This window comes from Pelobates fuscus, chromosome 7 (assembly GCF_036172605.1).
Source record: "Pelobates fuscus isolate aPelFus1 chromosome 7, aPelFus1.pri, whole genome shotgun sequence".
NCBI classification, from domain to species: domain Eukaryota; kingdom Metazoa; phylum Chordata; class Amphibia; order Anura; family Pelobatidae; genus Pelobates; species Pelobates fuscus.
Window position 1 is genome coordinate 139,514,498 of NC_086323.1, and position 144,179 is coordinate 139,658,676.

Below are 144,179 nucleotides of genomic sequence, written 5' to 3' on the forward strand. Positions count from 1 at the left end.
GGAAGTAACAGAACCTTCTGTCTGCTTGACAGCCACAGAGTGTATCAAATTGTTTAGAAAAGTACTGATTTCTACTGAATGAAAAAAATATTTTTGTTTCTAAATAAATATAAAAATAAAATAAAGAGGACACACTCACGATAAAGCACCTCAGCAAACTAAAGTGATATAGGGGTTTGGAGTGTCCCTTGAAATGTATATTAAATATATAGCAATTTTACTTCACAATCCTGTTCAGTCCAGACACAGCCAGTGCAAACATCGCATTGAAGAGAAAGGGAAACAGGGACTGTGTTCCCGTTTCTTCTCCTCAACATACTGTGTTCAATGACAAAAAAGGCCAGAGTTTACAACAAATATTGATGGGGAGGGGCAAGATAGAGGCACTCAATTTCAGGATGGAGCTAAATACTGGTGGGTGAATTTCTACATTTGATTTTACATCTAACCCTTTATAAATAAAAATTTTTAAGCAATAGTAGATACTACTACTGAAAATACTGTTTTGGTTATAGTTCCACTTTAAACATTTATTAATGTGCTACTTCCAAGGTTTTCATTGTACAATAATGCTGAAAAATAATTGCCTGCATGTTTATCTGCCAATCGTGTGGGACCAAGGCAGGCAGATAATCAATTTCTGGATAATGGACCTCCCACCATCTCATGGGATCATTAACTGTTTTAGATTGAATATTGGGCAAGCCATCAGATAAATAACCTCAAAGAATGATAATCTGCCATTTCGCTTTGCAATCAATCTTAAACATCTTTAGATTTTGATTTGCTGACAAAACAAAGTATTAATTATTGAACCTATGGTGTGTAAATCATCAGATAATTGACGATCTACTGTACACAGTAAAAAAAAAAAAAAGATAAAAACTGTAATTGAAGCAAAAATGTACTCAGCACACTTGGAGGATGTTTACAAAGGTAAAAAGATAGTAAAATAAAACATGTTTGGGGAAAAAAACATCCGCTTTAAAGTGTTTTTTTTTTTGTAATGCTCAAATATGTCTCTGTTTTGACTGCTGTATTCCTAGCATATTTTAACACATTTGTATGTTTAGAATAAAATGTGTGTAGAAATAACAAGATTTCAAGAGCCCAGACAAAAAATAATGACATTTCAACTGTGTGGTATAAAACAGAACACTCTATGCACTAGAGCTACATCTTAATGCAGTGATTTTTGTGTAAATAACCTGTCTCTGCACCCTCTTGCTTGTAAACATGGTCTTCTCTGTGAAAATACAGTTTTTACATTGAGCTCTAAGAATGCTTCTAATGGCCGTTACTCAGATAGTTACTAGAGACACTTCCTACTTAGCGTCCTGCAATCTGTGCAGCATATAGTACACATTGATTACATACACAGTAGCCCCCTGCTCTCCACTGCTTCTCCACTGAGAAGCATTAGATTGGCCAAGATAATTGTTACTGGTGATCTCTGTTAGGGGCTTCTCTGTACAGAAGCATTGGATTGGCTGAGATCATTGTAACTGATGATCTAAGTGAGCAGCGGTGGAACTACAGCCAGTGTGGCTGCACAGGGCCCGCACACTGGGGTGACCAATCGAATGGCAGTTAGGGCTACATGATTGGTTTTGCTGTAATATTGGATGCTGGGAGGATGTGAGAGCCGTTAACTTACTCACAGCTTATATAGAGAGCACAGGAGTGAGTTGCTGCAGACACCACACTCGCTCCCATCAACCTGAGTCAGCAGCTGCAGCAGAGCCCCAGCTAGCCACCCTCCTGCACACAAATGTATGCTAAGAGAAGGGCGACTGCAAATATAAAAATTCTGACATGTATGTGTCTATGTGTGTGTCAGATTGTGTGTGTATATGCCAGTTTGTGTAACTGTGTCAAGTTGTGTGCATGTGTATCTGAGTGTGTATATGTCAGTGTGTGCCAGTGTGTGTATCTGTGTGTCATTGTTTGCATAGACCAGTGTGTATCTGTGTGTCATGGTGGATATGTGTCAGGGTGTATATCTGTGTAAGCATGTATATATGTGGCAGTGTACGTGTGTATGTTGATCAGAGCAATCAAACACCAACCGCCTCCTCCCCCCGCATTGAAACACAAACATTATATACAAACACCCCTTCATTCAAACACCAATACTACACACAAAAGCATAACTGCATTTAAACTCCAACACTACATCCAAACAGGCCCCTGCAACCAGACGCAACCACTGCATAGAAACACACCCCTGCAACCAGACGCAAACACTGCATAGAAACACACCCCTGCAACCAAAAGCAACCACTGCATACAAACACACCCCTGTATTAAAAAGCTAAATTATATACAAACATCCCTTTATTAAAAAATCAATGTATTGCATTTAAAAGCCAATACTACATACACAAACACACACACACACACATACACACCCTGCATTCAAACACAAACACTACACATGTACGCATTCCAATGTTAACAGTACATACAAATATACCTATACGCACACATATACTCTATACAAAAACATGATTACATTCAAACCCACAAACACTGCTCACAAATACAAAAATGTGTGGCACAGCATCGTGGGATTTGTATGACAGACGAGGATCTACCTTTTGGTCACTCTTGCGCAAGAAAGGGGCCCAAAAAATATCTTGCACCGTAGCTCACTCTACATTAGATCCATCGCTGAACAGCAGGCACAGTAAGTCCTGCATGGCAAGGACTAAAAGATGAGCAAAACTTATTTGGTTTTACTTTTACTTTTAATAAGAGGGTGGATTTATAACTCTAAAAAGCTAATTCTAAAAATATAAACACGTTTATATTTCTAATGTTAGAGTTTTACTTTAACTATGGCTACGATGTCATCAATGACCAAAAATAGGATTAGCTGTATGGAATATTCAGTAAATATAGTGCAATTCACCGAATTATGTCAAATAATCCACCAGCAGGAGCTACCTCCAACAAAGGCATTCTGGGCACACTTTGCCCTAAGCAACCAGTTTGTCAGATATCGCTAGTTATATTTTAAAAGTAAATATCGTCAGGGTTATTCACTAACGTGACAATTGTTTGGTACTGAAGGTGAATTAAGAATGAATTTCAAAACTGAAAATATAGCTGACTTTGAGAATTTTTCCAGCTCATCTATTATGGCCTTACATTTGAAATTCACACTGTTGCTCAATTAACTTCATACAATAACCAAAATTGACGTTGTCACTTTCACACAGTTATGTTGTTAAATTGATTGAGAAAAGGGTCATTCTAGTGTAAAAGAATGTCTATGATTCATCAACATAGCTACATAAAAGCATATTTTGGTAATAATTGATTTATTAACACGTCAATGTTGTCTATATAATGCTCACAACATATGCTATTTATGTGTGACAGGTAAATGTTTCTCTAATTACATTCCACAAGCTTAACACAATGTAATACAATTCCTCATAATAAATCACATTTGTTTCTGTTTTTGCTGCCCTAGCCACACACACCCTGGCTGTGGCTAACACAGCCTGCATGAAAAAAAAGGGTTCATTTTTAATCAGATGTAACTAACTTTGAAAGTTTGCATCTCCTGCTCTGTTAATTGAACTTTAATTACATACAGAAGGCTCCTGCAAGGTATAGCAACCTATTAACAGTGAAGGAGAGAAGTAATTTGAAATTAAACAGAATATGCAATAAAGGAAGTGTAAACATTAGATGACTATTACAGGAAGTGTTTATGAAGGCGGTGTAAGTCACATGCAGGTAGGTGTACCTAGAGCTGCATAAACAAAGTAATGTAATGCCTAAATGGCAGAGAATTGAGCAGTCAGACTGCAAAAGCACGATCTATACACTAAAACTGCTTCTTATAGCTAAAGTTGTTTTGGTGACTATAGTGTCCCTTGAATTTTCATGCTGATTGTTCTGCTAGAACTTTGGATCACTTTTCAGTTGTTAACCTCCATAGATTTTAAATTCTGGTATAAGTAAATTGGTTTTATGTAGTCCAACCATTCCCTATTAGATAGTCTAAATTGGTTTTGTGATCAGTACTGTTGTGTGTTCATCCCTATCCTTCCTGATGTAATACTTAAAGGATAAATACTTATTTAACAGAGAGTGCACGTGCATCGTTCAGTGTAAATGACTTCTCCCTTTCAAGTTTCAATACTTCATTTCCTCGTGTGACGCAGAATAAGCGGATAAGGTTGCATGGCTGAGCGCTTCGCTTGATTTCTTTAGGGATCTGCACCTTCCAGGATGTTTAAAAGGGCAGAAATGTCACACACTTCAAAATCACAGATACAATATACAGATAAAAACAGTGAGCGTTTCACAAACTCTAATCCTCCTCTACCCTTTCTCATCTCTCCAGCGATACCTAACTCCCCTGAGAAAGGTCATCGACATGTCAACTATAACATTTGCTTCTTGGAAAAACAACTGAGAAGGGGGATCCCTAATCTAGTTGCTGTCAGCGGCTATACAAATAATTATCACGTCACGTTCAGTGAGGTGGGAAAATGAAGATGTATAGATAAAAAAATGACCATCAAAATAGCTGTTTTACAGAGTGAAACTTTTTAATGTATGGTAATGCAATAATCAATATAAGAGAGAAGTCATGTTACTGTGCTTGCAGATCGAGGAAAGGGCAGCGTTTGTAAACACAGCTAATACTGGAAAGATCATTTAGGCCCATGTTTATATAGTAATAAAATAAGTGCAATTATAGATGGTTTACAACAAAAATATTATGGCTTAGATCAATAGAATTCCAAAGTGATGGTAGTACCATATACTTACCTTAAAGGGACACTATTGGCATCCAGAGTCTTTTCTACTTCAGGTCAGACCCCAGTGCCGCCCCCCTCTCCCCTCCACTTGCCCCCCATGCCCACCCATGCTCTGATCACAAGATTTTTGTTCTGTTTGCTGATTGGTTTTTGTGATGGTTCTGTCAGCCCCTTAAGGTGTCAGGGAGTCCTTCTATCACCATTGGCAAGAGGTACTTCCAGTGCTTATAGTCGGGTGCTTGGTGTGCAGGCAGCTGAGGGCCACTCTCTCTGCGGGTGGTGAAGTTCAGTCATGGGGTCCAACGAAGAGTACATCATTCAGAGTTTCCTCAGATATCAGCTGTGAAGCTTTCCATACTGTCATTCCTTGACCATTGGTAAGTCCCACTTTCCTCATTTTGCAGGGATCTGCACCTTAGCCGCATTTAAGAGGTGCCTCATAAGAGTTTTCTTATAGGTGGAGATGGGTAGCTCTGTGTGGTCGAGCAGCATCGGTAGTGGTTCTAACTCTATATCAGAGTCAACTATTTCCTTGACCAAGCTATGTATCCTCTGCCAGTAGGGTGCTATCTCTGTGCAGGACCACCATATGTGAAGAGTGTAGCCCGTTGAGCGGCCACATCAGGTGAATGAACGTACTTCTAACTTCCAGGCATGCACACACTTCCCATTTTTGGAAAGTATATCTAATTATGGTATTGGTGTGCTCCAATAATAATAATAATAAAATAAACTTATATTTTGCTCTATAAGGTTTTTCCTGCAGCATGTATAATGCATATTCTGTATGATTCTTCATTGCTTCATTATTTACTCTTATACACCTTCTTCTGAATTCTACATACTACAAAGCAGCCCTTTTCATATTCTGCCCATCAATATGTATAAGTGATGAAAACATGGTGAATCTGGTCACCCTAGCTATACTGTGTTAACAATTTTTTAATCAGGCTTATCTGCATTGTAACATACACTGTAGGCCAGATAACATGGGGAAGGCATCCTGGAACTATACTTACTAGCACGCAAAGGAAATCAAGTGAACGGAAGCAATCGTGGTGGTACTGCATGGGTGATATGACTGCATGGTGGGACTGGCTGACATTTCATTCTATGGGGAAGAACTGCACACAGATCCAGCATTTACATGTGATATCACGCACACTTGGATTAATGTGAGATATTTCAGATGAATTTAAGTTGACCTGGAGTGTAGAGGATGATAATCAATTCCCCAAGAAAAGCTTTTTAAAAATGTTTTACTGTTCTAAAAATCATATTTTTAAGAATTACCTCTATATTGCCTAAACAAAAAAATGTTAATCATACTTGCTAACAGTCTCAAATCTGGTGGGACATTCCTGATTATGGTCCACTGTATCCTGCCTTCCTGTTTTTATTCTCAGTTGGATTCCCTGTGGAAAAACCAGAGAAAAAGTCGTCATAAATCTCAGCGCCTGCCTTTATTAAACTTGCTTCTTGTGTTGAGCAAAGCATTTGTAGAGCATTTTAAACCATACAAGAGTGCGTCAGCTGTGATTTTCATTTTGCATAAGAGCTCGTCGGGGCCCCCGAGAGACACCTTTCAGGACTGGAAAGATCACCAGCTACGGCCCACCTAAACTCTGTCTAGCTCTTACACCAGCCCCCTCCAATTACTGGTTCATAATGCACATGTCAAGTGGCGAGCAAAAAAGGGGGATATTGGCACATGTATGCTGCACGTGAATGCACTTTGCTAACTGGCCAACCACAATGGCACATACTCAGCAATAATAGAGAATCATAGGGCCTTTTTAAAGATTTGTCTTACAAGATAAGCCATTTGGTTATTATTTATCATCGTTTCATATCTAGATTTTGACATTTCATTTCTTGTTGCATGTTGCACACACAACTTGTAATGATATATAACCCAACAAAGAAACCATGAAAATCAATCAGTTAATGTTCATTCCCTGTATTGGTTAGTTTGCAGTGCCTAACCTGAGTATGCAATGCAGAAATAGATGAATGCTGCTCCCAGGACTGTCCAATGAAAATCAGTTCTTTTAGCAGCTATGAGACAAGTGTAGAGATGTCGGTATGGAAAGATGGCATTAAAACCAATATCATTATAATACTACTTAAAGGGACAGTATAGTCACTAAAAAATGTTTGCTTACTAAAACAGTTTTGGTGCATAGATCATACTTCTGCAGTTTTACTGTTCAATTCCCTGCCATTTAGGAGTTAAATCACTTTGTTTATACAGCCATAGTCACATCTCCCTACATGTGACTTACACAGCCTTCCTAAACACTTCCTTAAAGAGTCATCTAACGTTTACACTTTTATTATTGCACAATCGGTTTAATTTAGGATTTCTTATCTCCTGCTTTGTTAATAGCTTGTTAGACCCTTTAGGAGCCTCCTTTATGTAATTAATTTCAATTTACAGAGCAGGAAAAAAAAACTGTTAAAGTAAGTTACATCTGAATAAAAATTAAACCATTTAGTTTTCATGCAGGCTGTGTCAGTCACAGCAAGGGGAGGTGTGGCTAGGGCCACATGGACAGAAACAAAAGCGATCTAAATTCTAAATGACAGAGAATTGAGCAGCAAGCCTGCAGGGGCATGATCACCAAAACTGCTTCATTAAAGTAAAGTTGTTTTGGTGATTATAGTGGTCCTTTAAACACTTTAAAAAAAAAAAAAAAAATATATATATATATATATATATATATATAAACCTATACGCATAATTCTTGATTAACTTTGCCATAATGTAAAGCAGGTCAATGCTCTACACCCATTTCATTATCATACCTTATTATCAAAAATGACAACCTGCAGTTTTTTTTAGCACTTCATTAAGACTACTGGAGAACTTGTGATATAACAACTGCAGACCTGTAAATATTCCTCTACGCACAACACTTCAAACACATTGTATAAAGATCAAAAGAACTGACACATTTATTGCGTTTTACAAGGTTATAACTTGACGTCTATATTTAGATGCTATTCTAAGTTTCTTAAATTCCAACGCAACTGTTAAAAATAGTCTGACTGTCGTCACGTGGTAATATATGTCCTTTTATTAATATTTTTCCTCTTCTTACGGATGTTGCTCGGTAACATTCATTAGCCATTCATTTGCTTTGAACGATTGACGTATGTTTTTCACCATAATAAAAGAATTCTTGTAGTGGAAAGATTCATGTGCTGGTGCTGTGTGTACAAACAATGTATACTGTATACTTGTATATATTTTTAAAGAAGGCCATTCACCGTACTTATTTAAATTACTGGTGATGTTTTCCCAAGTTACCCCAAAACCAGAATTGACAAGTGAATTACCACCCGTGTGGAGCTGAATAAAGTATTGAGTTTGCAGAGAGTGCTAAATCTCTTTACATACATTTATAGGAAACCAAAGTTTTGAAAAAAGTTGTTTACAATACAGCTACTACAAAACATGTTACCACTCCCCAACTATAAAAAAGTGAGTTATATAGAAAATATATAAAAATGCTCTAATTCATTTGTGTACATTCCTCCTACACTGTTCATAACATACCATAAAAAAACAATTAAAGATATAACATAGTGCAATAAGGTTTTGTCATGTGGATACAAATATAGACTACAGATGCCTCACTCCCAGATTTCAGAGCCTATACCCTCCATTTCTCCACCCTCCCCTCCCTGTATCCCATACCCTCTCTCTCTCCCCTCTCCCCTCCTGTACCTTACTGGCTGCGGTTCCTGGTCTGACAGGAAGTGCTCTAACAGTGTGAATTTCCTGTCAGATTGCTCACCCACGCTACACACAGGCAGGAGGGGAGCACGGTGCAGCTCTCCCTTCCTGCTAGACCTACGGGAACCGCAGACCCGGGCCAGTGCTGCGGTGCGCCGCCCCATTAGGAAGCGAATGCTTTATCATATATATTCATAACATGAGCCAGGGAAGAGGATCCTGCAAGGTCTAGCAGACTATTGACAGTCCAGGAGACAAATGCTAAATTAAACAATTCAGCATTTTCAATATTGGAAGTGTAAATATTAGATGACTCTTTACAGGAAGTTGTTAGGAAGGCTGTGCAAGTCACATGAAGGGGAGGTGTGCCTAGGGCTGTATAAACAACGTGAGTTAACTCCTGCAGGGACTGCAGGGTCATGATCCATGTACCAAAACTACTTCATTAAGTTAAAGTTGTTTTGGTGAGTATAGTGTCCATTTAAGACTGTTATATTCACAGCTGCACAATGTCACTCATTCAATTAGACTGGAGAAGTATTTTTCAATGAGTCCTGAGGTGTGGAACTTTGAATCTGCTACAAGTCTGCCACATCTGAAAGCTTCAAAGGCTTGTGCAAGTGTATGCAGGTGAAAAAACAAAACAAAACAAAACACTATACAAAATTGTATATGAAGAAAATATAACATAATTATTACATTAAGGCATGTTCATCAGAGATGTTGTTGTGCAACTTTGCGAAAAGAGTCGATAAGAGGTTTTGAGGTCAGCTGCAGAAAGAAAAAATGGCAAATGCAGTTGCACGTAGAAACTAATTCCTAGAAGCCAAGGCTGCACACCACAGTGTTATATGAATCAGCGAAAAAAAAAAAAAACAATAGCACTACACCACCTAGAAATGTATTTGAGCACAAACATAACTATGCAAAATTGCTATATGCAAATGGGGACAATAAAAATATAATAATAAAAAAAAAAAAAAAGATACTCACCTTTAGCATTCTTGCTGCTGTGTGTCGGTTTTGGTTTTATTTGGGAAATGTCGTTCATACAGTAGTTCCATTCATTACAGGATATTAGTTTGTTGCCATTTGCAAAGCTTGCCATTTCTGAAATGCTATTGTCTGTTTTGAAGAAATAACAATGTTTGCACATGTGCAATGGTGCATGCAAATTAATAATTCAATGATTTTTGATAACTGCATCTGAATTTTCTTTTATAATGAATTTAGTTTTTACTGTTTTCTCTTCTTCCACGTAGATACTTTTTCTTATATGTGGTAGCCTTTAAATAGTTTCTTGCAATATGAGACCTATCTCCAGAAGCAAAACATTTGTTACTTATGCCTTTTTTTGTGTGCAAATATATTGCATTGGTCTCTGTGATAAACTGATTTTATTCCAAGATTTTCTTCTCAACGTTTTTTTTTGCAAATGCTTGTATTACTCCACTTCCTGTATTTTCAGCAGTTCTTACCGACTCTTCTTTAACACGTGCTGTAACATATTTTACATAGAGATTCTGTCTAGTTTCTAGTCAGTGCATGAATAAACAAATTGTAGCTTTATGGAAGACTTGATAAAATCAGAATCACTTAATCTTTCTCATTTATGCAGCCCTAGCCACTCCTCCACTGGCTGTAACTGACACAATCTGCATGAAAACAAAAATGGCGCACTTTCAATCCGATGTAACTTACTTCAAAAGTTTTTATCTCCTGCTCTGTAAATTGAACTTTAATTACATGCAAGAGAGCCCTGCAGGATCTAGCAAGTTATTAACAGAACAGGAGATACGAAATTCTAAATTAAACAGAATTAGCAATAAACAAAGTGTAAACATTAGATGACTCTTTACAGGAAGTGATTAGGAAGGCTGTATAAGTCCCAGGCAGGGAGGTGTGCCTATGGCTTCATAAACAAAGTGATTGAACTGCTAAATGACAGAGAATTGAGCAGTGAGACTGCAGGGGCATGGTCTATACACCAAAACTGCTTAATTAAGCTAAATTTGTTTGGGAAACTATAGTTTCCAATGAATTTCCAATAGAATCAAAATGATCAATTAATTCTGACATTTGTTCCCGATGATTCTCTAAGTCTCCTCTTTCAGACAACTTCATAAATAAAATCTTTTATTTGGACTACTATTTCCATAAAATTCTAAGCCTTCCCATAACTCCATGCGGATGGGGACTCTTCCACTGTGTCCCAGAGAATATTTTTTACAAGCTAATTGTGATATTATACCTTTGTTTTTATTTTTTTTATTCTTTATTTTCATAGTGCAAGGAGTAACATTCAAGGTTGTAAAGCCACAACGACATTGACAAGCAAATTGTAAACATACAGGTGGATTCAGGGTCATATGTCATATGAGAGAATTGCACTTTTTTAAAAATTTTATATACAGGCTGAACAATAGGTCTAAACAGAAGACTTGAGCGGATACATGCTTAGGAGAAATAATAGAAAATAGATATACGTGTGAGTCAGGGCAGAAACAAGCAAAAGTAGTAAATATAAAAATGTAGGCATGCTGACATGACATGAAATTACTCAGGAGTAAAGGGCCACCAAGCAGTATATATTCTGGGCACAGTGTATGCACCCTGTTTGTTATGTTCCATGGAGGGGGTAGACATGTGGCAGGTTGTGGTGGAGTGTAAGCAGGGTCAGAGACTTTTGGCCAAGGCAACAGCTTGTGTAAGCTCACTGAGCAACTGACTCCGTGAGTGTTGTCTTATCACCCTATGCCTGTAGCGGACAGGCTGGTTTCCACTCTGTACTTGAGAGGATTTGTGCCATCCATGGTGCCATGTCGTGCGGCATCATTGCAGCCGCTGGTGGTAGCGGGAACCATTTCTCCAAGTCCATGGGCCCTCCTCACCCATATATCGGGATCCCAGGTGATGGTGTGTGGACTGCGGGCGGGTATATGGCCCTTCTTGGCTCCCCGCCTTGGAGGAGGGTGCCAAACCAGTGTTTTGTGTATATGCTGTGTCTTGGGAGTGTGTCTGCCTGGCCTCCAGGCTCCTCCAGAAATGCTGACATATTGCTTCATAAGCTGCATGGAAATTAGCTTCCCAGCTTTGCATGGTTTCTGTGGCGTCTGCCATTTTGGAGAGACCACGTTGCAGCTCCCTTAAGAGTAGTTGCCAAGGAGCAATCATGAGGTAAGTGCTTGCTTGGTGGAGACCGGGGTGACCCCCGCCGGCCCAGAGGGGGAGGGAGGGGTAACGGGACCTTGGAGTTTCCCCTTGAGGGCGCAGTGTCACCGAGGATGAGGGTTTGGCTGCCTTTTCCGTCCGGCAGTAACAGGCCCCGCTGGAGCTTCCAGCAAATCCAAGGAAGGCAATTAAACTGGGGCACGCCAACTATTTTCAGGAGTTGTGTGTGCACAAATTAAGTCGATGTGCCATGCAGGTGTTCGAGTAGTCGTCTGTTTTGTAAGAGTTAGGCTGGGAGCTCGTAGGAAGCATGTCCAGCTGTCATGCTGCTCAGGCCCCACCACTATACCAGGTAGTTTGTAGATGTGAGAACAGACACAACTCCAGTGCATCTTTGTAGCTTCTACTCTGTAGTGGATGCAGTGTTTGTTTGGGTAGTGAATGCATTGTGTGTAGTGGATGCAGTGTTTATGTAGTGGATGTAGTGTGTGTGTGTGCAAGTATGTGGGGTACGATAGGGGCTGCATACTGTGGGCAAAAAGCTTTTTTAAATGTACCTAAATATAACTAAAAAATACAATTTTAATATTACCCCCAGTCTCTTACCTGTGGACAGAAATGTGGGCCACCTTACACTCCCTGGTGATCCGGTGGCATTGTGCAAGATGCCATTCTATAGTGAAGAGGGAGCACAGCAAATGCCATCTACAGCTTCCAGCAGCTCCTCTCTTCAACTGGATCTTGGTGTTTGCTATATAAGAGGCTAATGGTTCAGGGGTGTCATCACAATACAGGTGCCCTCTAATTCCCTTTCTGGTATATGGTTATATATGTGTGAAATATGTATGCACTCACAGTTTTGCTATTCATTGACTTTTGTCTTAAAGGGACACACTAAGCACCAAATCAACTTTAGCTGAATGAAACAGTCTTGATGTATAGATAATGTAATCTCACTGCTCATTTCTCACTAGATCACTGAGGGATACTAAATCACTCCTATTTCTATTTATGAACCTCTCGACATTCACATGGGTCTTGATGTCCCGGGAGTGTGAGGAGACTTTCTCTCCAGCCACCGGCACCTGCAGCCGATCAAACGTGGGTTGTTGCATGCAAGAGATAGGAGGCACGTCATGTTTGTTCCCTGGCCCGCCTCCCCTCTGGTGGACATTCTGTATGGATCTATGTGTACTATTCCCAAAGTTGCTCCAGTAATTGCTCTGCAATAAGGGGAGTCTAGGGCCAGTATCATCAATTACCATTCAAATATTTACAACTATTAACTAATATCATGGACAAGCTCATGCAAACACCATGGTTAAAGCATGCAACAAATCATTGATCCACAACTTATCTAGGGGGCACTAGGTGGGGACTTCTTAGAATAGGAGGGTGTAAGGGTAGAAGGGGGGGAACAAGAATGGTCAAGTGCAAAACTACATATATTACCAGGGCTGGCGCTACCATAAGGCGGCCCAGGTGGCCTCCTTAGGGTGCACCAGCCCTGGGGGTGCAATGTCAGGCTGTTTGGCTGAAGAGAAGTGCTCCCCTCCAGCTGGTTACCTTAAGAAGCGTCTCCGAGCGGAAGCGCCTCCCCTCAGCGCAGCCTCTTACCAACCGTCCAGCTTACTGCCGCCCGAGGAGCCTCCTTCAGTGGTGCCTGCCGCAAGCTGTGTGGAGTGGGCGGGGATATGTATGACATCATAACCCTGCTCCCTGTGTACCACACAGCGCGACTGGCGCCCTGTGATGAGGCTGGGCTGCAAGACAGGACTCCACAAAGCCGGTCACCTGTCAGCATGCACCTCAAGGACCTGTATGTACAGTAGGTATATAATTGTGACTGTCTGTGTATGTATGTATGTATGTATGTCTCTGTGTGCATGTATGTATGTATTGTATGTATATCTCTTTGTGTATGTATGTCTCTGTGTGTATGTCTCTGTGTGTGTGTGTGTGTGTGTGTGTATGTATGTATGTATGTATGTCTCTCTGTGCCTGTATGTATATATGTCTCTGTGTGCATGTATGTATGCATGGATGTCTCTGTGTGCATCTATGTCTCTGTTCGCCTGTATGTATGTCTCTGTATGTCTGTATCTGTACGCATGTATGTATGCCCCTGTATGCATGTATGTCTCTGTATGTCTGTCTCTCTGTATGTATGTATGTCTCTGTATGCCTGTATTTATGTGTATGTATGCCTGTATGTCTCTGTATGTATGTGTCTGTATGTATGTATGCATGTGTCTACATGCCTTTACGTCTTTGTATGTATGTTTCTGTATGCCTGTATGTAGTTGTCTGTATATCTCCGTGTGACTGTGTCTGTATGTCTGTATGTGACTGTCTGTGTATGTCTCTGCCTGTGTGTCTGTATGTCTCTGCCTCCATATCTATGTCTATATGGCTTGGAAGAAAATACACACAAAAGGATCTGGAGGGGATGGACACACAAAACAGACTAAGGGGAGAAATTGCCACATAGAGGGACTGTGGTGGAGGAAAAACCCAAAGAAAGGGTTTGGGGGTAAAAGACACAAAAAGGGTCTGGGTGTAAGTAAGAGACATACAAAGGAGGTTGTAAGACACACTAAAGAGGGAATAAAATACATTAAAGCACAAAAGGGGTAATACATTCAAAAGAGGGGATATGAAACACAAAAGAGGGTAAGAAAGTAAGAAGTTCAAAGACAAGACACACAGGTGAAGATGCACTTTTTTTGCGGGTGGAGGGGGGAAGGGGGGGGCGGCAAAATGCATCTTTGCCCTGTATATTACGTGGATAACAAGGCTGTTAGTATTATGATTTAGCTAAACAGAAACTAAAATTTTCACTGACTTAACCCTTGCCTGATGATCCTGTCTTGGATTCCTGGCTTAACCCTTGCCCGAGTGATCCTGCATTGGATTCTTAACCCTTGCCTGTCTTGGTCCTGTTGAATTATCCTGTTAAAGTCTTTCTGTTTGCTTCCTGGTCTTACTTGGATTATCCTGCTAAATACTTTCCATTTGCTTCCTGGTCCTGGAGCTGTGCTGCATGGCCTTTCCCCTGAACTCTCCTGACTACTGTGACTTTTAGAGACTTTCCGTTATGTGACTTTGCTTTGTCCTTTCTCTGCATACTGAGCACATTCACCCCAATCTATTACAGTTTTCTTCTTAATGCATCTCAGACAAGGGTGACATTAGCCATAATGCTGTTTGGGAAATTCAGACATGTGGATGAAAAGTCTATCGAACACTGTATATTTAGGATGTGGCTCTGCAGAAAATGTAGACGGTGGTGGGTTCATTATAGAACAAACAGGCCCAAATTTTGGTAGCAATCCTCACTCCATGGGTGATGTTTAGATGAGTGATGCTTAAATAAAGTAGGGTTGTGTCAGCTAAATTGGAGACATATTTTAAATTTCCCCTCATTAAATTGGGAAGATCAGTACAGCCCAGTAAGTTTAGCGATGGAACATTTATGTTTATTTGTGGACAAACACAGAGATGGAGTGTTGACGTGACATGGACGTGACATGACTTCATGGTTTAATAATCTATGTATGGGAAGGCATATCTTCAAGCTTGAGGGACATAAGTTAGCTCAACAATAAAACCACATCTGCACAACTGCTACGTGTAATAAGAAGGGCTCTAAGCTACACAAGCGCCTAAGGCTCTTGAGATTTTTACCTCTGATACTTTACTGGCTGATACTTCATTGAGCATAGCATCTGCAGCCTAATTGTTCATGGTGTGAGGGAGTCATGCTAACACAGATATTTCTGGTTGCATTTGTTTTTATTTATTTACTGAATAGTTCTTATATAGTGCTCTTATCCAGAGCCCTTTACAATATTTATAAAAAACTATTTATACAGCAATTATACACTGGATACATAATTAGACACACTGACACAAAAGAAGGGATGATGAAATGCTAGCTACTAAATTTGATGTTTGGTTTTCCTGTAGAATGTTAACACCTGCTTGAATGTTGTCAGTCTAAGAAACCTTCAAAGAAAACATGGTGGTCTCATTGGTCCGAGGAGAAATGTTCAGAAAGCTGGACCATGAACAAGCCAATACAAACCAAGAAAATCTGTGATATCAGTGACGTTTGAGTGACATAGGAAAGTTCTGACATGCAGTCTTGGTTTGGGTGGACTGGCATGGTACTGTTTGTCTTGTATAGAAGCCTTATAAAAAACAGGGTTTCATAGTCACATAGCTGAAAAGAGAAATGTGTCTATCAGGTTCAGCCTTTCTCACATGTGCCTTTGCTGTTTATCCACAAGAAGGCAGAAAACCCAGTTTGAAGCATTTTCCAATTTTGCAACAAAATAGGCCAAAAATTCATTCTTGACCCCAGAATGGCAGTCAGATGTTTCATTGGGTCTCTCCTTGGTTTGGTTGGCACCTTCTTAAAATTAGAGCTTGCTTCTTGATCATACCTGCTGTAAAATGCCACTTCCAGACATCTTACTCCCTCACACATGCTCCATATATACCATAGATTAAATTGTGCAGCTCTTTTACATGTTACTTGATCAAGACACAGTCTTAGTATGTGGTTCAATTGTGGTTTCTGAGTGTGGTTATCATGAGATTGTTTGTTATATATGTATTGGTACCATTACAACACTACAACCAATTGGTACTTTTTTAGATGATTTAAGCTAGGTGAGTTCCTTTTCTCCACCCGTTTTATATCTGTTTGAGCACACATTTTCTATGTAGATGAGGTATTGGGAAACAGAAGGGACTAATCAATGAAATGATGAAATGAAACACCAGCAGTCTGTAAAGCAGTTAGTTACGCATCAGTGGAAGTAGGACAAGGGAAGCAGGAAAAATAAAATGGAAATCTGATGTTCAGATTCCAGTAACAGAAAAGGGAGAGAGCCTTCACTGGCTGGTAATTGGAGATCTGCTTACTACCTGCTTTATCACATTAAGAGATGAAAGGGATTACAGCCACTAAACTACTTTCAATTACTTCCTCCCTCGGGCTATCGCAGTGGGCAAATTCTCCCACCCATGTAGCTGGCAATACCCTTGACCTAATCTTCACTTATGCATGTACAGTATCTAATATCTGCAACACTCCATATCCACTCTCTGATCACCACCTCTTATCATTTGCTCTCACGTACCCCCTCACCCAAAAACCTCAGCCTAACCCCCCTCAACTCAGGAGGGACCTTAATTCTCTTGATCTCCAACAGTTGTCAGCTGACATTGATTCACAACTGCTGTCCATCCCTTCCCTCTCCTGTCCTTCACAGGCCATCTCCATATATAACTCTACTCTTACATCTGCCTTGAACACTGCAGCGCCACTCCAAACAAGCACCTCGAGGAGGACCCGCCCCCAACCATGGCATACTAAATCAACGCGCTACCTGCAAAGATGCTCCCGTTGTGCTGAACGCTCCTGGAGGAAGTCTCGCACCCAATCAGACTTTCTCCATTATAGATTCATATTGTGTTCATACAGTGCAGCCCTTGCCCTTGCCAAACAGTCCTATTTTTCCGCTCTCATTAGTTCATGTTCCCGCAACCCCAGGCGTCTCTTTCACACCTTTAATTCTCTTCTTCGCCCTGCTGTGGCCACCCCCAAAACTAACCTTACTGCTGATAACTTTGCATGTTACTTCACTGACAAGATTGAACAGCTAAGGAAAGAATTCTCCTCTCCTTGCCTTTCGGTTTCTCAATCACACATAGATCATGCCTTTCCTACCCTTCAGACATTCTCCCCAGCTACTGACCAAGAGGTGGCTGCTCTTCTTTGCTCGTCTCGCCCCACCACTTGCCCGCTCGATCCTGTCCCATCTCACCTTATTAGATCTCTCTCCACTTGTCTTGTGCCTTCTCTAACACACATCTTCAACTGCTCGCTCTCTTCTGGCATCGTCCCTGCTGACCTTAAACATGCCACTGTAGTACCTATACTAAAAAAACCATCCCTCGACCCATCCACCCCCTCTAACTACCGTCCCATATCCCTGCTCCCTTTTTCCTCAAAGCTTCTGGAAAGACTTGTCTTTACCCGTGTGTCTCATTTCCTCAATTCCAACTCTCTCCTTGACCCCCTTCAATCTGGCTTCCGCCCTCTCCACTCTACAGAGACTGCCCTTATCAAAGTTACTAACGACCTAATCGCAGCTAAATCCAAAGGCCACTACTCCATACTAATTCTTCTTGACCTCTCAGCGGCCTTTGACACCGTTGATCATGCTCTCCTTCTTCAAACTCTTCAATCGCTTGGTCTCTGTGACTCTGTCCTCTCATGGTTTTCCTCTTATCTCTCCCAACGCTCATTTAGTGTCTCCTTTTCTAATGATACCTCCTCCCCTTGCCCTGTCTCAGTTGGAGTTCCCCAAGGCTCCGTCCTTGGTCCCCTTCTATTTTCTCTTTATACTGCCTCTCTTGGCAAACTTATTACCTCTTTTGGATTTCACTACCACCTGTATGCTGATGACACCCAGCTATATCTCTCCTCCCCGGACCTCTCCCTGTAACGCTCAATTGTTGATAAGATGGAAACAACTGCAGATTTCTGAGTTTGATAATGTTTATTACTTTAAATAAAAAAGATGATCAAATTGAACTGTCTCTTTAATTCCTGGCAGGTTATAACCAGCAGCGGTGTTTGAAGTTGTTTTTAGGATAAGGTAAATTTAACACAACCAGCGAGAAGTTCCAAATTAGGATGCAGATAATTAATACGTAGGTGTTGGTAACAAGATTATGAGTTGATGTGGAGCAGATAGCGAACCACTTAGATTTAGGATGGTTATATATTAAGTTGAGCCAATCTGGTTTACTTAACTTATGAAGGAGTGATAATCCAAATTGGTGATAGAGATTCCACAGTGAATCGAGGTTGCAGCAGGCAAGAGAATATCCAAAAAACAGTCCGAGGTCGTAGGAGAGGAGAAGGAGGGTAAATGATTAAACAGTCCGGGTCCGATACACAGTAGAAGTAAATATTCAGTTTGAAGTTCGCGGGAGCTTTCAAGTTGATCCAGCACTGTGGTGTTGACGCGGACTCTCTATGAACCCTGGGAACGACCACGTCATAGGAGGGGGAGTGGCCGCGCTCCGAGAACCCGGAAGTCCACGGTTAGCGAATGCCGGAAGGTCTGACAGAACCCCCCTCATAAGAAGCAGCCACCGGATGCTGTCAACGAGGTCTGGATGGGTAGCGAGCATGGTACGCGTTGATAAGTCGACGAGCATGCACCGCGGAGGACGACACCCATGAGTCTTCGTCAACTCCGTAGCCCTTCCACCGGACAAGATATTGTAAGGAACCTCGATGGATTCGTGAGTCGAGAATCCTCTGAACCTCGTATTCCTCTTCACCTTGTACCAGAATGGGATCGGGAGTGGTATGAACATCCCTCATAAAAGGGTCGGAGTGGTGAGGTTTAAGCAACGACACATGGAAGACTGGATGCAGTTTCATGGTAGGTGGAAGTTTCAATCTAACCACGTTTTCGTTGATGAGTGACAATATACGAAAAGGGCCAAGGAAGAGTGAACTTAGTTTCTTTGAGGGACGGTTGGTAACAATGTTTTTTGAAGAGAGCCATACTAGATCACCAACCTTGTAAGTAGGGGAAGGTCGTCTACCAGTATCGAAAAACTTTTTCTGAGCAGATGATGCATTTTTAAGGTTATCACGTAACCTGAGGAAGAGGGCAGACATGAACGAGTTATGGTTGGAGACGTATGGATTAGAAGAAGGAAGTCCTTGATCGGGGAATGAAGAAGGATGGAATCCAAAATTTGAGAAGAATGGAGTCATTTTGCTACTAGCGTGTACCGAGTTGTTGTATGAGAACTCTGCCATTGGTAACCACGTGATCCAATCATCTTGTAAATGAGAGCAATAACACCGCAAGTATTGTTCAAGACATTGGTTAACTCTCTCTGTTTGTCCGTTGGTTTGAGGATGATAGGCTGAAGATAATTTACGTTGAATGTTGAGGGAGGAACACATCTCATTCCAGAATTTGGAGGTGAACTGTGTTCCTCTGTCTGATATGATTTCTTCAGGAAGACCATGGAGTTTCACGATGTTGTTGATGAATACTTTTGTAAGTTCAGATGAAGAGGGTAATTTCTTTAAAGGAATAAAATGGGACATCTTGGTGAAACGGTCTACCACCACCAGAATGGTGGTATGATGTTGCGAAGGAGGGAGTTCTACCAAGAAATCCATTGAGATGGACTGCCAAGGTCTTTCTGGAACAGGTAGGCTCAGTAATTGACCGAATGGTGGATGATGGTCAGATTTTGATCTTAGACAGGTTGGGCAGTTTTTGACATAAGATTCTATGGTTCTGTCCTGGCGAGGCCACCAGTAATATCTTTTAGACAGCTCCAGTGTTTTTCTTGTACCAGGATGACCAGCCAGAGGGGAATCATGAATCAAGGAGAGTATTTTATTCCTAAGCAAGGGAGGAATGTATAACCTGTCTTTGAAGTAGTATAACCCGTCCTTTTTTGATAGATTGTCTTGTTTGGGAAGATCAAGATCTTCTTCTTTAAGATGTTTAATCTCATCAGTTAATGACGAAATAATACCTATGATTTTATGAGGTTGAGTTTCGTTTACAGGAGGATCTTGGTGAATTCTGGACAGGGCATCTGCCTTTTTATTTCTGGATCCAGGTCTGTAGATGATTTGAAAATTAAAACGGGAAAAGAAAAGATTCCAGCGTACTTGTCTGGCAGAGAGTGTTTTGTTGGAATGAAGATATTCAAGGTTCCTGTGGTCGGTATAAACAATTACAGGAGTGCGTGTGTCTTCAAGTATGTGACGCCAGTTTTCGAATGCAGCTTTAATACTTAATAATTCTTTTTCTCCTACAGGATAATTTCGTTCAGCAGGAGACAAAGATCGAGAAAAAAAAGCTACTGGATGGAGAGGATCTTGAGGCGTTTGGTGTTGAGAGAGGACAGCCCCGATAGCTGTATCAGAAGCATCCGTTTCCATGACGTAGAGAAAAGCAGGATTAGGTAGTTGAAGAATGGGAGCACTTGTGAATCTCCGTTTTAATTCATCAAAGGCTGCTTGAGCCTCTTCGTTCCAAGCAAAGGACCGTTTACTGCTATTGAGCAGGTTGAGGGGATGAGCAACCTTAGAGTAATTTTTAATGAACTTCCTATAGAAGTTGGCAAATCCCAAAAAACGTTGTAAGTCTTTAGTATTAGTAGGAGTAGACCAGTTGACAATGCAATCTATTTTGGAGGTATCCATACTTATTGAATGAGGGGAGATAACATATCCCAAAAAAGTGATTTCATTGACTTCAAATATACATTTTTCTGGTTTTGCGTATAATTTGTGTGTTCTTAATCTGGATAATACCCATCTCACGTGTTTTCTGTGTTCTTCAAGGTTGTTGGAGTAGATGAGAATATCATCTAAGTAAATGATGACACAAACGTCTAGGAGATCTCGGAAGATATCGTTAATGAAATGCTGAAAGGTTGCAGGGGCGTTACATAGCCCGAAGGGCATGACAAGATATTCGTAAAGACCATATCGGGTTCTGAACGCCGTTTTCCATTCATCATTGGCCTTGATTCTAACAAGGTTATATGCCCCACGAAGGTCAAGTTTAGTGTAGATGGTAGCTGTTCTTAATCTTTCAATCAACTCATTGATCAGGGGAAGAGGGTAACGATTCTTAATAGTTATTTTATTTAAAGACCTGTAATCGATGATGGGGCGTATAGTCTGGTCCTTGTTTCTCACAAAAAACATGCTGGAAGCGGCTGGTGAACAGGAAGGTCTAATGAACCCCTTCCGGAGGTTTTCATCTAGGTATTCCTTGAGGGTTTTTAGCTCTGATTCAGAGAGGGGATAAATATGTCCAAAAGGGATAGGAGCACCAGGAACAAGGTCAATCGGACAATCATAGGGTCGATGAGGAGGAAGTGTCTCTGCTTCCTTTTTACTGAACACATCAGCGAACTCCGAGTAGCTGGAAGGTATAGTGGATTCCTTAGTAACATGCAAAATGGGGATGTGTTGTAGACATGTTTTCTGGCAATATGCAGAGTTAAACGTGAGAGAGAAAGGAGCCCAGGTAATAAGTGGGTTGTGAGTCCGTAACCAGTCTATCCCTAATATTATAGGATAAAGAGGAGAATTTATGACATCAAAAACAAGAAATTCAGAATGGACATAATTAGTAGTAGTCCTTAAAGGGACAGTTTCAAGGCGAATGGGCCCCGAGGAGATTAAGGAGCCATCAATAACTCTGACAGAGACGGAATTACGTTTTTGAACACAAGGAATTTTATTTTTTGTAACAAAGGATGAGTCCAGGAACACCCCATTAGCACCGGAATCAATAATGGCCTTAGTCGTAATTCTTTCTTTGTCCCACTGTAATATGAGAGAGACAGAGGAGAAATGAGAGGTTGGTTTAGAAGGAAGTACACTCATTATAGTCGTGGTAGAACCATGCTTACCGCCTCTTGGACGTTTCAATAGGGGACAGTCTGGGACCACATGTTCTTGCGAAGCACAGTACATGCAGAGGTTCAGTTGTCTTCTTCTGGTTCTCTCTTCTGGAGTAAGAGGACTTCTCACAACCCCTATTTCCATGGGTTCAGCGGGAGTTATAGGTTTCTCCGGTGCCTTTGAAGAGGTGAAGGGTTTTTTCCATAGAGAGCTAGTGAGTGATTTCTCAGCTTTTCTTTCCCTAAGTCTTCTGTCGATACTGATTGACAGTTGAATAAGTGTATTTAGTGTAGTAGGTAGTTCAGTTCTGGAGAGCTCATCTTTGACAGCTTCAGATAACCCAATACGGAACTGGTTACGTAGAGTTATGTCATTCCACTGAGTTTCAGGTGCCCATCGTTTAAATTCAGCAATGTAATCTTCAACAGGCCGGTTTCTTTGCTGCAGTGTTCTAATGGTTAAATCTGCAGTCGCTTGTTTGTTTGGGTCTTCGTAAAGGAGAGACATGGCTTCAAAGAATTCATCCAGAGAATCCAATATGGGATCATCATTCTCAAGAAAGGAATGAGCCCAGGCCATGGGTTCACCTCTCAAAAATGAAATAACAGAACAGACTTTAGATCTTTCTGTGGGATATGATCGGGGTTTTAATGCAATCAACAACTTGCAAGAATTGATGAACTCTCGGTATTGGGACCTGTCTCCAGAGAATTTTTCGGGGTTGGAGACAGCAGGGTCACTAGCCGAGTGTGTAACTGTGTGAGGAGTATGGGTTTGCAAGTCCCTTACATAAGTAAGGATTCTTTCATTGGTGATCTGTAGATCTTGCATGCCTTGAGTGAGAGTATCCACCCTTTGGTTCAATCTGGTGATTTCAGAAGTGAGATCTGCTGTATCCATTAATTAGGCTGGATCAATCTGTAACGCTCAATTGTTGATAAGATGGAAACAACTGCAGATTTCTGAGTTTGATAATGTTTATTACTTTAAATAAAAAAGATGATCAAATTGAACTGTCTCTTTAATTCCTGGCAGGTTATAACCAGCAGCGGTGTTTGAAGTTGTTTTTAGGATAAGGTAAATTTAACACAACCAGCGAGAAGTTCCAAATTAGGATGCAGATAATTAATACGTAGGTGTTGGTAACAAGATTATGAGTTGATGTGGAGCAGATAGCGAACCACTTAGATTTAGGATGGTTATATATTAAGTTGAGCCAATCTGGTTTACTTAACTTATGAAGGAGTGATAATCCAAATTGGTGATAGAGATTCCACAGTGAATCGAGGTTGCAGCAGGCAAGAGAATATCCAAAAAACAGTCCGAGGTCGTAGGAGAGGAGAAGGAGGGTAAATGATTAAACAGTCCGGGTCCGATACACAGTAGAAGTAAATATTCAGTTTGAAGTTCGCGGGAGCTTTCAAGTTGATCCAGCACTGTGGTGTTGACGCGGACTCTCTATGAACCCTGGGAACGACCACGTCATAGGAGGGGGAGTGGCCGCGCTCCGAGAACCCGGAAGTCCACGGTTAGCGAATGCCGGAAGGTCTGACACTCCCTTGCCGTCCTGCAACGTGTCACTGCTTGCCTTTCTTCCATCTCTGACTGGATGTCCTCCCGCTTTCTGAAACTCAATCTCTCAAAAACTGAGCTCCTCTTCTTTCCTCCTCCTAATACTGATCCTCATCTTTCGCTCTCCCTCCAAGTTTGTGGTACCAACATTAGTCCATCCTTGCAAGCGCGCTGTCTTGGCGTCATACTTGACTCTGGTCTCACCTTTGAGCCTCACATCCAGCATGTTGCCAAATCCTGTAGATTCCATCTTAAAAACATAGCCCGCATCCGCCCCTTTCTTGCACCAGATACTACCAAGGAGCTTGTCCATGCTCTAGTAATTTCCCGCATGGATTATTGTAACCCTCTCCTGATTGGTCTTCCCAATAGCCGTACTGCACCCTTACAGTCCGTAATGAATGCTGCTGCTAGATTGATTTTCCTCTCTAGTCGTTTCTCTCACACCTCACCCCTCTGCCAGTCCTTACATTGGCTTCCTGTATGCTATAGGAGTCAATTCAAGGTACTAACTCACACCTATAAAGCACTGAACAACTCTAGCCCCTCTTATATCTCCTCACAGATCCATAGGTATGTCCCTTCTCGGTCTCTCCGTTCTGCCCGTGACCACCTCCTGTCCGTTGTCCGCACTCGTACGGCCAACTCGCGCTTGCAGGACTTCTCACGGGCGGCTCCCTTCCTATGGAATAGCCTGCCTACCGCCATCAGACTCTCCCCTAGTCTTGCATCTTTTAAGACGTGCCTTAAAACCCATCTCTTTAGGAAAGCTTATGGCCTCCAAGACTAACCCTTACCTCACATACCTGTCTCTTGCCCTCTCCTAAAGGGCAGCCCACCTTATTTGATTGTAAATTCCTGTCCTAATGTGTTTTACACCCCACCTCCTATAGAATGTAAGCTCGTTTGAGCAGGGTCCTCTTCAACCTATTGTTCCTGTAAGTTTATTTGTAATTGTCCTATTTATAGTTAAATCCCCCTCTCATAATATTGTAAAGCGCTACGGAATCTGTTGGCGCTATATAAATGGCAATAATAAATAAATAAATAAAAATTACACATTTAATTAACCCAGAACTCGCTCTGTGCATGACACTTCTACAAATTATATAACTAAAGCTTTTGATTTAGAAAATTTCAAGCAAGATGGATGGGCTAATACAAAAAGCAAGGGTGGAAAAGCGCTTTGATAACTAATCACAAGGGGGCTGCACAGGTAACCCTCAAAACCTTCAGGAATGAATCGAACAAACAGAACAAAAGAATACAGGTAACGCCAAAATAAAAGATAAAGTAGCACTTCAAAAAAAAAGCCTATTAGGGCGAAACGCGTTGTGATTGTATTATTATTTGTTTAAATAAAAGTAAGATTTTTAGACTACCTATTTGCTTTGGGTCAGTCTTTTATACTTTTATTTAGTTTTTATTGTATTTGTACCTGACACAACCTATTTTCCAAGCACATCAGGTTCATCATCAAAAGTATCTTAGGTGAGGATTGTTGCACCCACGCTGTTACCACAGAGCGGTTTGTCTGCTCTCAAAATTGTAAGTACATTTCATCTTACTATTACATATATGGAGTGCACTATGGGCCTTCTTTCTCTTTAATTGCATACAATCCACACTACAACTATCGTCAGAGGGATATCCTACAACTGGGGAGTTTAAATACCACTGCAAGCAGTTTTACCGAGAGGTGGTTATAGCTCTGAAAAACGTGAGTTGGCAATTTTTATTTTTATGCTGTCTATAGTCCATAGACTTACAATACTGCACTATTGGTCTCCTATGTTCTCTTTTACATATGCCGTTGATGTGTGATACCACTCCATAGACATCTTATCCAACAATTGAAGACTTTTAAGACCTCAAAAGGACATTTTTTTACTTTTTTACTCGGTACCTTTTTAATTACTTAAGATGGATGGGCTACATTTAAAATTACTGTTAGAGTGAAATTAACATGTATTTCATATTATAGCACAAGTGAAACAAACAATGACTTACTTCAAATTCTCTCCTTTCTAAATTATGTACAGACTTGAAACTAAAAATGGCCTCTAGTGATGTCCCGAACTGTTCGCCAGGAACCGTTCTTGTTCGTGGCGAACGCGGCGGGCGAACATATGCGATGTTCGATCCGCCCTCTATTCGTCATGGAGGTGGGAGGGTCTGGGAGGGAGGGTCTGCTGCTGAGTGGCTGGAATGAGTCTGCTGACTGTGAGGTACAGGGTCAAAGTTTACTCAATGATGACGAATAGGGGGCGCATCGACCACCGCATATGTTCGCCTGCCGCATTCGCCACGAACAAGCTATGTTCGCTGCGAACAAGCTATGTTCGCCGGTGAACGGTTCCCGGCGAACAGTTCGGGACATCACTAATGGCCTTCTTCCTTTCATCTGACCACAGCGCAAGTTACACAAATGCATGCACTGCACTGAGGTCATGTGCGTTAGAGCAGTGAAAATGGCAGACAATGGACTATACAAAAATATATTTTTTATTTTCAGGTGTTCTATCAAATATTTTTGGGGGATAAGGTTGACCATTTGCTTCATCACTGGTTTAATCACAAATATATGATCTATATAAATTTCTTTGGTTTTCTATGTGTAATGGAGACCCTTTAAAGTTTTCAGTCTCTTTCAAGGAATTCAATATCTAAAGTGGGTTAGTCCCCCCTACATAGCCTACGTTTGCCTCTTTTACTGCTACAAACCTCTTGTCCATGCATCAGCAACTTGCCCTGCCTTCTTGCTTGCTGCACAACTTTATGTTTCTATCTTTCTGCCTGCGGATTCCCATGCTGTCTGTTTACTGTTTGCAGAGCCTTGTTCTACTTTTCTGGTTAAGAAGAGGGCCATTGTCCCCTTGCATACCTCCAAACTCTGGGACATAAGAACCTTTAACAAAATTGGAGCTAAGCACGAAAAATTCAGTTATTCTAAAATCTCCTTTCCGTTTGAAAACAATTTATGTATTTTTATCTTGATGTCGGTCCAGAAAAGATCAAAGCAGATAATTTAGAGAACAGAGCTTTCCATCTCTGGTATTAAGGTTTTTGTAGTAGACTCTACTCATTTGATATGTTTTAAGACCCAAAGAGATTTATAGTCATTGGTTCTTTAAATAAACAGGTCTGATTGTGTTACGAAGGATGGTGTGGAGAGAATTTTTCTCTTTATGTAAGATGAAAGCAGATGGTATATTTTTATGAATTGGGGATCACTACTTTATCGATCCCATGCGGTGCCTTTCTCTCTTATGTCACATGACATAATTCATAAAAACAAAACATACACCCTACCCCCTCCTATATATTGGTATGTAGACACACCCATCACACCGAACTTCATACAATGGCCTCAATTTAACTCGTTTGAATCAGAATCGAAAAAAACAAAAACATTTTAAATAATTATCTACAAACATTCCCATGGACTTTAAGGGTGATTTCTGTAGAAAAATCAGTTGAAACGTTTTTTTGTCTTTTTAGCAGAATAAAATAATTTCAAGTTCTGATTCAGACAAATTAAATTGAGGCCAATATGTCTTTCTTTAAAATGATAATTGTAGATTATGCTAGCTTTAGTGTACCTATAATCTTAATTTTATTAATGACAGGAGGCGAGTATTTGCTTAAGTCTCTCTTTACTAGAACTCCACAGCAGCACAGAAAAACAACCAATCAGAAAAAAGTTAGGTACTATAAAACTCCCCTCCCCATGCATCATTTCCTCTTTCAAGCTGCGACAAAACAGAATAAAATGCAGAGAAACATCATGGGGAAGAAACGAAGTCCTAGATACGATGAAAATAACGATGTCCATCATCCGAGAGTAACCGTCCTACTAGATAGTGTTGATGGACTGTAAACTGAAACGAGAGAAAAACAGAATCGAACAGGCTGATTATCCAATGAAATGTACTCTGAATAAACATGAAGGTACCCAATGTAGCAACCAAAATTAACCCCAATATGTAGGTATCCCAACCCTACTTATGAAAAAACACAGACATAAGGAACAAGCGACAGGTAGCAGAGACAACAAACAGAGTTGCATACGTACCTGACAATCCAAACTATCACATTAAACAAGGGAGGGACAAGAATGGGTGGGAAATACTCGCCTCCTGTCATTAATAAAATTAAGATTATAGGTACACTAAAGCTAGCATAATCTACAATTTTATAACATGACAGGAGGCTTCGTATTTGCTGTTTCAACGCTCAGTTCACCAATCCAACGCTGTTTGTGTCGCTGGTATCTATTCCAGGAAATCCTAATCGGACATTCCAAGAACGATAAACAACAGCAGACGGATCAAAGAAGATGCCAGCCGACGAAGCATCTCAAATACAGAAAAAAGCACCATCCGCTGGTAAATCCATTGTACGTGGTGTTGCGACCTGTTTCCTAGCAGTTGGTCCCTGAGCTGGCAAGCTGACCTGTTAGCCATATTCCTGTAGTTGTATAATATTGAAGGTCAATCTCGGACTTAGGGTCACGAGGAGAAACTGCCACCCTGTCTCAACTCACGATCCGTAAGGCGGCTCCTCCGATCGTGCCAGGGTCCTTCGGCGATGGGGCCTTGCAGGTAGATCTCCAATCTCAAGGAATGCGCCTAAGTCCCCCACCAAAATTGCAATAGAAAAACCGAGGAAGATCTTCCGTTCCTTCCTGTCCTACCCGGTGAGATGTCTCATCCGAGGATAAATACATAATGCAGGCAAGAGTGATACCAATATTCCAAATGGACTGTGTAATCCTCGGACGCAGTAGAGAAAAGACTCCAAAGGACGTCCATGCAGGGTTCCGAACTGAACTTGTGTGGAGGAAACGGTGGTCGACTACTCTGGGAATAGTGAATCCCAGAAATCTGCAAAGGAATGGGAAAAGCAAACTGGAGCGCAGATTTTCATCCAGAAATGCCCTCGTCCAAGAGTGAAAGATGTCTGTGTAGGAATCGGGGCACACCAGGTACCTCCATGAAGTCTCGTAGGTCTCCTCGACGGTAGTTGAAAAGTAGGGCAGCACGAATCCAACAAAATGGCTCTCGTGAGGGATAAATAGAGCATAGACGGAGGGTCCTCCTCCGAGGAGACGGGGCAGTCCAGCCGCCTTATCCCAAGAACATAAAGACCGGGGAAGTCAAGACAACCGGGGTTTCCAGTCTTACCCTGTGATCCATACGTACAATTTTACCTTCAGACCGGGAAATAGGCCTTCCATAATCTTGTTACCCGAGCAAGGCAGTGCCCGTTTGCTCCATGAAGGTCTCTATATCTCCTGACATCTTGACATGGGAGAAACCGTCTGCGCAGTTTGTTCGGAATGGTCTGGATATCCAAAACAGAAAGCAATCTCTGTATTACAAGGTGCAGAATCTGCCAAAAAAAACTGCACACTCCTAGTACCGGAGGGTCACCTGTTAGCCGTACCATCTCCAGGGGTGTGTGCAAATAAGTGTGAGACTCCCCCCGTTATACCTCTGAGTATTTCTTGCGCGTTTTACAGCGGTCCGGATCCAGGGATCTAGACTAAACATGTAATTCTTGCATGACCAGGCGGACCTCTAGAACGAAGTCAGTAGCGTGGATGTCAGTTCTAATTGAATGCAGGAGGGACGCCCCTCTATGTAGTCATCGATGTTTTGCACAGGTACAAGCCTGTGTGATGAACAAATGGCCGGTAGAGTAGAGCGTCGAGTGTATGAGAGAGCCGCGCTCTCTACCACTGTGATCGCATACCGTGAGAGCGTCCGGCTGCTAGCCTGAGCGGGCCGCCCCCGTTAGTAACCAACAGCAGAGTCTACATCCGTGACCGGATGCGAGTGGGTCCTCCCAACCTGTCCTCTGAATCCAGCCCAGTATCAGGTTGAGGACGAGTGAGGGGTTGCGCCCTCTAATAACAAATCAGTATCCGGATCTGTATGAGAGGGCTCGCCCTCTGTTCCTGAAAGAAAATATACTCGGATCAAGGTGATGGAGGGCCGCACCCTCCCGTGGTGCAAATTAGAGTCCCTAGAGATTCAGGGGGACCAAACTGTAGAGCGCACCAATTATTAATGTCAGCATAAGGCTGAGGGCAATCTTCGGAAACAACGATGGAAAAACTATCAACCGACTATCCGGATCCAGTGCGTGCGCGCGGGGTCCAGGTAGACCGTTGGTAGTCTGAGGAAAGCTGGAGACGTTCTCCTGCGATCCACAAGTGCCTGGGAGGTCGGAGGAGGTCAAGTCTGGCCTCACGACGACCCGAGCGAAAAGGAAAAAGAAGTCAAGAAAAAACAAAAACAAAAGGCAACAATCAACGTAGATAAGAAAAATACGCCAATTCTATCTCGGATAGAAGGTAAACAGCAGGACGGAACGTAGGAAAAGTAAGTCCCGCTGGACAGGGCCAGGAGCTAACCTAACGCAGGAAAAAACTACTGAACCTATAAGGATTCCGGGAGGCAGATACGGAGTAGCTGGTAAAGACAAGGAAAAAACACCGCTTTCTCCTGTAGGAGTCTGAGTACCGGTCCTTGCTTGTGCGAAGTTCTCCTTGGAGATGCGCCGTCACCGGTTCGGAGGAAAACGTGGATGTGTCCGGGGTCTTCATAAGAAACTTAGCCCTCCAGGCCTGAGGTTTAGGGCTTTCACCCTTCCCACCATACTCAGATGGCCGTATACTTGTGTCCTCTCGAACACTATGGCAATGGTGTTTGTCTGGACACCTGCCTATCTCCATGTCACTGGTGGGCTCAGGGTTATCCTCAGTGAAATTACCCCAGGCCGGCGGACAAAAGGGGATCGGTACCAATAGTGTAGGCCCGTCAGTAGGGCACAGGCCCAGCAGACCAAACGAATGGACACAGAAAAGTAGCCAAGCAAATACATAGCAGGCCATTCAAGTAGGCACCGACATAGCAGGCCGTTTTAATGGGCACAGACATAGCAGGCCGTTTTAATGGGCACAGACATAGCAGGCCGTTTTAATGGGCACAGACATAGCAGGCCGTTCTTATGGGCACAGACATAGCAGGCCGTTCTTATGGGCACAGACATAGTAGGCCGTTCTTATGGGCACAGACATAGTAGGCCGTTCCTATGGGTACAGACATAGCAGGCCGTTCTTATGGGCACAGACATAGCAGGCCGTTCTTATGGGCACAGACATAGCAGGCCGTTCTTATGGGCACAGACATAGCAGGCCATTCTTATGGGCACAGACATAGCAGGCCATTCTTATGGGCACAGACATAGCAGGCCAATCTTATGGGCACAGACATAGCAGGCCAATCTTATGGGCACAGACATAGCAGGCCAATCTTATGGGCACAGACAAAGCAGGCCAATCTTATGGGCACAGACAAAGCAGGCCAATCTTATGGGCACAGACATAGCAGGCCAATCAATGGGTTGAGTGACACCATAATATTATTAATAATTAATAATAATTAATAATGTATTTATATACAGCGCCTTCCAATTCCGTAGCGCTTTACAGTGGGTATCGAATGAGTAACGAGGACCTCTGAGTTCGGGTAGAGGTCCCTAAAAATTGTAGATCCACAGGGCATCTTGTGACATAGGACCCTTAGACAATTATAATTATTATTATTATTTTATTATTTATATAGCGCCAACAAATTCAACCCGTTTTGACAGCGTAATGCTGCGTGAGTAACTTGAACGGGACTGGCAGTCCCTAAATGCCCAGCAGGCAAATAGTGGTATTCCATCTGTATAGGGTACAAGGGGGAGTCGTTCCAGGGACTATCACGTCCATGGATGCAATATACTCTGAGCGATAATGACCTTGAACTGTGAATAGGTATGCACATGTTCACACAGATCTGTTTGTAATTTCTCAGCATTACAGGGAGTGCAGAATTATTAGGCAAGTTGTATTTTTGAGGATTAATTTTATTATTGAACAACAACCATGTTCTCAATGAACCCAAAAAACTCATTAATATCAAAGCTGAATATTTTTGGAAGTAGTTTTTAGTTTGTTTTTAGTTATAGCTATTTTAGGGGGATATCTGTGTGTGCAGGTGACTATTACTGTGCATAATTATTAGGCAACTTAACAAAAAACAAATATATACCCATTTCAATTATTTATTTTTACCAGTGAAACCAATATAACATCTCAACATTCACAAATATACATTTCTGACATTCAAAAACATAACAAAAACAAATCAGTGACCAATATAGCCACCTTTCTTTGCAAGGACACTCAAAAGCCTGCCATCCATGGATTCTGTCAGTGTTTTGATCTGTTCACCATTAACATTGCGTGCAGCAGCAACCACAGCCTCCCAGACACTGTTCAGAGAGGTGTACTGTTTTCCCTCCTTGTAAATCTCACATTTGATGATGGACCACAGGTTCTCAATGGGGTTCAGATCAGGTGAACAAGGAGGCCATGTCATTAGATTTTCTTATTTTATACCCTTTCTTGCCAGCCACGCTGTGGAGTACTTGGACGCATGTGATGGAGCATTGTCCTGCATGAAAATCATGTTTTTCTTGAAGGATGCAGACTTCTTCCTGTACCACTGCTTGAAGAAGGTGTCTTCCAGAAACTGGGAGTTGAGCTTGACTCCATCCTCAACCCGAAAAGGCCCCACAAGCTCATCTTTGATGATACCAGCCCAAACCAGTACTCCACCTCCACCTTGCTGGCGTCTGAGTCGGACTGGAGCTCTCTGCCCTTTACCAATCCATCCATCTGGCCCATCAAGACTCACTCTCATTTCATCAGTCCATAAAACCTTAGAAAAATCAGTCTTGAGATAATTCTTGGCCCAGTCTTGACGTTTCAGCTTGTGTGTCTTGTTCAGTGGTGGTCGTCTTTCAGCCTTTCTTACCTTGGCCATGTCTCTGAGTATTGCACACCTTGTGCTTTCGGGCACTCCAGTGATGTTGCAGCTCTGAAATATGGCCAAACTGGTGGCAAGTGGCATCTTGGCAGCTGCACGCTTGACTTTTCTCAGTTCATGGGCAGTTATTTTGCGCCTTGGTTTCTCCACACGCTTCTTGCGACCCTGTTGACTATTTTGAATGAAACGCTTGATTGTTCGATGATCACGCTTCAGAAGCTTTGAAATTTTAAGAGTGCTGCATCCCTCTGCAAGATATCTCACTATTTTTAACTTTTCTGAGCCTGTCAAGTCCTTCTTTTGACCCATTTTGCCAAAGGAAAGGAGGTTGCCTAATAATTATGCACACCTGATATAGGGTGTTGATGTCATTAGACCACACCCCTTCTCATTACAGAGATGCACATCACCTAATATGCTTAATTAATAGTAGGCTTTCGAGCCTATACAGCTTGGAGTAAGACAACATGCATAAAGAGGATGATGTGGTCAAAATACTCATTTGCCTAATAATTCTGCACGCAGTGTATATAGATACCATCATCATACCGCCTGAAGGGTATTGTAACCATGGACTCTTCCAGGAGTAGGGCTAAACCATGGCCCTCAATGAATTCCCCCAATGACCCGATACAAATGCACGGTATCAGCGCAGACTGGTCTCTCATACCAGTTAGAGTCAGAGCCAGGTCTGTAGCTTATATATACGCCATGGACAGATAATGCATCCCAGGATCGTCCCATCTGAGGCCTCTTAGCAGGGGCAGAAAAAATATATACTGAGAAGGATGTGAAGCCTAGAGATAACTGACACAGTATACACCCTGTACAGAGCCTATATAACTGAGATCATATAAACCTGTAACTCACAGAAATCTGTCATATACCCTGATAGAGAAGGCACAGTAGACAGCAATATGCACTGTCCGAAAAACTCTCAGCAAAACTCACATGTCAGTAAATCTCACAGCAGTCTGTGGCATACACTGTCAGGAAAGCTAAATCTCGAAGTACACAGGCAGTAAAACTAAATCTGTGATATACACTGTCAGTAGAGCACACAGCAAAACTGTAAACTAAATCTGTGATATACACTGACAGAAAAACAACAGCAATCTGTGAAATACACTGTCGGCAAAGAACCCACAGTAATCTGTGATACACCCAAGTCAGCAAGACACACTATATGAAGTCTGCCATCTAAAAGGCAAAAGGATAAGCTATATATCTTGATCACACAATGCATATAATATGTGGACTATGAGAACATAAAAGATAGGAATACAAGTCATAATGTGGAATGGCAGTACAGTAAACGTTTCCCATCATAACTAAGAATGCCTTGTGTGGTAGCAGACCCTGTCAGATAGGGGAAGACTATGTAAGCTGATCAGCATAGACACGTGGCAGATGTTGCATGGGATTGTCAGTGCAACCTGTATGCTTACTGTGCCAACCACAGTCCGTTTAATACATAGACATAAAAAACATATACATATTTGGGCAAGCGAAGGCAAACCTGACAGCAATCCGCCGGCCAGCAGGGAGACAAACCCGAGAACCGACCACCGTGGAGCGGAGGAGGGGCCGCGGTAGGTGCACTCTCCTCCACCCAGTCGGCTGCCCGCGGCTCTGAGAGGGAGCTTAGTGCGGCGGCGGCCACGTGGCGCGCGGGGTGGCCACGTGGGAGAGCGGAGCGGTCGCCGGGTACTCGCGTCCGACCGCGAGTACCTCGGCTGCCGGAAGATAGAAAGGGGCTCGGGGAAAATCAGGAGACAGTCTGAGGCTAGTCTCCTGAAAACCCCGACACAGTGCAAGCAGCCCGCGGATAGTAAAGGCAGGAGGAAGAGAGTGGGGTAGCGAGGGGAGGGGGTGGAAGGACAATGGAAGGAATCCCCAAGAAACCCCTCAAACCCCCTACAGACAAGGGAAAGGTCTCCCCAAAGAGACAGGGGGAGCAACAATTCGAAGGAAGGATGTTAAACATAATCGAAATATCTACATACAATACACATAACCTACATAAGCAGGAAGAAGTAAATATATATCACAAATAGATAACTAAACACAAAAATATATAACATAAATATATAGAAGAAGAAAACAAATGAAGCCAAATATTAACTAAGAAGAGCATAACAAATAAGTAAATATATTAAGATACAAAAACTAAATCCCAAAAAATCTAAATAAAATCCAAAGCCACCTACTATAAGCAGGAGGCAGTGGTACTCTGACCTGTACTGATGCGGAGCAGCAAAGAAAGAGGAAATGATGCATGGGGAGGGGAGTTTTATAGTACCTAACTTTTTTCTGATTGGTTGTTTTTCTGTGCTGCTGTGGAGTTCTAGTAAAGAGAGACTTAAGCAAATACGAAGCCTCCTGTCATGTTATAAAATTTAGAATTGTTTAGGAAAAAATATAACATCTCTTTTGAGAATTCTTTTGGGACTCATCTGGGTGTGAACCTGAGCAGACTATACATTATTACCACTTGTTCTTGTATAAAGCATTCTAGATTCTGGAACTGAGTGCTATATTTTGCTTACAATGAGGGGAAAATGACGGTGAGCTACAAAGAAACCCAGGGTACCTGTAAGCGTATCTTGTCCAGATTTATCAATGTCACCACCTGATTTTCCAACTTTTGGTGGACAAATCATTAAGATATCTTAAGCTCCCCCTTCTGCCCCATGATGGATCCAATTATTTCAATAATAACTTAGTGTCCTACAGCCATCATTCATTGTCAGTAATCCCATATGCGACGGGCAGGGGTTCTATTGTTCAATAAACTGGGCAGGGCCTGATGTCTCCCCAGCCCCACCTATGGGTTGCAGGTGGGGGTTATAACTATATATACAATTGGGGTATACAGTGACAATTATACATTGTCACTAATGTCAATCCTGCCTGCTCCCCTGCCTACTAATGTCTAGCAGAGGATAATGACTGCCTATTCTAAAACTTCTTGTGGCATTGATTCAACATCAGCTGATGGAAATAATTCAAATAACCCTCTGTATTGTTTTCCTATCCTTCTGCAGGGCAATCTGCTTCATCTTGAATGTATGATAACCATCTGGAATACAGGCCACCTCAAAGAATGAACGTCTACAGATCATCTACTTTCGGAGAATTTCAAGAGAATTGCCTTGATAGAGTTCATTTCCACCCTGCTGAGTCAGAGGATCATCATCTCATTTCTCAGCCAAGTGGGATTCACAGGCGTTTATTCTTTATTCTCTGGCAAGAAAGTATCATAAGGCTAGCGACCCATCCTGGATTTTCACAAACTGAACAAGCACGCACAAATAAGAATATTCAAGATGGAATCACAATTAATTACCAGAAACATAGGTAGAGGGAAATCTCCACTTTCAGTTCAGATCACTTCTTAAGAACAAATAACAATTTAGTACATCCTCAAGAATGTTCTCTAAATATAGTATTAGGACAGAAATCTCAATATCTTCAATAACTTTAATTAATTCTGGTGGTGAAAGCATCTCCACTATTCTGCACAAACAGGGAGTATACGAGGGGATGAACAGTTTTGCTTGCTGTAAAAATGCATATCAACATATATGATTCTAGGGGAATTACTAGGTTAGACAAACATCTAGGGCTTGAGCCAAAAACAAATGTGATGACCCCCTCCCCGAAGCAGATGTGTATTGTTGTTGAGTGTTTTTGTTTGGGGATGCAGTGTTGTGTTTCTGGTGTGTGGATGTTGGGAAATATATGTGTAATATGTCTGGATAAAAGTAGTAATGTGTGGATAAAAGTAGTAATGGTGTGGCGGGGAAGTGTATATATTTGGTATTGTATGTAGTGTGCAGGGGTTGTTTGGTGTGTATAGTGTGCAGGTCTATGCATGTGTGGCATTTGTGTGGATGCACAGGGAATTAGTGTGCAATGCCTGCATGTGTTGACTTTCCTGGTCTCCCTATTCCCCATGTGTGTCTCATCCCAATCCCATATTGACTCAGACCCCAACTCCAGTCACTACATTTTCAAACTCCACCATTCTTTTTTATTTTCTTAAAGCTTCTCTCCCAATGACTCCTATCTGCCTTCTTATTTTGCCATTATTCCTTGTGTCTCTATTCTCTGTAACCCTTAAGCCTTGTCGTCTACCCTTTTTTGTCTTTGTGTCCTCCCAACCCATATTCTGATCCTGCGGCCCACTTCCATTTGTTCTGTGAGGTCCATTATCCCTCACCTTATACAGGGACGGATTTACCTTTGTGACTCACCTTACCCAGGGCCGGATTTACTCTCCTTGCTGCGCCAAGGCCAGTTTCCTCAATACATCCCCTGTAGTCCTTTCAGTTATACATCTATATTAATGCATGTGTGTTATAGTAATTTTATATTCTGTATATATATATATATATATATATATATATATATATTACATATAAATAGCAATATAATACACATGTACACATTATGATAGTCTCCCACAATTTAAAAGTATTATATTTGTTAATGAAAACTTCGGCCGTTGTGAACACCCGTGCACACTCACATTCACACTCACTGATCAATGCAGACAAACACACTCACTGACCCATGCAGACACACACTGATCAATGCAAACACACTGACACTAACCCATGCAGACACACTCACAGTGACCCATATAGACACACACACTGACCCATGCAGACATATTCACACTGACTCATGCAGACACACTCACTGACCCATGCCGACACACTGACGCTGACCCATGCCAACACACTGACGCTGACCCATGCAGACACATTGACGCTGACCCATGCAGACATACTCCCTCACAGTGAACCATGCAGACACATTGACCCATGAAGACACATATTGACCCATGCAGACATACACACTGACCCATGCATACAAATACTTACCCATGAAGACACAAACATTGACTCATGCAGACATAGACTGACCGATGCATACATACACTGACGTTAGCAGACACTCTCACGCTGACCCATATAGACACACACTGAACCATGCAGACACACAAACTGATCCATGCAAACACACACACAAACACCTAGCTAGAAAGAGTAGCATAGGGAACGCCTGAATTGGCTGCTCACATCTTGGCAGATCTACTCTTTTGGTACCCTCTACCTCCCATACAAGCATGGAGGAGGTCTCACAGGAGTTATAACAGTGATGTCAGAGCCCTGCCTGTTCTCCTCCGTTTGGTGCAGTGGCTCAGCAGCCCGCCAGGAAGTAGAACAAACAGGTCTGTAGTCTCCTTCTTGCACGGGCTGTCTGCTGCACACACTGCCACAGGGTCTTTCTCCCTCAGCATTATAATGGGCTGGCCAATAATGCAGATCCCTCTCATGCATTCTGTCCCAAGGCCATGGCCTAGATGGCCTCATGGGAAAACGGTTTCTGCCCATACTTCCCTAAAAGCTCTTTAGTGTTAGTTGGCTCTCAGTGACGTTCAGGCTGACTTGGCTAGGTAAATATATGTGGAGTTGCAAACCTGGTCCTCCTGCCCAGAGCAAAGCTCTCAATTTAGATAGAGTTTCCTGCATTTCTATATACACTGTGCATTTAGTACGTAGTAGTGAGCTCAGAAGCAGCAGCGCCACTTCCTTCTGATACCGGAGAAACTGACGGAAGCCAAGCACAGAGAGATGGACACAGGTTTCTTCAGGAAGGAAGAGATTCTTTATTGGATCACCGATCGGGACTCAGAGGGACTAGCGTCACCAAAATACAGCAAAGTCTGAGTACTGAATACATAGAGTACATTCCTTATATAGCACTGTAGCTCCTCCCACAATTAACTACACCCACACATACCCTTAACCTATTTAATGAATAGAGTCTAAACTCATCCATCCGGTCTAACCACGTGGCTCATCTGATACAAAGGAGAGGGACGCGTAATTCCAGTTCTTACATTCCTGCACCTGGTCAGTACAGTGATAACAGTATCTTAGCTACGTGTAATTAACTAACTGATACTACAAACACATATACATACATATGCCTTGTGGCAATCTTAGCCTGCTAAACTTGTATTTTACTGGAATTACATCACATTCCCCCCTTTGATGCCTCTGATATTTCACAATTACTTGAGGCATCACTTAACCTTGGTTTGCATATACCTCAGGTTACCATGAACCAGACCAGACTTATCTTATGATGTGAATCTTTTAACACTCATCTTCCTGCATTGGTTCTCCTTGATCTAGAGCCTTATACTTATATATCGCCATTATCTGTGCAGCAGCCTTCCTCTCTGCTATACTTCCTATCAGGCTTTGCACAGACCTAACTACTAAGGGTATAAGACACGGTAGGAGTAGACACAACAGTAAAATCAGTAGGACTCCACCTACCACTGCCTTAAGCCCTCCAAACCACTCATACCAGCTACCAAACCAACTACTTGGATTGTACCCTTTCCATACCTGAGTAGGCACATGCACTAGTTTAACCATATGGCTAGTAAGCTCAGCTATTGCTTGCCCTTCGTCATCTATTTGAAGACAGCAATTGCTCAGGTTAAACTTCCCACATACACCTCCCTCTACTGCCAAAAGGTAATCCAAGGCTAATCTATTTTGGTACACTGCTGTCCTCATCCTGGTATTATGCTTCGCTAGAAGATTGAGTGCTTGTGAGGTCTCATTAGTAATAATCTCAACCACCGCCTGTAATCTTATAATACGGTTGAGCATATAAATTGGGGTTCTATAACCAAAGGTACCATCTTCTGCCCACGTGGCTGGCCCATAATAATCTATGATACGCTGGGGAGGCCATTCATTATCTTCCCAGGTGCCTATCTCTAAGGGTCCCCTTTTCTTCCTATGATTCACATCATACACTTTAACACCTAAAGTCTCACCTGTTTCAATCGGTAACAAGAAGAAGGATGGTTTGAGCATACCCAACACACATGCCCCTTCCCAGTCCTGTGGCAACTCCGAATAGGCTTTCTTACCACAGATCCAGTACAAATTTGCTGGGGCTCTCCAGGTAGATGTGATGGATAAATCAAACCACACATCCTTTAAACTGGCATATCTAGCAAACGGGTTAGATGGTTCTGAGACATTTGAAGCCGACCACCAAGTTGTATTTTTAGTATCATCATCATAAGCTTTTTGCCCTAGACAAGTTAATTCTCCTACAGAAGTATTATACATTATTCCTTTCCTTGCTATGCAAACATAACCTATGATGGAGGTCTTTAATCTCCACTCAGATTTACCTCTAACACTCAAATGATAATCGGCTTGTGTAGATATTAGTTGGTCAACTGCCTCAGAACCGGACATTACCTCCTTTGCTTCCCAAGGCCATTGGTCTCCCATGTTAGTACCTCCACACACATAGCAGTTGGTAACATTAAGACTACCGGCAATACTTTCAGCTAGGTCAATGAACAGGTTTTTAGCGTTATGGGGGATCTTATTATCTATACTCATCTCTTCATAAAAGGAATGGTATACTTGATGAGTCTGGGAGGATACCGTATCAGTCTCTATTCCTATAAACAATAATGTCCCAGGATCTAAACCCGTCCCGTATATTTGAAACCCAAATAAATTTCCATACTTATCTAAGAACTTGTCGGGGTTATTAATGAGTATATGGACTGGGTTGCATTCCATAGACTTACAATAAGGGCTAGTCGGCAACTTAGTCACTATCATGTCTTTGTCTACTGTCTGTCCCCAAGTCGCCCACCCCACACAAGACCAATATGGACAAAAGTTATAGTCTTTATTTGGGCATCTAGGACTCACATATTTATTTTTACTACTGGGACAAATATATTTATCATTAGACCCATACGTCCTCTCCCATCTAAGATCCCCACATACATTCCACGGTTTTCTACCACTTGATATCGCCTTACATGCATCAAATAGCAGAACACCCGAAGAATGTACGGATTCTAACACCGTCTTATTAATTAGGGTCCCCTGAGGATCTCCATTCCTGAGAGTCAACCAAATTGTACGAGGTTGATACTCTGGACTGAAGCACTTAGGTTCTCCTACTCCTAAATGGCACACACTATAGTCTATATTTAGGTATCTACATCTTGATACCTCTCCTTTACATTCGTATTGTGAATGCCAAATTAGGGTTTGGGAAATATGGTTACCTGTTCTCGTAGTCTTAATGCATACCTCACAGCTAGGAGTGTCGGTACCTCTACCTTCCTGAATATAAAAACACATATAAATAAACACTATCAAAAGCACATCTTTCGCCGTCATCCTCAGTCTTCGTCCGTGCGATGGCGCCTCAGCTTCCAGGATGTGAGGGGCTGCAGGGAATGGAGTTCTGCTCATCTTCACAGGTGTCCCTTCGAGACTTTCCTGGCTTATACACTATGTGATGGTAAGCGGACAGGCTTTATTATGGCCTTCTCACTCACACCTGTAACAATAAAATTTGTAATCCACAATAATTCCTCGTTACTCCGACTGAGTAGTGCGTTTCAACCGGATCTTGCAGGGATTCTCTGGATCTGCTGTAACTTGCCAAGAATCGACTGCTGCTGGTTTAACCCTGGAGTGATGTATCCACGGAGTTACTTCGGCTACTTTTATCGCTGTAGGGGTAGACAAAAGAACAACATAAGGACCTCTCCACTTGGGCCCTAACGGTACATTATTCCACTCTTTAATCCACACTTGGTCTCCTGGATGATAACTATGAACAGGGGGATAAATATTCACAGGTAATCTATCTTGTACCCATTTCTGTACCTCCTCCATAGTCTTACCCAACTCTACAACCTGCTGCCGGGTAATTCCTTCTCCCAACTGACTCAAGTCCCCCCTTAAGTTACCAAGTACGGGAGGTGGTCGCCCATACATGATTTCAAAAGGAGAGAGGCCCATCCTTCTGGTAGGGGTACTGCGGATTCGCAATAAAGCTATGGGTAAGAGAACGTTCCACTTAAGTTGGGTTTCCTGACACATTTTAGCCAACTGGTTCTTTATAGTTCTATTCATTCTCTCTACCTTACCAGAACTCTGGGGTCTATATGCAGTATGAAGCCTCCACTTTATACCAAGCATATGAGTCAGTTGTTGTAGGCACTGATGAACAAAAGCTGGACCATTGTCCGATCCTATAGAACAGGGTAGTCCATATCGGGGTATTATTTCTCGTAGCAGGAATCTCACAACTTCTCCTGCTTTCTCTGTACGAGTAGGACATGCTTCTACCCAGCCTGAATAGGTGCACACAATTACCAGCAGGTAACGATGTCCACCCGATTTAGGCATCACTGTAAAGTCTATTTGTAGATCGGACATGGGGAGTCCCCCCATAAACTGAACTCCTGGTGGCTTTACTGGTCCTTGTCTTGCATTATTCTTAGCACACGTTACACATCTGCGTACAATGGCCTGAGTCAAGTTGGACAATCTTGGTATGTAGAAATGTTTTCTAAGAGATTCTTCAGTACTGTCTCTCCCAGAATGTGTCCCGTTGTGATAATTTTGGACAATTTCTACCGCTAGCGATGCTGGTATAACTATTCTTCCATCTTCTAGCTGATACCACTTGTTCTCCAAATACTTTCCCGGTTCAGTCTTTAACCACTCCTCTTCTTGAGCTGTATAAACTGGAGTCCATTGGGACAGTGGAGTTGGTATAAGAGCAGCTATATGCCCCACATACTCCTGTCTTCCTGATTCAGCAGCACGCTTAGCTGCACTATCTGCCATCCGATTTCCCTTGGTTACATCACCATCTCCTCTCAGATGCGCTCGACAATGTATGATACCGACTTCTTTCGGCTCCCACACTGCTTCCAATAGTTGTAGGATTTCAGCTGCGTACTTGATTTCTTTGCCTTCTGAATTCAGTAGTCCTCTTTCTTTATACAAAGCTCCGTGGGCATGAGTGGTTAAAAACGCATACTTAGAGTCCGTATAGATATTTACTCTTAAACCTTCAGCCAATTGTAACGCTCGTGTTAGTGCTATTAATTCTGCCTTTTGTGCTGATGTTCCTTTCGCCAGTGGCCGAGCTTCTATCACCTTGTCTATTGTTGTCACTGCATATCCTGCATAGCGGATCCCTTCTTTCACATAACTACTGCCGTCGGTGTAATATTGAACATCGGGGTTCTGGATGGGAAAATCACGAAGATCTGGTCTACTTGAAAATACTTCATCCATTACTTCCAAACAATCATGTTGACTTTCAGTAGGTTGTGGCAAAAGGGTAGCTGGATTTAAGGTGTTTACAGTCTCTAAATGCACTCTTGGGTTTTCACACAACATTGCTTGATACTTGGTCATACGGCTATTACTAAACCAATGATTTCCTTTGTAATCCAACAACGTCTGTACTGCATGTGGGACTCGTACATAAAGTTCTTGACCCAGAGTGAGTTTATCGGCTTCAGCTACTAGCAGGGCGGCTGCAGCTACGGCTCTTAGACAAGGTGGAAGTCCGCTGGCCACTGCATCCAGTTGCTTAGACATGTAGGCAACAGGTCTTTGCCATGATCCCAAGTACTGTGTCAATACTCCCACAGCCATTCTTCTTTGCTCGTGTACATATAAGTAGAATGGTCGTGTGTGATCAGGTAGACCTAATGCTGGGGCACTCATCAAAGCCTTCTTCACATCTTCAAATGCCGTTTGCTGTTCTTGGGTCCATAAGAAGGGGTCGTGCTCTGTACCTTTGATGGCTGCGTACAGAGGTTTTGCCAGTATCGCATAGCTGGGAATCCATATCCTACAGAAGCCTGCTGCCCCCAAGAATTCTCGCACTTGTCTTCTATTCTTGGGTATTGGTATTTGGCAGACAGCTTCTTTTCTCTCTGGCCCCATAATCCTTTGACCTTCAGAGATATGGAATCCTAGATACTTGACAGTTGGCAAACACAACTGAGCCTTCTTTCTAGACACCTTGTATCCTGCCTTCCAGAGAATGTGTAGTAGATCGTGCGTTGCTTGCTGACAGATTTCTTTTGTAACTGCTGCTATCAACAAGTCATCTACATATTGTAACAATACACACTCTCCTGGGATGGACTCGAAATCCAATAGATCTTGACTTAGGGCTGAACCAAATAGGGTAGGTGAATTTTTAAACCCTTGGGGCAGTCTTGTCCAAGTCATTTGGCGTTTTGAGCCCGTTACAGCGTTCTCCCATTGGAAAGCGAAAATACATTGTCTTTCTGCGGCAATTCGGAGGCAAAAGAAGGCATCTTTGAGATCTAAGACTGTGAAGTAAGTAGCCCCGCCCGGAATTAAAGCAAGCAGGTTATATGGATTGGGTACAACTGGATGTATGCTAACAACCGCATCATTGACTGCTCTTAAGTCCTGTACAGGTCGATACTCATCTGTACCGGGCTTTTGAACAGGCAGCAATGGGGTGTTCCAGGGGGAAGTACAGAATTTTAGGATACCATACCGTATGAACTTATCCAGATAGGATTGGATGTTCTTCTTAGCCTTCTGCGGAATGTGATATTGTCTTAGGCTCACTGGATAAACCCCATGTTTCAGTTCAATTTTTATTGGTGGAATATTGCGGGCCAGTCCTGGTGGGTTGTTCTCTGCCCAAACTCCTGGTATGTTAAACAATGTCTCATCACTCCTAGGGTTTTGGCTAGTCAACACTGTATAAAGTCGCCACTCTTCTTCCTTTGGTACGGATAAAGTCATAATACCTGAAGGTCCATTAAACTTTAAGGATGTTGTTCCATTTGGTAGGAACGTAATCTGCGCTTGTAATTTTGATAGCATATCACGTCCCAGCAATTGGACTGGACATTCAGGCATATAAAGGAATTGGTGTTTTACTACGTGGCCTCCCAATGTACAGAGTCGACTTTTAAGAACCCGTTTTTCAGCACTTCTTCCAGTTGCTCCTATCACAGTAATAGTCCTTCCAGATGGAGGAGCAACTAGATTAGTCACCACTGAATGTTCAGCACCAGTGTCGATCATGAACGCACTCCTTTTCCCCCCTATTGATACATCGACCATAGGCTCCGCTCGACCAAGGGGGATGGAGCCCGGTCGGTATCAATAGTCCTCCATGACAGTGTCAGCCAATCCTACAAAGTCCCTACCTTCTCTATCGCGGGACCTTTGCACTGCTGGAATATACCTGTCTTCCCTAACACTTCCTCTGTTCCCATTACTCCCTCTATAACCATTACTCCCTCCGGGGCCTCCTCTACCTCTCGCTCTACCTCTAAAGTTTCCGTAGCCTGCCCTGGGTTGGTCTCTCTCGTACTGCTCTCTTTGCGGACATTCGTTCCTCCAATGCCCTTCTTCCTTGCAATACGCGCATTGATCCCTACTCAAAGGCTCCCTACTCCATCTATTATTGCCTCTATCTGGGCCCCGTTTATCTACGCCTGCGATCGCTACCGCTAGCATATCAGCCTTTTTACGCATCTTGCGCTCTTCCTCTTTCTTACTTTCTGTATCCCTGTTCATATAGACCTTATTTGCTACCTCCATTAGTTGGGTGATGGACATACCTGCAAACCCTTCTAACTTTTGTAGCTTGCGCTTAATATCTCCGTATGCTTGGCTGACAAAGGCGGAGTTAACCATTCGGGAATTGTCTGCGTCTTCCGGATTAAAGGGGGTATACAAGCGGTATGCCTCCAATAATCGGTCATAAAAGACACTGGGCGCTTCATCGCTTTTCTGGATCACCTCAACTGTCTTCGACATGTTAATGGCTTTCTTTCCTCCGGCTTTCATGCCAGCAATTATAGCGTCTCTATAGGCTCTGAGTTGAACCATATCAGCACCATTTACGTTCCAATCGGGATCGGTGTTGGGATAGTGTGTCGCGGCCCATGCTGCTGGATTGGCTTGGTTCAAAGCACGGGCTCTATCCTCTAATGCTTTAATGGCTGCTTGATTTATTCTTGTCCTTTCCTCATTGTTAAATAAAGTCATTAGTAACTGCTGGCAATCAGCCCATGTCGGATTATGCGTCTGTACTATTGAGGTGAACAGATCAGTCATAGCTTGTGGTTTCTCAGTATACGAGGAATTATGGGTCTTCCAGTTTAAAAGATCGGTTGTGGTAAATGGGACATATACGAAGACTGGGTCAGCGTGTGCCATTTGACCTGCGGCATCGATATAAGCTGACCCGGGATTCAGACGAAGAGGCATCTGATAGTGCTTTAATTGTTGGGCACCAGTCAACTGTCGGGTTTGGATGGGGCTACGTAGAGAGGCGTCAGTCATGGGTTCCGGTCGGGGAGAGATAGGGTATGGGGATGTGGGAGGTCGGTTTTGGGAAAAGGTCGTAAATAAAACACTTCGAGCCGAGCTAGATGAAGCTTGACCGGAAGTCTGAAGTGGCGCCAAATCAGGATATTCGTTTCTAATGGGGGTGGGTTCTGGTTCCGGAAGGGGAGATTTAGTACGAGGGGGGGTGGATCCTGTACTGGAGGAGGAAGCGGAAGTGGATGAGGGTAATGAGGGAAGGGTTACAGGACTTCCTGTATTTGCGTCACTTCCTCTTACCGGAAAGTAAGGGGGCGGCAAAGGGATCTCGGACTCAGGGGGCATGTCCAAAATGGGCCTAACACCAGCCCTAGTGGACGAACAAGTCCTAGCTACCATGAGGCGACACTGTTCCTCGTGGCATGTCCGGAGCCATTTTGGCGAGTCATTTACGGCCTGTCTCCAACAATCAATATAAGGAAACTGGCCGTAAAGTTCAGGCCTACCTGATACAGCCACGTGTAAGCGCTGTACCAGAGTTGGATCCAAACTGCCACGTGGCGGCCATGCCGCAACCAAAGTAGGCCACTCCCTAGTGCACAAAGTGACCAAACGTACAGGGGACATCTTAACCCCAAAATCACAAACTTTGAATCCCTTTTTAAAATTCTTAACCATACATCCTAAGGGATCCGGAATCGTTGACTGCGACGCACCCATATTTAACAGTGGAACGTCGTCGACAACGATTACTATACACGCGTACTATTCAACAGTCACACCCGTTTCCTCTGGCAACAGCACCACGTGGTACGGTTACCAAGTGAAACGTACACAATAACAATAAACACTCAGGGAATTCCCGTACACACACAGCTGCTACACCAGTCACTATATAATCAATATTATGCCCTTTGGCGTAACTACACAGTCACCCACGCTATAATTCTCTATATACGAATTACCCGTCTATAACACACCCCAGTAACATCGTCTTTTACAAATAGCGGTTACAGTACGGTTAGCATAGGTCAAAGCACAAGTTAAGGTCACAATACAATTATTAGTGGTTATGGTGTTAAACATGCAATGGACGACAATGATTAGTACTTATTATATAATGTCAGTAAATATACAGGGTTATGGTACCGTGCACTATAATACAGCAACACACTATTAACACTCTCGCTAGACGGCTGAGCTCGCGCTATCTAACAAGATATACACTTTACTAAAACAATCGTTAACACATTTACAATTCCCAACTAAACTATTGGCCAGTACCTTGAATGGACTACCTAAAACTATATACACCCGTTTTGGTTAGCCACACTGCCCAATCACCACATATATAGCGAGCTAGAGAACCGAATTTACACAGACGCCTCTTAGTCGCACTATACAACGAGCTAGAGAACCGAATTTACACAGGCGCCTCTTAGTCGTACTATCAAAAGTCTAGTGGGTTCCAAATTTACACGCCTTCCCACTTAGCCCAGATAGGATGAGAACTAGCGAACCGAATTTACACAGGCGCCGCTTAGTCTCCCGGTCCCTCCGACCTAGCGAACGTAATATACACCCTAGAACGCTAGTCTAGACAAGACACCGGTGTCCGGCTAGGGCTATCTTACACCAGGACCCCGCCTGACTAACCAAATCAAACGGTCTGACTAAAGAGCGTTCGATCGAGCGGTGCGCCTTCGCTCCTTCCCTCCGACAGAGGGGGCAGATACAGATTCAAAAACCCCTTTGGGCCTACCGCACAATCGGTATACCCCTAGCGGGTCCTGCCGTCTAAAACAGCAGTTATCTTACCTCCTCGTTCCTGAACCTGAGTTCACACTCATCGACGGGGACACCCCAGCACTTCTCACGTAGAGGCCGATGATCTCCTGGACAACAGACCAGTGGCGCCGAGACGAAGGGAGGTCCACGCAGAAGTTCAGGGGTGCAGCCGTAGAGAACGTGGGCAAAGATAGACCGTCTCACGCCTCTGCCTCTCAGCTACCGTTGAACGATGAGCTTCCCGGCCAATGCACCAAATGATACCGGAGAAACTGACGGAAGCCAAGCACAGAGAGATGGACACAGGTTTCTTCAGGAAGGAAGAGATTCTTTATTGGATCACCGATCGGGACTCAGAGGGACTAGCGTCACCAAAATACAGCAAAGTCTGAGTACTGAATACATAGAGTACATTCCTTATATAGCACTGTAGCTCCTCCCACAATTAACTACACCCACACATACCCTTAACCTATTTAATGAATAGAGTCTAAACTCATCCATCCGGTCTAACCACGTGGCTCATCTGATACAAAGGAGAGGGACGCGTAATTCCAGTTCTTACATTCCTGCACCTGGTCAGTACAGTGATAACAGTATCTTAGCTACGTGTAATTAACTAACTGATACTACAAACACATATACATACATATGCCTTGTGGCAATCTTAGCCTGCTAAACTTGTATTTTACTGGAATTACATCACACTTCTACCTAGCTAATAACATCTGAGTCTAAAGAACTCCCATTTGGGGCTCTAGCCCTCTTAGTCTCTCCCTAGTTATGCACATGTTATTAAAGCGCTTCAGCCCTTGACTTGACAAATGCATCCCCCTGAACATCTCTGGAAGGGGGAACATGACTGCTGTACACTCTGATAGGTGTCGAATTCAGCTGGCTGGGAAGAGTGTTACTTTGTTGCTTTTAAAGGGACACTATAGTTACCAGATCAACTAAGCTTTATGTAGTTGTTCTGGTGCAGGAGCGGACTAAGCACTCGGGCAAATCGGTCATGGAGGGCCCGAGGCTCTGGTGGGCCCGTCCGTGGAGCAGTGCAGTAATGGCTGGGCTGGGGAGTGGGGAGTTAAACAATCTCCCCAGCCAGCCTGCACTCAGTATGGGGCCCGCACAGCCTTCTGAGGGCCCCTACTGCTTATAATATTATCCCCCTTGCAGGACACACTGAGGGACAGCTAAGGGGCTTTCCCAAAGACCATCCTAGGCTGCCTCTCAGTGTGGTTTTCCCTGAACACAGCCTCACAGAGCTGCCTGTAACACTGCTCAGGCCAGCTCCGTTTGGCTTGTTCTGCAGGAAGTGACATCATCAGTCGCAGTGCAGAGTGAGCTGTGCGGAGCTGCCCTGAGCAGAGTTACAGGCAGCATGCCTGGGGCGGTGACACCTATACCAGCGGTACACCTATACCAGCATATATATTTTTTTGCTGTGGGCCAAGGTGCTACTTTTGCCCAGGGCCCAGGCCACTGTCAGTCCTTCCCTGTTCTGGTATCTATACCATGTCTCTTCAGGCTTTTTGCAGTAAACGCTGTGTTTTCAGAGATAAGGCAGTGTTTACATTACAGCCTAGTGACACCTCCAGAGGCCAATCCTGAGACAGCCACTAGGTGTGCTTCCTGGGTCAGTGCTGTACAGTGCCGTTTAGCGTCTTCATGCTGAACTTTCCTCAAAGAGATGCACTGAATCAATGCATCTCTATAAGGAGATGCTGATTGGCCAGGGTTACGTTTTGCTTCCTATGGGAAAGCATTGTTATGATGTCAGCCAAGGAGGCGGATGGGGGTCAGAGCCAGCACCGGCTGAATGCTCAGTGCTGGAAATAAGATAAGATTTACTATATTTAGGGGAGAAAGACGGTGCCGGGTGGTTAAAAGTGATTTTAACAGTATAGGATCAAGAATACATGTTTGTGTTCCTGAACCCTATAGTATTCCTTTAAGTGGCAGGCAAATAAAAAGGGATTACTGGGTGGGACTTACAAGTCAGCAGCAGGAAGGTTGAGTGAGGCTGATTTAATTTTCCCCTCTCTCCCAATGATAGTTTGGTTCATGTGTCAGATGGTGTTTTGTGTGTGTTTTCTTTTCTCATTTTGTCACAGCCGTGGTAGTCCTTGCCAGCTCTATAGTTAACTAAAGAGGATGGCGAGACAGGACCCAAAAATCGTGATTGCCCTGCCAAAATCAGGATGGTTGGTAGGCAGTCTACCAACCATACCGATTTTGGCAGGACAATTCCGATTTTTGGGTCCTGTCTCGCCATCCTCTTCCCTAGATTCTTAACATAATTCATTTCATTAATCTTTTTTTATTTGTGATTTTTCTGCCACCCATTCTATCTGTCCACCTATCCTGCTGTGTATATGTCCCTCCACCACCCTAATTCCACCTCTGTCTGGTTTGCCAGCTCTGCATGACATCCTTCAGTAGAGGATGTTAAATTTGCACCCACGTGCAGGCTGAACACACCAAGCTGCCATACTATATCTATACTTCTCCTCTGTGCTACTTTATGAGCCAATGCAAAGCTGATAGAGGAGTGCAGCATGCACCCACCTCATGGCTTTCACTCAGGGTGTCTAATGCAGCTTATTGTGAAGGCTCTGCAAACTGCATGTGACTTGCGAGTGGAGCATTGAGAAACTAGGCATTATTAGATGATCAACTTTGATCCTAGTCTACTGGAAGATTAAGTTAAACGTTACAATATAAATATGTTAGCAAGGATTATTCTTAGCCTCTCAAAAAAGTCAGTCAATACCAGATATTAAACTAATTATCTTTCAAAACAAAAATAAAAGTTAGCCTGTGTACAACAGGGGCCAAGTTATTTACTGATGCACATGTAACATATACAGTGCGAAGCAGTATGATATATGTGAAATATTAAAATACTGGGAACCGACCCAAGCCTACCACCCCCAAAGAGTTAATACATGGTCTGAGTATTTCTTTGGTTAGAGGAGACAGCTTGCAGACAGGCAGTTTACCGCACCCGTTGGAAACTGTGAATTGGCTGGTACAGTACACACAGTGTTACTTTCACTGCTTTAGCCAAGGGGAATGGACTCTGTCCAAATGGAATCTCTCGCTGGCTGCAACATTTGAGCTGTTCTTGTAAAATCTGTTGGTTCTAATAACCCACTACAGAGCTCTACTTAGATCAAGCCTTTGAATTCCTTACTGTACTGACCACTCTTAAACGTTAGTGTTAAATACCAAAATTTATCTTAAAACATTGCTTACGCCCTGGCATTTAAGGGCTAAAAACTGAGAATACCAATCCAATCTGACCTACAAGGATTGCGTACTATGCCAACCCACCTACCCTACCATAAACATTCCTTAATTTATACCTCCATACTTGCCATTCTTTCTTGTTGTCCCATCTACTTGCTGTACTCTCTCCTGTTTGATTATGTTCGGCCCACAGTCCTCCCCTGCACTTTTTCCAGTTCCATCATGTTCTTTTTGAATCTGGTCACCAAAATTGTACATTGATTAATGGAATCAAAAATAAATACATTTATTTCTGGTAGTTTAGGTTTGGTCAAATAACATGAACTTGAATCACCTGAAAATGTTGTTTTGTTAATATATTTGCCCCGTTAAAAGTACCACTACTTACACAGATAACTCATTCCCCCAAAATAATAAGACAATAGCTATTTCACTTTTATTTCATTTTCCTTATAATCTCCAATAAATAAGAATCATTACAGTCCATACTGCAAAGCTCACTGACTATCATGGCATCAGTAATGGTAAACCACCACAAAAATAGTTGGTCAAATTTCTGCCCCGCAAGACTTACTAGTCAATTTTAAATGCTGTATTGGTGAAGAAAAACGCAGCACCAATAGACTAAATTGAGAAGTTGTAGGCCATGCAAGATCACAGAATAAGATTGGCAAGCCCTGAAGTATGTAGATTGTATCATTTAAGCTGTAGAACTAACATGTGTAGGTTCAAACTGACTCTTGAGCAGCAAACATGCTCAAGATCACCATGCATGGCTTAAAGCATGTCACCATTGAACAATTGAAACTTATTCTAATGGATAATTGTATATTTGAAGGAGGTCGGGTAGAATACTACTTACTGACTGCATAGGGCCAACAGTAAAATTTAGTGAAGGAGGAAGAATGTTCTTGGGTAGACTTAGACATTGGTTTCAGTCCAAACTGCAATTTGCTTTTTCTTTTGGTTTGCTTTTGTAGTGTCCAGAACACTACACAATTCTTGGTGAACACTCTATTTGCCATAAACGTTGCTTGGCTGCAGCTTAACAGGTATGTTAAATTCTCATATTCTCAACAAATGTATTATCTTGATTAACAGAGAATTCTCAGCTACTTCCTGGTCAACAGGTATTGCATCTCCATCAAGCATACAAAATATTATACAGAATGGGCCAAATACAAATTATATTGTTTACAATATGCAAATACATAATCTTAAATTGTGTTTGGTTTAGTTATACACTGACTCGGTGTTTGGTAACACATTTCTACTGAGTCGGAATATTACCTTTTTGTTATGAGTACAGACTGTTTCATCACTATCACTTTCGTTCTTTATTTTTGTCCTGTGTAGAAACATAGAAACCATGCCTGTTCCTTCATTTTCAATTGGCTGGGGACAGCTGTCTGATGCGTGAAACTGAATTCTTCCTTTTCTTGATAAATGAAACTATCATGAAAGAAAAAAACAAAACAATTTTTTTTTTTTTAAATTCTGCACAGCCTACAAAAATTAATATTAATGCTGTAGGCTGTGCACCATGGTAAACTGCAGCCTGTTGTACAATGTATTAATAATATTACGTAACCCCTTAACCCCTTAAGGACCAAACTTCTGGAATAAAAGGGAATCATGACATGTCACACAAGTCACGTGTTCTTAAGGGGTTAAACTGGCCACTCTTGTTTTCACTCCCTATTCCTTGCATTTATCTGCACCATTAATTTAGTGGTATAATGGCAATATATATATATACTTGTGAAAAATTCAGTTGAGTCAAATCAATTTGGCCAAAAAGATAAATAAACTGAATTTGGCTTGTCCAAATTTTGTCCATGCAAATTATTCAGGAACACCTTTTCAGAAAATTCAAGAAGGTGTGAAATATAAGCCTATTACTGTGCTGCAAAATGTATGCATTGTATTTACACATATTTTAATTTTCGCCTCCCTTTAATTAACCCCTTAAGGACACAACTTCTGTAATAAAAGGGAATCATGACGGAATATTTCCATCATGTGTCCTTAAGGGGTTAAAGGGACACTGTAGGTACCATTTCATTTAAGTGGTCTAGGTGCATTGTCCCAGGTCTCTTAACCCTGCAAAGGTAATTATTGCAGTTTTTAACTGACGCTGGACGTTCTCACGCTATGCATTTTTATATCCAGCGTTATGTAAAACCCCATAGGAAAGCATTATGCATGCTTTCCTATGGGGTAAATACTAATGCAAGCATGGCCAGGGAGCAGTAGAGGCGGAGTCCGTACGAGCACCAGCGGAAATCGCCATTGGACTCAGGTAGGTGACAGAAGGTTTTTTTATTTTTTTTGTCAATCTTTATTTTATTGAGGCAAGTGGTTATGGTGGTACAGAATGAAGAGAGGGAGATTTGCAGGGGTCATACAGGTGAGAAACATCATGACAAATTACAAAATCTCTTAGGAGTATCAGCCTCATTTTATATTATATAAACATGCTAGACAACAATAAGTTGCTAAAACAGGTGAACAGTAATAGAAGTCGTAGTTATCAAGCTTAAATACATGCTAGGAAGCATAAAGTCCAATTGGCTGCATGCTAGAGTGTTATGGTCGGCTATTCTGTGGTGTATGGGTAGACAATATGACGGTCAAGCTATTCTTGATTGATATTAACTGGATCTTGAGACAAGAGCAGATTGTACTCATTAGCGGTACACGTATGCTTATAACTTGTTATACCATGTAGGTTCACGTCGCTTATGGCGATATATGTAGGACTCGTGTTGAGTTCACCAGAAAAGTGTGTCGTAAAGATATCAGGCTAAGCAGTGTTACTGTATGGCGCAACATGTTAATGCTGCGTTTGACTGAGTTAGTCGCCTATCAGTCCGTAGTCATGTGACCATGTCCTCCATTTAATGCGGTCTAAGGCCTAGAAGTTGCACAACCCATGTAGACAGGGCTCTAAGATAGGATTTCTTCGCACGTGCCATAAACTGACTTAAACTGGGTGCAACTGTACAGTATAGGTTTAGGAAAACACAAATGTTTGTTCCAATATAGAAAGCATGCATAGAGACAGAATTTATAGCAGGCATGTTGATTGTGTAGCCAGAGTATATCCCGTTTAGTATTGAGTTATGTAAAACAGTATGTAACAAGTTGCATGTAGAATAATGCAAGACAGTAGGCAGGTCTGACAGATAAAGTAAACATTTGCTGCTTAAAGCTTCACCATGTGGAAACTATATACGCTGCCTTTGTACTCAGTAGCATACCATACATATAGGCTAACGTGTCTGGTTACTCTAGGCTATCTTGATGTCGGGTATAACATATATCTTCGTTGTTTCAGTTGGTTCAAAGTCAGGCTAATAACATGCAGAAATGGTATAAAACATGAAGGGCTAGTGTCCACAGTTAATCTACACAGGGTAGTGTCCACTTTTTTCGTGTTATGTCAAATTCCCCAGATTCCAGTGGGCAGGGTTGGAGGCCAAGAAGTCCTCGCGCTAAGAGCAGCTTACCCGATTCCTCTCCGTGGGCATACAGAGTCCCATAGCCCGGCTGGGCGTTGCAGGTAGACCCGATGTGCTGAGACAAAAAGAGAAGTCCTGCGCTTAAGCAGCAAGGACTACAACACACATCAGCCCCAATATATAGTAAAAACCAAAGAAAAGAAAATGTTACTTGCGCTTTCTCCTTAATCCCTATGTATATTAAGACAAATGGAGGTCATTTAGTTGCTCCAATGGCCATTGGAGGGATGCCCGCCTGCCAACGTCAAGGCAGACCCCCCTAAGCGGGTCCTAACACTGACCCTTCAGCCTGCTTCCTTGAGCTTCTGGCAAAGATATCTCTAATGAGACAGAAAGGGGTATTTTTTATATACACCCCTTTACTTATTAACCCTTAATAGGGAACACATGGGATGGGTAGCAGCATTGTAACCAGGCTGTGTGATACAAAGTAAATACAAATACAAAAAGAGAAGTCCTGCGCTTAAGCAGCAAGGACTACAACACACATCAGCCCCAATATATAGTAAAAACCAAAGAAAAGAAAATGTTACTTGCGCTTTCTCCTTAATCCCTATGTATATTTAGACAAATGGAGGTCATTTAGTTGCTCCAATGGCCATTGGAGGGATGCCCGCCTGCCAACGTCAAGGCAGACCCCCCTAAGCGGGTCCTAACACTGACCCTTCAGCCTGCTTCCTTGAGCTTCTGGCATTTGGTATTTGTATTTACTTTGTATCACACAGCCTGGTTACAATGCTGCTACCCATCCCATGTGTTCCCTATTAAGGGTTAATAAGTAAAGGGGTGTATATAAAAAATACCCCTTTCTGTCTCATTAGAGATATCTTTGCCAGAAGCTCAAGGAAGCAGGCTGAAGGGTCAGTGTTAGGACCCGCTTAGGGGGGTCTGCCTTGACGTTGGCAGGCGGGCATCCCTCCAATGGCCATTGGAGCAACTAAATGACCTCCATTTGTCTAAATATACATAGGGATTAAGGAGAAAGCGCAAGTAACATTTTCTTTTCTTTGGTTTTTACTATATATTGGGGCTGATGTGTGTTGTAGTCCTTGCTGCTTAAGCGCAGGACTTCTCATTTTGTATTTGTATTTACTTTGTATCACACAGCCTGGTTACAATGCTGCTACCCATCCCATGTGTTCCCTATTAAGGGTTAATAAGTAAAGGGGTGTATATAAAAAATACCCCTTTCTGTCTCATTAGAGATATCTTTGCCAGAAGCTCAAGGAAGCAGGCTGAAGGGTCAGTGTTAGGACCCGCTTAGGGGGGTCTGCCTTGACGTTGGCAGGCGGGCATCCCTCCAATGGCCATTGGAGCAACTAAATGACCTCCATTTGTCTAAATATACATAGGGATTAAGGAGAAAGCGCAAGTAACATTTTCTTTCCGATGTGCTGAGAGTCTGCAGGTAGTAGCTGTTGCTGTGGGGGGTCCCCTTGAAACTGCCCGAGAAGTGCGCTTTCCGGTCTGGGCTTGCCGCTGTAGTGGCTGTCTCCGAACCGGGTTCTCTTGCGTTGCTCTGCGTGACAGAGTTCGTCTGTGTCCGCTGCCGGTGAGGGACTGTGGTCTCAGCATGGGTATCGGTGGTTTAGGTATACTTTGAGTGCGGGAGAGGTGTGAGGGCGGCTGAGTCTCCCTTTTGTCCCGGGTTCCGTGTGGGGTCTGCGTCTTGGAACCACAAACTTGGGTGCTGCTGGAGGCCAAGTTTTTCCCTGCAAGGGCGCTTCAGATAGCCCTGGTGTTCCGTCGCCGCCAGCGGCGGTTAGGCTTCCGGCGATGTGGCTGACGCTGAGGAGTAAGTCTCCTGATGACCCTCGGCCCGGGTGGGCAGTCGGTAGTCGACGTGGGCAGTCGGCAGTCGGTAGTCGACGTGGGAGCGTCCGGGACTCCAGCCCGAGTGGGCAGGTGCCGTCTGTGCAGCCATATGTGTCGCTTCGGTGGGGACCGGGATAACCCCTGCCGGCCCATAGGGGGGGGAACGGGGATTCCAGCTTCGCCTTGCCGTGTGTTTCAGCAGTGGGAGAGCGGCCGCCTCCCCCACCGCCGCCATGCTTGTAGGCCGCAAACCTGCTTGGGTCGGGTCTGGGACATAGAACCACTTGCGTGGTGTCCACGTGTCGGTCTCGATGTCCCCCATCGTTTGGGAGCCCCAAGACATTGGTTCACCACCTCTGTGCGTCGATAATCGGCTTTAGGTGAGTCGATAAGCGGGAGCTGCAAAGACATGCGTCTGCTCCCTTCAGTAGTCAGGCCCCGCCCCCCCAGAAGGGGTTTTTAACCCCTTCTGCACCTCAGAGGAGAGGGGGCTTGATGGAGAGGGGCACAACACTGTTTTCCTGGCACTATAGTTTCCCTTTAAGCTTATTCGGTCACAATTAATTCAACCTAATTCCTAATTTAGTACATGCTTACACGCATACACGTTAATATTTGTTATTTTGAGCATTACATTTTTTATTAAATTTGATTGCGTATTTTAAGAATTCAACCTAGTTTATTTCATTTTTTCTTTCTTTCTTTCTTTCTTTCATTCTTTTCATTCATTCTTTCTTTCTTTCTTACTTTTTCTTTCTTTCTTTCTTTCTTTCTTTCTCTCTCCTACAGTGGAAAACAGTTAATGATAGCTGGAATTCCATTCTGGGTACCTCACTGATAGAGTTCTGAATAAACTTTTTTTTCTGCCTTGACATACGCAGCAGTTTCCGAAGAAACAAACCACAAGGCGCGGAATCTGAGATAAACTCGAAAGCAGAAATGGTTCAGCACCACAGCCCTATTTCCAAGTAACTTGAATGGGGAACATGACACACATAAGGCAGTCTCATAACAGTTTCTCAGAAGTAGGTTTTCTGGAGAAGTGTGTTTCAGGATCTTTAGATTCGATCTATTTTTTTCAGTTGAAATTACTTTTCACAATGTAAACATTGATAAAATATTTCATTTGTCACAATATATGAGCATGCAATATGGCGAGGAAGTTTCCTATATAATGATAATCTTAGATATGATCACGAGTGCAAAATGGATGCACTAAATAGTACACTAAATAGTATGCACTAAATAGTGAGTTGTATTGAGCGGACAAGCAATTTGCAAAATTAATATTTACAGGCTTTTGATAGAGACCAATGAAGTCAACTAATTAAAAAATATATACACAATTGTATGTATATATGTATATACACTGCTCAAAAAAACTAAAGGGAACACAAAAATAACACATCCTAGATCTGAATGAATTAAATATTCTTCTGAAATACTTTGTTCTTTACATAGTTGAATGTGCTGACAACACAATCACACAACAATTAAAAAATGGAAATCAAATTTTTCAACCCATGGAGGTCTGGATTTGGAGTCACACTCAAAATTAAAGTGGAAAAACACACTACAGGCTGATCCAACTTTGATGTAATGTCCTTAAAACAAGTCAAAATGAGGCTCAGTAGTGTGTGTGGCCTCCACGTGCCTGTATGACCTCCCTACAATGCCTTTGCATGCTCCTGATGAGGTGGCGGATGGTCTACTGAGGGATCTCCTCCCAGACCTGGACTAAAGCATCGGCCAACTCCTGGACAGTCTGTGGTGCAATGTGACGTTGGTGGATGGAGCGAGACATGATGTCCCAGATGTGCTCAATTGGATTCAGGTCTGGGGAACAGGCAGGCCAGTCCATAGCATCAATGCCTTCATCTTGCAGGAACTGCTGACACACTCCAGCCACATGAGGTCTAGCATTGTCTTGCATTAGGAGGAACCCAGGGCCAACCGCACCAGCATATGGTCTCACAAGGGGTCTGAGGATCTCATCTCAGTACCTAATGGCAGTCAGGCTACCTCTGGCGAGCACATGGAGGGCTGTGCGGCCCCCCAAAGAAATGCCACCCCACACCATTACTGACCCACTGCCAAACCGGTCATGCTGGAGGATGTTGCAGGAAGCAGAACGTTCTCCACGGCGTCTCCAGACTCTGTCATGTCTGTCACATGTGCTCAGTGTGAACCTGCTTTAATCTGTGAAGAGCACAGGGTGCCAGTGGCGCATTTGCCAATCTTGGTGTTCTCTGGCAAATGACAAACGTCCTGCACATCTTTCCCTACTCTTTCCCTACTTTGCTTAGTGTATAGATTCAACACTTTGCTTAGATGCATTTATAATTCTCATACCTTGTCAATTAGAACAGTCTCCCCAACATGGGCCTGTGATACTGAATTCAGTAACACATAATCACCATCAATATGATAAATGTCCCGATGTGTGGGTCCTGATGAGTGGGTCCTGATGTGTTATGATCAATGGCACTGAAATTAGAACAGGCATTATTGGTGCAGTAACGGAGCTATTTGTTAAGCTACCAAGGTTATTCTTCAAATACTGTAAAAAAAATGCAATGGTTGTAACCCAGTATATATTGTCATCATTAAGGTCATGAATGGAGAGTTCTCTGCAAAACTAGAGAAAGTGATAATGTACAGTCAGTTTAGTTTAAAATGGATAGTATGCTGGTTACATAAAAACACTTCCCTTTATTAAACGAGAAAGGAATGAGATCACAAAGACAACAAAATGTTCTTCTCAATATTTGCTATAGAGATAGCTGATAATATGTGAAGAAGGGAAACAAATATGAACACTTTTTGGAAATTGTCAGTTCCCAGAAACTCGACCCTGTTAGGCAACTTTTTACTCTTAAGCTGAGCAAGGTCACTTGGAGTTTGTAATGCAAATTTACACACATTATTTAAAGAAAACAAAAAAGGCGGGCTCAGTTTACTGGCAAAGATCTTGACACATATCCTGGAATTCCATGTAGACATATGTAAAACTTTTGTAATCATTGGTAACTTCCTTAAATTGCAAAATGATGGCTTGAGCTATTGTGTAAATAAAGCAAGATAATACAAATGTAAACATTCTTTGGTCAAAGATCCAGCAATCCACTCATCCATCCATCCACCCATCCATCCATTCAACTATCTATCTATCTATCTATCTACTCATCCACCCACCCACCCACCCACCCATCCACCCACCCATCCACCCACCCATCCATCCACCCATCCATCCACCCACCCATCCATCCATTGCCCACTCTGTTTTGAGTATAGATTTTGATTACTATTGGTTAGAAGCAGGAGCTTTATTCATGTATATGTGAGAGGTATTGAGATGATGATGACCTCATGAAATTGAATACATATCAGGCATTCTGAAGAAAAAAAAACTAAACAAAGTTATTTTGGTCTAAATTGTGGAAATTGTGGAAGTCAGCTCATCCACCATTTTGAAAAAGGGTCCAGAGAGAACGCATGCCAGTGATGCAATAAACATCATCACTGTCATATAGTGGCAACGTGGGTGAAAAGAAACTTTGTCAGTACAGAGTAGATGTGCACCAGTTGTCATGCAGTGTTTTTATGCAATGTGCTGGTTGTCATCAAGTGCTGCCAACCAACCAGCCAACTAGGACTGCCCATGTACAGAGTACTCCAGAAATACTCTGATCAGCACAGAGATGTTCTGCAATGGTCCATTGAAGGGAGTTGTGGCGGACTCTGTATTATTCCACTCGGTTCCCCATACCTATCTACATAGATCCATACCCCTTTGTTCGTGGACCAAATGGAGCAGGTGTGGTCCCCCCTTTTATACCATTCGAATACCGACTACCCATGGCTCGTTAACTTCAAAGGAGCAATTAGTTCAAGTGCTTTCCCTGTGTGGCCACTCGTATTTGCATAACCAAACACACGTGCTCTAGTGAAAGGCGGCCATTTTGTCTCCCGAGCACAGGCAGCGGTACATGGTCGTAAAGTGTCTGGAACTCTGGGACAGCTACACGAGCCTGCGAACTCCGGAGAAACTTGTACTGCTGCTTGTTGCTTATTCTGGGACATTTCTTAAAACGTCATAAGCTACTAATTTCTGACTAAAACCAGTGTTTAAGAGATATTACTGCATGTCTTATAGTGTGGGAGCTCTGTTATACACTCATACAGATCAAAAATTCAAACCTGGAAAAGAGTGATAGAATAAGGCACTAAATAATGAATCACCTTCTTCATTCTCATTAGGAACGTTATGGAAGTGTACTTTTAGTTTAAATTTGGGCTGTTTGTAATTTGTAATTTAATTTGCTTCTGGAATCATCTAGTTCATTGTATATCTTAATGATTCATGTAGAAGAGCAGAGCCAAATCCTCTCGGTTTCTGCAGTTTGCTTTGGGAATGGAGCTGTGTCTCGTTTCCACAATGAGTTAGTGGTGATTAAATGCACGTGGTATGGTCATTTCACATATTAGACAGAGTGGGCCCTGTTGATAAATAACATGAGCTGTTAATTACACAGTAAGCAACCACGGGTAGTGTGACTCTGAAACCCCAGGTCAGGAAACAGAGACATGCTTGAGTAATGACTAAAAAGTACCCAGGTGTACCGAACATCATAGAAACTACTTGTGACCTACTGCATGTCTGGATCCAAGGAACCCCATTTCAAACAGTTCCAAATAGCAGACTTTATCAACCACATGCTGGTTTTAACATAGCGTGAAAAACCATTATGCATCTTTTCTTTGGAAACATGTGGTTCTGCAGTTGATTAAACTTCCAAAACGTTATGACCTATAGCAGTGATAGCTAACCTTGACACCATAAATTGTTTCTGCACTTTATTTCACATGATGCTCAGCTAGCCTTTAGACTCTAAAAGCTGGCTGAGCATTGTGTGAAATGTAGTCTAGAAACAATTTATGGTGTCACAGTTAGCTATCACTGACCTATAGCGTAGTGGGTGGCTCCATGCTCTATGGGACAAGCTATTTGAATAGTACACACACCGTTTCTGCAGGGTTTCAAAGTATGATCCTGCAATATATGTAAGTCATGATCATACACTGTGAAAATAGACACTTTAAGCACCCTAGGTAACGATGCTCTTTTTATATTTATGGTAGCAAGCATCCCTGTTACTGATTTCTTGTATTCTGTCACTAACAACTGCATCAATGCATCAAAGCAATGTAAAGGGCAAGACTGGCAGATTGTCAGCCATTTTTTTGGCTTCTGGGATCCCAGCAGTAATTAAACAAATCATTTTAAGCAGGGAAATTGCAAACTGATGGACTGAAAGTTCAAGCCCTGATCAACAGCCTGCAGAATTTCTAAGTGTGGCACATAAATAAAGCACACGGTAAAAAGGACCCCACACTCACGCAGCATTCCATCATACGTTTAACTATCTGTTATTGGTCTAAACAGCAATTTGCAATGGATCCAAAAGGAATCCTGGCCTATTTCCAGGATTCCTTTTGGGATTTTCCTTTGTGTTTATGATTGTGAATGACTGATCTGTAGAACTTTGCAACACCACTATTATAAAACATATGGAAAATGGTAGGTGACTTACTAATAACAATGTAATATGCAACTAAAATGTAATTCAGAACAATATATTTTATTTACACAGAATGACACATTATTGCTGTGGATCTCTGGTATACACTCAGACACACCAACAATTTCGGAGCTGCTAGAAAAAAGGTTAGAACAGAAGAAGAGGGGCAGAACATGGATTTTGATTGACAGCTTTACTTATACTGACATTCTATGGCAGATTTCTTGTACTGTGGACAAAAAATCATTAAAATCTCATCAGTCTGCATTCATTTCCTCCTCGGTTCCTTAAGGAACTAACAGACGACCATGTAAAATGCCAACAGCCACAGTGATGGGCAGATCTGATATGGCACAGTTTTAAATTGAAATCTTCAGCAGACCTTACACTTCCATCATCTCATGCTAAGTGTTCATTAAGCTGTCTGGGTGGCAGTAATGGCACAGAGCAGCAATGACGCCCAGGGGACGGAATGCATTGTCCTGAATCTTTTGATGTCCTCTTTGTTATTTTAGGATGCCAGAGGAGTATGTGCCATTCAGTCATGCCTCTTAGCAAAGGAACGTGCCTGGGAATTAGGGAATGGTTTTGTGGAATGGGAAACTGATACCCATCCCCAAAAAATTACATCAGCAAAGACTTAACGTGCAGACAACATTTTTTTTTAATCTTACACCCAAAAGATTGGCCAGTGTCCAATCACGTTTTCTTTAATTCTGAGAATCAACTTTTCTGCTTTATTTATTTTTTTTAAAAATGAAAGTGATCTACAAAGTAAGGTAGGTAAATGGCACTATTACACATCAACGTATCAATCCATAAATATATAAATAAACGTGGTGACACACATATTGGGGTCACGGCAAATCCATGACATATCTGCTAAAAAGTACATCTGGCAATAGCAATATTTAAGATGTTTGTGCAAAATGTTGCATCTAAGGGAACTTCACTCTCAGTAAAGCATGCATGTTTTTGTATTGAATTGGCACACAGAGGGTTAGTGAAGAGTAATACTATGCATATTTACAAATTGTCCAAAATAGTGATGCCAAATAAATGTAATTGTTCAATCCTATTCACAAACATGTACATCTGTTCACAGTAACCGAAACTTCAAAAACCTTACATACATTTTATATATGGTTAAAAAGAATCCGTTAACAGGAGAAAATATAATTTTTAAAATGCAAACAGAATTGTGCATGAAATCAAATATCATGTAAGATTACAAGCAAAGTGATAAGTTTGTTTTTTTCTGCTGAGAGTTATAACTTACACCTCAACAGAGGAAGGAAAAAACCCTGAATGCCACTAGATTTCAATTCATATCAGCAAAGGGAATCTATTAGAGATCTACTGATGTTACCTGGAAGACACTAGTGTATTTAAAACCACTACATTTATTATCATTACATTTAAAGTGCATTTTCTTGGTTTTGTTTGAAATCTCTTAAAAGGGCACTCCAAGCACCATAACCATTATAGCTCATTGTGGAGTCTTATCTACAGTTTGTGCAAACCACTTTAAATTGGTTTGACAATAAAATGCTCTCCTGTTAACTAAAGCCTGGTTTTGGTTGGAATGGAATCAATGGTTTTGTCTATGGTTTGGCTAATGCAGAGATGGCCTACTGTATTAGTGCCCTACTTTGTATGGCAATGACAAGCTGAGAGAGCTAGGCAAACCCACCCCAGTACTCTCAGCTGGTCCGAAAAGTACGTTACGAAGCATGCACGTGTAAACAAACACCGCCTCCAAGAAGAAATACAGTGATACAGCCCGGAGCAAGTATTTTAGCCAAATCGGAGGGACTGGGATGGTGCCTTATCCGAGGGAAAAACTTAAAGGAGGGTCTACTTGCCTGCTGGTTTAGTGAAATAAAGGTTTATAGTGTACCTATGCTTGGAATCATCCAGGAGTATTTTGGAGCCATTAAAGTTAGAGCAGACTCTTCTCCTCTATATTTGTGAGCGTAAATTTTAAAAACACACACCTCTTTTCTATTTTAAGATTTGTGAGTGTTTATTTGTTGGGGTGACACTATAAAGTAGCAGCTATCATTTTTAAAGCAATTTTGAAATAATTGTTAGCACCATTTTTTTCACTTGTGACATACGATTATACTGGTTTACATTTCATGTTTTATAGTAATTGAATTAGTGTTGCCCCATCTTTGCGGGTTGGAATTACTGCTAATAGGTCCTACCTAACACAAAGCAATGAGCAAGCTGAAGAAATACTATCATGTAACATCCCTTCTGTTTCTATAGAATGGAGAACTAGATGTAAATATATAGAGCAAAACACTCCTCCTTATGTGTGTTTAAATCCTTGTTCTTATCCATATCAGCTAACCATCAGTTTCATCCTTAGTGGAACAATTGCTTCCCTGGACCATTGTTAAGATATCTGCAAATGTCCATTGATTGATGAACTACGACTACCAGGATGCTTTGCAATTGCATGTCTAATGTTTCCAGACCACATGCATCTCCCCAGTGGTTAATGAGTTCCACGTTTTTAAATTTCACTACCTTGAAATTGCAGGTCATCAACAGGCCGGGATCCTTGTCCTTTTGCAGTCCTGGGCTGTGCATTTAAAACATTACTGTAAAAATTGCCTTTTTAAAATGTCACCTATGGTTTTAGCATCATTAAAGTGCCATTTGCAGTGGGACAGTTTTAAAAGTTGCTGCTGGAGTTATGGTAATTTACACGAAAGGTTAAGGGTCATTCATTATGACTATTTTTTTTTGGGCTGAGCTGATAGTTATGAGGGTTGCAGTCCAGACTGTATCAGCAAGGCTTTAGATGTTCTATGGACTGTGTATTGTGCAGTAGGCTACACTGCAGTACCATTGCTTGATGATGCTACCCTTCATGGTTCTGATCTGTTTTGGTTGCCACACTTTTACAACATTGCAACAATAAAGTTTGCTTTTTTTAAAAAAAAATAAACTCTTTAAAGCGCCACTTAGTTTCACTGTTAACTGGGCATTATTTAGATTGCCATTGGATTACTTACTAAACACCGAATTTTGCCAGAATAGGCAAAATTCTGTTAAACTAATTACATTTCAACTGGATTTGTGATCATATTTACTAAATATTATTTAGAATGGTGTGCAGTCATATTTACTAAATTAATATATTGTTGAAATTTCAACCAATGTGGTACCATCTTGTGCGTTCTCAAAACTCAGTAATTTTCATATATGAATCCTGTATAAAAATACAAGATTTGCATTTATCAAACACCGAATTCCATCAGAATTCTGTATAAAGAACTCTGTGTAAAGCCAGTAGAAGGGAAATTTGCAGGTAGATAGCAGCTGATTCTGTTGAATCATTTAGTAGCTAATTTCCAGAATTTGGTTCTGAATTTCTGCCATTTGGTTGCATTCAGACAAACTGAAATCCAGGCTACATTAAGTTACATTAAAATCTGAACCTTGATAAATTTCGCAAACAATGTGTGGATAAAGTTTTCCTAACTCTAAATCCCACTGAATCTCCATGACCTTATCCCTCAGTCCCCTTAAGCCAACTAGTACACAGTACACATTTAGTACCCCATGCTGTAATGACACTTGGCATGAAAAACAGAACTATAATTCTTCTGCAATACTTTCAATATAGTTCTCTTTAGAGTATTGCTATAAGCACTCTCTCTTTTAGTTGTCAGTTTTTAACGTGAGTCAGGTCAAGGCACGGATTACAAATATTTCTGCATCGTAGTTCTTTAAAGTGAAGATTTGCCTCTGTTTTATCATGTGTAATACGCATTGTTTTTGATGACTGCGTGTAATTTTGTTACTCAAAGTAAAGTTAATATAGTGATACCATTCACCCGTCACTGTGCAATAAAGAGGTATTCCCTGAGGAGAGCTGTCAACAAGGTTTTCCCCCTGTGATTTCAGCGTGTGGGGAAGTTACTGTGGGTGGAAAGATTGAGAGGGATGGTAGATGGTCATTGGGAGGGGAAATCTCATTGAATGATACCCCAGCTGTGTTGGAGCCAGGCAGATGTACTGTCAATTGTTTCTGGTTCCTAAGTTTCCCGTGTGTCTCCCACTATAAGGAGACACAGATGAAAAACAGGAAACCTCTCAACTTCCTGCTGGTTGTAGATGACCTTCTGATGAGCTTCCTTTTGGACAAGAGCCATCAAAGCCACAAGCCCCCTTTACTGGAAACTGACTGTGTTGTTAAACCACAATACGGCTTGTGAGGAAGCTGCCTGATAACTTAATTTAGAAACAGAAAATACAAGAAGCGTGCTTTACCATAAGCTTAACTGACAGCGGACCTTTACAAGAATATATGGGCGGGAAAAAGTTGCACAAGACGTTTAAATTTCAGCAGTGTTTCGTCGAATTGCTTTGCAATGCTATATTGCTAACATGCTGCTGTAGTTAGAATAACCTTATTTGGTTCAACCTAGCTTAGTAGTGCAAATTATTGGTTACATAGAAGCTTATTTACTAAAAATAAGAAATTAAACGAAATAAAATAGAAACAACATATTCCATTTTTTTTATTCTTTACTGATGTCTGTGCCAGGTCCAAAGAACTCCAATAATGTGTTTGGCTAATTTGATAGTGTTATTGACATTAGGCTTTGCATGTCACGTATTGTTCCGTAGCATATTGTGGTGGAATCTCGGTAAAAATAAATTTAGTAGGCCGAGATTACCACGTGGCATGTGTACGTGCATATGCTGACGTATCGATCAGTTGGTTGCACGAGGCAAGATACGATCAGTAGTGTACGGAGCATGTGCAAGAATACAGGATATAGTATTCCCCCTCCTCCATTGTGCTGGACAAGCCATGCGGTCAAACAGGAAGTTAATTCTTATTTGTGTTGATTGGTTAAGAGAATGTGCGGGTGGAGCTTAATATGGGAGGAGTTATATGCCTATATAAGGAGCCTGCACTATTGTCCGGGGCTCAGAACTTGTGGTATTTTGGTGACGCTAGTCCCTCTGAGTCCCGATCAGTGATCCAATAAAGAATCTCTTCCTTCCTGAAGAAACCTGTGTCCATCTCTCTGTGCTTGGCTTCCGTCAGTTTCTCCGGTATCATTTGGTGCATTGGCCGGGAAGCTCATCGTTCAACGGTAGCTGAGAGGCAGAGGCGTGAGACGGTCTATCTTTGCCCACGTTCTCTACGGCTGCACCCCTGAACTTCTGCGTGGACCTCCCTTCGTCTCGGCGCCACTGGTCTGTTGTCCAGGAGATCATCGGCCTCTACGTGAGAAGTGCTGGGGTGTCCCCGTCGATGAGTGTGAACTCAGGTTCAGGAACGAGGAGGTAAGACAACTGCTGTTTTAGACGGCAGGACCCACTAGGGGTATACCGATTGTGCGGTAGGCCCAAAGGGGTTTTGAATCTGTGTATCTGCCCCCTCTGTCGGAGGGAAGGAGCGAAGGCGCACCGCTCGATCGAACGCTCTTTAGTCAGACCGTTTGATTTGGTTAGTCAGGCGGGGTCCTGGTGTAAATAGCCCTAGCCGGACACCGGTGTCTTGTCTAGACTAGCGTTCTAGGGTGTATATTACGTTCGCTAGGTCGGAGGGACCGGGAGACTAAGCGGCGCCTGTGTAAATTCGGTTCGCTAGTTCTCATCCTATCTGGGCTAAGTGGGAAGGCGTGTAAATTTGGAACCCACTAGACTTTTGATAGTGCGACTAAGAGGCGCCTGTGTAAATTCGGTTCTCTAGCTCGCTATATATGTGGTGATTGGGCAGTGTGGCTAACCAAAACGGGTGTATATAGTTTTAGGTAGTCCATTCAAGGTACTGGCCAATAGTTTAGTTGGGAATTGTAAATGTGTTAACGATTGTTTTAGTAAAGTGTATATCTTGTTAGATAGCGCGAGCTCAGCCATCTAGCGAGAGTGTTAATAGTGTGTTGCTGTATTATAGTGCACGGTACCATAACCCTGTATATTTACTGACACTGTATATAAGTACTAATCATTGTTGTCCATTGCATGTTTAACACCATAACCACTAATAATTGTATTGTGACCTTAACTTGTGCTTTGACCTATGCTAACCGTACTGTAACCGCTATTTGTAAAAGACGATGTTACTGGGGTGTGTTATAGACGGGTAATTCGTATATAGAGAATTATAGCGTGGGTGACTGTATAGTTACGCCAAAGGGCATAATATTGATTATATAGTGACTGGTGTAACAGCTGTGTGTGTACGGGAATTCCCTGAGTGTTTATTGTTATTGTGTACGTTTCACTTGGTAACCGTACCACGTGGTGCTGTTGCCAGAGGAAACGGGTGTGACTGTTGAATAGTACGCGTGTATAGTATTCGTTGTCGACGACGTTTCATTGTTAAGTATGGGTGCGTCGCAGTCAACGATTCCGGATCCCTTAGGTTGTATGGTGAAGAATTTTAAAAAGGGATTCAAAACTTGTGATTTTGGGGTTAAGATGTCTCCTGTGCGTTTAGTTACTTTGTGCACTAGGGAGTGGCCTACTTTGGTTGCGGCATGGCCGCCACGTGGCAGTTTGGATCTAACTCTGGTACAGCGCTTACACGTGGCTGTATCAGGTAGGCCTGAACTTTACGGCCAGTTTCCTTATATTGACTGTTGGAGACAGGCCGTAAATGACTCGCCAAAATGGCTCCAGACATGCCACGAGGAGCAGTGTCGCCTCATGGTAGCTAGGACTTGTTCGTCCACTAGGACTGGTGTTAGGCCCATTTTGGACACGCCCCCTGAGTCCGAGATCCCTTTGCCGCCCCCTTACTTTCCGTTAAGAAGAAGTGACGCAAACGCAGGAAGCCCTGCACCCCTCCCCTCATTACCCTCATCCACTTCCGCTTCCTCCTCCAGTACAGGATCCACCCCCCCTCGTACTAAATCTCCCCTTCCGGAACCAGAACCCACCCCCATTAGAAACGAATATCCTGATTTGGCGCCACTTCAGACTTCCGGTCAAGCTTCATCTAGCTCGGCTCGAAGTGTTTTATTTACGACCTTTTCCCAAAACCAACCTCCCACATCCCCATACCCTATCTCTCCCCGACCGGAACCCATGACTGACGCCTCTCTACGTAGCCCCATCCAAACCCGACAGTTGACTGGTGCCCAACAATTAAAGCACTATCAGATGCCTCTTCGTCTGAATCCCGGGTCAGCTTATATTGATGCCGCAGGTCAAATGGCACACGCTGACCCAGTCTTCGTATATGTCCCATTTACCACAACCGATCTTTTAAACTGGAAGACCCATAATTCCTCGTATACTGAGAAACCACAAGCTATGACTGATCTGTTCACCTCAATAGTACAGACGCATAATCCGACATGGGCTGATTGCCAGCAGTTACTAATGACTTTATTTAACAATGAGGAAAGGACAAGAATAAATCAAGCAGCCATAAAAGCACTAGAGGATAGAGCCCGTGTTTTGAACCAAGCTAATCCAGCAGCATGGGCCGCAACACATTATCCCAACACTGATCCCGATTGGAACGTAAATGGTGCTGATATGGTTCAACTCAGAGCCTATAGAGACGCTATAATTGCTGGCATGAAAGCAGGAGGAAAGAAAGCCATTAACATGTCGAAGACAGTTGAGGTGATCCAGAAAAGCGATGAAGCGCCCAGTGTCTTTTATGACCGATTATTGGAGGCATACCGCTTGTATACCCCCTTTAATCCGGAAGACGCAGACAATTCCCGAATGGTTAACTCCGCCTTTGTCAGCCAAGCATACGGAGATATTAAGCGCAAGCTACAAAAGTTAGAAGGGTTTGCAGGTATGTCCATCACCCAACTAATGGAGGTAGCAAATAAGGTCTATATGAACAGGGATACAGAAAGTAAGAAAGAGGAAGAGCGCAAGATGCGTAAAAAGGCTGATATGCTAGCGGTAGCGATCGCAGGCGTAGATAAACGGGGCCCAGATAGAGGCAATAATAGATGGAATAGGGAGCCTTTGAGTAGGGATCAATGCGCGTATTGCAAGGAAGAAGGGCATTGGAGGAACGAATGTCCGCAAAGAGAGCAGTACGAGAGAGACCAACCCAGGGCAGGCTACGGAAACTTTAGAGGCAGAGCGAGAGGTAGAGGAGGCCCCGGAGGGAGTAATGGTTATAGAGGGAGTAATGGGAACAGAGGAAGTGTTAGGGAAGACAGGTATATTCCAGCAGCGCAAAGGTCCCGCGATAGAGAAGGTAGGGACTTTGTAGGATTGGCTGACACGGTCATGGAGGACTATTGATACCGACCGGGCTCCATCCCCCTTGGTCGAGCGGAGCCTATGGTCGATGTATCAATAGGGGGAAAAAGGAGTGCGTTCATGATCGACACTGGTGCTGAACATTCAGTGGTGACTAATCTAGTTGCTCCTCCATCTGGAAGGACTATTACTGTGATAGGAGCAACTGGAAGAAGTGCTGAAAAACCGGTTCTTAAAAGTCGACTCTGTACATTGGGAGGCCACGTAGTAAAACACCAATTCCTTTATATGCCTGAATGTCCAGTCCAATTGCTGGGACGTGATATGCTATCAAAATTACAAGCGCAGATTACGTTCCTACCAAATGGAACAACATCCTTAAAGTTTAATGGACCTTCAGGTATTATGACTTTATCCGTACCAAAGGAAGAAGAGTGGCGACTTTATACAGTGTTGACTAGCCAAAACCCTAGGAGTGATGAGACATTGTTTAACATACCAGGAGTTTGGGCAGAGAACAACCCACCAGGACTGGCCCGCAATATTCCACCTATAAAAATTGAACTGAAACTTGGGGTTTATCCAGTGAGCCTAAGACAATACCACATCCCACAGAAGGCTAAGAAGAACATCCAATCCTATCTGGATAAGTTCATACGGTATGGTATCCTAAAATTCTGTACTTCCCCCTGGAACACCCCATTGCTGCCTGTTCAAAAGCCCGGTACAGATGAGTATCGACCTGTGCAGGACTTGAGAGCAGTCAATGATGCGGTTGTTAGTATACATCCAGTTGTACCCAATCCATATAACCTGCTTGCTTTAATTCCGGGCGGGGCTACTTACTTCACAGTCTTAGATCTCAAAGATGCCTTCTTTTGCCTCCGAATTGCCGCAGAAAGTCAATGTATTTTCGCTTTCCAATGGGAGAACGCTGTAACGGGCTCAAAACGCCAAATGACTTGGACAAGACTGCCCCAAGGGTTTAAAAATTCACCTACCCTATTTGGTTCAGCCCTAAGTCAAGATCTACTGGATTTCGAGTCCATCCCAGGAGAGTGTGTCTTGTTACAATATGTAGATGACTTGTTGATAGCAGCAGTTACAAAAGAAAAATGTCAGCAAGCAACGCACGATCTACTACATATTCTCTGGAAGGCAGGATACAAGGTGTCCAGGAAGAAGGCTCAGTTGTGTTTGCCAACTGTCAAGTATCTGGGATTCCATATCTCTGAAGGTCAAAGGATTATGGGGCCAGAGAGAAAAGAAGCTGTCTGCCAAATACCAATACCCAAGAATAGAAGACAAGTGCGAGAATTCTTGGGGGCAGCAGGCTTCTGTAGGATATGGATTCCCAGCTATGCGATACTGGCAAAACCTCTGTACGCAGCCATCAAAGGTACAGAGCACGACCCCTTCTTATGGACCCAAGAACAGCAAACGGCATTTGAAGATGTGAAGAAGGCTTTGATGAGTGCCCCAGCATTAGGTCTACCTGATCACACACGACCATTCTACTTGTATGTACACGAGCAAAGAAGAATGGCTGTGGGAGTATTGACACAGTACTTGGGATCATGGCAAAGACCTGTTGCCTACATGTCTAAGCAACTGGATGCAGTGGCCAGCGGACTTCCACCTTGTCTAAGAGCCGTAGCTGCAGCCGCCCTGCTAGTAGCTGAAGCCGATAAACTCACTCTGGGTCAAGAACTTTATGTACGAGTCCCACATGCAGTACAGACGTTGTTGGATTACAAAGGAAATCATTGGTTTAGTAACAGCCGTATGACCAAGTATCAAGCAATGTTGTGTGAAAACCCAAGAGTGCATTTAGAGACTGTAAACACCTTAAATCCAGCTACCCTTTTGCCGCAACCTACTGAAAGTCAACATGATTGTTTGGAAGTAATGGATGAAGTATTTTCAAGTAGACCAGATCTTCGTGATTTTCCCATCCAGAACCCCGATGTTCAATATTATACCGACGGCAGTAGTTATGTGAAAGAAGGGATCCGCTATGCAGGATATGCAGTAACAACAATAGACAAGGTGATAGAAGCTCGGCCACTGGCGAAAGGAACATCAGCACAAAAGGCAGAATTAATAGCACTAACACGAGCGTTACAATTGGCTGAAGGTTTAAGAGTGAATATCTATACGGACTCTAAGTATGCGTTCTTAACCACTCATGCCCACGGAGCTTTGTATAAAGAAAGAGGACTACTGAATTCAGAAGGCAAAGAAATCAAATACGCAGCCGAAATCCTACAACTATTGGAAGCAGTGTGGGAGCCGAAAGAAGTCGGTATCATACATTGTCGAGCGCATCTGAGAGGAGATGGTGATGTAACCAAGGGAAATCGGATGGCAGATAGTGCAGCTAAGCGTGCTGCTGAATCAGGAAGACAGGAGTATGTGGGGCATATAGCTGCTCTTATACCAACTCCACTGTCCCAATGGACTCCAGTTTATACAGCTCAAGAAGAGGAGTGGTTAAAGACTGAACCAGGAAAGTATTTGGAGAACAAGTGGTATCAGCTAGAAGATGGAAGAATAGTCATACCAGCATCACTAGCGGTAGAAATTGTCCAAAATTATCACAACGGGACACATTCTGGGAGAGACAGTACTGAAGAATCTCTCAGGAAACATTTCTACATACCAAGATTGTCCAACTTGACTCAGGCCATTGTACGCAGATGTGTAACGTGTGCTAAGAATAATGCAAGACAAGGACCAGTAAAGCCACCAGGAGTCCAGTTTATGGGGGGACTCCCCATGTCCGATCTACAAATAGACTTTACAGTAATGCCTAAATCGGGTGGACATCGTTACCTGCTGGTAATTGTGTGCACCTATTCAGGCTGGGTAGAAGCATGTCCTACTCGTACAGAGAAAGCAGGAGAAGTTGTAAGATTCCTGCTACGAGAAATAATACCCCGATATGGACTACCCTGTTCTATAGGATCGGACAATGGTCCAGCTTTTGTTCACCAGTGCCTACAACAACTGACTCATATGCTTGGTATAAAGTGGAGGCTTCATACTGCATATAGACCCCAGAGTTCTGGTAAGGTAGAGAGAATGAATAGAACTATTAAGAACCAGTTGGCTAAAATGTGTCAGGAAACCCAACTTAAGTGGAACGTTCTCTTACCCATAGCTCTATTGCGAATCCGCAGTACCCCTACCAGAAGGATGGGCCTCTCTCCTTTTGAAATTATGTATGGGCGACCACCTCCCGTACTTGGCAACTTAAGGGGGGATTTGAGTCAGTTGGGAGAAGGAATTCTTCGGCAGCAGGTTGTAGAGTTGGGTAAGACTATGGAGGAGGTACAGAAATGGGTACAAGATAGATTACCTGTGAATATTTATCCCCCTGTTCATAGTTATCATCCAGGAGACCAAGTGTGGATTAAAGAGTGGAATAATGTACCGTTAGGGCCCAAGTGGAGAGGTCCTTATGTTGTTCTTTTGTCTACCCCTACAGCGATAAAAGTAGCCGAAGTGACTCCGTGGATACATCACTCCAGGGTTAAACCAGCAGCAGTCGATTCTTGGCAAGTTACAGCAGATCCAGAGAATCCCTGCAAGATCCGGTTGAAACGCACTACTCAGTCGGAGTAACGAGGAATTATTGTGGATTACAAATTTTATTGTTACAGGTGTGAGTGAGAAGGCCATAATAAAGCCTGCCCGCTTACCAACACATAGTGTATAAGCCAGGAAAGTCTCGAAGGGACACCTGTGAAGACGAGCAGAACTCCATTCCCTGCAGCCCTCACATCCTGGAAGCTGAGGTTCCATCGCACGGACGAAGACTGAGGATGACGGCGAAAGATGTGCTTTTGATTGTGTTTATTTACATGTGTTTTTATATTCAGGAAGGTAGAGGTACCGACACTCCTAGCTGTAAGGTATGCATTAAGACTACGAGAACAGGTAACCATATTTCCCAAACCCTAATTTGGCATTCACAATACGAGTGTAAAGGAGAGGTATCAAGATGTAGATACCTAAATATAGACTATAGTGTGTGCCATTTAGGAGTAGGAGAACCTAAGTGCTTCAGTCCAGAGTATCAACCTCGTACAATTTGGTTGACTCTCAGGAATGGAGATCCTCAGGGGACCCTAATTAATAAGACGGTGTTAGAATCCGTATATTCTTCGGGTGTTCTGCTATTTGATGCATGTAAGGCGATATCAAGTGGTAGAAAACCGTGGAATGTATGTGGGGATCTTAGATGGGAGAGGACGTATGGGTCTAATGATAAATATATTTGTCCCAGTAGTAAAAATAAATATGTAAGTCCTAGATGCCCAAATAAAGACTATAACTTTTGCCCATATTGGTCTTGTGTGGGGTGGGCGACTTGGGGACAGACAGTAGATAAAGACATGATAGTGACTAAGTTGCCGACTAGCCCTTATTGTAAGTCTATGGAATGCAACCCAGTCCATATACTTATTAATAACCCCGACAAGTTCTTAGATAAGTATGGCAATTTATTTGGGTTTCAGATATACGGGACGGGTTTAGATCCTGGGACATTATTGTTTATAGGAATAGAGACTGATACGGTATCCTCCCAGACTCATCAAGTATACCATTCCTTTTATGAAGAGATGAGTATAGATAATAAGATCCCCCATAACGCTAAAAACCTGTTCATTGACCTAGCTGAAAGTATTGCCGGTAGTCTTAATGTTACCAACTGCTATGTGTGTGGAGGTACTAACATGGGAGACCAATAGCCTTGGGAAGCAAAGGAGGTAATGTCCGGTTCTGAGGCAGTTGACCAACTAATATCTACACAAGCCGATTATCATTTGAGTGTTAGAGGTAAATCTGAGTGGAGATTAAAGACCTCCATCATAGGTTATGTTTGCATAGCAAGGAAAGGAATAATGTATAATACTTCTGTAGGAGAATTAACTTGTCTAGGGCAAAAAGCTTATGATGATGATACTAAAAATACAACTTGGTGGTCGGCTTCAAATGTCTCAGAACCATCAAACCCGTTTGCTAGATACGCCAATTTAAAGGACGTGTGGTTTGATCTATCCATCACATCTACCTGGAGAGCCCCAGCAAATTTGTACTGGATCTGTGGTAAGAAAGCCTATTCGGAGTTGCCACAGGACTGGGAAGGGGCATGTGTGTTGGGTATGCTCAAACCATCCTTCTTCTTGTTACCAATTGAAACAGGTGAGACTTTAGGTGTTAAAGTGTATGATGTGAATCATAGGAAGAAAAGGGGACCCTTAGAGATAGGCACCTGGGAAGATAATGAATGGCCTCCCCAGCGTATCATAGACTATTATGGGCCAGCCACGTGGGCAGAAGATGGTACCTTTGGTTATAGAACCCCTATTTATATGCTCAACCGCATTATAAGATTACAGGCGGTGGTTGAGATTATCACTAATGAGACATCACAAGCGCTCAATCTTCTAGCGAAACATAACACCAGGATGAGGACAGCAGTCTACCAAAATAGATTAGCCTTGGATTACCTTTTGGCAGTAGAGGGAGGTGTATGTGGGAAGTTTAACCTAAGCAATTGCTGTCTTCAAATAGACGACGAAGGGCAAGCAATAGCTGAGCTTACTAGCCATATGGTTAAACTAGCGCATGTGCCTACTCAGGTATGGAAAGGGTATAATCCAAGTAGTTGGTTTGGTAGCTGGTATGAGTGGTTTGGAGGGCTTAAGGCAGTGGTAGGTGGAGTCCTACTAATTTTAATGTTGTGTCTACTCCTACCGTGTCTTATACCCTTAGTAGTTAGGTCTGTGCAAAGCCTGATAGGAAGTATAGCAGAGAGGAAGGCTGCTGCACAGATAATGGCGATTTATAAGTATAAGGCTTTAGATCAGGGAGAACCAATGCAGGAAGATGAGTGTTAAAAGATTCACATCATAAGATAAGTCTGGTCTGGTTCAAGGTAACTTGCGGTGTAAGCAAAACTAAGGTTATGTGATGCCTCAAGTAATTGTAAAATATCAAGAGGCATCAAAGGGGGGAATGTGGTGGAATCTCGGTAAAAATAAATTTAGTAGGCCGAGATTACCACGTGGCATGTGTACGTGCATATGCTGACGTATCGATCAGTTGGTTGCACGAGGCAAGATACGATCAGTAGTGTACGGAGCATGTGCAAGAATACAGGATATAGTATTCCCCCTCCTCCATTGTGCTGGACAAGCCATGCGGTCAAACAGGAAGTTAATTCTTATTTGTGTTGATTGGTTAAGAGAATGTGCGGGTGGAGCTTAATATGGGAGGAGTTATATGCCTATATAAGGAGCCTGCACTATTGTCCGGGGCTCAGAACTTGTGGTATTTTGGTGACGCTAGTCCCTCTGAGTCCCGATCGGTGATCCAATAAAGAATCTCTTCCTTCCTGAAGAAACCTGTGTCCATCTCTCTGTGCTTGGCTTCCGTCAGTTTCTCCGGTATCAATATGACACGGCAAACTGGACCTCCCTGACTGGAACTTTAAGTCAGTAGGAAGATTTCCTTTTTTCATCCTTTTTTCATACCCATCCTTAGTGCCTTCTATGGTTTTATGCCTAGGCACTCCATATGTTGTGGATTACATTTCCCATAATGCTCTTACAATCACAATGCTGGCAAAGCATCATGGGAGATGTAGTCCACAACATGTGGCATGCCAAAAGCATGCCAATCCCTGTGTTAGGCCTTGGGTAGACATTTTTATTGACATTACACAGAAACATAGAAACATAGAATGTGACGGCAGATAAGAACCATTCGGCCCATCTAGTCTGCCCAGTTTTCTAAATACTTTCATTAGTCCCTGGCCTTATCTTATAGTTAGGATAGCCTTATGCCTATCCCACGCATGCTTAAACTCCTTTACTGTGTTTACTGTGTTATAGCAGAACTGCCACCAATAGAGAGTTTATCAGCATAATAGATGAATTTTGTGAATGGAAACAAAAAAGTGGTTTCTCTATTGTATTCTATCTTCACATGTTTGGCCAGGCTTTCCTCTGACTATTGCTAGTAGACATTTAAAACACACATTTTTGCATTTTTTTTTTAGAGCTGACTGATGGTAAATATTGGTAAATATTTGCAGCAATGTATGGAGAAGAAAACACCATTATTTTTAAACGGTAACCTATCCCAAACTCTCTTAGAATTTCCTAGCTAACAGACAATTGAATAATTTCTGGGTTTAAGCTAAAGGTAGCATCCTTCTTGTATTGTAAGCTTTTCTTTTTTAGTTTTTTTTTGTGTTTTTGAAGAAATCTCTTCTTTTGATGGTGGCAGTGAGCTATTTTTAGAGATTTGTTTAATTTCTTTGACACTTGGCATTTTCCCATTCTTGTTCTAACCAGCATTCACTGCCTGAGCTATTGTCTGTCTAATCAGTTAAGAGTTTTCACAAGCCTGCTGACAATTCAGCAGTGAATACAGCTCCTCTGACACCAGTTCACACTAGGAACTTCCAATACCTTCTAAAACAGCAATGGCTCCTCATTCACAGACACTGGATATATTTTAAGCAGCATCTCACCTCTATGACACTCAGCCAGTCTAACATACTGGCCAACACCAGACAGGACAATAACCCAAAACTGGGAATGTCACATCGGACTCTGGACTGCTGGCTAGAATTCAGTTAGCGGAACAGCACACACGCAAACAAAAATACTGCTTTACATTTTAAAAGGCTACTTAAAATCATCTATCTTAGCAAATAAATATGGGGATTTGGTTGCACCATATGGCAATATTGTGTTAAGCCTGCCACTACGTCACAGTACCCCAAAACCGTTGGGTCCTACTGCTTCAAAAGACTCCGCGAGTTATACATCTAAAAGCAAGGGCATCCAACATGTAGCTTTCTAACTGTATTTAAATGCAACTCACACTAACCTCAGCCAGCCAAAAAGTAACCAAATTAAGGCAAAGCTTGATGGGAGATATATTTCAACTGTCAAAATTCTATCTCTTGGCTACCCTAAAGTAAATAAGCATAACTCAAAACAAACTTCAGTTGACAATAGTTACCAGCTGCAGAGACGAAAAAAAAAAAAAACAGTTTTGAAAAAAATCTGCTATTTTATCTTATAAACAAATGAGCAGTAAACAAAGGAATTCTCAAAAAGTTGTTTTTCTAAAAGAAGCATGCACTATTTTTAAACATTACCGTACGTTTGACATAGTTAAAATGGTTTGTTGTGTGTTTTTTTTTTTTTTTTTTTTTTCAGGAGGAAGTCATTTGCATTTAGAACCTGTTAGAATTTTATTTAGAAATTACTCTATAAAATATTCCACTGCCTGCTAAAAACAGCACCTGCAATTATGTTAATTGGGGAAGTCCCATATTTTTGTTTTACATTTGCTCCTATCATTAGGCTATTATTTTAATTGCTTAAAATCGGTGAACATGTGGAAAGCACCAGAATTGCCAAAAGCCAAGAAAATCTCCATGTACACAAAAACCTGTTTAATGGAAACTATACTGAACATCTCCATTACAATGACTCTAGCAATACAAAGTATAGGAATTCAAACATCAAACAATAAATTGTTCCAATCTGACAAAGAGTAGCATGTTGAAACAGTTTTGCTTCCATGCTCTTTGACAATGTTAGGCCTTAATTCCTGATTTTCAACAAACTTTGTTTGTAATTATGTTCTGTGGCATCATCACTGTGACATAATTGGCACTTGTTCTGTCATTACAATTACAACAGGGGCCAGTAGGTTTTAACTCTTGCCTATACCCACTGCCTTGATAGTTCCTAGCACTTTTATGGTTCTTGCTATCTGATAGTGTGTTTCTCATTGTTCTAGTGTTAATTGGTATTGACTTGGCTTGTTTTTTTTTTACTATGCTATTTATTTTGTTTCCCTGGCCTTGGCTTGTCTTATCAGCTGGTTGTCTTTCTGTAACCCCTCGACCTCAGAGGACTCTTGACTCCTCTTCCAAAGCATTTTTAAGTCTGGTCGCACTAGGAGAGTGACTTGAAGACACTCAAGACTGGGAAATGTCACTCGCAGCACTCAATTCAATATATGAGGGACCTCTTTTCATCACACCAAGCAGGTTTGGAGTGTGTTATGCTCCAGGGTCGATCCTGGGCGAGTGAATGGGTTGCACCATGCCCATGCGCTAGAAGGTGGGGGGCGAAGCTAGGAGTGGGCCAATGGCCTGTCACAGAGGGTTCAGGAAGTGGCCGGCTGACCATCTTAGGGCGCTCCCAAAAGCCGGTGCTTACCTCAGACGGCAGGTGCCCCTACTCTGCCATAATGTAATGGGGGGAGATAAGAGGCAGGCGTCAGCGAGAGAGCGCTGATGTTCTTTCATTTCCTCACTGCTTCATTGTGTACCCTCTGTGGTGATGCCGGGTGCCGGAATACAATGTTCTCACCATAGCGTTGCAAGGGAGCATTAAGGAACAGAAAGATTACAGGAGCCACTGAACCCCAGGAAGAAGAACCCTACTAAACCTCAGGGAGTAGATCCCCACTAGAGCATAGGGAGAAGATACCCACTGGACTCCAGTGAGAGGACCCACACCAGTTCTCCCAGTTGGATGGGCCTAAAAAAATAAAATAAAACCAATAGAAATAAAAGTAATTTGTGAGTGTGTGTGTAAGAATGTATAAATGTGTGAGTGTGTCAGACAGTGTGTGTCTGTTGGTGAGTGTGTTTCTGTCAGTGTCTGTTAGTGTGTGTGTGTCTGTTGGTGAGTATGTCTGTCAGTGAGAATGTGTATCTGTCAGTGGGAGTGTGCGTCTGTCAGTGGAAGTGTGTCTGTCTGTCAGTGTATGTGTGTGTCTGTCAATTTCTGTCAGTGTGTGTGTATGTCTGTGTGTGCGTCTGTCAGTGTGTTTCAAATCAGTGATAGTGGATGTCTGTCATTAAGAGTGTGTGTGTGTGTCTGTTAGTGAGTGTGTCTGTCAGTGTGTGTTACAATTCAGTGAGAGTGTGTGTCTGTCAGTGAGTGTGTTTCAAATCACTGATCATGTGTGTCTCTCATTGAGAGTGTGTGTCAGTGTGTGTCATTGAGAGTGTGTGTCAGTGTGTCACTCAGGCGGCTGTGACCCTAGGATCTCTTGTACTCTTTGAAGTCAGCATCTATAGTCCCACTGTCCTGCAGTCAGCATCAAGGGTGCATGGGGTGAGGGTGTTCACGTAGTCAGGACAGAGACATCATTCACAGTAACGATATACCCACTGTTACGGACCGTTTCAGCATACAAGGGGTTAAAATCCGTTTAGGCGATAATCCCCTTTACACAGACAGGCACAGCTACTGTAAAATCACCAAAACTCACGAATTGGATATAAGTGAATGCACCAAACTCCCGAACTGCATACAAGGGAATAAGGTAGCACTCCAAACTCCCGAACTGGAACCTCACGAATAGCTGCTAGCAGACGAACAGGAAAAGCTCCCAAGCGGCTTACACTCCTGGCAGTCAGTCCCTATCAGCATACAGTGAATCCCCCCAAGAACGAGACAAGGCTCCGTGTTGAGGGTCAAGCAGTGGTCTGTTTATTGAGGGCTACCTGCCCCTGTATTTATGCAGGTCTCCCACCTGGTGGACACTCCCCTAGGGGACCAGATGGAAGACTGTAACAACGGACAGACAAGTACCAATTACAGACATACAGCAGTAAAACATCCCCACAATGCAACCTGGCTTCCTCCTCTCTGCCCTGGAGAAGTAATTCAATTATCTCCCAGGACAAAGGCAAAACTTCATTACACACGTGGGGACACAAAGACAGACTATCACTTTAAAATACATAAAGACACATTTTATACATAAAACAGAGACGTAATATATCCCCAGATAGCTCAGGTCTGAGTGCACATTATTAGGTGAATGGCACTCAGACCACACGAATACAGTTTAATTGCCATGGAGCCAAAGTCTTTAATTACACGAATTGACTCCATGGCATAGCTATCTGGGTTAACATTCACATAAAATAAACTACCGAATTTACATGCATTCGGTTAAATATATACGAATTAGAACCAGGGGCTGGAGGTTCAGCGGTGCCTGCACGTAAAAGTGTCCGGGTTTGGTGCATGAAAGCCGGGCAGAAAAGCGCTGGCTGCCCGGGGAGCTCCAGAACACCGTCATCTAGTGGCCGCTAAGTGTAACCGCAGCCACCCAGTAACAATCAATTAAGCTGCGGTTAACCGCAGCTACTGGGTGGTCAATTGCCGGCACACGCCTGTTAAGCCACGGTTAACCGCGGCTTCAGGGAGGTAGATGGGAGGCACACGCCAGCCTCTGGGTGGCCCATTAACAACGCCGGCTGGCTTCCCACGGCTCTGGGGAGGTTGGTAAACGGCTGTTTGTTCGGTAGATGGAATCTACCAAACTGCTGTGCAGAAAGGGAGAAATAAACCCTTCTGCACAGTAAAATTAACCCTTTAGCTGCCGGTCCATAATCCAAAGGCAGCAGGCGGGCAACCAGGTTCCTCCAATGCAATGTGGCGAGATTGGTCTCGTCACAATCTTGCTAAACTTTCTACTTTCCTAACTTCATACTTGCCAAAGTTAGAAATTATGGAAAAGTTATTCAACTACATGCATATTGTTACTCAAGGCTTCAATATAGCAGTAAAGAATCCATTCGAAGATGCCATGCTGTGCGTTTAGGAAGTGGTTCTTCTGGTCAGTATCTATTGATCTATGCATTTTGCTGCCAGCTTTTTCAGAACAACAGTATAGTAACCTCTTCACATACCTAAAGGCGAAACTCTATGGTAATGACTGTTTTTGTTAAAGATGTTTTTTTCTTATTGATGGCTTCACTTTAAAAAAAACAAACTGAATTCGGATGCATCTCAGTTGATACACCCCATTTAATTCTGACAGCTGCTGATCAGACTGCAGGTGTTTGAACACGGTTTTACTGATTACCACCTAATCAGCCCCAGCAGTTAGCTCTGGTATGTCAGCAAATTTCACTTGTACCACAGTGAGAGAAGACTTGTTTTGATAGGAAATAGATGCAAGGGGGCTGGCTGCACCCAATGTTTTTTTTTTTTTTTTTTTGTCAATCTTTCTTTTATTGAGGCAATAAAGGTACAATACAGAAGAGAAAGGAGTGTTAAAGAGTAAGCACATGACATATACATATGCAATGGTACATCAACTCCAGTGTGCGACAGCCTCATTTTTTTCTTTTTAAGTAAAACAGTAAAAATAAATCAATAGCAAGGTTGGTAAGCTCCACAAACTCAGGCACATTATCCCAGACAGTGAGAAGAATCTTAGCTAAGCAGTAATAAGTTGTCTATGCAAGTGTGACGACAGTGGATATGTTAAGTTTGCGAGCTAAACAGTTAATGGAAAGCAGGAGACAAGTCAAATGTTACGATTCACACGTGAGTAAGGCAGGCAATATACATTGATCTAAACATAAATGATCTGTAACCTGCTTAGTTGTTGCTTCCAACGTGTATTAGCTCAAAATATTTAAGAGTATGTCTGCCTAGTGAACATAGATTAGGTCAAGGAAAAGTTAGCTTGCAGGCAAACCTGCAGTTTATCAAATGCGTAGATCTCCTGGCATATGCGTTGCTAAAGAATGTAAGGAGCCTGGTAGGACACTCCGCTGGTGCCTAGCTGACGCCCAATCTAGAGGCCTTAACTTGGGCTTTGGGATGGACGCCTGTGGTCATGGATGCTGCAGGTACTCCTCCATTGCCTCCCAGTCCTGTGTGAGTGCCTTGGGTGGGGGGGACATATGCCTTGTGGCGTGGCAGTGTCTCCGCTCCCCTTGCTGATTGACGAGTGTGAGGTTCAGTGTGTCCCTTTGTTGTACAGGTGTAGCTTTTCAGAGTGCTGGTTGCAGCTGTGCATCGCTGCAATGGGGTGGAGTGCTGACAGGCTTTCTGGCCTTCGCCTGGTGTAGGCCGGGTGCGGGTACCTCGAGTGCGCCAGTTTAGTTTGTGGGGCGGCAGGCAGAGTTTGGTGGCTCTCCGAGCCTGTCTGGACTCAGGCTTGCAGTAACGGGTGTTCGGTCTGCTGCCTTTAAGTCTGGGTAGAGCTCTCACGGCCTTCTGCTGCTTTGTGTCATTCGGTGGCGTTGCCTTGCGTTTCAACGGAGGTGCCTTTATGTGAGTAGTGGCGGACCGTCGAGGGACCGCTGCGGCTGCATGATTTTGTGCCAGCATAGCCTCCCACCGTGTCCAGAAGAGGTCAAATGCCGCTGCTATACGGTCCTCCTGATGGCTCACGTTAGGTATCCGCGCTGAGAGAGGTTGGGCGGGTGGGGGCATGGAGGCTCGGTCGGCGTCCGCCATCTTGGCCTCTGGGTAAGTGCTGCTTGCAATCCCGATAGCTTGTGGGGTTCCGTAGCCCTGTGAAGTCTGGACCGGGATAACCCCCGCCGGTCCATGGGGGGGGGAACAGGGGCCCTTAGTCGTCAAGGTGGCTAGCCGCGGCGGTGGGAGGGCGGCCGTCCCTCCCGCGCTCGCCATGTGGGTAGGCCTCGATAGCTTGTTCAGCGAAAGTAGGTCATAACATCGTGTGAGGGGTAACATTCTGTTCCGCTTGAAGTCCCTTCACGGTTGGTGACCGTTGTGGCCCGATTAGTGGCTTTTTAAGCGGAAGATTTGCGATAGAGTGCAGCTTATTGCAGGAGCTTGTGAGGTTCCACCCAATGGTTTTACACATATAAACTAATCACCCCGGAAAGAAAGCTGCCTCGAATGGTACATGCCATTTTATTGGCTTTTTTTCTTTACTAATTCCTATGTCCCTTCTAAATTGGACAGGACTATGTAAAAACATAAACTCAGATGAGTTGGGTGATTTGCACCATAAATGGTCAACAATGGACCACCCAATGACCAATGATTTGGTGATTTCCTATATATATATATATATATATATATATATATATATATATTTTAAATATGCCATCTGTAGTGGAGGAGTACTGTATGTTTCTTTTTTTTTCTAAATTTGTAAAATAATTCTGGATAAGAGTGTTATATATATAAAAACTGTTAAATAATTAAATAAACATTTTCTGATTACATGCCAACATCTTAGCATTGTTAGTATACCCTCCTGCATTCCATTTCCTGCTAGCCCTGCCCATTTCTGGACAGGGCTCTGAAATTATCCCCATATTTCCAGCCCTCCTCATTCCCACAACTCCCTTCACCATTTATAACTTGTCCGCACATTTATACTTCATGTTCAACTCAATTCCATCCTGCATGCCCATTTATGTATCTTATCCTCAATTCTGCCTTGTCACTATTGTTTCATCTCATCGCCCCCATTTTTTCTGGCCAGCTCTCCTCGTTTCTGCATGCTATTACCCTTCTATTTCCCACCACCCATGCCATTCCTGCCCCTTCCCCACACATTTTCATCCAGCTCTCTCTATTGGTGCATCTAATTCAACAGTTTCTGGCTATCCCCTCCTCAATGCTGCAGTGCATTCTCCTTTAATTGCCACATCTCAACCCACCAGGGTCGAACTGGGAAAAAAATTAGGCCTGGGCATTTTACTCTCAGAGCCCTGCTGAAGAGCTCTTGCGTGAGGAAAAAATCCCTGGATTTGTTCTGCTCAGTGCCAGCAAATCTAATGACATTGCATCTGCTGTATTTGCTTGTGACTTGCCTCTGGAGTCTCCATAAGAGGGATACCAAATGACAAAAGTGCCTGGAAAGAGTATTGTCTTTGCAGAGAGTGAGTGTGCATAGGTACTGTAATGTGTGTGTGTATAGGGGGCATAGTGTGTGTATAAGTGATGTAGTGAGTGTAGTGACTTTAGAGAGTGTGCGTTTAGCTAATGTAGTGTGTGTGTTTGCATGCAGGTAATCTAAATTGTTCATAGGGGATACAGGGAGTGCATGTTGGTAAAGTACCAATACAAAAATGCCTGTGCACACTGAATATTTTCAAGTGTCAGGAATGTAGTGTGGGTGTGTAGTTGGTGCAGTGTGTGTCTATAGGGACATCAGAAACGCGGGGCAACTGCCCCGGGCCCGTTACCCTTGGGGGCCAAAAGCAGTTGCCCTGTGGGCCAGCATGCTAAGAGTGCCCATCGGATGGCCCACGTACTTAGGGCCATCCAATGGTATTGCTATTAAAGAGCCGCCGTGCTGACCAGGACCCTGTGATATTGTCACTCCTGGGAGTAAGTGAGAGCCAGTGCAGAGTGTGTGAGGGGTGAAGTGTGTGAGTGGGGAACTGTGAAGTTTTGAGAGATGTAGGCCTATTTTGGCCTTTACATCCCCTCTCCCTTCTTACCTTTGGCCCGGGAGGGGAGACATTGTAAGCCCTGGTGGTCCGGTGGTGTTAATGAGTGACTCTAGGCTGCCCCTCCTGCAGCTATAGTTCACTCCTCCCGAGATCCGGCACTGTCGGAGCATTGCTGTAGTAATCACAAAAATGCACAAAACTCAAGAGAGGAATACTCAGAACCCATCAGAGCTGTTGGCTAGAGCCCCAGGTCTCCTCTCTGCTGCTGCTATGAAGTGCCAGTGGACTGGTAAGAAAGAATCTTTGATCTTCCCACTGGGCAATGAAGTCACACAGCAAGGTCGGCACTTGCATAGCCGGCAAAGAAGATCCTATGAGCTCCACTGACGTCCTTGGCTCCTGGCCATCGTCACACACTGGGCACTTGCCTGGTTTGCCTTATGGCCAGTCTGGGCCTGCGTCCCACTCTCCCCTCTCTTTTCCTGGTCATCAATCTGTGCATACTATCATCCAATTTGCAGATATGTAAGCTGATTCCAGCACAAACCCCATTCACTCCTTTGCACCTATACCATAACATGATGTTTGTATGGAACAGGGTGAGATTAAGAAAAATAAATTAGTAAGGCCACAAAGGAGTGAAGAGATCAGCACACAGGCCAATAAAATAAAAATGCAAAACAGAACAAAACAATGACAGCCAGGCCATCCTGTTTAAATGGCAGGTCTTGGAATCTAGGAGGATCAGTCTGGCAGTGTTTATGGGATAATTCAGGAAAATGTAGACTCTACACATTTGCAACTAAAAGGTAAGCAAGGGGACAAATTAACACAAACAGTGAGCACACGCAGCACAACATGCAGCCTTGCACCAACACACAAAATTTAGTCACAATCAGCAACCTCACAACTTTCAACCTTCTCTACCTATACACAAACAAAAACACTGTGCTTGCTTACCATTTACCTCTGTCACTCCCTTGCTTGAACTGTACAGACATCCTAACCTTGGTTACCCTCCTAAATACAAGTCTAATGCTCACTTTTTGGGGAAAAAAGTTTACAAAATTTGAATGTGCATTAGATTCAGGGCAAAATTTGAAATTTTCCGTCGAATTTCATTTTGGCGAATTTCATTCTGGCAAATTCACGCAGACTAATTAAAACTGGAGAATTAAAACTAGTGAATTCAAACAGGTGAATTCAAACAGACAAATTCAAACAAACAGACAAATTCAAACAGACTAATTCACAGAGGCAAATTAAAACTGGTGAATTGAAACAGGTGAATTTCGTTCTGGCAAATTCTGTTCCTGAAAGAGGGCTTAAGAAAGAATAGGCTTAACATGTAACACTAACATTGAAATACCATCAATGTTACTATGATATATGGCAATAAACATTTTCATTGTGTTGTATAGTAGTATCTTCTTGTATAAATGTGCATTACATTCGCCAGCAAAAATATTTTTCAGCTTCAAGGTTTCAAAAATTGAGGCGCGCATTCGATTCGATGGCACATTACATTCGAGTAAATACGGTAACATTTGTTTTTAACTTTGGAATTTTGGGATCATTAACTGCCAGAATGTTGGTGTTCAAAATTTCATAATAGAATATCATGTATGAATTTGATTGTTGCTTATGCTATTTTCTAAAGGAGCACAATTAACCATCAGGCAGCTGCCTAGTGCTCACAGGTTAGCCAGGGGCCCAAAATGAATTTGCTTGGCCCCATTTACCGTCTCTCTCTAAAGAACTGGGAGGGAGGGAGGGAGGCAAGATCAGTAAGTTACCTGGGGCACTTTGGGATTTTAATCCTTGTCTGTTTTCTGTGCATAATTCAGGACAATTGTAATGCAAATAACACGAGTATTCAGGTAAGGTTATTAGTGAGAAATTCTGATGTTTATCAAGTCAGTTCCGAGACGCTCCAGTCTAGTACTAATTCAAAGTAGTTCAGAGATGGTATTACTCTGAGTGATTCCTTGAATTTTTCTCTTTTCAATTTAGAGATAAACAAATCACCCTACTACTGTTTTCATGAGTTGAGTGCTGTTTAGCTGCTTTGCTCCTTTGTGTGTAAAGCTATTATCTTATCTCAGTCTGAAAGATAAGCCTGACTATGGTTTATCTAACTGCATCTTAGTAAACAATAGAAAGCTTGGCATTATTGTTTGCATTACAGAAGGACAGTTTGTATACCAATATATATATATGCAAATCTAGCCCTATTTCTGAATTAGGGAATGAATTACATGGAGTTGCATTGAAACATAACAGGAGATAAGGATCGGAGGATAAAGTTATCAACCTTAATATAACAATTACAAAATAAAAACGCGATACTTATCTGTTTTATGCCATTTCTCCCAATATTGGGGGCTGGATATTTTTTGAGGCGTGACTAATAAGTGGGTATGCCATCTCTGTGCATATGCTAAATATTGTACCAGTCCACACATTTGCACAATAACTAAGGACAGCCGAAAGTATAGAGCCACAGTCTACACAGTACAGGGTGAAGAGTAGGTATATTTAATTATGGTCCAAGAGACAAAACAAAGATACAACGTTTCGGCCTTATTCAGTATAGCTGGAGATTGCCCAGGATGTTGAGCAAAAGTAATACCAGTCCACACGTTTGCACAAAAACTAAGGACAGTCGAAAGTATAGAGCCACAGTCTACACAGTACAGGGTGAAGAGTAGGTATATTTAATTATGGTCCAAGAGACAAAACAAAGATACAACGTTTCTGCCTTAATCAGGATAGCTGGAGATTGCCCTGGATGTTGAGCAAAAGTAACACCCCCAGGACATATCAGAGTCATCTGAATGTACCTTTCCTGGGTAAATACTTTGTTATTACTATTATTATCAGTCCACAAATGAGAAAACATATCTATGAGAAACTTTGTTTATCCTGGAGTACCATAGGACAGCTCGTACAGGCTTGATGTGAACTACCATTATTGTGGAGTCCAAATGAAACCCTAATAGAAACCACTTTGACTCCAAAGTTTATTTCCAAAGTAAATAACAATTTTAGATGCAAACAATCCAGGTCAGGGCTAACAATATGTACACAAGCAAAAACAAACAAACAACTGCTTTGTGTGTTTTAGGACAATACGTGCTTAATCATAGGTAGGCCATAAAACATAATTTTAAACCATACCATATAACTATTAGAGACCAACAATTATTAAAGGTCAATTATGTTGAGAAACTACGCATGCACAGTTGTTACTAATGCCCAGAATAGAACAAAACCTATATTAACTCTGTTGCCATTTTAGCCTTTCCTCATAACTAATGTTTTCCATCCTCCTTACCAGGCCCGGACTGGCCATCGGGCACACCGGGCAAATGCCCGGTGGGCCGCGGTGGCCATGGGCCGCGGCCGGCAGGGGAAGTCCAAGGATCTCCCCTGCCGGTCTATGCGGGGCCGGCACTATCCGAGCGCCGGCCCCGCTGTTTTCAATGAAGGGCCGGTGAGGAGATCAAAGATCTCCCTCACCGGCCCACTTGGACAGACCTGCGGCACATGCGGCTGGGGAGGGAGGTAGAGGACCCGGCGGAGCTCTATCTTGCAGCTCTGCCGGGTTCCTCTCGCGAGATCCGGCGCGTTGCCATGGCAACGACCGGATCTCGCGAGAGTGAACTCTATCCCGCAGGCTAGAGTTCACTCACCACTGGACCACTAGGGATGCTGTCGGAGTGCGAGTTCCGGTCCCCCCTCACTCTCCCAGGTTCCAGCGTGCCGGTCCCCCCCTCCCAGGCTAAAGGTAAGAAGGGAGGGGGGGACATTATAACTGCTTAATTTTTATTTTTTTACCCCACACACACACAATCCATTCAAACATTCACACACAGCACTATCACACACAGCACTATCACACACAGCACTCTCACTCCCATCACACACAGCACTCTCACTCCCATCACACACAGCACTCTCACTCCCATCACTCTCACTCCCATCACACACAGCACTCTCACTCCCATCACACACAGCACTCTCACACCCATCACAGCACTTTCACACACAGCACTCTCACACCCATCACTCTCACTCCCATCACACACAGCACTCTCACACCCATCACAGCACTTTCACACACAGCACTCTCCCACCCATCACACACAGCACTCTCACACCCATCACAGCACTTTCACACACCGCACTCTCACTCCCATCACACACAGCACTCTCACACCCATCACAGCACTTTCACACACAGCACTCTCACACCCATCACACACAGAACTCTCACACACATCACACTCAGCACTATCACACTCGGCACTCTCACACACATCACATTTAGGACTCACACACACATCACACTCAGCACTATCACAAAACACATCATAAACAGCACTCTCACACACATCACACTCAGCACTCACGCACATCATCCACAGCACTATCACACTCGGCACTCTCACACACAGCACTCTCACACACATCACATTTAGGACTCACACACACATCACACTCAGCACTATCACAAAACACATCATACACAGCACTCTCACACACATCACACACAGCACTCTCACACATCATCCACAGCACTATCACACTCGGCACCCTCACACACATCACCCTCAGCACTCACACACATCATCCACAGCACTATCACACTCAGCACTCTCACACACATCACACTCAGGACTCACACACATCACACTCAGCACTATCACAAAACACATCATACACAGCACTCACACACATCATACACAGCACCCTCATACACAGCACCCTCACACACATCACACACAGCATCCATCATACACACATACTGCACCCCTCACATACACACCGAACCTCCCCAACACACACATACACAATACTTCCAAACATACATACATACACACACATATATATATATATATATATATATATATATAAATATATATATATATATATATATATATATATATATATATATATATATATATATATATATATATATATATATATACACGCACACACACTACATTCCTGACATACACACTCTGGATACCCTATACACACACTAGATTCCTTGTAAGCAAACACATACTACACCCCTAAACACACACTCTCTACAAACACTACATCACATATACACACACACACACACACACACACACTATAGCCTGTATGCACACACTTGCTACATCCCCTATACACACATTCTCTACAAACCCTAGCCACATATGCATTACATTACACCACAAACACAACACGACTAAAACCGACCTTATTACACAATACCACACCACAATCAGCTCACTCTATACACACACACACACAATCCCACAAGCAGGCTCCAAACACAGCACAATACTCTTTCCTGGCATTTTTGTCTCCTGGTATCCATTTATAGAGACACCAGAGACAAGTTGCAAGGAAACACAGTGCAAGCATGTTATTAAATTTGCTTGCACTGTGCAGAACAAATACAGGGCTTTTTTCTCATGCTAGAGCTCTTTAGCAGAGCTCTGCGCATGGTCTGCCCTGGCCTGCACTTTGAGAAGGGGGCGCGTTTGTCGTTAGTGACGACAAAACACACCCTCTCTGCCCCGCCCCTTCTTAGTGGGCCGCTGTGATAAAAAAATGCCCGGGCCGAATTTTTATCCCAGTCCGGCCCTGCTCCTTACTAATTTTGTAGCTCACCTCTGCACTTTTTCTAGTTTTGCAATATCCTTCTTAAAAAATGGTACTCAAAATTGCAATGCATATTCAAAGTGGGGTCTTACCATTAATTTACAAAATTATATTTTGTAAAGACAACAATGTAGCCCTGGCTCTCAACCTTGGAGGTGCATCAGGTTCACGGCGAGTCCCAAGGCCCAAATTATAGCAAACATGCTTCAAATAGTTCTTTAAATACCAAATAATATTTTTGAATATATGTATACTCTCAAGGGAAAACCATGTTACACATTATAAGCCACAATACACATACAAATGTGAGAAAACCAGTATAAAAAGCAAAATGACACAGACATAAAATAAAAGCTGTACCCAAGGGATAATCCTAATCCCTATCCCAGATTTCCAAAATGAAACAGTCAAATTGTAGAAATACCACACTGTTTTTGTTTATTGGGCAGCATCAATTTAGAGTCCACACAATTTTCCAAATTGTGTCCATCACATCCAGTCGGTAAGTAGTTACTAAGGGATTTACTCAGATTATTTCCCTTTAGTGTGTATAGGAACCTCAGAAAGGTCAGCCAAAATATGCTTACAAAAAAGCAAAAAAAGATACAAAAGAAATATTATATGGCTAAACTAAACAAAAGCCATCCTGACTCCAAAAAAATATATATAAAAGGGGTCCTTTTGGTATAACGCTACTACAGTAGAAATCAGTCCCAAATATATTTCATGTATTAGTTAAAATGAATGAACTTAGTTGTAATCTTGGGATGTTCTCACTCTAATCATTGGTGGTACTGGAGGTATCCCTTTATACTTTAATTTATCAAATTAATTTCATTTGTCTGCAAAATTTCAAACATGTGGCTTGTCTGGGAACTACATGAGGTGACGTGAAATGCAACGTCTTTGTCCTTTACTGAGTGTGTACTGCATGGAGTGTGTCTATGTACTGCATGGAGTGTGTCTGTGTACTGCATGGAGTGTGTCTGTGTCCTTTACCGAGTGTGTCTGTGTACTGCATGTAGTGTGTGTATTCTATGGCATGTCTGTGTCCTATGGTACTGAGTGTGTCTATGTACTGCATGGAGTGTGTCTATGTACTGCATGGAGTGTGTCTATGTACTGCATGGAGTGTGTCTATGTACTGCATGGAGTGTGTCTATGTACTGCATGGAGTGTGTATGTGTACTGCATGGAGTGTGTCTGTGTACTGCATGGAGTGTGTCTGTGTCCTTTACCGAGTGTGTCTGTGTACTGCATGTAGTGTGTGTATTCTATGGCATGTCTGTGTCCTATGGTACTGAGTGTGTCTATGTACTGCATGGAGTGTGTCTATGTACTGCATGGAGTATGTATGTGTACTGCATGGAGTGTGTCTATGTTCTGCATGGAGTGTGTCTATGTACTGCATGGAGTGTGTCTGTGTCCTTTACCGAGTGTGTCTTTATCCTTTACCGAGTGTGTCTGTGTACCGCATGGAGTGTGTGTACTGCATGGCATGTCTGTGTCCTTTACTGAGTGTGTCTATGTACTGCATGGAGTGTGTCTGTGCCCTTTACCGATTGTGTCTGTGTACTGCATGGAGTGTGTGTACTGCATGGAGTGTGTCTGTGTCCTTTACCGATTGTGTCTGTGTACTTCATGGAGTGTGTGTACTGCATGGAGTGTGTCTGTGTCCTTTAATGAGTGGGTCTATGTACTGCATGGAGTGTGTCTGTGTCTTTTACTGAGTGTGTCTATGTACTGCATGGAGAGTGTCTGTCTTTTACTGAGTGTGTCTATGTACTGCATGGAGTGTGCCAATGAACTGCCTGGAGTGTATCTATGTTCTGCCTGGAGCATGTCTGTGTACTGCATGGAGTGTGTCTGTGTACTGCATGGCATTAGTCATTCTCCTCTACTCAGTGTGTCTATGTACTGCATGGAGTGTGTCTGTGTACTGCATGGAGTGTGTCTGTGTGCTGCATGGCATTAGTCATTCTCCTCTACTCAGTGTGTCTATGTACTGCATGGAGTGTGTCTGTGTACTGCATGGCGTTCAGGGGAAGGCTGGCAGCCTGGGGGGCAAAAACAGTCAAGTGGCCCATTGCACCACCAAATCAGTTCACCATCCATGCCCACCTTTTCCTGGTTTTATAACGGATATTGATGTTATGCTAATCAGTAGCTCTTTGCCATACCCGCTCCTTCATGGCTCTGACTTTCAATATTGTCAGAGCGCAGGCTGAGAATCTCTGAGCCTGTGCTCTGACTCATTAACTGAACACCGGAACCATGAGGGAGAGGATATAATCTGACTGCACCTACTGCTGGTGCGCACCAGTGGACCACCAGCGAATCGTTTAAATTAAATATGCTGGTGTACCCAACTTGTGAGCTGTGTTGGCCGCCGGGCGCCTCTGTTGTCATGGCACCCTGCGTGACCGCACAGCTTGCACACCCCAACGGCTGGCCCCGCTGACACACACTGACTTAGAAATCCCTCAATATTAATACAGACATCAAAAATATTTGAGTAAACACCAATAAACTGTGGAAACAGCTGATCCCCCCAAATTTATAAAGATTTGCTTAGAGGATTTTTTGTAAGATTAAATCATGCCTCCTCTTCTCTCTCTCCCATGCGCTGCTCTGTAGGCTGGAAGGAAGTGAAGAGTAATCACATTCTCCCAGCACAGCGCCACCTGTGGCTGCATGGGGAACAGCTGTTTAATGTAATGCTTGCAGGATGGCTAGATGCCGCAGAACCTCTTTGTTCCGTCTCTGCAAAGGGCTCCAGGCACTGCTTGTTGTGAGTGTGAGCCACTGTAAATTAGGGGCAGAGGGCACTTGCACTGCGGTCAAGACGGGTCTGGGCAGGAGGAGAGTGCAGTGCAATCAGTGCACTCCCCTCCTGTGGGTCACCAGTAGACTGGTGCACCTGCCCAGGATCAGAGCCGGTGCAAGGATTTTTGCCGCCCTAGACAAAAGAAAAATTTGCCGCCCCCCCATGTGACATCACAATGCCCCACCCATATGATTTGCTATATGAACTAACGCCAGTGCTGCACACAGTGTGTGTTTACATTAAAAAGCCTGCAGGGACCAGCTATAGACACCAGAACCACTTCATTAAGCTATAGTGTCCCTTTAATGTGAGGTAAATTATAGATTAGTGTCACTAATAATATACTAGATTGCCTACTTACAACCAGATGAGGATGAGGATTGGCTGCAGTTTGGCTCCACTGGTCTGGTGTAGAACAGGATCTCTGGAGGCTGTTTGCAACTGTCGTCACAAAATTCAATGTTCTGGGAGAATTGGAAGCAGCTCCATTTTTTGGGGGCCCCTTACACAGCTCAAGGTCTGGACCCCAGGGCCTGACGGTGAGTATGCCCATAAGACCCACTCATAAGTCCACTTATATGTTCCACCCACCCATGAGTTCGCTCACAGGGAGTGGAGTGTGTAGGGGATGTGTTATGTGTTATTGTAGAGGATCTAATATGTGTGCTTATGGTATGTAGTGTATAGGGATACCAGTTTGTGTAGGTGATGCAGTGTGTTTGTGTGTAGTGGAAGCAGTGTGTATTTGTGTATAAGGGATATATTGTGTGTTTCTGGTTGTGTGTAAGGGATGCATTGTGTGAATCTGTGTTTGTATGCATAAGGGATGCAATGTGTGTGTCTGTATGTGTGTGCATTGAGTGTAAAAGATGCATTGTGTTTCTGTGTGTATGTAAGAAAAGCAGTGTGTGTGTTTGCATGTGTGTGTGTAAGGGTTTGCATTGTCTGTTTCTGTGTATGTTTGCAAAGGATGCATTGTCTTTGTGTGTAAGGGTTGCATTGTGTGTGTGTATGTAATGGATGCATTGTGTGTTTCTCTGTGTGTAAGGGAAGCATGTTGTGTTTCTGTGTATGTAGAGGGATGCATTGTGTGTGTGTGTGTGTGCGCGTAGTGTGAAAGAGCTCCCTGTCTTGCCCCCTTTCCTATATAGCTGTCCCTAAGAGCTCTCCCCTGCCCCTTAGTGGTCTCTTCTCTCCCCCACCCTTCCCTAGCGGTCTCTGCTCACACTCACCCACCCTCCCTGTGTTCTTCTTACCCCCCCTCCACCCTGTGTTCTTCTTAGTTTCCCCCTTGTTCTTCTTACTCCCCCCTTGTTCTTCTTACTCCCCCACCTGCTCTCCTTACCCCCTTCTTCTTCTTACTCCCCTTCTTCTCCTTACCCCCTTCTTCTTATTGCTCCCCCCTTCTTCTTACTCCCCTTCTTCTTATTACTCCCCCCTTCTTCTTATTGCTCCCCCCTTCTTCTTACCCCCTCTTCTTCTTACTCCCCCCTTCTTCTTCTTACCCCTTCTTCTTCTTACCCACTTCTTCTTCTTACTCCCTCCTTCTTCTTCTTACTCTCCCTTCTTCTTCTTACCCCCCCTCTTTTTCTTACCCCCCCTTCTTCTTCTTACCCCCTCTTTTTCTTATCTCTCCTCCTTCTAACCCCCCCTTCTTTTTCTTACCCCCTCTTCTTCTTACCCCCCTCTTCTTCTTACCCCCCTCTTTTCTTACTCCCCCCTACGTCTTCTTATCTCTCCCCTCCCCCTCTTCTTACTCCCCCTCCCGTCTTCTTACTCCCCCCTCCCCTCTTCTTACTCTCCCCCTCCCCTCTTCTTACTCCCTCTCCCCTCTTCTTTCTCCCTCTCCCCTCTTCTTTCTCCCCCCTCCCCTCTGCTTACTCCCCCTCCCCTCTTCTTACTCCCCCCTCCCCTCTTCTTACTCCCCCCTCCTTCTTCTTACCTCCCTCCCATTCCCTCCCTTCCCCTGTTGCGTGGCCAAGCTCCTCTCCGGTCCGCGGTGCCCGGCCGGAGTGATAGGAAGGTGCACGCTCAGTGTGCACTTCCTGTCAGTCCGGCCGGTTACAGAAAACAGAAACTCCTGTTCCGCGCGGAGTTTCTGTTTTCTGTAACCGGCCGGACTGACAGGAAGTGCACACTGAGCGTGCACCTTCCTATAACTCCAGGCCGGGCACCGGGGACCGGAGAGGAGCTCGGCCACGCTACAGGGGAGGGGAGGGGAGAAGCAGCGCTGCAGCCGCTTGAGGCTCTTTACAGAGCGCTCAGGCGGCAGCAGCATTTAAAGGGCCAGCCCTGCAGCGGCCGGTCTTAAAATAACTTAGGGCGGCCTTGGGGGCAATTGCCTCCCTGCCCCCGTCCCAACCCGCCCCTGATGGCGTTAGTCATTGTCCTTTACTGAATGTGTCTTTGTACTGCATGGAGTGAGTCTGTGTCCTTTATCGAGTGTGTCTGTGTACTGCATGGAGTGTGTCTGAACTGCAAATGAGTGAAATGTAATTTGGGCAGTGAGTGGGTTAATTGTCAGGAAAATTTGTCATTCTATTTGGGGAGGAAAAACTGGCATAGGGATGTAGGGTCTTGTGTCTATAGAGTTGGTTATTTGGCAGTGGGGATATTTTGGGGGAATTAGAGGTTCATTGTCTGGAGCGGTAGAGGGCCCAAACACAATCTTGCACTAGGGCGTTTTGTTCATTAGTTCCGCTACAGGACTTGAGCATTAATAAAGTGTGCAGTGGCATCTTGGGTCCTAAGTTCCTCCTACCAGTCTAGGATTTAGGGATTACCTTTTTGTGTCTAAAGTGTTTATTTTCTTATTTTTTCTAAAAACACATTGGACACGACTGGATAATCCCTAAGTCTTGGACTGTTACGTGGTACTTAAGGACTGGATTGGGAACCACTGCACTACCAGATGCACAGGACGCATGCTTCCCTGAAGATGCAGAACTCTTTATCCTACTCTTTCCCTGGGACCTCTTTTAAAGCCATAATACATATAGCGTATGAGCTAGGACATGAAGGATTCGAGTTTCTAGAAGTGAAAGGGTTACAATGCATGTCCTCAGCACCCTCTCTGAATTTAGCTGGACTTTGCCTGCTCACTGCACCGCATGAAATTATAGAGGAAAACATGTTGATAATGTCCTAGCTCATATGCGGATGTATTTCTCTTCCATAGGTTACGGGCGAGGTGATTCATAGCACCTCGATAACATCCAGTTCCCCTCCATCAGTTATCTCAGGCGTTCTCGTGAAATACAGAAGACTTCTAATTACAGCTCTCTCTTCGCTCATGGCTGCTGAAAAATATTTGCTTAAGTTGAGAATCTGCTGTGATCTCGGGTTTTTCTATGTGTTTAAACTCTGTTGTTTTGCTGTAAATGTGTTATTTTTGGATTTGCTGGAAAGAAGATAGGTTACTAAAATTAATTTTGTGGTATTTAAAAGCGGGAACCCCTTTTGATGCATGACAAATCAGCAAAATGTTAACAGAACACTCAAAATATCCTGCTTTTCACCCATTTAACAATTTTTTTTGTGTAAAATATAGTTCTTGTTTTTACCATATATACTTACCGTAAATACCATTCAGATTGTAATTTGTAAGCAAGGCTCTGATAATTTACTGTATTTTCTCTGCAGTTAAAGTATGTTTTGTTACATATATTATTAATACTACTACTGCAGTTACTTGATTGTGGGAGGGGAGGGAAACTGAAATTTCATCTTTTGCACATGTCTCATTATTAGGGACAGTCCCTCTAAGAGACAAAAAAACCCAACTCTACTATTTAAAATTCTTAAAGGCACATACCTTCTAAAATAAACAATTACATAAAAATAGAAAAACATCTCTGTTTAGTAGATATGCCTGAAATGAAACCATGCATGCATTTAATTATGCATTTTCATTGAGGTAAAAATCTTGCAAGAGCTGCAGTTCTCGTTTCTGCCGTCTTTGCAAGCCCTTCCCTTCTAACCCTGCCCTGACTCTCTCTGATTGTCCAATAACAGACTTCCCAATTCAGAAATCCTTGCAAGGCAGGTGATCTGAGCAATTGCTGTCTCTTAAGTTTAGCTCCACTGAGCTAAACAACCAGGAAGTAGCAGGACTAGTTGTCTGATTAACAACCTGGGGTTGTAACAAGGTTAATTTCTAAAAGAGTCAATATTTATTTAAATCTGAACTTTTTTTTAAATGAAAAAAAAAAAAAAAGAGGACACACACATAAAGCACTTTAGCAAACTGAAGTGCTTTTGAGATGTGGAGTGCCCCTTTAATTATTTAATTCAATTAAATTTCCTCTAAATTAGTGATGTGCATGAGTGTATATCTCAGGAACAAGACCCGTAGTAACTTACGTAGTTCTAAAAGATAAATTAATGACTGTCAGTAGGCCATGAAATCACTTAAAACACAGAGAAGGATTAGGATTCAACATGGCCCTAAACAAGTTATCGCCCCACCCTCCCCCAATTATTCTTCATATAGGGAATGTAAATGGGGCAAACAAATTCATGTTTCTAGGGTCCTAGTTTAACCTATGGGACCTAGGTGGTCACTTTATAGTGATTCCTGCTCTGATGCAACCATCTTTCTGGTCTAGTTTGAAAATGGACTGAAAATGTTAGTAAGCCGCATTAGGGACCTATATACAGAACATCCAAGATTACAGATCTGATTGGATACTGGAGAAGCATATTTTTTTTAAATATATGCAGTTAAAATTTCCATTCAGTCTTAACGTAGCACATTAATTCAATGTCAAGCTGCCATGTGAGGATAGGATACATCTCCTATTTGCTTACATGTCTGGAAGTGGTAATATCCAAAACACATGACTAAAACTCCACTGACTGCCACTCATTACCCTTTGAGAAATCCCTATGAAGGGCAAAACACATAGTCTGGACATCTATTTTTAATCACATTATCAATTGTTGTCACCTACTATGTCCATGGTTCAGGATATACATTATGGAACATGTAAGAACATCTTGGAACTGAATGTTTCTCCCAGCATGATGCTTTTGGCTAAGATAACAAGTGATGTACGCAGGGTGACGTGCACATAGCTGCATTACTATGAAAATTGACAAACCACACACTGTACAGGCAGCACACAGCATGAATCAGATACTCATAGCAGCGTGACTTGTTGACATCACTCTGTCACATCTCTGCACATCATCAGTAAGATGAGAATGGCCGCATAAAACACAATGTTTGATGCCATGAAAACATACCATCTTCCGTTATATATCAAACTGAATCATGCTTCTCAGACTTTTTGAAAAAAAATAAAAATAAAATAGCACACAAAGGTTAACATTTTAGTTTACAATATACAAAGATATAACCATGATTTGATGTCGCGTGAAGGAGACTGGCCAATATAGTATGCACAAGATTTGTTGCAGATTGTTTTAACATATCTTTAACGTAAGTTTTCTTGGAATGCTATGCTCAATAGTCTCTAACATTATTGATATTCCATAAAAATACAATTCTCTCTGTAAACAATATTACCTAATAATGCTACCCATCAATTTACCCCTCACTTTGGTTTTATTTTGGCTTCAGGTTGCCTTCTGTCCCACAATCTTTGGGAACAATTTTTTTGGGGGTAATGCCGTATTTTAGAGAAATGTGCAGTCCACTTTATATTATGATGAAGAATATAAATTATTATATAGCCATGTTCTTGGCAAGCATGGGGTGGTTCACAATATGGCAACCTAAAGGCCCATGGGTTAGATAATCAAAGTGACAGAACAGTAGTATACCCACTAACCACAAGCAATAGATCTGCTAAATTGAAAATGGTTCCAGGTTCACTATGTGAAGGTGGTTTCCACTTTGTTGCCATGGGTTAGATATGTTGACCAAGCTAATCAGCATTCACCACCCCTATACGAAGAGCAAAGAGGGATACCAGCCTGATAAACTACCAGGGGCCCTGTAGGATGTTAAAAGGATACTCCAAGCACCATAACCACTGCAGTCTTCTGGTGCCTTGAGTGGCCTTGCTCCCTATCCCTATTGTAAGTATTAAAACTGTTTTCATTACTGGGTGCCACCCCCTGGCTCATTCACAACAAACACCAGAGAGCTGCAAGTTCCTCAACAGGAACGTCAGTTATCTTTCCTGACCTAACGCCTGCAGTGCAGAGCTAAGTTAATTGGCAGCAGAAGATCAGCTGATGCTCTCACCAAAGAGCTAAGCAAAGTTCTCATGTTAAAGCTTCCAGACAGTTTTTCTTCACTTCACTTGGGTTCATGATATGTCCAGAAGCACGAGGACTCCATAGTTGTACCATGAAAGGTCAGGTTCCCAAAATCTCCTGGACCTCAATGCTTCTTCTGCTGCAGCTAGATCATCCAAATCTACAAAGTGAACAGCTTTGGTAAAATATGGGTGAATCAGCATATAGAAGGGGAGTGGGTTCATTGGTATGCAAGAAGGTGTTTGCATTAGTTGGTATCCACCATTCATGTCAGAAATATTTACAATTCCTATGGCAAGGGAAGAAATGGCAATTCAAATCATTGCCATTTGGTTTATCCTCGGCACCTTGGTGTTTCACCAAATTACTGAAACCAGTAATATCCCTACTTCGAAGCAGGGGAATAAGAATGATAATATATCTAGACGACATACTGATTATGTCACAGAGTGTGCAAACTCTTCAACTACATTCTCAATGGACATTGAATCTGTTAACAAGCCTTGGCTTTGTAATAAATTACGAAAAATCGATTTTAACTCCCTCTCAGGAGATAGAATTTTTAGGATTTCTAGTAAATTCCAATTTAGCCACTCTCAGCCTTCCATCACGGAAGTTGAAAACAATTAGAAAAGAGATCAGGTCAGTTCTAAAGAAGGAATTAATTTCCATCAGGTCGTTAGCAAGGATTGTAGGACTTTTATCAGCCTCGATCCAGGCTATCTTTCCAGCCCCTCTTCACTATCGGGCTCTTCAAAGATTGAAAATAGAACATCTAAACAATGGCCTCCTTTATTCAGACGAGATTTCTCTAACTTCAGAGACAAGAATAGAACTTTCCTGGTGGTTAGATCACGTTCAAATTTGGAACGGGAAAGCCATCTTCACGTCATTCCCAGACCTAACTATAGAATCCGACGCAAGTCGTTTAGGCTGGGGAGCTCATTGTGGAGGCAATTCCACAGGAGGCAAATGGTCTCTAGAAAAGACGAATATGCATATAAACTGCCTGGAACTCATGGCAGGGTTTTTCGCTCTACGCAGTTTTGCGAAACACAAATCCCATTGTTGTATACTTCTCAAGATGGACAACATATCAGCAGTCCAATATATAAATCGCTTAGGAGGTACAAAATCCAAGCAACTGGCCGACATTGCCAAAGAATTATGGCATTTTTGCCTCGATCGAAACATAACGTTACGAGACGAATACCTTCCCGGCCTTTCCAATACAATAGCAGATTGGAATTCCCGCTTTGTAGTGGATTACAGCGACTGGATGTTGGATCCCAACATCTTCCAACGAATACTTGCTCTGTGGGGTCCATTTCAATACGACCTCTTTGCATCACGGCTCAATCGCCAATTGGAAACATTTTTCAGTTGGTGGCCGGATCCAGAAACAGTAGATCAAGATGCTTTCCTCCAATGTTGGAAGGAAGGGGTCAATTATGCTTTCCCCCCATTTACAATGATATCCCGGGTACTTCTGAAAGCATGGTCCCAGAATTCGACCTTAGTGATTATAACCCCTGTCTGGCCATCACAACCATGGTTCCCTCAGCTTCTCAGCATGCTGATAGACTACCCTCGACTCATACAGATGCGTCGGGATTCTCTTCGCGACCCAGAGGGAAATTGTCATCCTCTAGTACTGTCGGGCCAACTACCCCTGATTGCATCCCTTATTTCGGGTCACTCGAATCTCATAGTGAATTTCCAAACACTACTAAAAACATTCTATCAGAAGCATGGGCACCGGGAACCCGTGCAAATTACAGATCAGCCTGGAAAATTTGGCTTAATTGGTGCATGGAACGGGCAGTGGATCCCATACATTCAGATTTAGCAAACATTCTAAATTTTTTGTCAGCCTCTTTTGACTCAGGGAAAACTTATCGCACCATTAATATCTATAGACCCGCTATCTCAGCGAATCACGACCCTATTGAATTTTTCCCTGTGGGTAAACATCCTCTAGTCTGCAGACTTATGAAGGGTATCAGATTTAAACGTCCTCCATGCCCTAAGTATAGTTGATAGTTGATAGAATCATGGGGGGCCAATGATTCATTATCCTTAAAATTGCTTTCGTTTAAGCTTACCACTTTACTATGTCTCATCTCTTTCAAAAGAGTTTCTGACGTTAAGGCTTTAGACTTAAATAATAGACAATATACTCCTGATGGTGTTAAATTTTCTATTGTTAGACGTACCAAAACTAATCTCCGTTCTGTATTCTATCCTTCATTTTCTGCCCATCCTCTTCTATGTGTTGTCAGTTGTCTTCAAACATATGAGTTTAAAACCTCTTTGATTCGAAATTCTAATTTCTCACAATTACTAATCTCCTTTCGTAAACCTTTTCTACCTGTCTCCTCTACATCTTTAGCTAGATGGGTACGACAAACCATGTCTATGGCAGATATTAATATTTCAATGTTTGGAGCTCACTCATCAAGAGGAGATATGACTACTAAAGTGTTTCAAGCAGGAGGCTCTTTATCAGATCTATTAAAACGCCAGATTGGTCTTCAGAATCTACATTTAAACTGTTTTATTTTAGACCTAGCCAGCATGTTTCAAAAATAATATTGTAATAACTTCTGATGTATGTTATATTATGACTACAAAGCTTTGAACATGCATAATACGAGCCTCCTGTCTTGTTATAAAATTCAAGATTTTCCTAGTCTTGACGTCAGAAAATATAGATTTTATTAAAGACAGGAGGCGAGTATTATCCCTCCCATTAACCCACCCTGTTATTTATATTTCAGCTTAATCCTGTTTGGAGTTTCATCATTCTATCCTTGGAGTTACTCTACTAGACACTTCTTCTACATTCGCAGCTCGAAAGAGGGAGAATATTGGGGATCATTCACTATATGGACTATGTTGGATGCTGATTGGCTACCAACGTTCCATTTCAGTTACTCTGTTGTTTTACCTTTTTTTATTCACTAAACTTTATTGAAAAAATGTCTTTGCTGCTGGAGTTAAGTAAAGAAAGTTAATGCATAATACTCGCCTCCTGTCTTTAATAAAATCTATATTTTCTGACGTCAAGACTAGGAAAATCTTGAATTTGAAAACATAAAAAAGTAACACATAACGATATAATGTAAGATTTTATTAAGGGGATACTCCAGGCACCCAGACCACTTCTGCCCATTGGAGTGGTCTGGGTGCCGAGTCTCACTACCCTTAACCCTGCAAGTGTAACTATTGCAGTTTTCATAATCCCTTACTTTTTTTCCAGCGCCGGGCTCCCTCGGCGCTGGGGACTCTCCTCCTCCTTTCCCTGTCATTGGCTGAATGCGGATGCGCGGCAGGAGCTGCGCGCGCATTCAGTCAGTCCATTGGAAAGCATTCTCAATGCTTTCCTTTGGACACTGGCCTCTTCTCATGGTGAAAATCACAGTGAGAAGCGCGGAAGCGCCTCTAGCGGCTGTCAATGAGACAGCCACTAGAGGCTGAATTAACCCATATGTAAACCTAGCAGTTTCTCTGAAACTGCTATGTTTACAGCAGAAAGGGTTAATCCTAGATGGACCTGGCACTCAGACAATTCCTTTAATACTGTTTAGGTTATGCATGTCTTACTACCCCCTTCCCTTTTTGTGTTTTAACCTGGGTGCCCTGAGAGCACAGTTACCTTTCATTTAGGTCCTCTTGGCCTCCCTAAAGGTTCCAGTTGGTGAGCTGTCAGAGGGCCCGCAAGCAGGGCGGCCATTATGGTGAAGCCATCCACACAGCAGCAAACTTTATGGCGCGGTGTTCATCTTGATGGAACCTTGCATAATAGTGCATCTTAAAGATGGTGGCCATCTTGCTGGAGCCATGCCAACTCGCACATGCATGGTTTGCATTTTTCTTCATACCGCCTGGAATGCCCATTCCTCTCCCTCTCATCGGGTAAGTGATGGCTGATGGTCCCTTCTCTCCCGCTCGGCTATTGTGTTATACTCCACTCAAACATGGTTAGGTGGGTATATTCCTCTTGGGTTTGTATAGGTTAATTACTGCCTTTGGGGAACTAGGAAAACTATTGGCTCATAACTGTTGATCTGTTTGTGGATATAGTTAGCAGTCAAAGTGTCTTTTTGTCTGTGATTTAACTAATTGCCAGTGTCTTTGATCTCATACTACAATCCTCAGCCTAAGCATGTGTTGTACTGACTAATACTGCTTGTGCTCTTTTGATGTAGTCTTATAATGATGCTACCCCACAGTCACTAATCTCTAGACTATTCCTTGCGCAAATGCCAGGATAAATTACTGGATACCTTGGGACCACCTGGCAAAAATGATGCTGGACCCCGTGATGGTCTTTGGATGGATCCAGCGTGCTGTTTGTCTTCTAGGTAGCACTAATATGGCACTCGCCACTAAATATTGTAAAGCTTTTCTGCTCAAAATCAAACTAAATTTAGTGAACCTGGCCCTCAAGGAACCAAGGACTTTCACTAAGAGCTTTTTTTTGGGGGGGGGGGGGACTCCTCCGTAAAAAAATTAGGCACTTTCATGCGCACATTTACTTCCCCTGGACAAAGCACAAACAAACGTTCTAAAACAGACTCCTTTTTCCAATATGTGTCCTCTTATTACATCAGACAAATGTGTACTCCCAACTATAAAGGGTTATCATATCATATAGAATTTGTGGCATTACCTGTGCAACACTCTCTTCCCAGAGAGATTATTTTGTCCCCCCTAGACAGAGATCTAGTGTTCAAAGAGATTGTAGACCTTGAAAGAGATTTGTTCACCCAGTTATCAATCTCAAACCCCTTAATACTTTTGTCACTTACCATCATTTCAAGATGAAAGGTGTCTTCTGTCTTCGAGATCTACTTCTACTGGTGGACTAGATGGTCAAACTAGACCTAAAGGATGCTTATCTGATAGTACTCATAGTTGAAGATCACCAGGACTACCTCCAGTTTACATGGTAGAATCTGAAATGGTGGTTCTGTTGCTTCCCTTTTGGTCTGTTGTCTGCTTCACGAAGCTCATGAAACCGGTGGTCGGGTTTCTTCAGAGCAGGAGTGTTCGGCTTTTAATCTATCTAGATGCCTGTGCCACAGGCTGATGTCATTTTGCAGGAGATTGGGGACCTGTCCAGAAGTCTTCCTAAGGTTTCCAGCGATTCTTGTGCCAGCCGCCATAGTCTCGCCCCTTTTTATGACATGGCACGTGCGCGTCGACATCATGATGCTGATGACATTACGGCCTGCCAAAACGTTAGAATGAGAAAGTTTTGGGGGCGTGGCTACCAATTACTTCAAAACCTGGGTTTCCACATTTGCCGCTTTCCCAGGTGGTTTTTATTTTGAGCTCCCTTATTTATTTATTTTTCTCTATAATTGGTGGTAAGTTTCACTCTCAAGAATTGTAAGTGTACTGTTTTCTGTGGTCTGATTTAGTGAAATATGTTTCCTTATTTGGATATTTTCTATGAAGCGTAACGTCATTTCATGATTCATATTTTGTTACCTTGTAATATTATCAACTGATGTTTGGAAGATATATTACTCGATATTACCATACTATTTACTTTGATTTCAACTTGATAATCTTGTTTGATTTCATTATTCGTGTGGTGGGTTGCCTACATGTTTCAGTTGGCTCTGTTTGCTATTTTCCTTATTGTTTCTGGTTAATGGCATGATTTGTGTCAACATCCAGTTAGGATCATTTCTTCGGGAGTCAAGAAGTAGGATGTGATGTTAGAGGACTAACCTTTTATACTGTTTGCAGTTACCTAATTGGTGCCCCGTTTTCTAGGCCACATGATGGTTTTCTAAACCTGTTTAGTGCATTATATTGTGTTTTTCAAATATGTTTTCTTTAAAGGCTGAGGGAATTAAATAAAGAGTGCAGCCTAATATTAGGCTCCGTGTCATTAATAAAATCATGACTTGACATCATGTAAATAGAAAATCTGGTAATTATAGATGCCAAAATAAAAATGTATACCCCATTTGACTTTGTAGATATAAAACATCTGTAAGATATATCGTTCAATAGGACTTAACAAACTATGCACCGCCAGGCAAAAGATGTGGGATCATTTTTCCCTTTGTCCTTGGTTGGCCTCGACTGAAAAGAACGAGTGCAATTGTTTAAAAGTCTTCTAGATCCTCTTTCTTACAATGAGACCTCAGATCGGATGAGAAAGTGCATAGGATGTAAAAAAGCAATTTGGCCCACATTACCACCCCCACCGCATTAATGACAAGCGGAAGACACCGGATTAGCCCTTACGTTATGAGAGAATAACTAGATATACTTTTAACTGGTTGCGTGCCACAGGGAAAAACAACACATTGCAAAACATGTTCTTCATTTGACAAAAGCCTTTAAACGTTGAAGGGCTTAGAGCACCTTTTTAAGTTATTTTTGTATTTCTTAATTTTTATGCCATTGGGGGGGGGGGGGGGGGGGGAGTGAGAGAGAGACCACCAGGACAGGGAGGGAGATCAACAGGGCAGGTGGGATGGGAGACAGAGACCACCTGGGGAGTGGGAGAGAGAGAAAGAGAGGGGAAAGAGAGACCACCAGGCAGATGGGGAAAGAGACTACCAGGGGTGGGGGGAAGAGAGAGACCACCAGGGGAGGGGGGAAGAGAAAGAGCACCAGGGAGGGGGGGGCCACCAGGAGAGGGAGGGGAGTGAGACCACCAGAGAAGAGGGGGGAGAAGGACCACCAGGGGAGGGGAGAGAGGGAGAGACCACCAGAGATGGGGGGAGAGGGAAAGACCGCCAGTAGAGGGGGGGGGGGGAGTGAGACCACTAGAGGAAAGGGGGGCACCAGGGATGGGGGAGGGAGAGACCACCAGGGGAGGGGGGAGAGAGAGACCACCATGAGAGGAAGGGGGAGAGAGACCACCAGGAGACGGGGGGAGAGACCATCAGGGGAGAGAGACCACCAGGGGGAGGGGGGGGGGAAGAGGAGAAACCACTAAGGGACAGGGGAGGGGGGAGAACTCTAAGGGAAAGGGGGGGAGATCACTAAGGAACAGGGAAGCAGGGGGAGCAGTAAGGGACAGGAGGGGATGGGAGAGCACTAAGGAACTAGGAGGGAAGGGGAGAGTTCTCAGGGACAGGATGGGAGACCACTAAGGGACAGGGGGAGAAGAGGAGACCACTAAGGGACAGGGGGAGGAGATTTGACCGCTAAGGGACGGGGGGAGGAGTGAAAGAGATCATTAAGGGATGGGAAGAGTGTAAGACACACAGAGAGTCTGAGGAAGGGGTAAAAGAGAAGAGAAAAAATATACAAAATAATTATATTAACAAAATAAATATAAAAATAAAAATAAAGAGCTGTTCTCCTCTCAGCCCCTATCCTACCCCCACAACCCCTCTCTTTCACACTACACACATACACAATGCATCCTTACACATACACAAACTCACAATGCATCCCTACACACACACACACACACCGAAACATACAGTGAATCCTACACACACAGAAACACACCATGCTTCCCTTACACATTCACACTTACACGTAATTCATCCCTTACATACACACAAGGCATCCCTCACTACACACACAATTCATCACACACACACACACACACCTTGCATCCCTTACACATGCAAACATAGATTCACACAATGCATACCTTACACACAAACACACACTGCTTTCTATCCCTTACACGCAATTACACTGCATCCCCTATACACACACACACAGCACATCCCGTACACAAACTGGTATTCCTATACACTACATTCCATAAGAACACACACACATTAAATCCTCAACAATAACACATAACACATCCCCTACACACATACACTCCACTCCCTGTGAGAGAACTCATGGGTGGGCCTTGTAGGCATAAGGTTTATCGGCGGGCCTTGTAGGTATACTCACGGTCAGGCACTGGGCCCATACTGTGATCTGTGTAAGGGGCCCCCCAAAAATTGATTTTTGTGAGCACTGTTACAAGAGAGCCAGAGAACCTGTTTTAACACCAGACCAGTGGAGACAGACTGCAGCCTGAATCATCATCCTATTGTCCTCATCTGGTTGTAAGTAGGCAAACCAGTATATTATTAGTGGCACTAATCTCTAATTTACCTCACATTAAAGGGACACTATAGTCCCCAGAACCACTGCAGCTTAATGTAGTGGTTCTGGTGTCTATAGCCTGTCCCTGCAGGCTTTTTGCTGTAAACACACTTCCTTTTCAGGTAAAAGACACTGTATGTTGGCCCATATGGCAGATCATATGGGTGGGGTATTGTGATGTCACATGGTGGGCAGAGCATATGGGGGGCGGCAAATTTTTGTTTGCCTAGGGCAGCAAATATCCTTGCACTGGCCCTGTTCATGGATGAAGAGGAGGAGACATAACATAGAGAGACACATATATGTCATGAAGGTCATCAAGTTTTCCTTTGGGCGTGAGCCACAGATTTTTAGAACCTAGCAATCCCTTTGCCAACAGTTAACGAGCTGCTTGAAAAAAAACTTGGGCTCTCCTCCGGTACCCAAATCCTGGCCCCTCAGCTACCACAGAGATAATGTGGAGGTTCTGTTTGCATATTATCAAACCATCGCCATTTCGGATTTAATGAGTAATGAGATATGGGATAACCTACCTCCTTTGCTGACAACATATCATTGCCCTCTATAGTTAAACAGCCTTGGATGATCTTTGTGGAAGTGCAAAAGTGGAGCTGAATTGGGGCAACAGATAAGGGTCTATTTACTAAATTACAAGTTACTAGCTAGACATTTGAGGCTAAAATAGCCAAAGTGTGATTTAGAGACATTTTTCCAACTCAACACTTTTTGCCCAAATTATGACATGTGAATTTCAGCTGGCTAGAATCCAGTGTTTAGGGAATAAACTTGCTTGTGTTTAGTAAAATCCCATGGAGTTAACTCTTTGAGGCAGTTGAGGTTGAATGGTTGAACAACTGTAAGCGCCCTAACTTGCACATATGTACTTAAATGGATGTGAATACTGGAACACAATCAAATTGGCTTAGCTATAGTTTTTTTTATAAATCAACTAATTTGTTTTACATGTGGCAGTATTCTTACCAACGTGCGTCAACACACTGTTTAGGAAGTGGGTTGAGAAATGCCCCCATGGCCCTCAAAGAGTTAAAGAAAGTCTTCTGTAGCTTAGAGGGCAACTTCCAAAATATACATCAAAGGAAAAGCAATACACTGTTGTCTTATCACAGAGGCTCAGATAGTAAACAGAGAGAAATCCATCTAATGCCCTTTCCCCTCAACTGGTGAATGAAGAGTAAGTCTTTGATGCTGTATCTGTGACCAAGGACACGTCCACTGTTCTCCAGATTCCAATACCGCACCCATGCATTGTTCAGGATCAAGCTGGTATCGCACTTACCACTTTGCCTGTCTCCAATTCTCCGTGTGAATTTTAAATTGCACAAGTCTGGGGTGTAGTTAATCTTCTCTGTTTGCGTTGTCAGCTTTTGTGTATAAGTAAGTGCCTGCTGGCAGAGCTAAGTAGCATTAAGTCCAAATAAAGGAATCTCCAGCTTTCCAAGGAACGTTGGTTTAGATAATAAACTCTTAGCTCACTTTGGAAATGTTTATTTTTTCATATAGTAATACAGACAGGGCAACCGGACTGCCACAGTTTCCCTGCAACCCTCATTGCCGACATTCGCTCAGGGACTGGACTCAGCTCCGAATTCGACCGCTTCCATAGTATTAACCATCACAGCAGTACAATAAAGTAAGAAAGAGCTAATGCATTGGGTTCCACCTGGTAAATGTAATATATATTATAAATAAAGGTTATTTAAAAAAATGAAAACAGTCAGTATTTAATTTTACCTTTTTTCCCCCTTTCTCTATACCTGTTACCTTTTTTGTTACCTAATCTGTCACTTGTATGGGGATTGATTAAAAGGCAATGTAGTGTATATATGAAAGTGACACTATAGGCAGCAAGACCTCTTCAGCTCATTGAGGTGGTTAGGCGACTTTTGGTCGCTGGCCCTGGATGTCCTCCCACTCTGCATGAGAACATCCAGTGTCAGTCAAATCCCCAGTGGAAAGCATTGCAACAATGCTTTTCTATGGGTAGGGCCTAATACGCTCGTGGTGTTCGACAATTTTGAGTTCCGGGCAATTCTCACTTTAGTAAATAACCCTAAAAGTGTTTCTCTCTCTAATACATATATTATCTAAAAGATTTGTTCTAACTTACAACCAAGAAGCTTTTAAACAGGTCCTATAGGTGGCACCTTAACCAACTAAGCGATACTCCGATCACAGTTCTACTTACAGTGGGCTGTAGGGGAATTATCGACTGATTTACATCCATCATTGGATTCATTGTACCATAGCACTGAACACATGTAGGCTGCAGTTGAGATGACACCTTTAACACAGATAACTGTTCAGGATTAGTTTCATCCCATTAGTACAATCTACTCATTGACCTACTCCTGGTTTATGGCTCACGCCTCCGCAAATGATGTTTATCTGACCTTTCTCCTCTTCTACTGGGTAAAGTACAATCCAACTCAGGATTCCAGTAAACTCCTTTTCTGAAAAAAAAAACACATCGGTTTGGGTGGAACTTGTAGATACAGTGAGAAAGTGGTAATTAATATCCCCATTAAACCATAAACAATGAGCAAAAGTCAAGAGGGGACAAGAAGATTTGCAAGAATAGAAATTGCACCAACTTGTTATACATAGACAAAATCTGTACAGATTGGTTGTAAACTAAATGGAGTTTCTGTGACTGTTTATATTAAGAGTTCTTTTAAAATGATTTTTATGAAATCATTTTTACAATTTTTTTTTGACAAACAATAATAACAATAAAAATAATAATAATTAAATAAATAAATAAGTAAAAAAACAGGGAAGAGGGAAAAACGGGAAGGTAAGTTCAACCTAAATGGTATAACCATACATTATTTATATGCTTATATATCAAAACATAAAATGGTAATTTGGATATATTGATACAAATAATTATAACAAGATATAACAACAGAAAATATATAGTATGGTTTATGAGTCCAAATTTACAAACGGTATGTTTTTCTCGCAGTATCTTCCCACTCTGTCCAATGATATTTAAGCTGGTTTAATAAATAGTGAAGGCTGTCTAAGAGCCATTTCGTATTTTTTGTTCTCCATTATTAAATGTACAACCTCTCTTTTCTGACAAAAAAACAAAAATCCCTGGATAAAATATTTTATTTTGTTCTCGATGGGATGTGCCTGGAACACTGACATCACAATAGATTTTGAGCAGTGTGCAGTTGTCAGTGGAGTACCAGTACCAGGTGTCATGTGGTCCGAATATTTGGTGATCTAGTGGGGGCTCAAAGCAAGGTATAGTCATCAGAAATCAACAGAAAAACATAATAGTTTTCCCTATTTTGTACACAACATATGCCATTACATAAGGAAGCTTTTCAATTTATTTTTAAGGCTGACCCCTCCCCCCCAAAAGGTATTACAGTTTTCTGACAGACACCCTCTTTAGGGCGAAAAACTTCTAGCCCAAATGTTGATGATAACTGCTCATGACGCATTACTGATTCCCATGTACCTACTCTGAGCAAGACGTCCCTATTTGGATTGACCTTTTAGACTTAAGGAGACCCTTAGACTTAGGGATACCCTGTGAATATGCAGATCACCAGCATATAGACGAAATCCGTTTACACTAGACTTGTGCATTCAGTTTGAAGTGAATTTGCGATTTGTGCACATTTTGTGCAATCATCAGTGCTTCCAAGCTCCATAACTCTAAAATTCTATATGGATGAATCATTACAAACCAAACAGTCAAACAGCCCAAGGCACAAAAAAAAGATAATTGAGGGGAAAAAAAAGATGATTGGATTAGTGGACAGTCACTAAATGTTGAGTTTATGAAAAAGATCAAGTACGAATTGACCAATAGAGAGAAAAAAAGGAGCGGTAAACCCCCCCCCCAAAAAAACTATTTTATATTTAATAAATATATAATATATAAAATTAGAATTTGTAATGCTCCTCATTTTTTTCCCCTTTTTTGATTATTTTCTTCTCACATGGGTTTAATATTTTTGGATAAGCTTTCCAAATTATTTAATATTTTGGATAAACATTTAAAATTCTTTTAAAAACTATAAAAAAAAAAGATATAAAATAATTTAAAATGTTTATGCAAAAATATTAAATAATTTCAGAAGCTTATCCAAAAATATTAAATTTAAACCTTGATCTGCAAAAACAAATGGTGATAAAATGTGCCTGTATTTATATTATTTATATATTTTGCAGTACACTGATTGGCCCATTTTCACGCCTGTTGGTTCATCCAAATAGTTTTTTCCTGAAATTATTACATTAAGGAAATTTGCCCAAAAACTAAAGCCACATGAATGAGTCCCAAATCGACAGACATGAATGTTTTTTTTCAGACTTATTGATTTGGCCAAACTGAATTTTTTTCACAATGCAGAGCTCTAATTAACAAACTTATCCACCAAAATAAAGCAGGAGATCTGTGAACCCAGGGGAATAACCCTCTCTTGCTGCTTTAGAGTCATGTTGGGTTGCAGAGTAGTGTTGTCGCGAACCCGAAATTTTCGGTTCGCGAATGGCGAACGCGAACTTCCGCAAATGTTCGCGAACTGGCGAACCGCGCGAACCGCCATTGACTTCAATGGGCAGGCGAATTTTAAAACCAACAGGGACTCTTTCTGGCCACAAAAGTGATGGAAAAGTTGTTTCAAGGGGACTAACACCTGGACTGTGGCATGCCGGAGGGGGATCCATGGCAAAACTCCCATGGAAAATTACATAGTTGATGCAGAGTCTGGTTTTAATCCATAAAGGGCATAAATCACCTAACATTGACACCTGTCCTCAAAGCCCCTGATACACACTGACACAGAGCAGAATAGAGACTGTTCCCCGTCCTCAGAGACCATGATACACACTGACACAGAGCAGAATAGAGACTGTTCCCCGTCCACAGAGACCATGATACACACTGACACAGAGCAGAATAGAGACTGTCCCCCCTACATAGGGTCACTTGGCAGGTATGGATTGACACCTGTCCTCAAAGCCCCTGATACACACTGACACAGAGCAGAATATAGACTGTTCCCTGTCCACAGAGACCATGATACACACTGACACAGAGCAGAATAGAGACTGTTCCCCGTCCACAGAGACCATGATACACACTGACACAGAGCAGAATTGAGACTGTCCCCCCTACATAGGGTCACTTGGCAGGTATGGATTGACACCTGTCCTCAAAGCCCCTGATACACACTGACACAGAGCAGAATAGAGACTGTTCCCTGTCCACAGAGACCATGATACACACTGACACATAGCAGACTAGAGACTGTCCCCCCTACATAGGGTCACTTGGCAGGTATGGATTGACACCTGTCCTCAAAGCCCCTGATACACACTGACACAGAGCAGAATAGAGACTGTTCCCTGTCCACAGAGACCATGATACACACTGACACAGAGCAGAATAGAGACTGTTCCCCGTCTACAGAGACCATGATACACACTGACACAGAGCAGAATAGAGACTGTCCCCCCTACATAGGGTCACTTGGCAGGTATGGATTGACACCTGTCCTCAAAGCCCCTGATACACACTGACACAGAGCAGAATAGAGACTGTTCCCTGTCCACAGAGACCATGATACACACTGACACAGAGCAGAATAGAGACTGTTCACCGTCCACAGAGACCATGATACACACTGACACAGAGCAGAATAGAGACTGTTCCCCGTCCACAGAGACCATGATACACACTGACACAGAGCAGAATAGGGACTGTTCCCCCTACATAGGGTCACTTGGCAGGTATGGATTGACACCTGTCCTCAAAGCCCCTGATACACACTGACACAGAGCAGAATAGAGACTGTTCCCCGTCCACAGAGTCCATGATACACACTGACACAGAGCAGAATAGAGACTGTTCCCCGTCCACAGAGACCATGATACACACTGACACAGAGCAGAATAGAGACTGTTCCCCGTCCACAGAGACCATGATACACACTGACACAGAGCAGAATAGGGACTGTTACCCCTACATAGGGTCACTTGGCAGGTATGGATTGACACCTGTCCTCAAAGCCCCTGATACACACTGACACAGAGCAGAATAGAGACTGTTCGCCATCCACAGAGTCCATGATACACACTGACACAGAGCAGAATAGAGACTGTTCCCCGTCCACAGAGACCATGATACACACTGACACAGAGCAGAATAGAGACTGTTCCCCGTCCACAGAGACCATGATACACACTGACACAGAGCAGAATAGGGACTGTTACCCCTACATAGGGTCACTTGGCAGGTATGGATTGACACCTGTCCTCAAAGCCCCTGATACACACTGACACAGAGCAGAATAGAGACTGTTCCCTGTCCACAGAGACCATGATACACACTGACACAGAGCAGAATAGAGACTGTTCCCCATTCACAGAGACCATGATACACACTGACACAGAGCAGAATAGGGACTGTTCCCCCTACATAGGGTCACTTGGCAGGTATGGATTGACACCTGTCCTCAAAGCCCATGATACACACTGGGGGGAGCTACTGTCCTCCCCAACCCATGCGCGGTGAGTGGGGGCCATAAATCACAACGGGGGGACCTACTGTCCTCCCCCCCTCGGCCCCCACCCCTGCGCGGTGGGTGGGGGCCATAAATCACAATGGGGGGGCCTACTTTCCTCCCCCCCGGCCCCCATCCCTGCGCGGTGGGTGGGGGGGCATAAATCACAATGGGACGGACCTACTGATTGGAGTGGAGTATTGTTCATATCAGTTTAATACCTTCCGCGTCTCCTATCAGTGGACATGTATATGGCAGCCATTTTAGGAACCGCACACCTGGGACCCGAGCAAGGTCACCTCGTTCAAGCTGCTCTGGTTCCTTGATGAGCCAGCTGCCTGTGAGTTAACATGTCCCGTGGAGAAGCACTCTGTCCTGTAAAGCCTCACCACAAAAAAATTAAATAAATAACAGCACTCGGAGTGGTGAGTTTAGTAAATGTTCATATCAGTTTAATACCTTCCGCGTCTCCTATCAGTGGACATGTATATGGCAGCCATTTTAGGAACCGCACACCTGGGACCCGAGCAAGGTCACCTCTTTCAACAGGCGACATGATTTGGCCCTGTAAAACTATCCTGGATATTCTCTACAATTTCTATGGATGTGGCATTGATTTATGTAACAGGGAGATGGAAGAAGATGCTTGGTCGGTCCTCTTACTTGAAATTTGGGGCACTACGCGGGCAAGCTAATGTGCCACCAGATAGGAGTGGTGAGTTTAGTATTGTTCATATCAGTTTAATACCTTCCGCGTCTCCTATCAGTGGACGTGTAAATGGCAGAGATTTTTAATTGTTGAATCACCTCCCCTTTTTAGGCCAAGATGCTTAGACCACTGGTATACTGGTATTTTTTTTTGGTTTGGTTTTTGAAGCCACAGTGCTGCACCAGTGGGCCTAAAAATTAGGCATGTACACATGCCTGAAAAATTTGGCATTGTTGCAGCCGCTGCTGTAGCAGCGGCCAGAAAAATTGATGTTTGTTTCACAGGCAGAAAGTGCCCTAAAACATGGCGGCTTGAACCCTAGTTGGTGGCGGATAAGTCACGCAAGTCAAACGTCATTCAGAGCTAAAATACAGCAGCGTGTGGACCATTTTTAGCCCAAGGCAGCTCATCTCATCAGGCCTTTTTTAAGCGAATGTATCGCCCAGTGTCAGTCCCTTCGGGATCCATCCCTCATTCATCTTAATAAAGGTGAGGTAATCTAGACTTTTTTGACCTAGGCGACTTCTCTTCTCAGTGACAATACCTCCTGCTGCACTGAAGGTCCTTTCTGACAGGACACTTGAAGCGGGGCAGGCCAGAAGTTCTATCGCAAATTGGGATAGCTCAGGCCACAGGTCAAGCCTGCACACCCAGTAGTCAAGGGGTTCCTCGCTCCTCAGAGTGTCGATATCTGCAGTTAAGGCGAGGTAGTCTGCTACCTGTCGGTCGAGTCGCTCTCTGAGGGTGGATCCCGAAGGGCTGTGGCGATGCATAGGACTTAAAAAGGTCCGCATGTCCTCCATCAACAACACGTCTTTAAAGCGTCCTGTCCTTGCCGGCGTGGTCGTGGGAGGAGGAGGAGGATGACTTCCACCTCTCCCCCTGTTATATTCCCGTTGTGCTGTGACATCACCCTTATACGCTGTGTAAAGCATACTTTTTAATTTATTTTGCAAATGCTGCATCCTTTCCGACTTGTTGTAATTCGGTAACATTTCCGCCACTTTCTGCTTATACCGGGGGTCTAGTAGCGTGGACACCCAGTACAGGTCGTTCTCCTTCAGCCTTTTTATACGAGGGTCCCTCAACAGGCAGGACAGCATGAAAGACCCCATTTGCACAAGGTTGGATGCCGAGCTACTCATTTCCCGTTCCTCCTCCTCACTGATGTCATTAAAGGTATGTACTTCCCCCCAGCCACGTACAACACCACGGGTACCAGATAGGTGACAACGAGCACCCTGGGATGCCTGTTGTGTTTGGTCTTGCTCCTCCTCCTCCTCCTCAAAGCTACAATCCTCCTCTGACTCCTCTTCCTCACAATCCTCTTCTAGCGTTGCCGCAGGTCCAGCAAGCGATGCTGATAAGGCGGTTTCTGGTGGTGATGGTGACGACAACTCTTCCTCTTCCTCTTCACGCTCATCTACAGCCTGATCCAGCACTCTTCGCAGGGCACGCTCCAGGAAGAAAACAAATGGTATGATGTCGCTGATGGTGCCTTCGTTGCGACTGACTAGGTTTGTCACCTCCTCAAAAGGACGCATGCCTACAGGCATTGCGCATGAGCGTCCTGTAACGTGGCAAAAAAATTCCCAGCTCCCCAGAGGCTGTCCTAGCACCCCGGTCATACAAATATTCATTAACAGCTTTTTCTTGTTGGAGCAGGCGGTCGAACATTAGGAGTGTTGAATTCCAACGTGTAGGGCTGTCGCAAATCAAGCGCCTCACTGGCATGTTGTTTCGCCGCTGGATATCGGCAAAGTGAGCCATGGCCGTGTAGGAACGCCTGAAATGGCCACACACCTTCCTGGCCTGCTTCAGGACATTCTGTAAGCCTGTGTACTTATGCACAAAGCGTTGTACAATCAGATTACACACATGTGCCATGCACGGCACATGTGTCAACTTGCCCAACTTCAATGCCGCTATCAAATTTTTTCCGTTGTCACACACCACTTTGCCGATATCCAGTTGCTGCGGAGTAAGCCACTTTTCCACCTGTGCGTTCAGGGCGGACAGGAGTGCTTGTCCGGTGTGACTCTCTGCTTTCAAGCAAGTCAAACCCAAGACGGCGTGACACTGCCGTATCCGGGATGTGGAATAGTACCTGGGGAGCTGGGGGGGTGCCGTTGATGTGGAGCAAGACGCAGCAGCACAAGAGGACTCAGCCGAGGAGGTTATGGAAGAGGATGGAGTAGGAGGAGTAGAGGAGGTGGCAGCAGGACTGCCTGCAATTCGTGGCGGTGTCACCAACTCCTCTGCAATGCCACGCATTCCTTGCTTGTCAGCCGTCAGCAGGTTTACCCAATGCGCAGTGTAGGTGATATACCTGCCCTGACCATGCTTTGCAGACCAGGTATCAGTGGTCAGATGGACCCTTGCCCCAACACTGTGTGCCAGACATGCCATGACTTCCTTTTGCACAATCGAGTACAAGTTGGGGATTGCCTTTTGTGAAAAGAAATTCCGTCCGGGTACCTTCCACTGCGGTGTCCCAATAGCTACAAATTTTTTGAACGCCTCAGACTCAACCAGATTGTATGGTAAAAGCTGGCGGGCTAATAGTTCAGATAAGCCAGCTGTCAGACGCTGGGCAAGGGGGTGACTTGGTGACATTGGCTTCTTACGCTCAAACATGTCCTTGACAGACACATGACTGTGGGCAGATGAGCGGGAACTGCTCAAGGCGGGAGACGGAGTGGCGGATGGTTGAGAGGGGGCAAGAAGGACAGCAGTGGTTGACGTGGCTGAAGATGCTAGACCAGGAGGAGGATGGCGGCTTAGAGTAGGCGTGCTGCTTGTACTCATGTGTTGATCCCATAGGCGTTTGTGATGTGAGATCATGTGCCTACGCAAAGCAGTTGTACCTAGGTGGGTGTTGGACCTCCCACAACTCAGTTTCCTTTGGCACAGGTTGCAAATGGCATCGCTGTTGTCAGAGGCAGACACACAAAAAAAATGCCACACTGCTGAGCTCTGCAATGATGGCATTCTGGTGGTGGACACAGCATGCGTTGATTGGCGTGCTGTCGGGCTGACCCCGGGTGCCAATGCATGCTGTCTGACTGTGCCACTAGCTCCTTGCGACGACCCCCCCCCTGCTTCCAACTCGTCTCCTCCTCCTCTCTGTCTCCCCATCTGAACTTTCGCCCTGTTCTTCTTCTTGCCGAGCGGGCACCCACGTGACATCCATGGACGCATCGTCATCATCAACCGCTTCGCTTGTATCTGACAACTCAGAAAAGGAAGCAGCAGCGGGTACAACATCATCATCATCACACCGTACCTCCATGTGTTTAATGCTGCCTGCCTGAGACATATCCCTGTTATTTACATCCTCTAGCAATAATGGTTGCGCATCACTCATTTCTTCAAACGGGTGTGTGAATAACTCCTCTGACATACCAAGTAAAGCGGCTGTGGTGCTAGTTTTGGTGGTGGCGGCAGGCGGGTGAGTGGTATCTTGAGAGGTGCCTGAAGCTAAGCTGGAGGAGGATGGTGCGTCAAGGTTCCGAGCGGAGGCTGTACAAGATTGGGTGTCCTGTGTTAGCCAGTCAACTATGTCCTCAGAACTTTTCAAGTTCAGGGTACGTGGCTTCTGAAAACTGGGCATTATTCTAGGGCAAAAGGGAATCACAGCACCACGACCACGACGGCCCCTGCGGGGTGGCCTGCCTCTGCCTGTCATTTTTTGGGGGATTAGTGGTACTATGCGTGCAAGCTACTGTGAGACCAGATATGATTGGCAATGTGAACTGTAACAAGTACGCTGGCAGGGTTGTGCAGGGCACACGCTGAAGGAAGGCCTGACAGAGCCGCTTGAAGGACACTGACTGGCTGCTATTAGCTTACACTGGAAACCTTTTTTCTTTGTAAAAGCACGCTAAAGAGACACCAGATATGATTGGCAACTGTCAAAGCACGCTGGTAGTGTTGCGCAGGGCACACGCTGAAGGAAGGCCTGACAGAGCCGCTTGAAGGACACTGACTGGCTGCTATTAGCTTACACTGGAAACCTGTTTTCTTTGTAAAAGCACGCTAAAGAGACACCAGATATGATTGGCAACTGTCAAAGCACGCTGGCACAGGTCTGCAGAGCACACGCTGAAGTAGGCCTGACACCCAGACGCTTGCAGACAACTAACTGCTCTTCTATTACAGTGAAAAAAAATTATTTATTTTAAATCTAAAGCTTAAGCTATTGTAAAAACAGATATGAGTGGTGGCACTGGGCAAGTGGGCACAGTATCCAATGTGAACCTCACACAGAAGCTGGCAGGCAGGCAACTGCTCTTCTATTACAGTGAAAAAAAAATATTTCTTTTAAATCTAAAGCTTAACCTAGTGTAAAAACAGATATGAGTGGTGGCACTGACTGTGCAAATGGGCAAGGCATCCAACCTGACACAGAAGCTGTCAGGCAGGCAACTGCTCTTCTATTACAGTGAAAAAAAAATATTTATTTTAAATCTAAAGCTTAACCTATTGTAAAAACAGATATGAGTGGTGGCACTGACTGTGCAAATGGGCAAGGCATCCAACCTGACACAGAAGCTGGCAGGCAGGCAACTGCTCTTCTATTACAGTGAAAAAAAATTATTTCTTTTAAATCTAAAGCTTAACCTATTGTGACCCCAGATATGAGTGGTGGCACTGACTGTGCAAATGGGCAAGGCATCCAACCTGACACAGAAGCTGTCAGGCAGGCAACTGCTCTTCTATTACAGTGAAAAAAAAATATTTCTTTTAAATCTAAAGCTTAACCTATTGTGACCCCAGATATGAGTGGTGGCACTGACTGTGCAAATGGGCAAGGCATCCAACCTGACACAGAAGCTGGCAGGCAGGCAACTGCTCTTCTATTACAGTGAAAAAAAAATATTTCTTTTAAATCTAAAGCTTAACCTATTGTGACCCCAGATATGAGTGGTGGCACTGACTGTGCAAATGGGCAAGGCATCCAACCTGACACAGAAGCTGGCAGGCAGGCAACTGCTCTTCTATTACAGTGAAAAAAAATTATTTCTTTTAAATCTAAAGCTTAACCTATTGTAAAAACAGATATGAGTGGTGGCACTGACTGTGCAAATGGGCAAGGCATCCAACCTGACACAGAAGCTGGCAGGCAGGCAACTGCTCTTCTATTACAGTGAAAAAAAAATATTTCTTTTAAATCTAAAGCTTAACCTATTGTGACCCCAGATCTGAGTGGTGGCACTGACTGTGCAAATGGGCAAGGCATCCAACCTGACACAGAAGCTGGCAGGCAGGCAACTGCTCTTCTATTACAGTGAAAAAAATTATTTCTTTTAAATATAAAGCTTAACCTATTGTGACCCCAGATATGAGTGGTGGCACTGACTGTGCAAATGGGCAAGGCATCCAACCTGACACAGAAGCTGGCAAGCAGGCAACTGCTCTTCTATTACAGTGAAAAAAATGTATTTCTTTTAAATCTAAAGCTTAACCTATTGTGACCCCAGATATGAGTGGTGGCACTGGGCAAGTGGGCACAGTATCCAATGTGAACCTCACACAGAAGCTGGCAGGCAGGCACCTGCAATTACATTACACAGAAAAAAAAAGCAGCCTGATGTTCTAGCCCTAAAAAGGGCTTTTTGGGGTGCTGTCCTTACAGCAGAGATCAGATGAGTCCTTCAGGATTGTAGTGGACACTGAATACCCTAGCCTAGCTATCAATTTCCCTATCTAATCAGCAGCAGCTAAACTTTCCCTCCTCTCACTAAGCATGCAGCTTCAGAATGAATCGAAAATGGATGCTTTGAGGGAGGTTGGAGGGTGTGGAAGGGAGGGAGTGCTGCTGATTGGCTGGAATGTGTCTGCTGACCGAGAGGCACAGGGTCAAAGTTTGCCCAATGATGACGAATAGGGGGCGGATCGAACTGCGCATGTGTCAGCCCGCCGCGGCGAACGCGAACACGCTAAGTTCGCCGGGAACTGTTCGCCGGCGGACAGTTCGGTACATCACTATTGCAGAGAAGGCAGAATCAATTGCAGTGCCTACAGCATCCCTCTCAGTTATTATTATTACTATTGTCATTTATATAGCGCCAACAGATTCCGTAGCGCTTTACTGAACTATATGGGACAGCCCGATTAAAAGCATTAATGTGTGCACTCTGTTAAATTAGATCCTGTTTTTATTTCATTAGAACCTTCAAATGTGTGGGTCTGAATATAGAAAAAAATGATTTTGGCATTCTGGACAGGTATTCAATTGGCCTTATGATATGCAGTAACTACCTTACCGCAGAGTTTAGAATTTACGCCAACCTACATTAAAATTCCATGGGATGAAAATCCTTTATTATGTTACATTGGCAATACACTAATAGGGTTATTCACTAAACACTGGGTTTTCAGTGAAAATGACCGAAATCGGTGTCTGGATTAATATCAGTACTTTTGCATTTGAATCTGATACAATGTATAGGATTTGGAATATCCACAGAGCAGTTGTTTTACTAAAACTCAGAACTGAATACATCCGTCAGGATGCACATTCGCAAAAAGATCATTCTGAGTACGATTCGCCTGCTGACAGCGCAAATCACTGTCCACCCCTTGTGCCCCCACCTGCTGCCCACAGGCAAATAGTTAGAATTTTTGAAAATCCGGGTCTGGATTTCAAGCATTTGGGCCGGATTTCAGACATCCAACAGTGTTTGGTCTTGCTAAAATCTGGACATAATTCAGGCTATTCAACAATATCTGGATTTTGGTAGTCTAAAGGTCCGTGGATGTTTTTTCCCAATTCTATTTAAGATTTGGAGAGAGGTGAATTGCTCTGTAGCCTTAAACGGTTAAAATTAAGATATATATATTTTTTAATAAAGAGAGAAAAAGCTTATGTATTATCTCTGAATGAATTGCCTAAATTGTGTCCTATCCCAGGGAAGATTTAAAAGCAGCATTGTGGAAACCATTTTAAATTTATTTATTACTGAGAAGGGATGAGCTCAGTTTGTGGTCTAAGGTATTGCAATTTTCCATTCATAGTCATCCAGACATCTATAGAATCTTTAAACCAGCTGTTTCTGTCTTTAGTCTGCACGGAGTGTCTTTCTCAATGTCCGCAAAATGCATGACATCAGCTCAGACAGACATTGTCCGTTCATGTCAGTATATGAGGGTAACATCTGGTGTGCTATCATAACAGACATGGGGAAAGCCTACAATAAAATAAATCACTCCCTACCCCTATAATTACAACTTTCCATTAACCATTTTGATGCAAACAAAGTGCTTGATTTTGTCTGGCAGTACAGTTGTTGTCACTTTAAAATCTAACTATAGTTTGTTGTTGTTTTTTTTAGTGTTGTTTGTTAGCAAATAGTTTTGTCACCTGAACTCTACCATGTGCTTTATTGTGCCTTAGTTGGCATATCCTGCCATTTACTTTGTTTTATGAGCCTACATTCCTTCTACTCGCTAGTCTGACCAACACTGCATGCATGAGGTGTTTTCATAAAAATGGATTGAACAGGCTCATTATGTACCATTTACCAAAATTAAAAGCAATTTACTGCAGTAATTCTATATTCTATACCAGTGATGGCGAACCTTTTTGAGCCCAAGAGCCCACACCACAATACATGCCAACTTTTTTTTTCTCAATGTGCCAACATGGTAATTAAACCTGTGGTTTAAGTTTAGAAAAAACAACTCAAACAGTTGTCCGAACTAACTCTCCTCTTCTCTCCCCCCAGCATCTTCCCTTCTCTACCCACAGCATATACCCCTCTACCCCCCAGCATCTCCTCCTCTCCCCTTCTCCTCTTCTCCCCCAGCATCTCATCCTCTCCCCTTCTCCCCCCAGCATCTCCCCCTCCTCCTCTCCCCCAGCGTCTCCTCCTCCTCTCTCCCAGGTTCACCTCTTCTCTTCCCCAGCATCTCCTCTTCTCTCCCCTTAGCATCTCCTCTTATTTCCCCTCAGCATCTCCTCCTCTTCCCCAGATTCTCCTCTTCTCTCCCCCAGCATCTCCTCCTCCTCTCCCCAGATTCTCATCTTCTCTACCCCTAGCATCTCCTCTTCTCTCCCCTCAGCATCTCCTCTTCTTTCCCCCAGATTCTCCTCTTCTCTTCCCTCAGCACCTTCCCTTCACTACCCCCAGCATATCCACCCTCCCCAGTTTAGCCCCCTCTCCCTCCCAGCACATAAATAATGTTTTTTTTAAAATTTGGTGCGGGTTTGGAGTCCACCCCGGCTCCCTTCCTGGATCTGATTCCTTCCCGCTGCTGTGAGGGGTATGGGCGCGAGGGAGCACTGACTTACCTGCTGTTCTACCACTGATTTTCTGTTGATGCTGCCGGGAGACAGGAAATTACGTCAATCAGGCGGTGGCGCCTGATTGATGTCCTGTCTCCCGGCAGCATAAGCGGAGGGAGCAGTGCTGGAACAGCATGCAAGTCAGAGCTCCCTCGCAGCCCTCCATCCCACTCACCCACCAACGATACAAAAGAAAGTAGGCGCCCATAAGGTGCGCCAACCCTGAGTAGCGATCCGGCAACCTATGGCTGCGTACCCACAGAGAGGACTCGGCGTTCCAGCTGTGGCACACGTGCCATTGGTTCGCCATCGCTGGTCTAGGGCATAGCAGAAGGAGCAGATGTGGACGTGTGTAAGGAAGGGAGAATGGGGAGGGGAAATATAGACAAAACTAGGGAAGGAGGAAAGGTTAATGCATTGTCTGGGGGAAAAGGTTTTATATCATAGAGTTTGTGGATTACTCCTCCATGGTGCGGCCTACAGTCAGAAAATTAAGTGAGAAACAGTGAAACTGCAGTCACAGATTGGGGAAGAAATCCAGCACATCAAACAACTAAACACAACAAAAGAAAAATAGAAAAACATGCACGCTGCCCTGAAAAGAAACATGTGATCAAGAAATATATATAAACATTCATACAGTAGATCTCGTATAGAGCAATTTTTAAGGGCATTAGCTTATATTGCGACTTGTGTTAGTAGACAAGATAACTCAGACCCTTTCCATATCATATTCATATACTTATATTAAAAAGTCATTAGTCACTCAATAAAGCATTGCAAATATTATGTAGCAAATATAGCATAGGTGAAAATTGATCTGAATTTTTTTCATTTTTTATTAACTTTTTATTCTGGTCTAAAATCTGCAATTCCCTGGTCAATCCTCCTTAAAGGACCACTCTAGGCACACAGACCAATTCAGCTTAATGAAGTGGTCTGGGTGCCAGGTCCAGCTAGGTTTAACCCTTTTTTATATAAACATAGCAGTTTCAGAGAAACTGCTATGTTTATATAAGGGTTAAGCCAGCCTCTAAATCCTCTAGTGGCTGTCTCACTGACAGCCGTTAGAGGCGCTTGCGTGATTCTCACTGTGAAAATCACAGTGAGAGCACGCAAGCGTCCATAGGAAAGCATTGTAAATGCTTTCCTATGCGACCGGCTGAATGCGCGCGCAGCTCTTGCCGCGCATGCGCATTCAGCCGAAAGGGAGGATCGGAGGCGGAGAGGAGGAGGAGAGCTCCCCGCCCGGCGCTGGAATAAAGGTAAGTTTTAACCCTTTCCTCTCCCCAGAGCCGGGCGGGAGGGGGTCCCTGAGGGTGGGGGCACCCTCAGGGCACTATAGTGCCAGGAAAACGAGTATGTTTTCCTGGCACTATAGTGGTCCTTTAACGTCTGGTTTAGGCAATAATCCTGTTTATGTCTTAATCACTTGTTCATGGTCCATGCAGTGTCCTTAATAAACTAAAATGACTGTGCCTGCATACAAACAAATTAACTGACCATGGGAGTGGCAGTATAGTGTACATTAAGAAAGAATAATAGAAAGCTATTTTGGTGAACAGGTCAATATAGGAGATGCCACATGGATTAATTACATACTGGTTGAGGGTGATATGATTTGTAGTCCAGAAACTACAGAGAGGGGGTGTGGGCGCAAGGGAGCACTGACTTACCTGCTGTTCCAGCTCTGCTCCCTCTGCTTATAGATGTAATTTTCTGTCTCCCGGCAACATCAGCAGAGGGTGCGGAGGGAGCAGTGCTGGAACAGCACGTAAGTCAGTGCTCCTTTGCAGCCCTCCATCACATTCACCCACCAATGATACGAATGCCGAGTAGGCACCTGCCGTTTTGGGCAGGCAGGTGCCTACTCTGCATTTCTGCCTGGGGGGGCCATAAGGTGTGCCGGCCCTGAGTAGCGATCCGGTGACCTTTGGCTGCGTGCCCACAGAGAAGGCTAGGCGTGCCAGTTGTGGCGCGCATGCCATAGGTTCGCTATCGCTGTTCTAGGCCATAGGAGAATAGAACTACTGCAATGTTGCAACATTCTATTTGGAAGATTTTCCAGATTCCTTCTACATTCCTTCTACTCACTAGTCTGACCAACACTGCATGGATGAGGTGTTGGATAAAAATTGGTTGAACAGGCTCATTATGTACCATTTACCAAAAATAAAAGCAATTTGTTGCAGTAATTCTATATTCCAAGCCATAGGAGAATAGAACTACTACAATGTTGCAATTATCTAGAAATGTTTTATTTGGAATATTTTCTAGATTCACATAGTATGAAGTAATGAAAGCGGTTCTGTCATGTGCAATCTTTTACTTATTTTTTATTTTTATTATCCCTTCTGAGCCTATTATAGTTCATTCCCCCCCCCCTCCCCCCACCTTTTTTCCTACAGGTACCCCGCCCTTACATCTTACAAAACTCGAGTTTTCAGCGTTAGATTTTTTTTCCCAACCAGCGCCATCTTAAAAAACATGGCAATGATGTCTTATCACTTTCTTTATTTGTCCTTCCTTCCCACCCTCCTTTTTAATCTTGCACATGCCCACTCCCATGCACTTGTGAAAGAAGAGAGGTCCGCTCGAAATATTACAGAGGATTGACTCAATGGTGAGACCTTCCTTTAAGCTCCACCTTTTTTGTCAGGCGTAAGAAAAATACCACAAAGTAGTCCTTATGTTTTTAAAAAGAAATAGATCAGAAAATAAGAACAAAATAACATATTCATAAAAAGAAATAGAAGAGAAAACAATTGTGGAAAATTTGGGGTGACAACTCAAGGTCTCAAATGTTCTACCATTAGAGGTCGTACCTTCAGGTGACAAGTGATCAAGTACTAGAACTAGAGTTCCCAAACAGCAGGGGATCTAAATTGGTTCCACTGGAAACTTTCCAGTATGGTATGCTCACAATAATGGATCTGTTTTATATATATTTAAAATATACACAAAATGACTTTCAAACTTAATCCCTTAAGGACACATGACATGTGTGACATGTCATGATTCCCTTTTATTCCAGAAGTTTTGTCCTTAAGGGGTTAAAGGACCACTATAGGCATCCAGACCACTTCAGCTTAATGAAGTAGTCTGGGTGCCAGGTCCATCTAGGGTGAACCCTGCCTGCTGTAAACACAGCAGTTTCAGAGAAACTGCTATGTTTACAAATGGGTTAATCCAACCTCTAGTGGCTTTCTCATTGACAGCCGCTAGAGGCGCTTCCGCGCTTCTCACTGTGATTTTCACAGTGAGAAGACGCCAGCGTCCATAGGAAAGCATTGAGAATGCTTTCCTATGAGACTGGCTGAATGCACGCGCGACTCTTGCCGCGCATGCACATTCAGCCGATAACGGCAGAAGAAGGAGGAGATTCCCCAGCGCCGAGGGAGCCCAGCGCCGGAAAAAGGTGTTTAACCCCTTCCTCACCCTAGAGTCCGGCGGGAGGGGGACCCAGAGGGTGAGGGGGACCCAAGGACCCTATAGAGCCAGGAAAACGAGTATGTTTTCCTGGCACTATAGTGGTCCTTTAAGGACAGAATAGACAACCTCGAAAAAAAGAGCTATGCTTCCAATCTAGCTGCTTTATTTTAACATTTTAAATTCACTTTGAATTCCTGGTAACACTCAATTTAGTAAATAACCCTGATATATTCTTTATTTGTCATGTATTTCGATTTTATACCTGCAGAACAACACCTAACAAGATGAGTAAACACTGACCATGTTTTGCAAAAAATTATTGTAATAAACAGAGTAGATTCATGACTTGATGGATATCTACGCAATTTTCCGATGTCCTCCTTTATACCCCTGTTTATGATCCAGTGCTGCTACTTTTTCACCAGAACCATTTGTAAGGGTTACCTTGACCCGTCACCATACACATTTATGTTTTGCACTTCATAGTTTGCCCATTTATACTGTTTTGTTTTTGCTTGTACTGGAACTCTATGTATCTGATAGTCCTGTTTATATGATGTGCTGGTGACTAGGAATGTTTGCCATACAAGAAGTCAGTGAGTGCATGTTCATGTGCAAATATGTGTGAATTATTTAGCTGTAGGCTTTGTGTTCCTTGTGAAATAGCCTTGTGGGTAGGTATGCTGAAATTTGACATGAATGTGCATGTAGATATTTTATTCCTGCAGCACTGTTTTCCTCCGCATATTAGTCAGGGAAACATTTTAAAAATTATGAATGTGTAGGAAAGATTTTATTGCCTCCAAATTTTTCCTGCTTGACACTTCTATAACGCTTTGAGGACGTTGTGATGACAGGCAGTTTTTTTCAGTTATAGCTATGTAAGTCGTGTCCACCTATAAGAATATTTTTGCTCCAGGCCGAATACGTTATTAATCTGGCTGGAAAAAATTAAAGGTATGCAGCCTGCTAAACAATGTCTACAATTTAAAAGGTCTATACAGGTATACCAACAGTAACATGTCAGCATTACTGAATAGTAATAATGAGAGCCGTTAACGTCTATTGATTGGTTTTCAATATTGTGCTAAATTCAAAACATGCCTGTGTGACTGGTGGAAAGGCAGTAGACACAAATCTTATAAACAACTGCAAAGTCTCCAAAGCGTACTATAGACATTAATAAATATTATTGAAAAGATGAATGAATTACAGTGCCTCTTTACATATAATCATTGGTCCATTTGGTGGTGATGGGCCTCCATATTCCCAAAAATCTCAATCTGATTGAGCATGTGTGGGATGTGCTAGCTAAAACAACAAATATGATCCATTGAGGCCCCACTTCACAACTTGCAGGATGTGTGGATCCAGGGCCGTCTATAATATGAATAGGACCCTGGGCAAAGCATTTTCTTGGGCCCCCTAGGCCCTGCCCCTTCCCCCCCCAATTACGCCCAACCCCCAATCACACTGACAGACCTCCTGACACATACACACACAGACAGATATATTAAAACATTCGCAGATACATACTGACACACAAATATATACTTACATACATTCAGACATACTGACACACACACATACATACAAACACACACAGACACATACACTGACAGATATACTGAAACACACACAGACACATACACTGACAGATGTATTGACACACACAGACATTCTGACACACACACAGGGATACTGACACACACAGACATACTGACACACACAGGCATACCAACATACACACCGACAGGCATGCTGACACACACACACACTGACACACACACTGACATACACACAGACATACTGACATACACACACACACACACAAGCATACTGACACACACACATGCACACAGACATACTAACATACACACACACAGACATACTAACACACACACACACACACACACACAAACATACTGACACACACACACACACACACACACTGACACATAGACATACTGACACACAGACATACTGACATACAAACACACAGACACTGACATACACGCAGACATACTGACATACACACACAGACATACTGACACACACACACAGACATACTGACACACACACACAAACATACTGACACACACAAACATACTGACATACACACACATTTAGCCACCCTCCATGTTCTTACCTTTTCCTGGAGGGTGGTTTCCCTGGGGTCCAGTGGCAGGCTGAGGCAGATGGGAGTTCTCCTCTGGAACTCCCCTCTTCCTGCCTTTCTCCTCCCGCGCGGCTATTATCTCCGGTGGGAGGAAGTGACGCGCGGCACTCACTTCCTCCCAGCCGGTACAGGAAGGGGCCCGGTCGCGCTGTTTAAGCGTCACAGCGCCCGACCGGGCCCCTGCTCACACATGCTTACCGGGTGGCCCTTAGTGCATGGGCCACCCGGAGGGCCTCCTTAGTTGGCGGGCCAATGCGGCTCTGTGCAGCCGCACCGCCGGGTACATGGGGGCTGCTCAAATCGCGGGGCCCACGGGGCAGCTGCTCTGGGGCCCCCCAGGAGCAACTGGGCCCGGGGCAACTGCCCCATTTGCCCCGCGCTAAAGACGGCCTGTATGGTTCTGCTGCTAATGTCTTGGTGCCAGATATCACAGGACACATTAAGAGGTCTCGTGGAGACCATGCCTCAACACATCAGAGCTGTTTTGGCAGCACAAGAGGGACCTACATGATATTAGGCAGGTAGTTTTAATTGTCAGTATGTGTCTTTTAGAGAAAACTTGAACAATCCAGATAGTCTTTAAACTGCACCAAGGGGGGGCCCATAGTTCACCAAGGTGGTCATTTGAAATATCTGACATGGACCCCTCAGCAGGAAGAACCATAGAGTGAAACCCAAAATGTAACAAAAATAGACTATGACTGGAGGAATAATCATGAAACCATACTGTGGTTTTCCAATAAAATCTGCCTAAACACCACCTGTATATGCCAACTTTCTTCATCATTATTGGTACATTAGGCACTCCCACCATGGCCTAGAGGCACTACAGATGTGTCTCTCCCCTCTCTGCTTACGACTACATGTCAGCATGCACTGTGGGTCGGCTCTGCCCATCAGCATTTGCAGCTCAGTGTCCTCCCTAGTGATGGGAGCATTCACAAAATGTCTAAGAAGACAGCGTGGCTACCAAACAGGCTCCGTCGGCACTATTTGTTGTTGTTGAAGGTGACTTCAGAATTGCTGTCTGACTTTCTAGGCATGTACACGCTGAACTATGTGTCTCTTAAAGGTTAGATGCTAGGGGAGTCTGTGTGACCCAGCAATGATGTGTGTGTGTAAGCATATTCCCTCTCTACTATATTCTTGTACCTGTACTTCGCTTTGATTATATCTCACCCGCCTATTGCCGCTTACTGAGCTCCTGCTATAGAAACTCTGACACAAGGCTAGCATAATTCAAGCTCAGCCCAGGGCAACAGGTCAGACCAATTATCATGGCTTTCTGAGAGGAAGCAGTGGAGGTACTGCTCCAGATCTGGTTAGATCTTCTGGCTTCACCATTGGTTTGCAGATGGTAGTCAGAGAATAAAGAGAGCTGAATTTCCTCCAAAAAATGTGAGATGATCAGGCTCCCTATTTTTGTTGATAATTCATTTAGCCTAATGACTTCATGTGCACATACTTTGGCTAATTCTGCAGAGGAAAGTAACTTAGAACATTTAATAAAATGAGCCGACAGTTTTAGAAAAGAAGATAATAGTAAAGGAGTTAGAAGCAGGCAAATCAACAAGGCCCAATGGAGAGGTTGGACCAGGGACGTTCAGGAACGGCAGAGGGTAAAAAATGCCACATGGAAGATTGTGAGGAACCTTCTACAGTGCAAAAAATAAGCATTTTTACTTTTTTTTTTAACACTGTGTAGTCAATAGAGGGATACAAACGCCCCTTCCCGAAAGCTGACAGGTGTTTATATATATATATATATAAGCCCTTTCAGTGGGGTGTGAGGATTGGACAGTAATAGGGCAGCTAGTGTCAGTTCTTATTCCATTTAATTGCACAGAAACTTTGAGCAAGGGTACAGGTCACCACCTTTCTACAATTATTTATAAGTCAACAACATTTTCTGCGGCTCTGTGCAATGAGTAAACAAGACAAACATTCCATTTTAACAAAATAAGTATGACATTTGGGAACAGTAAGTCACGAGGGCCCTGCCCAAATGAGCTTGTTCAACCACCTCAAAAACATTATAGGTGTCTTCTTGGAAAACAGAGAATTAGTTCCTGGCGGTACACTTCACACCATTGTAGCAGCAACAGTTATGAAGCTCAAAGATCTACTCAATGCTCGTCTGAGCAAACAAATTGCCAATTGCCCCAAACTCATTCTAGCTTCCCTGTGTGATCCTGTGATTATGGGGTAAGTGACACTTTGATTCAAAAGCCTGACTTACTTGAGGGACAGTTTTATTAACATAGTCTGTGATTTGCATCAACAGAGAGGCGTGTTGGTTGAGGCAGATGTTCACATTGAACCTACCATGTTTTCATTGTCTACTGCCCCCAGCAGCAGTGCAGGCAGCATAACTACAAGACAGATGTCAGGATCGGGACAGGGATCCAACACGCAGAGTACAAAGAGAGGAAAGGTACGTATACCGGGCCTTAGAATGGCCGGACTAACGTACCGAGAGTAAAGAATAGTCAGAGGCAAGCCGAGGTCGAGAGAACGAGAAGACAGATAAGCGAGAGACAAGCCGGGTCAAGGGATAACAGAGAAACAGGGTAGTACAACGAGCCGAGTCAAAACCAATGAAGCAAACTAGAATACCAGAGCACTGAGTGACTAGACAAGCTAGAACCACGACAGGGCAATGAGCTGAAGTAAGGAGTAAGCTTAAATACCCTGGCTCTGGATGGAAATCACGCCTCTGACAAGTACCGATTGGATATCGGACACTTGAGTGACAGATTGCTCGTGCTAGCGTCATGACGTCACGTATTGAGCGTCCTGCTAGAAAAGGACGTGGATTCCTCGCGGCCGGTGTTTAAGTGACTGGATGAACCGCGAGGAACGGAGGAAACAGCTCGCCTGGACGGATACACCACCAAGTCTCTACCTCCCTTAGAGGTAGAGGCCTCAGGTACCCTGACAGTACCCCCCCTCTCAGATACGCCCACCGGGCGGAATGAACCGGGGCGAGATGGGAAGCGAAGGTGAAATGCTCTGCGAAGGCGAGAAGCATGGACGTCCTCCTGAGGTACCCAACTCCTCTCCTCAGGACCATATCCCTTCCAGTTGACCAGATATTGCAATTTTCCCCTTGAAATTCTGGAGTCAATGATGGAGTTGACCTCGTACTCTTCCCGACCCTCCACCTGAACAGGACGAGGCGAGGAGACCTTAGAAGAGAATTTGTTGCAAATGAGGGGTTTCAACAAGGAGACATGAAAAGAGTTAGGAATGCGTAAGGCAGGTGGCAGAGCAAGGCGATACGCAACCGGATTGATACGAGTGAGAACCCTGTAAGGGCCTATGTAACGAGGAGCAAATTTCATGGACGGAACTTTTAGGCGAATATTCTTAGTACTCAACCATACCCTATCCCCAGGAACAAAAACAGGAGCCGCTCTTCTATGTTTGTCAGCGTGTTTCTTGAACAGCGAGGAACTATGTAATAGAATTTGTCGAGTCTGGTCCCATAATTTCTTCAGGTTGGCGACATGATCATCAACCGACGGTATCCCCTGAGAAGAGGAAACCGAAGGAAAAATCGAAGGATGAAAGCCATAGTTCATGAAGAAAGGGCTAGAGCGAGTTGAATCGCAAACAAGGTTATTGTGTGCGAACTCCGCCCAAGGAATCAGACCGACCCAATCGTCCTGGTGTTCGGAAACAAAGCAACGCAGATACTGTTCGATCTTTTGATTAGTACGTTCAGCAGCTCCGTTAGACTGAGGGTGATAGGCAGAGGAAAAGTTCAATTTGATGCCCATTTGAGAACAAAAGGATCTCCAGAAACGTGAGACAAATTGAGAGCCTCTATCAGAAACAATTTCTGAAGGGATCCCATGTAGACGAAAAACTTCTCTCGCAAAAATCTCCGCCAATTCAGGAGAAGTCGGAAGTTTGGGTAGTGGCACGAAATGGGCCATCTTGGTAAATCTATCCACCACCGTGAGGATAACAGTCTGTCTTTTGGAAGCAGGCAAATCAACGATAAAGTCAATGGACAAACAGGACCAAGGTTTCTCAGGAATGTCCAAGGGGTGTAACAGGCCACATGGGGATGCATGAGATAGTTTAGTCTTGGCACAAGTCTCACAAGCTGCAACGAACTCCTCAATATCCTTACGAAGTGAAGGCCACCAGAAATCCTTGGATATCAGAGAGTACGTCTTGCGAATACCAGGATGACCAGCTATTTTACTTTCATGAAAACATTGTAAGAGCTCCAGTTGAAGTTCAGGGGGAACAAAGTTTCTTCCCTCAGGAGTGTTTCCGGGAGCTAGATGTTGCGATTTCAAGATCTGGTCAAGTAGCGGGGAATGAATTTTGAGACTGGTATTAGCAATAATATTGCATTTGGGTACAATGGAAGACAAAAGTGGTTCAACTGAAGCAGAGGGTTCATATTGGCGAGATAGCGCATCGGCTTTAGAATTCTTTGACCCAGGTCTGTAAGTCAGAACGTAATTGAAATGGGTAAGAAACAACGACCAACGAGCCTGCCTGGAGGACAGACGCTTGGCCTCTCCGATATAGGACAAGTTTTTGTGGTCTGTCAGGATGGTAACAGGATGTAATGTACCTTCCAATAAATGTCTCCATTCTTTCAAAGCCTTGATAACCGCTAGTAATTCTCTGTCACCAATGTCATACCTGCTTTCAGTACCGGTCAATTTTTTAGAGAAAAATCCACATGGATGTAATGGTTTATCAACACCCAACCTTTGAGATAGAACAGCACCTAAACCAGTCTCTGATGCGTCTACCTCGAGCAAAAATGGCAGAGAAGTGTCAGGGTGAACTAAAATTGGAGCGGAAGCGAAAAGCTCCTTGAGAGTCTTGAACGCAAGGAGAGCTTCAGTAGTCCAATTCTTAGTGTCAGCCCCCTGTTTGGTCATGTTAGTGATGGGTGCAATAATGGAAGAATAGCCCTTAATAAAGCGCCTATAATAATTGGAAAAACCAATAAATCTCTGTATGGCTTTAAGACCTGTGGGTAAAGGCCACTCTAGAATGGATTGGAGCTTATCCGGATCCATCTTAAATCCCTCCCCAGAGATCACATAGCCGAGAAAGGTTACCTGGGTTTGATCAAAGCTACATTTCTCCAACTTGCAGTACAAGCCATGCTGGAGAAGCTTGTGCAAAACCCTCCTGACTTGTTTGTGATGAATCTCAATGTCACTAGAATGAATGAGTATATCATCTAGGTATACAATGACGCACTCTTGCTGAAATTCCCTAAGAACCTCATTAATCAGATCTTGGAATACTGCTGGCGCATTGCATAACCCAAAAGGCATGACAGTATATTCATAGTGGCCATATCGAGTATTGAATGCCGTCATCCACTCATGTCCCTGCTGGATTCTCACCAAGTTATATGCCCCTCTGAGGTCTAACTTGGTGAAAATTGTAGAGCCCTTCAAACGATCGAAGAGTTCGGTAATCAAGGGAATCGGGTAGGCATTTTTAATGGTTATTTTATTCAAGCCTCGATAATCAATACAAGGTCTCAAAGAACCATCTTTCTTTTTAACAAAAAAAAATCCAGCCCCGGCAGGAGAGGAGGACCTCCTGATGAATCCCTTGTCTAAATTTTCGTGAATATATTCCTCTAGGACTGAGTTCTCCTTTATAGATAATGGGTATACATGACCTCTGGGAGGCATGGTACCAGGGAGTAGGTTAATTTTGCAATCAAAGGACCTGTGTGGGGGTAAGGTATCGGCTTTCTTTTTGTCAAATACTGCCTTTAAATCTAGATACTGAGACGGAATTTGTGTCTCTGTAGGATTGTCAGAGGTATTCGATGTATTAGTTAATCCAAGAGGTAAGACCTTCCGCAAGCATTTTTCTTGACAATTCTCTCCCCACGAAACTATCTCCCCTGATTCCCAATTAATAATAGGGTTGTGTCTCCTCAGGTGGATTACTAGCACGAGACAAAAGTGCCTGTAGTGCCAAAGCCATCTGATCCATCCTATGTTCCATGGCGTCAAACCTGGGATCCGAAGAACCAAGCTGACTGTTTGTACCTGCAGGATCCATTGGCCCTGTCGTAATGTCAGGATCGGGACAGGGATCCAACACGCAGAGTACAAAGAGAGGAAAGGTACGTATACCGGGCCTTAGAATGGCCGGACTAACGTACCGAGAGTAAAGAATAGTCAGAGGCAAGCCGAGGTCGAGAGAACGAGAAGACAGATAAGCGAGAGACAAGCCGGGTCAAGGGATAACAGAGAAACAGGGTAGTACAACGAGCCGAGTCAAAACCAATGAAGCAAACTAGAATACCAGAGCACTGAGTGACTAGACAAGCTAGAACCACGACAGGGCAATGAGCTGAAGTAAGGAGTAAGCTTAAATACCCTGGCTCTGGATGGAAATCACGCCTCTGACAAGTACCGATTGGATATCGGACACTTGAGTGACAGATTGCTCGTGCTAGCGTCATGACGTCACGTATTGAGCGTCCTGCTAGAAAAGGACGTGGATTCCTCGCGGCCGGTGTTTAAGTGACTGGATGAACCGCGAGGAACGGAGGAAACAGCTCGCCTGGACGGATACACCACCAAGTCTCTACCTCCCTTAGAGGTAGAGGCCTCAGGTACCCTGACAACAGATGAGTGTAGCAAGAACGTTGTGGCTTAATGTTCTTGGCAGTTTGGTGGGAGAAAGTGAACACATTTTTCTAAGATTTTTGACAACACTGGGAGCAATGATATTGGGCGATAGTTAGAAACCAAAGTAGTGTCACCAATTTTATTCATGGGCACTAATCTTGCAGCCTTCCAATGTTTGGGTATATATCCAGACACTAAGGATTTGTTAATTAAGGTTGTGACAGGTTTAGCAATTGCCGGCGCACTGAGCTTCAACAGCATTGCTGGGATTTGATATTATTTTTAGGGTTCAGCCAATCAATATTAAAATCTCCAAAGACCAACAGTTCACTTTTTGGGTTTTGAGCTATGGTTTCACTAAGGAGATATGCTATGTCAGAAAGGGAATGCACTAGGGAGCTAGGTGGGCAGTAGATTCCTGCAACAATGATTGATTTACTGCATGGGATCTCAATTGTCTCAGAAAGGAAATCAAAGGTGGCAGGAGCGCTAAAGTTTTGAAAGGGGGTAAACTTTATGGAATTGGCAACATAAATTACAATGCAGCCTCCTCTTTTTGCTCTGTCATTTCTATGGCATGAATACCCATGTATTGCAATGGCAGAGTCAGGTATTTTTGCGGTTAGCCACGATTCAGAGAGCACAAAGATTTTGGGTTTGTAATGTGAACATCATACTTGCAGTGCATCGATATTTGGTAGTAAGCTGCAGATATTCCAGTGCACAAAAGAGAGGTCTTTTTTAGCTGGAAGGCTAGGGATGGAATCTATTAGGGGACCAGGGTTAGACTCTACATAATTTGCAAAGGCAAGTAACATGAGTAATAGGAATTTGGACATAATATTAGTTTGGTAGTATTGCAATTGTAGGTTTATACTTTCGTGGGGTGGGCGTTGGAGGTCTTGATTTCAACACTCTCCACCAGCACTCAGCAGATAAATTACAGCAATGAAGCAGGCCATGATGTATAAGAATTTGGTTCTCAGTTTGTGGTGAGTGGTGCTTAAGAGGGTAGTCGTAGGAACATGACAGAAGTGTAAAGAGGGTTACAAGGAATATTAACACGGTCAAATTTGGAGCCATGTAGAGGAGTGGAGGAGATGAAAACACAATTTAAATAAGTTACAAATAATGCATATAGGGTGAGGAAGTAGTACTTACACTACACATATGGCTGGGTACAGGACACAAAAATAAATGCAGCAAGCACAACAGCGTGTGGATGATAATGAGAATGTTGATTGAAGCATTGACTATAATGGCCTTAAATCAGAAATTCACTTTGAATTCCCAACAATTCTTACTTTAGTGAATAGATATGTTAGTGTAATTTAAGTAACACTGACATTTTCTGTATTCATAAATGCAGATTGGCATTACAGTGCGTTTTATAAAGGGGCTATTTGAAATGACACTACTAGTAGCTTAGGTTTAGGCTGACTTAGGTGTGTAAAGGTACTTATAGTACTAAGTAACTGCAATCATTTTTAGATTGGGACAGAAAATGGCTCAGGCACGTTTTTAGTTTTTCTTTCCACACTGCCCTTTCACCAGGCCCCGGTGTAACAATTGTCCCGGGCTCCCCCCCCCCCCCCCCCCCACTCATGTGTTTCATTCCCTCCCCTATCTCCTCCATGTTTCTAATTTGCTTCCCCCGCTCCCCCATGTGTCTACTTCCCTCCCTCTCAACTACTCCATGGCTCATTTCCCCGCACTTCCCCTCCATTTGTCTAATTAATCCACCTCTCCATTTGCCTCATTCCCTCTCACCCCCCATCGAGCCTTCATTAACCACCTTCACCCCCTACCCAGCCCTCATTAACTCCCCTTACTTCCCATCCAGCCGTCATTATCCCCCCTCACCCCACATCCAGCCCTCAATCTCTCACCGCCATCCAGCCCTCATTAACCCCCTCACCCCATCCAGTCCTCATTAACCCCCTCACCCCACATCCAGCCCTCATTAACCCCCCTCATCCTCCTTCCAGTCCTCATTAACCCACTCCAGTCCTTATTAAACCCCTGACCCTCCATCCAGACTTTATTAACCCCCATTCCCTCCAGTCTAACCCTCATTAGCCCATTTCACCCCCCCATCCAGCCCTCTCTCTCAGCCCCATCCAGCCCTTAATCCCTCTCTCAGCCCCCAATTCAGTCCTCACTCTCTCACCACTCCTTCCAGCCCTCATTAAGCCCAGGGCCAGACTGGGGATACAAAGCAGCCATTGGAAAAAAAAAATCTATGCCAGCCCCGCAGCATGGTATGGGAAAAAAAAAGGTGAGTAAAAACACTATTTTAAACAAACACAGACACACACATACACCATGACAGATGACAGACACACACACTCCATGAAAGACACACAAACTCCATGACAGACACACACATACCATGACAGACACACGCACACACCTTGACAGACACACATGTCTTGACAGACACACACATCTTGACAGACACACACACACACCATGACAGACACACACACACCTTGACAGACACACACACGTCTTGACAGACCCACACACACCTTGACACACACACACACCATGACAGACACACAGACCTTAACAGACACAGAAACACGTTGACAGACACACACACACCATGACAGACACATACACACCATGATAGACACACACCTTGACAGACACACACATACCATGACAGACACATACACACACACACCTTGACAGACACACACATACCATGACAGGCACACACACCATGACACAGACAGACCATGACACATACACATACACCTTGACACAGACACACACACACACCATGACACAGACAGACACACACACACACACACACAAACATCATGACACAGACACACACCATAACACACACACACAACACACCATGACACAGACACACACACACTGACAGACTGACACATAATAAAGCTACCTGTGGGCGACCGGACAGGATTCTTGCATGGCAGACAGCTGGGTCAGGTGTGCTGGCGGCCGCAGGGGGAGCTGGCTGTTCCAGCGGCCGCAAGGGGAGCTGGCTCCTGGCTGTTCCAGCGGCCACAGGGGGAGCTGGCTGTGCTGGCTCTGCTCCCCAGCACGCAGCTTAATGACCCGCAGCTTAATGCCCCGGTCTCATTAAGTAGCGCGCGCGGGCGGAGGAGCAGAGCCAGCACACCCCCTGCGGCCACCAGAACAGCCAGGAGCCAGCTCCCCCCTGTGGCCGCCGGAACAGGCAGCTCCCCCCTGAGGCCGCAGGTCAGCCAGCTCTCTGTCCGGCCCCAGGTGCCGACGGCCCGCTGGGAAATTTCACGGTATCCCGGTGGGCCAGTCCGGCCCTGATTAAGCCCCTTACCCTTCCTACATCTAGCACTTAATCCCTCTGTCCCCACTCTTTCCCTGTATCTTATGTCTTTGTGTAGCGCGGCCGAGAGGTACCCAGTCTGACAGGAAGTGCCCTCTCATTGAGCACTTCCTGTCAGCCGCAATGCTTGGCCGCGCTACACACAGAGAGACCAGCAGGAGGGGAGCAGCACAGCACAGTGCTCCCCTCCCGCCGGTCACCCAGCAACTGCGGAGCCTGGGCCGGTGCGGCAGTGCACCGGCCCTGAAATTGTGGTGGCCCACGGTCGCACTGGTAGGTACGCCACTGCCCATGACCATTGCAGCGCACTTCACATTAGCCTGATTTGCTGAATGGCCAGACCAGTTTTAGTCTACAGAAGGGATCTCAAACTCTAGCCCCCAGATATAGATGGTCCACAAATCCCAGACATGGCCTTTTTTAATATTGATTGGACCCTGGGCAAGCATTTGCTTGGGGCCCATGGACCTTGCACCCCTACTCCCTTTCATGCAAGGACACCCTCCACGCCAACCTAGTGGCAGAGCTAATGTAGAGAGGGCTTGTTAGGACAGAGGCGCAGTTAAAGGGCCATGGGCCCCTGATTACAGCACAATAATATGAGCATTGTGGCTCCAGGTGCCGAAGCCCACCTATCTCGGTGGGCCAGTCCACTTGCAAGTTGTGGGCAGTTGGCCCATGGGGCAGCTGCCTTGGGCACCCCAGGAGTAACTGGGCCCGAGGCAGCTGTTCCGTTTGCCCCCATGTTAAAAATTACCCTGCTCTCAGTATACTTTGACTGCAATCGATGGTCACAGAATCACCGACTTGTTGTCCAGCAGCTGGAATTTGAGATGCCTGGGCTATAGCATTTCTAGTATTAAGGGGCATACTATCCCCACAATCTACGAATTCATGATTAAAGGTTGTAGTACAGTGCTGTGCACTCAACCTCTAATCACGTGGGCTTTCAATGCAATATAGCCCCACTGCCCCACGGTTATTCAGTAAAATATACATTGTCAGGCAATCCAAGTGAATTTGAAGTAGATTCCATTTTTGGGCAAAATAAAAAATAGAATATTTTTTTTTTTCAATTCCACTATTTTGATCAAAAAATTTGATTCACTTTGAATTCCTAACAGTTCACACTTTAGTGATTCAATTTACTTCCATTTTACCATTAAAAATGTACATCAATTTCATTACCAGTTGCTGTCTTTAGTTAATTTCCTAAAAAGGGTCTTAGGGGCAGCAGTCGGGTTAAGTCAAATATCTGTTGTGTTAGCTTTCCCCTTCAAAAAGAAATTTCCTTTTATGTGAAATATATGATAACAAAACAATGTTGTTCTTTTTTTCCCAGCCCGCCTTTGATAATCTGAAGCAGGTGCTGATACTCTCGATGGCGAATCTACCAAGGGACACGATTTCATCAGGACTGTTCTTCCCATTAGAGCTTTGTTTCACTTCCTGAGGGCCTTGCAATTAATTTGTGGCATGTTTTGGAGCACCAGCTAAACTGAGCAGGGGCGTTATTCACTAAACAGTGAGCTAGGAAGAATTGAATCATGGGACTTGCAGTTCAACAATGAAGGGACACTATCAGATCATGGCATTAAAAAAATAAAAGGAATACAATGATACATTGCTCTAAAAAAGTGAATCCATTATTTAAAACGTTTGTTGTTGCAAACAAGATATAAGCTAGTAGCAAATGCATGTTTTCACATGACCCTATTATGTTACAATGCAATACCAGCCGGCCACTTTGTGTATATGTGTTCTGTAAAAAATAAATGTAATACCACAGTCGTTTAAATTTATTATTTAAATGGGAATTATGGAGCACTAAAAAAGAAATAATGCATTTTAGACAAACATTCCCAACTCATATTTTTCCACCTCTGATATTTTGGCCTGAAACTTGCAATTTCCTTGTTAGTACTTTATAATCCCCTGTTTAGTGAATAATCCCAATTGTATTTTTTTTTTTATTTTCTTGACAAAGACCCTGTGTGGGTCGAAACGTTGCTGTAACTTTGTTACAATACTTTTGTCTTGCTGAGTTCAGAGTGCCTGGGCCTTTCTTCATTCTTTGAATTTAATTTTCTTTATTGTGATTTATAAAAGCGATTACCCAGTTGTAAAACACTTAACGTTCCGGGTTGTAGAAAAATCATTTATATATTTAACACGAGCAAATCTGAAAAAAAGAAAGAGCACCTCATGCAACAGTTTCATCACAATATTTAATTTTGACCTATGCGTCTCTTTCATCATCCGCAAGCAGGTCGATTCACGAGTTCAGTCTGTGGGATGTTCCCTCCAAATTACAGCTACTTGTTTTTGTTTTTTTTTATCCTTTCCAGTCAAAACCATGAATCTTTGCAACTGAAGTCAAAACAGTACATTATCATCCTCTGCTATGAATCCCACCCAGAAGTCTGCCTCAAATATCTGCACTTTGAATCTTGCAGTGGCAGCCAGGGGAAGACAACAGGATGCTATCAAATGCAATGTTGATGCAAGCTTGTGTAAATATGGCATCACTTGGATTTAACGGTTGATATGTGAATTCTTTATTTACTTTGTCTCCATCTATGCCAAGTTGGACCTGAGGTTCTCGGACTGTCTATGTTTTCTCTGTCATGTTTGTATTTTATCATTGTGTGACACATGTATATTTGGGCTGGCAGTAATGTAACTGGTGCCAGGCTACAACTAGACTTGCTGTGAATTGCTTAGGCACATCTCTAGGGTGGAACGAGGCAAGACCGAGTTCTCTGAGGCAAACAAGGCTTTCTGTATCTTATATATTGATCTTTGTTTTTTGTTTCTTACAACAGTGATGGCCAGTCCTGCATTTCACCTATAGTGAACTGGAGGCTGTCTGAGCAATGAGCATCATGGGAAATGTCTACCACAACATCTCCACTGCTACAGCTACCAGTCATTACCTTATAGTGATGCATATTTTATTAACTAAATAGTGAACATGTGTCTATTAAAAGTTAATTCTCTTATAGAATAAATATATTTTCTCATTTAAATGTTGCGTTTAAAAATTATTTTGTGTAGGACTCACCTAAGAGGTTTGCCATGGTGTTGGCAAATACGTTTACACTTGATGGCTATTAAAGGGGTTTTAAAAGCTTTTGTTATTTAAAAGAGTTTGGAATTTTTGTATTATGCACATGGGACAGTTTTGGTTTGCTTTATTTATACATTAGGACCGAATACTATAGCCAGTTTAGATTAATGGGAGTTTGAATGCATGAAAAGAATGTTTTTTTAATACATTTTTGCATTCTGGTTTTCAATTCACAGCATTTCACTGCTTGGTATAAAGCATTGTTTCTGTCTTCTATAGTGATACTCTGTCTGAGTTTTAGAACACTGCTCAGGGTCTGTCTCTCACTGTGCCTGTCTCTTATAGTGATATCGTGTTGGTCTTTTAGAGTCATACTCAGTGTCTTTCTCTAAAAGTGATTGTCTAGTGTCTCACTCTCATATAATAGTAAACTGTCCCTGTCTCTCTGGGTATTGCTCTGTGGATGCACTCAGATTTGTTAGTTTAAGGGAAACTTTAAACATTGCAGTTCGCTGGCTTTTGAGGCATTGAATGAACAGCTGGATAGAAACAATTAAATAAATAAGCCCTTGTACTGCATAAGTTGCCAGCACAGCTGGTCCAGCTGTTGTTAACCCCTTCATGGCCACAACCATCACAGGAACGCCCCTTAAAAGTTAAATCGAGCACCACAGCACTGGTGATACTTATTAATACGGGGCACTTTCTGTCCCATGCCTTGCATTTGAAGGCTTATATATTCCTTCTTCATTCAATTTAATGTATAACCAATGACGTTAGCCACTACCATGGTGTTATTAAAATATTAAAACCCTACCCTCACAAAGTTATGTATACAAGGCTGAACTTTCAATTTATATTGCAAGGCGATGCAAAACCAATATTAGCCTTTTAAACCCAATTAACCCAACATATGCTCCAGCACTGGTCTTCTCTCTAAGAAGTAACACATTTCTCTGAATGGACTGTCACAGGGATTTTAAGTGTTGTCCCTCTCCCTTCTCCCAGAATGTATAGGAGCATTTGGAGCACAACATGCTGGATTACATTATAGCAGCAAAGGGAAGATTCTGTGCACCCAATAGAATAGCAGTTTAATGACTTGTATAGGCCCGATTGGTAGCAGTGGTGTAGCGTGGGGGCAGCCACAGGGGCGGATCCCCTTGGCGCAAAATTGTTAGGGACATTAGGAACATACGTTCCGACATCCCATGAAGGCAGATAAGCTATCACTGCCCTTTTAGGATTATTTAAGCTAATTCAAAGCTTTTCTCAGTGTCCTGTCATGGTTTTTCCTTGTGGTTATCCAAGAGTGCATTATATTTAATGATGCTATTGTGTTTTTGACCCCGGCTTGTAGTTTCACTATTCTTTTTTCTGTATTCCATGATATCTGACTCATCTTACCATTTACATACTCTCTGTCTCCCTGATCTAGGCCTGCTCTGTACTACTTTATGTTATTAACGTTAAATCCGTCCGTTCTAAGGTCCAGTAATAAGCTTTAGTATTCAGGTTATATTTTATTCATTCTTCGTGTTGGGTCTTAGCTATATTCTGGCAGTGTGACGCTGATAGCTGCATTGCATAATATCTAAAATCTACCTCACGCCTAAAATAATGCTTACTTTACGTATTATTTTAGGTGCGAGGCAGATTTAAAAAAATGTGCAACACAACTATCAGTGTCACACACATCACAAGAAGGAGTGAGGCTATCTAGGTGCCTATTAAGGGACTCGGGAGTGCTAATGGTCTACGGGTTAGAGGGTTCACTACTTGCCTTGCCCTGGGTGCTGACAACCCATGCTATGCCACTGATATACAGTATATGAGTATGAGCATGACAAATATTTTTCCCGTTTTCTTCAGAACTGTGATTACAGC

The 144,179-nt window shown here is 43.3% G+C and overlaps 1 long non-coding RNA gene across 1 annotated transcript; it reads right to left on the reverse strand.

Moving 5' to 3' along the window:
* Window positions 1-6,083: 6,083 nt before the first annotated feature.
* Window positions 6,084-110,442, reverse strand: LOC134568839 (uncharacterized). The gene is made up of 3 exons (XR_010084062.1): window positions 110,287-110,442; window positions 109,381-109,761; window positions 6,084-6,199 (listed from the first exon to the last, which is right to left on the reverse strand). It is a non-coding gene; the product is annotated as an uncharacterized LOC134568839 (long non-coding RNA).
* Window positions 110,443-144,179: the final 33,737 nt, after the last annotated feature.